The sequence below is a fragment of the Chionomys nivalis genome, chromosome 2 (genome assembly GCF_950005125.1).
Source record: "Chionomys nivalis chromosome 2, mChiNiv1.1, whole genome shotgun sequence".
Classification (NCBI taxonomy): Eukaryota; Metazoa; Chordata; class Mammalia; order Rodentia; family Cricetidae; genus Chionomys; species Chionomys nivalis.
In genome coordinates, this window is record NC_080087.1 from 125,173,223 (window position 1) to 125,317,401 (window position 144,179).

At 40.0% G+C, this 144,179-nt stretch overlaps 2 protein-coding genes and 1 pseudogene across 2 annotated transcripts; 1 reads left to right on the forward strand and 2 right to left on the reverse strand.

Moving 5' to 3' along the window:
* Positions 1-16,138: 16,138 nt before the first annotated feature.
* On the reverse strand, positions 16,139-16,845 carry LOC130869903 (60S ribosomal protein L13). Its single transcript, XM_057762392.1, has one exon. It carries the CDS (start codon positions 16,807-16,809, stop codon positions 16,174-16,176), a length of 636 nt encoding a protein of 211 aa, XP_057618375.1. The 5' UTR covers positions 16,810-16,845; the 3' UTR covers positions 16,139-16,173.
* A 38,208-nt stretch (positions 16,846-55,053) lies between these two features.
* On the forward strand, positions 55,054-121,070 carry Bard1 (BRCA1 associated RING domain 1). Its single transcript, XM_057761561.1, has 11 exons — positions 55,054-55,325; positions 66,451-66,507; positions 67,944-68,092; positions 73,689-74,617; positions 86,166-86,246; positions 87,684-87,856; positions 95,607-95,715; positions 101,501-101,633; positions 102,359-102,451; positions 118,424-118,521; positions 119,858-121,070. Exons 1-11 carry the CDS (start codon positions 55,186-55,188, stop codon positions 120,188-120,190), a joined length of 2,295 nt encoding a protein of 764 aa, XP_057617544.1. The 5' UTR covers positions 55,054-55,185; the 3' UTR covers positions 120,191-121,070.
* LOC130869430 (60S ribosomal protein L28-like) lies at positions 108,884-109,313 on the reverse strand (annotated as a pseudogene).
* Positions 121,071-144,179: the final 23,109 nt, after the last annotated feature.

The window sequence follows — 144,179 nt, forward strand, 5'->3', positions numbered from 1 at the left end:
GCGAGACCGGTTTTGTCCCATGCTTTTTCACCTAGATGTCCTTCAATGGAAGAATGGATGAAGAAAGTATGGAATATATTAGAGTACTACTCAGCAGTAAAAAACAATGACTTCTTGAATTTTGCATACAAATGGACGGAAATAGAAAACACTATCCTGAGTGAGGTAAGCCAGACCCAAAAAGAGGAACATGGGATGTACTCACTCATATTTGGTTTCTAGCCATAAATAAAGGACATTGAGACTATAATTCATGATTCTAGAGAAGCTAAATAAGAAGGTGAACCCAAAGAAAAACATATAAGCATCCCCCTGAATATTAACCTTCATCAGGCGATGAAAGAAGACAGAGACAGAGACCAACATTGGAGCACTGGACTGAAGTCTCACGATCCAAAGGAGGAGCAGAAGGAGAGAGAGCACGAGCAAGGAACTCAGGACTGCGAGGGGTGCACCCACACACTGAGACAATGGGGATGTTCTATCGGGAACTCACCAAGGCCAGCTGGCCAGGGTCTGAAAAAGCCGTGAAGATTTTTAAGTTCTTGTTTCGTTTCGTTTTGTTATTGCTGTTGTTGTTACTTCAGAATAACCTACCTCTCCACCTGCTACCTGGATCAATTGTTGTACCCACATCTCTGAGGCATGATGTCCCAGCCTCTATCCTGGGCCCTACACTACCCTTCAAAGACAGTGCATGTTGCATGTTCTATCTCTCCGTGTCAGGAGTTTGGCATATTACCAGTGTGACAATTTATCTTACTTTGGTTACACAAATATTTATCTAGTGACTGTAACTCTATTTAAAAGAATGGAAACAATTTTTTTTAGGTTCAGAATAGTCGCTTCTTGCACCAGCCCTTCAAAATGAAACCTTAAATCCCTGCTTGTATCCCTATAGTAGCCGGGATACATGCTACAACCATGGGACACTAAGCCAACATGCTATGCCAGGTATACATTCTGCTGCTGGTAAAGCTGTAGGATGCCTGGCTGGCTAGACACCTAAGACCTGCAGACAGACATTTAGAGTTCTTCAAATGAGCCTGTTGATAGACAATGAGTCCTACCAGGAAACCAGATTTGTCCTAGAATTTCCCCTATGACAGATAATGACATATTTTAGAAAGCTTTGGCATAGAAATTAAGCTGTCTGTGACCTTTCCGTGGTCTACTTAGGGCAATTATGTCTCAACTTCTACAAGAAAATTGATGTAAATCCAAGTTCCCAGTCTCATCAAGATCCCCTAATGTGTCTTAAAGCAATAATATGTGACTTCTGCTCTTGCTTCAGAAGCTTAAATATAAATGATATATCATTAGCCAAAAGGCTATCTTTTGAATCTGACAGATATTACCTTTCTAAAATCTTATATGGCCTATATATGTCTTAATAAAAATAGTAAATTTTCCCATGAAGAAGCCAATATTTAATTATTAGACCAATTCTTTTGAATTTGCAAATATTTAACTATTTTGACCTATAAAACAGCAATTTCATATGATTTAGCTAAATAACTTTGCATATATTATGCTGTTGTATTTTTCTCTGTGTACACAATGAAAATGTTTAAAAAGCATCTGGTCATTTTTCTTCCTCAAACTATGCTCTTACTATTATTCATCTTAATGGATGTACCATTGGCTTCCCAGTCCTCCACTGAACAGATGCCTGTAGTGAAGTCACAATCTGGCTTCCCTCTTGCATCCGATGGTGAATGATTGATCTCTGTTTCTACTTAACGTATGATTGTTTGTTTTTAATTCTATGTTGGCTCCATTGAAGCTGCCACTTCCTGGGCTCAAATGTAATTTACTATAGAAGGGGTCCACAAGGAAGGTGACTAAGATAAAATTGTATACATTTTTTGTTATCTGGGAGCATCCTTGAACTTGCAGTATGTTTTGAGGCAAGAGATAGAAGTAGGACTGAGGCAAGGAAAGTTGGGGTATGATACCCTAAGAACAGCCTTCAGCAATCATGACGTGTTCGAAAGCTGATATGGCCATTCTGAATAATGCCACATTGGGACAAAGGGATGAAACCTCAGTGTCTCTGCATCAGCGAGCCATCAAATGCAAAACAGACGAGTCTTAGGGAAAGTTTCTACGTCACAGGGTAGCTGTTACTGACAGTATTCTCAGAGAGAAAACAAAGTCCCCACTTTTAAAGGAATGCATAGGTGGGGCATCACAGCTGCCACAACAGCCTCTGCTTCCACAGGCAGTTCCTCCAAGGAGTTTGCAGGCATCTTTTCCATAGGGAATTATGAGGAAAAGGAATGGAGCAAAATCATCATCTTCACCTTGGTACCTCGTCTCTAAGCCACAATTGCTGAGCAGTGCTCTTCTTCTCTGTTGTTCCATCTTGATAGTCCTCTCCTCCTTATTCAGCAGTCAAGTCCCTTCTGGTGTTGATTCTGAGGTCAGAGACTGGTAACTTTGCCTTTCCCAGATCACAAGTACTGTAGCTGTCCTTTAACGTTAAAATTGCTGAAGCGTTTACCAAGAGATAGTGATGTGTTTGTCTAGATGTCAAATATACCCTCCAATAGGTGAAAACAGCTCTAAATTTTGTTGACCATTGGGGAGAGCTACTCTTATGAACAGATTGCCACCATCTAATTTTTTTTTTTTTTGCCTGTTGCTTCCTGTTTATAAAGAGCTTAAGGTTTCTAAGCAACAGGTATAATGGACTTGTGTATCTTTGAAGGGGAATTCTCTCTTTTGGAACCAGGACTCCCTCTAAACTCATGAATCCAAGAGTTGAGAAAAATGGAAAATCCTTCCCAAGTACCTCCAACCATAGTGAGAGAAAATGAGATTATTTCAACTTTTCATTTATAATGCCCAACCCAGTAGGGGTGGGGCTGTAGCTCAGTTATAGAACTACAGTGGCCTAGCATATGTAAGGCCCTAGATTCAAGCTCCAATACTGCATAAGCAAACAAACAATCAAGACAAAAGCCCATTTTGACACACCAGCCAACCCAATCAGAGATATCAGCTAGTTGAGCTTGTGACAGAGAGCTGTCATCCTCCAGATCTGTCTAGTTATGTAGGGGTGAGGCTGGTGCACTAATTAGAGACACGAATAGGAATGTCAATCATACTTGCATCCTTCAGACCTTAAGGGGTCACACTAATCTCTGTTATTTCCTTGAGATGCTTTATTGTTTGGATTTTGCATGTGAACATGTTCAGTTTTCTACATCTTTTAAACATCCACTAGAGCAGTCCAGGTATTTAATATCTCAATTATTATATATAGGACCTCACTTTTTCCTTGCTTCTAGAAAAAAAATCATGCCCTGAGGTGCTTTCCAAGTACTAATTTATACATATTGGAGAGCTCTATTAAATCAATAAGCAACATTGTATTTGCCCTTTTTGATTCAGTACTCTATGAGCCCATTCCCACGTGTACTTCCCAACTCCTGCCAGTGCATTGGCTAAGTCCCTCAGCATCTTGTGGGTCCTATTGGCTTTCTACTTGCTGGAAGAGAATAGCAAACTAGTGGCTGAGATCTCTCTGTGTCCTCAGGACTCAAGAAGCCTGAAAACTGCGTGTCTACCAAACTAGGGTCTCATCTGGACACCCTGGAGAAAATTCGCTCCCAGGATCATTACTCCTACTGACAAAATGCGTTTTTTGAAGTTGGATACTGAGGTCCCTTTTTTCTTTCTGCTTCCTAAATGGCAGCCTCTCTTAGCAGTCAGAAATCTTTAGCATCCTTGACACATGGACCCTGCTACTTTCCAAGTCAGCAGTCTTGTGCTTCATTTCTCTCTTGCTTCAGAACTCAAACTTACTGCTTCCCCATCAATTGGAGACACAATTTTTTTTCTTTTCGTGCCCCCTTGAGATGGAACTTCAGTCCTTCCTCACGCTGAACCAACACTCTGCCACTTACTCACATCCTAGCCATTTCTTTGGAGACGGGGCCTATCAGTTACTTTTCTCATTCTGTTGACCAAGAATCTGTTCCAGAAACAACTTGAGGAAGGAAGGATTTATTTTGGCTCACAGTTGAGGATACAGTCCATCACAGATGGACAGATGTGCTAATGGCAGCAAGGACTTGAAGCCGCTTGTTCATTTGAAGTCAAGAGAGAGGGGATCACTAGTGTTCCACTCACTTTTTCCATTTCAGTCAGTCTGAGACCTCAGACCAAGAAATGTGTCTTCTTATCTCAGTTACAGTTTTCCAGAAACACCTCCACAGATACCGGCAGAGGTTTGTGTCCTGGGTGATTTTAAATTCCACGACCTTGGCAATAAAGACTAATCATCAAATGTCTATTCTTGGTCATCCCGATATGCAAACACATAACTTTTAAGTCATCATTATGTACCACCTCTGATTCCTAAAGTCCCAGATTCATTTCATACAACAACATGCATTTAGTTCACCTCTGAAAGTCTCTAAAGTTGTAACAGTTCCTTGTTCAAAAGAATAAGCACACACACACAAAAAAAGTATAAGCACAGAGTCTCTTCTGAGACTCGGGCAATCTCTTCACTGTCAACCCCTGTCAAAAGTACAACTTACATACTTGTAATATACAGTGGTACATGATAATACTGCCATTCAGAAAGTGAAGAGTGGTAGAATAGCGAGGACATACCATACCAAAAGAGGGCAGACGCCAAAGCCTGCAGCTCCATGTCTAGTGTTTTGGGTGTGTGATAGAACCATCAGGGCTCTGCCTATCCAGCTCTGATGTCCATAGGACATGTGGAATTTCTGATGAGCTAGCTCCTCTCCATACCTGTAGCTTTCCTCAGTAGACATCCCATGGTCTTGAGTTCATCAGTATTTTGGGTTCTATGCTGCAACTTGGGTTTCACCTTTACAACTTCATGCAATAGTTTCTCAGGACACACTTGCAGTACATTCAACCTTGTCACAAACTTCAGGCCTCAACAGCTTTCTGGGATCTTGTTGCAAGCTTCCATGATATCACTCACATTTGCAAAGCCAGTACTATGGAGATGATTTAATGAGTTTCCACTACCAGCCCAAACACCATGTGACTTGACTCCCCTGGACCACTTTAGGGATGACTCTGGAGAAACAATTCCCTCAGTGGTCATTTTGGAGCAGGATAGTCCTGTACCTTAAAGTCATACAGTCTTCTCTATAATCAGTTCACATCTTCACAAGTTGAACTTTGATGACTGAGGTCTTCTTCTCCAGCAGCTTCCTTGCTCCTGTGCGGAACATGAAGCTGTCCTTAGGTGGTGCTAGCTGCTTCCCCATAACTGCTTTGTTTGCCACTTTTAATTGGCTCATGCTCCTTTCCTCGCCCAACTGTACAAATTTTATAGCTTTAGGCTCTCTCCCCCTCTCCATAAAAGCAATGAGCTGGATCAGTGGCAGGGCCTGAATGCTACCCTGCCTCAAACTTTTTCTCAGTTGACAAATTAATTAAAAATTTAGTCTCACCCAAGCTTTCAGGCATGGGCAGAATAAAGCCAGATTCTTTTCCAGAAAAGCCAGTTCATAGTAGAATCCTTGTTCTCCTCCTAAGCCTCTGACTTAGACGTCCACCGACCTCTTCTTCCTTTTAGCTCCCAAACTCCCATCAAAATGGCCTGCTTAGCTCTGTTTACAGTATTCAAGGGCTTTCTAACTTATAACTCCAAACCCTTCTATACTGCTTACTCATACCTGTTTCCAAGGTCTAAAATCCATGTGATCAGATTTATGGTGCAACAGCCTGCCTTTCTGGACCAATCTTCTGCGTCATCTCTTTTCTCATTGCTGAAGTACATGCCTGACAAAAAGGAACTTAAGGAAGGTCAAAGTAAGGGCACCCATGAGTGTGGAGGGAACATGATGGCGGTAAGTGCCAGCTACAAATGGTCACATTGTATCCACAAAGGAAGGAGAGGGGGGGGAGAGAGAGAGAGAGAGACAGAGACAGAGACAGAGAGAGACAGAGAGAGACAGAGAGAGAGAGAAATATGTTCACGATCAGCCAGCTTTCTTCTGTTTAGGTGGTCTGAGACCCCGTCCTGCAGAAAGGTGATGCCCACATTCTGGGTGGGTCTTCTAATCTCCACTAACCTAATCTAGACAATCTCGCATAGGCAAGCTCAGTCTTCTAAGTGATTCTAAATCATATCAAGTTAATATTGGCAGTCACTACTAACCATCACAGGAAAACAAGGTTTGTTTTGGCTCCTGGCATTTGAGAATATACTCATTACAGTGAGGACGCAGTGCTGTCAGGAACATAAAGTGCTAAGGTGACATTGTAACCTCAGTCAGGGAATAGGGAGCAATACGTGGTGGTGCTCTACCTATTTTCTCCTTCTTACCCAGCCTAGGACCCAGCCTATGGAGTGGTGCCGCTGCCACTCAGGATAAACCTTCCCACTTCATTTAAATCTCTGGAAATATGCCCACAGATGTATCCAGAGGTTTATATTTTAGATGGTTCCAAATCCTGCCAAACTGAAAATCAAGATTAACTATTACACAAGATCTTGGTAGGCTATTCAGGCTTGCCTTGAGTTGGTTCTGTAACTTACTCAAAGAGGCCTGGGACTTCCGATTCAACTGCATCTACCTCCCCAAGTGGGTAAGAGTCCAGACCTGAGCCACCAAAAAACTTTGTTTCACAGGTTCATTTAGAAACCATGTCTGTAATGCTGGCACTTGATGAACTGAGATACATTGGCTGTAAATTTGCAGCCAGTTTGGGTTATATAGTAAGTTTTGAAAATTAATAAATTAAAATAAAATGAAAGTTACTGCCATAGGTCAAATTCACGCAGAAAAATGCCCTACCTTAGGAATAGATTTAAGGAGCTGGAGAGGTGGCTCAGAGGTTAAGAGCACTGACTGTTCTTCCAAATGTCCTGAGTTCAATTCTCAGCAACCACATGGTGTCTCACAGTCACCTATAATGACATATGGTGCCCTCTTCTGGTGTGTAGGCACACATGCAGGCAGAACACTGTACTCATAATAATAAATAAATCTTTAAAAAAAGAGAAGAGGGATAGATTTAAGATTTAAACTGGGCTGTGGTGGTGCACGCCTTTAATCCCAGCACTTGGGAGGCAGAGGCGGGTGAATCTCTGAGTTTGAGGCCTGCCTGGTCTACAAGAGCGAGTTCCAGAATGGCCAGGGCTACAAAGAGAAACCTTGTCTATAAAACATGACAACAACAAACAACAAAACAGAAGATTTAAAACCTTAATTAAATCTTTAAAATTCCTTTATAGTAATATTCGTATTGGTGTTTAGCCTAGTTGAACAACTGAGAGTAGGTAGGTGTACTCTTCAGGTGTCTTCAAGGCAATCTTAGAATTCTTCCTGTTTCAAGGGAAAGGAGCCTTTATTCCCTGACATTAATAATATATTAGTTGTAGGCTGTCATGAGTATGCAGAATGACCTTGGGGAAGATTGATCTGTGCAGCTGAAGCAATTCTACAGAGGGCTGGCGACTGAGAACTGAGACCTGCCTGTCAGTTGCATTCCCAGGAGCTTGGAAGATAAATTCTTCCAACCCAAAGAGGACCTGGATGGTTTATCTCTTCCTTTGCATTGTCGCAGATCTTACTGGATCTCAATTGTTCCATCTACGCTTTAGGTTTGCCCTCTTCTTATCTATTCTTTAGTTGAAAAAAAAAAAACCCCATCATATTCTTTCTATAAACAGCACAGATCATGCAGTTCCTCAAATTAAATCCCCTGACAAAACTGAAATATGTGAACAGCATGGCCTTATCCATAAAATCATGAGCAGGCCCCCTTTAAACATATGTTTTTCTAGTTTGGAAATAATCTATACAAACTATTTGATTGTTATATGATGATGCCAGTATCAAATGCTATTTTCTTACTAAGAAAGCTTACATTTCTTCCTTATTTTTTAAGAGGAAAAATAACCACAAATATCCTACTGTTTTCTCATTGACTTCACTCTGGAGGCCTGTGCTATAGATGCCGGATTTCGAAACAACTTTAAATTTCACATGGATAAACAAACCATTTCCATAACCTGCCTGATAGGAAGACCCTGGTGTACCACAACACACCCAGTCTTCTCCGAGGAGGAGGTTCTCATCCAGGCGATCCACGGCATTAAGATGGAAAGGCCGCCTGAAAACAAGATTGCTAAGGGATTTCTTTACATTGTGATTGTTCGCCCTGGTGATTGCGAATGGAATTCAAATCATTTTCAGCAAGCAGAGGAGCTGTTGGGCCACCTTTGCTGTAGCTGTGCAGACTTGCAGGGACAACCAGGAGGAGGGAATGATCAAAAGCTCGATTAGAATTTAAGCCAATCAACAAACAAACTGCAAAGATGCGTTTAAAGCTCTTCAGGTCTAATGAATTATAAAGGGCAGAAAGCACTGCTTCCTGCTCTTGTGATTTGTAGCAGTAGATCATAGGCTTAAATCGTATGATCTTTTAGCAGTGTCCCTGTCTTTTAAGAAAAGGCTTTCCAAGAGGAGGAAGGGGAGATGATGGATGTATAGACGTATGGAATTTTCAAAGGATAGATTAGAAACAGAGAGTGGACCTTCTTAAATTTTGCTTGTATTGTAGAATTTTTCATAGCTTGTTTATTCAACTTTGGCTTATAGTTGTTTTTAATCATTTTTCTAGCATGAAACAAATACAGCTTTCTTGAAGCATATTTAAGCAATGTCAAAATCCAATAAAATTTGTGGCTCAATTTTTGGAAATTGTTTCAAAAGCCTTTCTTTTCTTTTTCCAATAGTCTTCCTTTATTAAACTGAAATTCTGAGTAAAGAGTCATATCTTTTTAAAGTGATTTTACATAATAAAAATAGGGAGCTCAAATTCAATTGATCCCGCTATACGATTCATTTTGCCATATTCCTTCTATGAAATTGATGCTTCATCTTCAATTGTTTAATTTTAACTGAATTTGGGAGACAAAAGCAATTTTTTAAAGCTATTTAATAATAAAATTATCCTATGCTGGTACAGTTTTTTATGTTTCAAAGCACTTTTACCTTATTAAATTTCGTCTTCCAACAAATCTAGTTATTATTGTTTCGCCTCTGATGTACAAGTGAAAGGAGGCCATGAGTAACCTTGGTGTGTTCTTAGTTATCCATTTAATTAGTGTTAGAGCTAAGGCTAGAACAGAAAGGTTTCTGTTTCTGGGACAGAATTATTTTCTTCTCTTTGTTATGACTTCTGTTATGGAAACTAATGAAGACTTTGTCTTCATCAGCTAAAGTCTAAGTTTTGCAATGAAGAATTCATGGACATTTTGAATTTTTCAAATTCCACAAGGAAGTTTGGATAGCGTAATGAAATTAGTGTTATAGTGTTTAGACAGATGAAGAAGGATCAAGAATATTCTTGTAAAACTCAAGTAAGTATCAGATGAATGCAGCATTAAGAACATTGGTCAAGCCGGGCGGTGGTGGTGCATGCTTTTAATCCCAGCACTAGGGAGGCAGAGACAGGCGGATCTCTGTGAGTTCGAGGCCAGCCTGGTCTACAAGAGCTAGTTCCAGGACAGGAACCAAAAGCTGTCTTGGAAAAAAAAAAAAATTGGCCAAAGTTGAGGAAGCCTAAGTATTTTGATTAGAGTAAAGCTCATCCAGGAGAATTAAACATAGGTACAATGACTGAAGATATTTTGCTCCTTCAGCATATGAAAGGAGAATTTCCAAAAAGAATCTATTAAGTTACATGTTACTATTATTAAGTGTAAACATTTCAACGATACCAGTACCAATGTCTGGAAGGGAGGCTAGCTTGATAAAAGTTAAAGTTTTAGCATGACTTAGAGGTTAAGAACACTTGCTCTTCATGCAGAAGACCTGGTTCAGTACTGGGATCTATGTTGTAGCTTACAACCATCTGTCACTCTAGTTCCAGGAGATTTGACAACCTCTTCTGGCCTCTGAAGGCACTCATGTGGTGCATATCTACACATATATGTGGATGAAACGTTAATACACATGAAATAAAAATAAATAAATCTTTAATTATATATCAGACTATGCATTGTAGCAAATGCCTGTAGTCTCAGAACTAAAGATGCAAAAGCAGGAGAATCATGAGTTCAAGGCTAGCATGGGCTCCTCAACAAGATACTGTTGTTTGTGCTAGCATGGGCTGCTCAACAAGATTCTGTTGTTTGTGCATTTTTTTCTGAAGATATATCCATTCAGAATTGCTCAAAATCTTAAGCCTCAAATGTCCTTTGCCACTTAAAACAAATATCTATCTGGGTGTACAAATATCAAGGAATACCAGGATTTCCAAGAACTAGCATTCCAAGTCTGAATATTCAATTGCAAGGAAGCAAGCTCTTCACCTATGTACTATAATAGAGACTGTGCTAGCATGGTTTCCAACAAAGTCAGAAGAAGAATCCCAGTTGCTATGCATTATACGAGGAATTTGCAGTCAGCTTTTGCATTTGAAGAAGCGGTCAGGTTTCCTATGAGACAGAAGCCACATGAGAAAGAACTTTACAAAATTACAATGTGAATAAAGGTAAATTGGAAGCAAAGAGATTTGGTTGGTCTCAGATCATACAGCCTAGAATGCAGTTCCAGTTTCATCTAGAGTTAGTGGTCATGATTTTGTCCCCCAGTTTCTATCCATCTGTCTGCAGTAATATTTCTCAAGGAGAAGAAAAATAAACCTGAAAAGGGTGTTCTCACTAATGTGTTGTTGGTTCTAGGCTAAGCTGTAGGTAACAGAATAGGCAACCGAATGGAGAATTAGTCCCACAGTGTCTTAGTTGGGGTTTTTATTGCTGGGAAGAGACACCATGAACAGGGCAACATAAATAAGGAAAACATTTAGTTGAAAGGGCTCGGTTACAGTTTCAGAGGTTCAGCCCATCATCATCATGACAGGGAGCGTGGAGGTAAGCAGGCAGAAGTGGTGCTGGAGGAGTAGCTGGGAGTCCTATATCTTTCAGGCAACAGGAAGTCGAATGAGACACCGTGTGATATTCTGAGCATAAGAAACCTCAAAGCCCATCCCTACAGTGACAACTTCCTCCAACAAGGCCATGCACACTCCAACAAAGCCACACCTCCTAATAGTGCAGCCTCTATGAAATTCTGGGGGTCAATTACATTCAAACTACCACACATGGTATCTTAACAGTTCATCATAGAGCAGAAGGCTTCAACAGCAAAGCCTTCACTTTTCATAACTATGGAAGCTGCAAGACCAAGATCAAGTTCTAACAATGGTAAGCATAATTTCCGGTTTGCAAATGACTATCACAACAATCTCACTGTGGGAAAGTAGAGGCTGAACCCAAGCTCTGAAGGTCTTTCCTGCAAAGACACTAACCTCACTCATGACTAAGCATTTCACAAGGCTGCCTCTCTCCATACTACCTCGCTGGGGATAGGAATTTCAATTTATGAAATCATTCAGTCTGTGATGTTTGCTATTCTGAGGAAAACAGAAAGGAGAGAGTTCTTGTTACAAATGAGAAGCAGACTCACTGCTGAAGGGTAGGCCTCGCTGAGTGTACCTGTGAGGCAAGAACTATTCTGTCCTCCAGAAACTGAGACCAGACAATGAGAGAGGAAGAAAGCCAGAGGAAACTTGATGTGTTAGGTCTAAGAGTTTTCTCGCTCTATCCTCCCCTTTCTAGTGGCAAGGAACCCAACATAGAGATTGACATTTCAAAGTACAGCTTTAAAGACAGCAGGAGGCAGGGAAAGGAAACAAGCATGGAGAAGAAGGTTCTGGCTTTGGGGTAATTGAGGACCCAGCTGAGACTGTGTTATTCTAACAAGCAACTTTATGTCCCCAGGTACTTGTAATGAGCTAATAAAAATTCAGATTATCCACTCTGCAAGAACTACAGAAAAAAACAGTCCAGACTGGAAAGTGGGTTAGGATGAACAAGACGCCAAGGGGAAGAAGTAGCAATAGTTCCTGTATCCAGACACTCGCTCATCCTGGAGTGACTGGCTGAGTCCTGAGATGAATGAAACTTGAGAACCACTTATAAATCTTGTGTTTTCCTTCCATTCATTCAGCCCAAAGGAATCAAGTTGATAAATGATTTGTTAAGATGACAAATATTTTCTCAGGGGAAAAACCCTGAGAAAAGTGTTTTTTTTTTTTTTTTTTTTTTTTTCTCAGCAGCTAGTTCAGGAGAATTCCTTTGTGGAAAAGTGTGCATATTTGTTGAAGAGATAGTCTAATGGATATTCATAATGGAGTCCCATGAAGCATTCTGTCATCTCCAAAAATTTATTGGCAGGAAAAACACTGACTTGTATTTCCCACAGAAGAAAGGGAAGAGGCATAGGATCTGGGAAAGACAAATTTTCAGGAAGAAGAGGACAACATATTTAGTTGTCTGGTTATCAGATGTTACAGAAAAGAAAAATTGGTAAGACATTGGCTAAGTGACTTCTGGAGTGAATTACACCAGTACCATTACAAAAGAACTTGTGAATCTTACACTTCTCATTAATATCTTCATAGAAGTGTGTGTGTGTGTGTGTGTGTGTGTGTGTGTAACTCAGAGTAATGAATTATCTGCCAGATATTTGAGCTAGCTTATGTCATTAATTCTATCTGTCAAATTCACAAGGCTAAAGGATTCAAACAAATTATTTTGATTGAGTATGTGAAGATATTTTGGGGAGAGATTGACACATGAGTCTCTATGCTGAGTGAATAATATTGACCCCATTAATGTTGTATGTATATGTGTGTGGGTGGGTATAAGCTTGGTAGGAAGAATTTATTGATACTCAACTCTTTTCTTGACTCAGAACATAACAGAAGAGTGTCTGGAAGCAAAAACAAAAACAAAAAAAAATGCCTGGAAGCAATTTTCATATGCTGCTAGAAAGAATCCTTGAAATTTGAAGAAAAAGATGGTCTGTAGTGAAGAAACCAGCACTGTCTTGGGAGAGTCCTGAGGAAAGTCTCTCGAAGCTCAATGAGATATGGTCATTCCATGAGATCAGAAACCTGCCAGCTGACTCTGGTCCTTGGAAAACCTGGGAATGGATTTGCCACTAAAACTATAACCAATATACCAGTAAGGGAGTAATAGCTTCTCTGAAAAACAAATGTTAAAAATGCCATTTTTTGGCCAGGATTGACACTAGAAGAAACAGCTATAAAACTGAGAGTCCCAGTAATAATTAAAATAACATTATTTTATAAAAACACAACCCAGGTCTCATCACTTTATGATTAGCAATGAAGTTGACACGATTTGTGTAGCAGACAGGGCATAGAGTAACCGAGGAAACTTGACCAAAAGGAAAATACAGTCTGGTTAGTTGAAAAAGTGAGGTAGGGAAGTAAATGAGCACAAAGTATGACACAAACATATGAAAATATCATAATAAAATCAATTATTTTGTATGTTAAACTAAGAAATTAATTTTTAAGTTAAGATTTTAAAAAATCAACAGTCTTTCTGTGAAGAACCTGTTGGTTGATTTTTTTTTTAGATAAATAAGTTACCAGTATAAATTAATACTTGATTGAGAGCTAGAAATAAAATAGCTAAATGCGAGTCACTACAGTAGAAAATCATGAATTTGAGTCAGTTCTCAAATCTAGAACTCCTTGATTAAGAAGGCATGTTATCCATGCATAGTGGCACATGCCTTTGATCCCAGCACTTGGGAGGCAGAGGAAGGCAGATCTCTGTGAGTATGAGGCCAGTCTGATTTACAAAGGGAGTTTCAGTACAGTCAGGGCTCTGTTACAGCATGTCTCAAACATCACCAACAACCAACAAAAAAGCCATGTTAATTCAAAAGAGATCTTGTACCACCATATGAAGTATACAAAATAAATATTTCACATATCCTTTATCCAAAGAATCTCAAGTGTTGGCATCTCAAACTTTTCAGTAACAAATATCCAGATGGTCTGATCAGTCATAGGGAATGGGAAAGCAGATAACCACTGAAAAAGAAAATTCCAGGTGTACCAATAACATTCATATGATTCAAAGGTTCTAAGCACTCCAATATATCTCTTCTATGTAAAGAATAAATTATTATACCATGTACCTTTGACTGTTAAAAAAAAAACAGTTCCACAGTATTCTTTAAATTTTTGAAAAAGATAATCCTTGAGATTCACTGCCTTAAATTTCTTGTTCTTTGTACGTATAATTCAAGCTGTAGTTCTGTGTTCGTCAAAGGATCCTCACCAAGACTAAGCCCCAGTTATCCACAACAGTAACAAACTTATGATCATAAAATCTGTAAGTTAGCCTTTTCCCCATCCCTCTGTATCACTCTCCACAGTATACTTTCTGAGTAAGTGCTTCAGTATATTATACTCACACCCTTCCTAGGGACCTGCGGTTGGAGAATCCTAAGCCAAGACATTAGATAAGGGTAGAAGGAAGAAAAGGATAGTTACAGAGTTATCGTAATAAGTCACACAGGAAATAAAGTAGTTTAATCAGGGTGATAGCACTTGGCGGGGTAGTTCTTTGGGAGACCAACAGTCTGAGGAAACTGTAACCATCTGGGTCCTTAAGTAAGCACATTGCAACAACTCATTGCAGTGGTCTTCTGTTTAGGGATTGTCAGTGAAGTTCTCATTAAAGACTTTCTACTAGTACAGTAGTCCAATTGGAAATTACCACCTAATACCTGACTGGGGCAAAGTAACCGATCAAAATTTTCTTTACCTTATGTCCTCATTTACTTTATAAAAGTCTTCCCTTCTTTCCTTTTTAAAGGGATCCTGAACTGTGCTAGAGTCTGTAGCTATGTAATTCATGACATATATCTTTGATCGGATGGATGGGTGATTTAAAAATTTGATGTGCCAACCTATCTTTTACCACCCAAGGTAATTTGATACAGCCAAGAATGACTGAATTTCAGATGCATGTTCAAGTTAGAAGAGTGATGGGAGAAGGAAGTTGTCTAGGATGTCTGAAAAAGGATTTCCCTGGATTGGGTGGAATCATAATCATTAAGAATCTTTCTGGTGAGATGAGCAAGATTTCAGGAAAAGTTGGTTTTCTGGTAAACAAGGAGTTTGATTCAGTTAGCTTAAGTTGGAGAGATCAAGTAAACATTCAGATGCTTTCAAGGGGACAGTTTGAGACATCAATTTAGGATTCAAGAGGAAGCCCACCTAAAAGAGGCAAATTTGGGAGGCACTGGTAAATGATGATATTTCAAACAATGAGGGTGGACGAGTCTACTACTGGAATGAGTGTAGTAATAATGGGAAGAGGATGAAGGCCTGGGCAGTGGAAACCAGGGATGCTAAGAGCTTGAAAGAACAGAATGCAGACGAAGGAGACTGAGAGAAGGTTGCTGGCAGGATGGAAGAAAACCCAGGAAATTGTCGAGGAGGCCACTGGGTGATAAGATAATGTAAATTACAAAGAGAAAAAGGTGTGTCTAACACTCCTGCTAAGTCAGTCCAATGATGACTGGTCATTTATGAGTAGGTTGAGTTGTACCAAGGGCATTTCAAAGCAGATGGCAGGTGTATGGTCTCCATCTATGTTGTGAGGAGTCACTTCTCGAATCTACTGAGGTTCAATGAATATGTGAGTATTTCTGGGGCTGAAGACAACACAGACTTTCTCAAACACGTGGGGAAAGTGTAGAAGAACAGAAGGCAGGACTGTTAGGATGAACATAGCTATTTTGTAATTTGCCTAAGGTTAGTCTCAGTGCTGGCAATAAACTCTTGAATAATATGAATGGCAGGTGAGCAGCCAGCCTTGGTGCCTTAGGGGAGAAAGTACACTAACACCAGGACTCTCCTGGCAGTCAAGCCGAATTAATTTGCCAAATGCTTTTGCAATGGATTTTGCTGTAAAAATAAATTGGATAGTAGTTTCAATTGAACAACAGTAGCAAAAGTTTCCAATTTCAGAGTGGTTTGGGCTTCCTACAATCAATGGGAAGCCTAGGTGCCCTGGGAATGATGGCTGGATTCAGGTTGGTACTGCTGCTGACAGTTACACTGGAAGTCAGTTGGAAATATGCATTAATTGTTCAATGAGAATTCAAGAAGGTTAAATCTTACCCTCTCCCCAAAGATACACTATACATGAAAAGTGACCAACTCAACTCCCCCAAAACAGAGAGCAAATTAAGTCCATAGAATCATTTCATTCATTTTTTTTTTTGCTTTATGGAAAATTTATTGCAATATTCCAAAAGCACATCACTTTTTCTTCTCAACATCCTGCTCTGCAGCTTCCTTTGCCCTCTTTGCTCGGATGCCAAAGAGCCGAGCATTGGCCCGGGCCATGCGAAGACTGGCAAAAGCCTTGAAGTTCTTCTCTTCTTCTGTGATGACTCTGGCTTTCTCCTTCTTATAAACATTCCGGATGGGCATCACAGGTCCTGTTAGCTGAGTGGCCAATTTAAGTTCTTCAGCCGAACTATCTCCCTTCTTTGGAGCGGAGGGCTTCCTGGGGAAGAGGATGAGCTTGGAGCGGTACTCCTTCAGGCGCTGCACGTTGGCCTGCAGGGACTCGGTGGACTTGTTTCGCCTCCTTGGGTCCACGGAGATGCCAATGGTGCGAGCCACCTTCTTATGGATACCAGCCACCCTGAGTTCCTCCAGGCTGAAGCCCCGGCCAGCTCGGACCTTGGTGTGGTAGCGCACTGTGGGGCACCTCACGATGGGCCTGATGGGTCCGGACGCGGGGCGCGGGGCAATGCGGCGGGCTTTCGCCTGCCGGGCCTTGCGTCTGCGGATCTTGCGTGCCGGCTGGTTGAACCAAGTGTCCACTCGCTGCTGCCAGTCCTTGTGGAAGTGGGGCTTCAAGATCATGCCATTCCGGCTGGGCGCCATGGCTGCCTCCCGTGCAGGGGAACGGCCGAACGGAAAGGACCGAGCCCATTTCATTCATTTTATTAACTTATTACAAACTTGTTCTGGGTCTAGTTTTAACTTTGATGCAATAGCTTTTTCTTTACAATGGCAGCATTTGATTTGGATATAGGAATTGTCTTTCGTTGACTTTATTAACGTTTAGTGCTTTCTTCTTTCCTGGTGGAAAAGACAGTCTCCTTCACTCTCTTAACTGTAAGCATACTTAAGACAAAAGTGCCTATATACTTTTTTCTTTTTCCTGAAGATCATATGACAATCTATCACCCACATGGAGAGGCTCACACCTGCCTATAACGTCAGCTCCAGGGGAATGCAATGGGAACCTGCATTCACAATTTAAAATAAAATAAACTCTTTTTTTTAAAAAAAAAAGAAGTAAATACAGAAAAAGTTCTTTCCAACCTCCTTTTACCTGCCTAGAATTAGGGCATAAAGTCTCCTTAGGAAGAAGTACCACACAAACCTACAGATGAACCTTGTTCCATACATCCCCTCCTCTACTACATTCGCCTTCCCAGTCTGTCTCCATAGGAAACTAAAAACTGCTTCCCCTCTTGTTGTTCAATACTGTTCCTGAGGAAATGTGAACAAATTTCTACGTACCCAAGAGAAGGAACTGACAACAGACCAAAGCCTAATTTGATGAACCAATGAGCATTCCTGGGGTTAGTTAGAGGCTTGTGGGTAAGGGGTTACTTATATGAATGACTGAAACCAACTATATCACCAAAAGACCACCCTAGCATGAGGCACAACTCACAAAGGCTGGAACCATGGAGCCCTCTGAAACACTTGCAAGCAACAGATAAGAGTGTCTTCTTAGCAGTACTTACTGCTTGTACAATCTTAGACATAAAGGGACCTTATAAATCTGGTCACTTTCAGGGACTCCCTGAGACTTCTGAATTGCTTGCTTTTTGAGACTTAATGAACCTCACTTAGAACTTTCTGGGTCTTTTTATTTTTTTTTATTCATGTGTATTATATGTATTTGTGTGTACAAGGGCCTGTGAGGGCCCGAAGAGGGTGATAGATCCCCTGGAACTGGAGTTACAAGAAGTTGTGAGCAACCTAACATGGAGGTTGAAGCTGAACTCATATCCTTTGGAGGAGCAGTAGGTGCTTTTAGCTTCTGAGCCATCCCTCTGGTCCCCAAACTCTCTGGGTATTAAGAGCATCAATCTAGGATGGACTGTTTCAATTTGGGGGAGGTTCCTACACAGCACCTTTCCTGTTCTTTTCTAAAAAGTTTTGTTCTTTCCTCATGATATTTATAAGCCAGAGCTCCAAGGCACAGGTGGGTTCACTGTTTCTTCCGTGTTGTGCATATACACTTTTGAACTTTATATTTCTTTGGTTGTTTCCTCCATTGTGGTTGTTGAAGAGTATAAAATGAGAAATGACAACAGCTTGGTTTAAAGATCTTAACTGGCTTTATTTGCGATTCTACAATCAGGCACCACTTTGTTCTATAAACTACAATAAGTACTGTGATGAGCTGAGCAGAACAGACCGGTTTTATAGCCAGAAAAAAAGCTTATGAAAGCAGAAACAAAGAGCAGGAAGGCTGGTCATTTCAGAAGTGCTTTCCTCATAAGAAATAAGGAAAGAGAAACACAGCTGATGAGCTAATAGCAGATTACGTCCAGTGACTTGTTGTTTTATGCTCTGTTGTTGTTTGTTTGGTTATGTGAGATGTCCTATATATCTGTTGCTTTATTGGTTGATGAATAAAACTGTTTTGGCCAATGGCTTAGTCAAGTAAAGCCAAGTGGGAAATCAAAACAGAGATAGAGTAGGCAAATGTAACATGAAAGGCCTGCTCGTTAAGGTTTCTGCCCTGCCCAGTTCCCCACAGCCAGCAAGCCCCAAAGAAAATCACACAGAGATCTCCATAAGTTATAAAACTGATTGGCCCATTAGCTTAGTCTTCTTATTGGCTCTTGTAGCTTATATTAACCCATTATTCTTATCTATGTTAGCCACATGGCTTGGTACCTTTCTCAGTGGGGTATGTCACATGTTGCTTCTCAGTGGTCTGGACAGGAATGGCAAGAAAGCTTCCTTCTTCTCAGAATACTCCTGTTCTGATCACCCCACCTCTACTTCCTGTCTGGTTGACCCACCTATACTCTCTGCCTGGCCAATCAGCATTTATTTAAAATATGATTGACAGAATACAGACAATTCTCCCACATCAGGCAAAGTCAAAGAGACACCATGTAGCTGCTGAATAAAAAGGCTATGTCAGAACCTTAGGAACCTTACTGGTAGGCCACAGCCTCGTGGCAATACACAGAATGATAGAAATGGATTAATTTAAGATGTTAGAGCTAGTTAGGAATATGTTAGAGTCATTGGTCAAGCAGTGTTATAATTAATATAGTTGCTATGTGATTATTCATGTCTGAGCAGTCTCCATCTAAAAACGGCACCCTCATGGGGCCCTCATGGGGCTAACCCCCATGGCCAGCAGCACACTTTGGGTTCAGGTACTTTTATGCCCACTCAGGGTTAGGAGGAAAGTGGCTGACAGATGCCTACCACTCAGCACCCCCACCTGGGGAAGCAGCTGGGTCACATCTGCCAGGTGTACACAGGCAGAAAATCATGGCTGATTCCCACTGCCATACACAAAGACATTTCCAGGCCATGTAGCATGCTGCATGGAAGATTTAGCTTTTGCTTAGACAAATAGGTTTTATGTGCTGCACGGTGCTTCCCAGAGTTGAGGTGGTGAGCATGGGATAGTCCCACGTAATCGTCCCAGAGCTGGTGGTAAATGTACCTCTGCCATATTGAAAGGCCAAGAGAGGTGGAGTCAACATCTAGGGCTGGCACAACCACTCTGCTTACCATTTTAAAATACTCCTTGTTAGAAAAGGATTTCAGATACACAATAGGACAGATTCAGACATAAAAGACCTCTAAGTGTGACACAGAATGTTTAAAAATGTACATAGGCTTGGGAGAGAGGGGGGAAAAAAGAGTATAGACAGTTATGAAAAGTAGTAAAGTCTTTACTTTTAGACAGTAAAAGTAAAATAAAAGAGTAGAGACAGTCATAGATTAAAGGAGTAAAAAAATAGGCCACATAAAGATGGAATATACACAGAGAGCATGGATTACATACATTATTGTGTTTTCTTTGGATTTTTTGACTGCAGAGAGACATTTGTTTCTGGGGGCTGCTAAGTTAAATCTATATCAAGGTATCTTGACCTAAAAATTTGGGTCTAAAGATATGTTTCTTTGGAAAACAGGATCTGCTTTTGTTTCCACAGAAGATGAGAACCTGTGGATTCCTCCCAGACTAATGTGGCTTGATGGAACAAGACCCCCTGAAAGTTCTCCATGAACCCTAAAAATACTTTGCCCAACAAAAAGCAAGAAGCTGTTTTAGCCAATGGATTAGAAGAGTAAAGCCCAGCAGGAAATCAGAACAGAGAAAGAGAGAGAGAGAGAGAGAGAGAGAGAGAGAGAGAGAGAGAATCAAAGAGACACCATGTAGCTGCAGAAGGGGATACCTCAGGACCTTAGGAAACTTACTGGTAGGTCACAGTCTTGTGGCAATACACAGTTGATGTAAATGGGTTAATTTAAGATGTCCGAGCTAGCTAGGAATATGCTAGCATCATTGGTCAAACAGTGTTGTAATTAATAAAGTTTTATGTGATTATTCGGGTCTGAGCAGTTGGGATATGAACCAGGAGTCTCCACCTATAGTTTGGGGTTGAGTTTTTTGGTTTTTTTTTTTATTAGTTTTGGTTTTTGTTTGTTTGTTTTCCTTTTGGTAAGGATTAAGGCAAGAGTGAAGATTACTGAAATGCCAACTCTGGTCTATCTTGAAATTCACGTATCAAAATCCTTGTTCTTCTGAAGGTCAGATCGTAACTTCCTTGTCTTTTGGTGATGTTAAATTTTAGCACAGGTGACTCTGCTTTGGCTTCCAGTCTGATCTATAGGATCTAGTGCACTAGCTTTAGTCCAAAGCAATGTCTTTTTGTAATTTTCATTTAACAAGGGTCACAGTCAAAAATTGTAAGTAGAGGTAAAGGTTGCCCTCCATGTCCTGGTGGCACAGTTATACCCTGAGATCCCTTGGAGGCTGCAGACCTTGATATTTGTGTCCAGGCTTTCTCCTTGTAGGTTCTGATACCTTCCTGGATGCCATGAGGTGTAAGCATGCTACTTCCAGAATCCCTAACCATCAACCTTCCAGGTCTGGAAGATTCATTAAACTTCTGTCACATCTTTCTCCTGAATTCATACTTGTTAATGCCCATTCCATTTCTTGATCTGTTTTCTTTTATTAAACAATATTTCAACTCTGCTCATCAAGTCCCAGGTCTTCACTCAGAAACTTTGATAGAGCAAAGATGGGAACATCATATGGAAAAACATGTGTTTGATCCATCTCTAGAAAAACAAATGAAATATAGATTAATATCTTAGTTGATGAGTCTGATCTGACATGTAGCAATGAAATAGTTTACACCATTTCTTAGATTAAATCTCATTATTAACATTAAACTACAGCTCAGTTATCTCAGAAAATCAAAGATTAGCAATTTTAAGATCATACACTTCCACATCCACAATGTCTCCCATCAGACTGAGGACAAGGTAAACTCCTGGTGGCCTGTGGGTGACATCATCCTTCCATCCAGGGATCTTCTTTTGCAAAGGGTGTCCCTTTACAGGACTGGTTTTTTCTTCCAAATTGTGTTGAACCTCCCAGGGCAATCGCAGACTAAAGGAGACTCTCTTTGTCTGATAGTAGAGTGGAGATAAACTGCTGGAAGACAGGTTTTACTTATGTCAGCTCAGTCCTGAGTGATTTTGAGCCAGTCCTAACCTCTCTCTATCAGTAAAATACTGCTGAATGTATTCTGACTTTCCCGAGGGTTATTTTGGAAACCAAATGAGATAACATATTTGAAAATGTCCATAAGAATAAAGCGCTACACTAGCACCCCGTCTCTTCTTAACAAGTTGTGTGAGTTTAACATTCATTGGCATTCACGGCCAGTCTGAAGATTTATTCATAACTCCCAGGTCTCTACATTGCTTTCTTCTGCTCTGCATTCAGGAGAAACTGTAATTCCATGCAGACATAAGAACAGGTTCAGACTAGCTTCAGAAAACAAGAAAACATTTTTTTTCCTTAAAACAATGCAAGTGTCTCATAATGATTTTTTCATAATCTTGTTGAATTTTCTTCTTGGTCTCAGTGGGAATCTTCTAAGCCTTCTTTACATTTTCACCAGAGAATATTTCTTTTCCCACAGAAATTGAAATATTCCTTCTGTCAGACTCATAAGCTGAATTTTGATTATTTATTAAACATAAGTCATTTCTTTATTTTCAATAAGAAATGATTAGATATTCCAGAGAAAAATATTTTTAGGTATTATTTCTTCTGGTTAAATTACATAGATCTGGCCCTGTAGTGGTGGTGCACACCTTTAATCCTAGCACTCAGAAGGCAAGGTCAGGCAGATCTCTGTCAGTTCAGGCCCAGCCTGGTCTACAGAGCATGTTCCAGGACAGCCAAGGCTATTATACATAAAAACCCTGTCTCAAAAAAACAAAAGTAAAAAATAAAAAAAAATACATAGATCTATAGAGACTTATCTTCAAAAAATATATTTTTATACCATATCAAATATGTGTAGTTCAAACATTAACATGTACTTCATATTTCATTTCCTGCCTGCCACTAAGGCACTATTTTTCTTCATTTGCCAAATATTTTGAATTTGTGTTTTTAAAAATAATCATTGTTTACTCACATTGAAAGTTTAAAATTTCCAAGTGGTTTGAGTTTCCCTAACAGTGTCCTTATAAATCTGTTTTTCTCTGGAGCCAGAAATACTTTTAAATAAGCAATGAATTACCTATTTAATGAAAAATAATACAAGAATCTATTATTTATTTTATTTTATTCAGCGTTTTGGCCATACACAGGATCAAGCCTAGGACCTACAAGGACCTACAAGAGCCCCTACAAGGGCTCTGCTCCTGGGCTGCATCCATGTCCTACTTCTTTCAGTTTCTCCTCCATCCAATCAGTCCCAATGGCAAAATGTTCATTGCAATCAGCTATTGGCCCTGTTCAAGGCTTCTGGTTTTTGGTACACTATCACCGGGCTGAGCCATCATCAAAACTCCTCTTGGATATGCTAATTGTTTCTGTAAGTCATGGAAATTCTGCTGTTATCCTGTAGGATCTGTCTCTTTGTGCACTCCAACAGATCAAAGATGACGCAGCTGTTAGGGTGGGCCAACACAAGGCCCAGGATGTGCATCTGGCTGGTAGCTGAACTGAATGGTCAGGGTCATTGGGACCACCCCTCTGGTGAGGGGCATAGCCAGCTCTCCTAGGCCCACACATCAGGGCCAGCTCTCCCATGCCTATGTTCCAGTGTGGGGTCTTCTCTCTTGAGTGCTGGGGTTAGCTCCTCTACGAGGGGAGGTGTCGGCACCAGCTCTCCTGCAATAGTGTCCAGAGAGGGCCAGGGCCAGCTCTCTTGGGGCCAGTGAAGGTCAGGGCAGGCTACACACGTCCAGAGATTTCAACATGCATGATTCCTATGATCTCCTGCTGTAACATGAGTCACAGACACAGCGCAGAACTTGGCTGCTGTTGGGCCATGCACCCAAATATGGCCGTCGGTAGCAGCCCTGGCCCAGACAGCACTGTGGCCCTATTGGTAATACAGCTCTCGGACACCAACAGGGACACAGGATGCAGCCTAGACTCCGGGAAGCAGATTAGCATCTTAAAAAATCTTCCCGCATCCCATCTTCTGGTAGCAAACGTTGTAGGAATGAGAACAAAGGCAGCCAATCATTCCACAGCTGATTCTTGCCACTCTGGTTGGGGTTGTCCTCCTGTCTCAGATTCATGACGTAGGTTTTCTTTTTTTATTATTTGCATCTGTGTATGTTGGCTTCTTTATCATCTCTTCCTGTGCAACTGTGGTTGCATCCTTGAGCTACTGAGCCTTGTGTTCCTCCAGGAAGGTCCCTTGGGCTAGAGGTTAACTCAGAACGAATCTTTAATAGTGGGTGAAAGATGAGTTGTTTACATGGAGTGTATACAGATTCCCATTTACAATATGAAGTAAAAATGTGTTCTTATCATGCAAAAGTGTCCCTATCTTTGCCCTGTCAATACAAAAAATGCTTGAAACAAAACACATGTCAGATTATAGATTCTTTCAGATTTTGAAATACTTGCAAATACATGAGATATCTTGGGGATGGGAGCCAAGTCTGAGCATAGAAATTCATTGGTTCTATATGTACCAGATTGTCATACCATTAAAAAAATGTGAATTGCATTTTGACTACAATCTTTCATATGAGGTCGGGTGTGGGACTTCCTACTTGTGTCAGTACTCAAAAATTTCAGAATTTGGAGTCCTTTAATTTCCACATTGGGGATGCTAAATCCATATTGGGAGTGTCACACATAGAACAAAGTAGAGGCCCCTTGCTTGGTCCCAAAAGGCTAGTTGTTCTCAGTTTTAGTAGACAACTGCTACCATGCAAAGAACCATACTATGACAATTTTTTTTTCTATTTTTAGGACAGGAAAAAAAAATTAAAAAAAAATTTACTAAATCCAGAAGTTTTTGCTTTCTGTTTTGTTTTGTTTCTTTCACTTCATGAGGCAAATACACATATTGATTAGAATCTGACTCTTGAACTTTAATTTTGACCTAGAACTTAATCTTTCTGTGCCTTTAATCATAAAAATGTGTTGGTGATACATTGGTGTGTAAAATAAATGCTATTGTTTGAGTGGTTTGTAATGTTTTAGATTACAAGCCCTTTTAAGAATTTGAAAGTAGGAATACTTTCCTTAAATCTCCTCAGTGACAACATATGGGATAAAATTTCAGTGTGTCCACTGGTTCCCTTAGGGTTACTAATATTGCTGGGCAGTGATGGCACACGCCTCTAATCTCAGCACTCAGGAGGCAGAGGCAGGCGGATCTCTGTGAGTTCGAGGCCAGCCTGGTCTACAGAGCGAGTTCCAGGACATCCAGAGCTGTTACAACAGAGAACACTTGTCTTGAAAAACCAAAACCAAAACCAAAAAACAAACAAGAAAACAGACAAAAAAAAGAATTATGTGGACCCAGTCTAAGACTCCTTGGCTTAATCCAATATAAAACTAAAATACTGTAATGCCTATCTTTTTCTAATTCCCAGGAATTTTAGATCAAAGTCTAGGCTGAACTATAATAAATAATTGATGTAGGAGGGTCTTCTATCTATCTATTGTTTCATTGGTTAATTAATAAAGAAAACTGCTTGGCCTGATAGGTCAGAACATAGGTAGGCAGGGAAGAAAGAACAGAATGCTGGGAGAAAGAAAGCAGAGTCAGACAACCACCATGAAGCTCTAGCCAGAGATGGATGTGGGTTAGAATCTTCCCGGTAAGCCACCACCCCGTGGTGATACACAGATTACTAGATATGGGTTAAAGCAAGATATGAGAGTTAGCAAGAAGAGGCTAGATATAATGGGCCAGGCAGTGTTTAAATGAATACAGTTTGTGTGTTGTTATTTCCGGGGCTAAGCTAGCCTTGCAGGAGCCAGGCGGGATGAAAAGCAGACCTGCTTGCCTCATTACTACAAATAATTAAAAAATTTAAATATCAACTTTTCAGTTTGATTTTTTTTCTTCCTTGGCCTTGATCATGAAGTTTTTCTCCCCTTGATTTTCTTAAATTATAGCCTTTTCATTTCCTTTATTGTTTTTTGTTTTATTGCTTGCACTTTCCTGTAGTCAGTCCATCAAAATTAGCTAAGCAATAAATAAGTGAATAAATGAATAAGAAATGATAGTAAATTGCAATACAAGTAATAAAAACTTATTCACATAATTTTGTACTAAATAAAAATGAAAATAGCTGTGAGCCAGAGGACAGTTTGTCTCCGGGGCCCTCCTACTCCTTTCCTGCACCGTTATTCTCTCTGTGGGTATTCTATGACCCTCCTAACTGCTGCTGTGCACCTCGGCTCCTCAGAGCGTGCCATGGCTGTCCATTACTCAAGTGTGTTGTTTTGTGGCAGCAATCTAGGTCACAAATCCATGCTGGGCTAAGTTTCTTAACCTTTCGTTGATTTCTTCCTCTTCCAGCAGAATTTCAGAAGCCCTTGCGAGCTGTATGCCTCGTTCTGACCCTTGACCACATTCTGCATCGTAATGTCACTACTCCACAACATAACCATGCCATGGTGCTACAGGAAGCTTGGGGCCTCATCCCCTGTCTATAAGCTTCCTGGCACCTAAGCAAAGTGGTGAGGATAGACAATGGCTTGGTAGACATAGATGAAGTTTGGTCAAACTGCTTCTCATTCAAAGTTTCCTAGTTTTCCAAATTATTATTTTTTCAAATAGGGCAAATCATCCGACAGAAATGTCAGTGCTTCAATAAGCTTTCACCTCGCGATGCATTGAGGGCTGGAGCTACATGGGAACCCGCAGATGCGGACAGATGAAAGCTGTTCCTCTCTGGGAGCTGAGAGAGCTCATGCTGTAAGGGATTTGAATGGATTCCAGGGATGATAAAATGAATACAGATCACTGACAGCTACAGATTAGAGAGGGAACATGTTCTTTAATATAGCGTGATAAGGTAGGAAGGAGCGAATGGCTTCTGATAATTTACCAACCCATTTTACATTTTTATTAAACCTGTGTTGTTGGACTAGAAGTTTATTAGGCTTTGGATGTAGCCTGTTATTCACTGCAAAACACAGCCTTCAAGTAAATGCTAATACGGATTCTAAAGGTTAACGTTGCCAGTGTCAGATATTTCTAGGCAGCAGTTTAAAAGGCTTGACATTTGCTGAGTAGCCCCGAGAAAGTGCCTCTTATTAAAAGTGCACCTCCTCTTACAAAACAGTCCTTTCGTGGGCTAGCCTCGTTTCGGATAACACGGAGTGCTACCATATGCAAGGATGGGAAGAAAGGACTTCTGCCTTTAGGTGAGTAGAGACAGTGAGACTGGACCTTTAAAAGACAAACTCTTGCCTCTCTTCTCTCCCACTGTTTCCTGAAGAAACCACAGAGCGAGACAAGTGCCATGAGACTATGAAGAAAGAGTTCGTGCCTATGAGAGGACCTTGGCCTAGGAAGGCTTTTGAGAGGATGGACTTAAGATGGTTTGTTTGTGTTTTTCTTTCTTGTGAGAGAGATGTTCGTGATGGGAGGCAAGGTGTGGCATATCCTAAGCATGCACTCTGTCCCTGAGTTGTACCCTTACGTCTGATACTTATGCTCTGCATCAGGGTCATCTATGAATAGTCTTGCATTCATGGTGCTGGGATCACACTCAGGTCCTCATACTGTGAGGCAAGTGTTTTACCAACTGAGCTTTCTCCCCAGTTCAATATCCTGAGATGCATCAGAATCTTCCTTCTAAAATAACTTATGAAACATAGATAAACCAAAAAGTGTTGCGTAGAGTCTCGAAAAACAGCTGATCACTTGAGAAAGAAAAGTCAGTTTCTACTTCCTTCCCTTCCTTCGTCCTTCCCTTCCTCTATCCCTCCCTTCCTCCCTCCCTCCCTCAATCTCACCTTCCTTTCAATCTCTCTCTCTCTCTCTTTTTCTCTCTCTCTCTCTTCCTCTGCAATCATGTGCACACACACAAAATTAAGTAGAGTAATTTAGAGGTTAAAATTTTATACTTTAAAGTTGTATTAGACTAGTAGCTTGGGACAAGGCATGAAGTAAATATAATTTTCTAATAATCACTTGGTTAAGATTAAGATCAAATACCAAATTTTCTGTCGTAAGAAACTATGCCCTTAAAAATTCATAGCCTTTGGCAGATATTTTGAGCATAGAAGAATCTAGTAGCTGATTTAACTTTTGTTGGGTAGCTAAATGTCTGAATAGAAATGGCTCCTTCTTGGGGAGGAAGATTTACAAGACCCAAAAAGTAAAAGAAAATTACAATGCTCAAGCAATTCATGAAAGTTCCAAACCCCTGCCCATGGTTACAGTGAACAATTACTGGAAGAGAGGACACTGTGGCCAGAGGAGCCACCTGCAAGTTGAGTGGGGACCTTGGGGATGCAGCTTTCGTTGAGTCCTCACTCATGCTGGAGTTGGGAAAGCATGTCTGGTGATGCAACTACATTTGATGTAGGCCCCTGGAAAAGCCCCTGTACCCACGTACCCAGATAACTCCAGTACATCTTTTTGGTTCGTCAAGCAAGACTGGGGTGGAATTTTTTTTTCCATCTGGGCCAAACAGACCTTAGTTCACATCTTCCCAGGAGAAGTCACGTGATATTCCAAACAGTAATCAGAAGCCATGTCATCAAACTGTGACAACGTTTTATTTACAGCATAGCCATCAAAATATTTTATAAGAAAGGATTACTAGCATCTGTAGAATACAAATTTTGATACTTAAGTGAGTTTATTCAAGGATTAGAGCATAAAGAAATTCTTGTCTAAGAACCTAAAGGAATCCTAAAATTAAAACTTTATATCTTACCTTTTAACAAAAACTGTTTTCCCCTCCATTTTTGTTGATATGTATTCATTGTAGTGTGGGGTTTTATATAGATCATTTATTTCAATTACAGAGTATTCTTTGCTTTTTCACTATAATTTGTCTGTTTTTCAGCCAGTTAGCTGCATATTGCCTTTAAGATGTGATGAGATTTTTTTTTTTGATTCTTAATCTGATACCCCGACTTAAAATGTTTTCACTTTTAAGAGAAAACAGTATTAATAATGACCAAAGTTTATGCCATACATAAAACTGCACCAAATTACAAAGTCATTGGTCTCTCTAGCCCTAGGATGGATGATACATAATCTAGAATAAAATAATAAATCTATCAACAGAGACTGAATCCGACTCTTCTTAATCCAGTTTTTCAGATCCACTAGAAGCAAGAACATTCTATCTGACCTGCCAGGCTCCCATTTCATTTGTCTACCTAACCTCATAGCATTAGTGAGGAAGCTTGGATTTATTTATTTATTTTTAATCAATTATAGATGTTTTATTCCATAAGTTATTTGACAATATCCAAAGAGTCTAGCTAAATATCTGCAAAACAGTTCTCAATGCAAATAATGTTCTGATCCTAAAATGCCAACAAAAAGAATATAAGAAAGCCAATTCTAGAGCAACTTCCTTTTTCAAAGGAATCAAGTTCAAGTATAAATTTAAAAGGAGCAGATGCACTGGGTGTCTCTAACTTCAATTATCTTGTTGACACTACAGGTTTCTATATAAGTGGAGATTCTGCAATAGAATTAGGAACAAGGGTTGGATGCATAACTCAATGGTAAAACACACTGAGCATGCCCAAAGCTTTTCTCCCACTCTTGGCACCAAAAATTTGTATCATATATCATGTTAGGTCTTCACCAAGAGTCTTCACTATAGGTAATTCTAAAGAAGAAATGGTGTATTCTTTTGAAGCTGGGATTTAAGAACACCAATGTCTAGATCTTTCTCCATAGAACTTAAAAATTTGGGTTTCACATTTTACTCCAAAAAGATTTAAATTCTGTGACTAATCAGCTCTTCAGCGGTAAGAATGACAGAGCCTTTTGACAAGGAAGCAAAAAGTATCAAATGGAAAATAGAAAGCATCTTCAACAAATGGTGCTGTCATAACTGGATATCAACATGTAGAAGAATGAAATTAGACCCATATCTATCACCATGCACAAAACTCAATTCCAAATGGATCAAAGACCTCAACATAAAGCCAGCCACACTGAACCTTATAGAAGAGAAAGTGAGAAGTACACTTGAACTCATTGGCACAGGAGAGCACTTCCTAAATATAACCCCAGAAGCACAGACACTGAGAGAAACAGTTAATAAATGGAACCTCCTGAAACTAAAAAGCTTCTGTAAAGCAAAGGACATGGTCAACAAGACAGAATGACAGCCTACAGAATGAGAAAAGATATTTATTAACCACACATCAGACAGAGGTCTGATCTCCAAAATATACAAAGAACTCAAGAAATTGGACAACAAAAGAACACATAATCCAATAAAAAAAAATGGAGTACAGACCTAAACAGAGAACTCTCAACAGAGGAGTATAAAATTGCTGAAAGACACTTAAGGAAATTTTCATCATCCTTAGTCATCAGAGAAATGCAAATCAAAACAACTCTGAGATTCCATCTTACACCTGTTAGAATGGCCAAGATCAAAAACACTGATGACAACCTATGCTGGAGAGGTTGTGGGGAAAAGGGAACACTTCTGCATTGCTGGTGGGAATGCAAACTGGTACAGCCCCTTTGGATGTCAGTGTGGTGATTTCTCAGAAAATTAGGAAACAACTTTTCTCAAGACCCAGTAATACCACTTTTGGGTATACATCCAAAGGATGCTCAATCGTGCCACAAGGGTATGTGCTCAACTATGTTCATAGCAGCTTTGTTTGTCATAGCCAGAACCTGGAAACAACCTAAATGCCCCTAGACTGAAGAATGGATAAGGAAAATGTGGTACACTTACACAATAGAGTAATACACAGCAGAAAAAAATAATGACATCTTGAATTTTGCAGGAAAATGGATGGAGCTAGGAAATACTATTTTGAGTGAGGTAACCCAGACACAGAAATTCCATTACTACATGTACTCATTTATAGGTGTTTTTTAAACATAAAGCAAAGAAAACCAGTCTACAAATCACAATCCCAGAGAACTTAGACAACAATGAGGACACTAAGAGAGACTCACATAGATCTAATCTACATGGGAAGTAGAAAGTAGAAAAAGACAAGATCTCCTGAGTAAATTGAGAGCATGGGGACTTTGGGAGAGGGTTGAAGCGGGGGAGGGGAGAACCAGGGAGGGGAGCAGAGAAAAATGTAGAGCTCAATAAATATCAAAAAAAAAAAAAAAAAAAGAATGACAGAGCCTCAAAAGGGTCTTTGAATAATGGAACAGGCCTCCATTTGGGCATTGAATGGTGACAACTTGAATTCTTAAGCCTCAAGTTGAAGTCTGGAAAGAGTGAGGTCTACCATCCTGTAGTTTCAGCTCCCTGGATTCTTAGTGCTGGTGAGCTGCAGGCCGGCTATGGTGTTGGATGGATGCTGAAGAAACACAGATCTCTCCAAAAGCTTCACTTGTTTCTCAGCACCTGAGTTCTTGCTTCCAACCACTTGGTCTCTCCGCAGCACACCTTGTGTTTTCTGCTTGCTTTTCAACTGGCTTTCTCCCGCCCCATGGCCCTGTTGTTTCTCTTTCTACATTGGCAACACTCACCACTCTTACCACCCTTGAGCAAACTCCTTGTGTTGGTGGCACGGATTACCTCCTCCTGCAGGAACAGCAGGCACCAAGTCAGTAACTGTCTGCAAGTCACTGGCACGTGTCTGAGTTTGAATATTATTCTGGTTCTCCTGGACTACTGCTGGCTGTGGTACCTTGTTCATTTGGACTCTTTCTTTTCCAATATAGAACATCTAGAAACAAGAACAAGGTAACCCATGGCTTCCATACCCAACTGCTAAATATTTGTCATTCGTATCCATGACACCAGCCAGTCTACCCCCAAATGATCCCCACAATGAAGATCCAGTCAACCCACGTCTGCTAGCTGCCACCTAGTTTCCCTCCTAACAGATTTATATTCTGTACTCATGACCAGTGTACACACTTTGGATTCTGTGTCCCTGTCACTGTGGCCTATTAGGAGGTGGCGGAAACTTGAAGGGATAAGATTTACAGAGAAGACAGGTCGTCAGGGTGATGACTTTGAAGGGAGTGCTAGGACCCTGGCTCAATCTTGTCTCTCTTGCTTTCTGGTTGCCTTGAGGACAAGAGGTTTCTTCTCCCGCGCCCTTCCTCCTTGTGATGCACTGTTCTATCTGCCCTGTGTTCACCGCAGCAGGAACAAGAGGCTATGGGATGAAATTTCTGAACTGCAAACAAAAATTAATCTTTGTTCCCTGTAAGTTGACTGTCTTAGTGATGTCCCTACAGTGGTGGAGAGCTTATGGAGGAAAGATACATTGGAAAGCATAGAGGAACATAAGACTATTTAGGTAAATGACACAAAAACTTCGAATGTTTTTCAATCTAATAGCTTTAAAATAACTTTAAAAGGAAACAGGTGTTATATGTCAATGTTTATTTAAATAGTACAAAGATAAGAATGATCACATTCCTTAAGTGGAAGGTCCTTGTAAATGAAAAATAAATGTACAGATAAATTCGTGAATTAATTATAAAGTGTACAGTGAAGGGAACTTTAGAACAATGTGTTACTAGTTTATTAAAGCTATATAATGGATGCAAAGAGATAGTTCAGAGGTTAGGAGCACTGACTGCTCTTCAATTCCCAGCAATCATGTAGTGGTTCACAACCATCTCTAATGAGATCTGGTGTCCTCTTTTGGTGTGTAGGCGTACATGCAGGTACAATACTATATATATAGCAAATAAATAAATCTTTAAAAATCAAACAAAAAACTGTATAATAGGTTAGAAGGATATAGACAGCCAGGTTTCACATTTGTGGTATAACTCAATAAAAGCGACACAGAAAAGGTCATTCATAGCAGTATTCATAAGTTCAAGGATTGGCTTATTAGATGAAGACCAAAAAAAAAAAATACCCTCATGCTTCATCAAAATTTTCCAGAGTAATCCCTGATTGTCAGCTTGGTGAAGTAAAATATTGTTCTTTCTCAGTAGTCAAAATCATTTTGTTTGGCTTGATGCTAAGGTACTGATAGGGCCACAGTCTTTGGGAAGGTTCTAGAGACCAACTTGTTTCCTTGTCTTTTCCAGATTCTAGAACAGTATCCTTGGCTTGTGATCATCACTACATCTTCAAAGTCAGCACCATAGTATCTTTTTTTTTTTGCTTTGTTTTGTTATTTTCCAAGATAGAATTTCACATAATGCACCCCAATTACACTTACTTCCCAACTGTCCACTCCCAACTGTTGTGATTCCCTCCCCCATAAAAAGAATAAAAGAATATAGTCTGATTTGTGTTGCCTGTTTGCTCACTGGAGCATGGCCAAACTCCCCATGGCCAGTCCCTTAAAGAAAACTGTGTCCTTCCCACCCCTACTCCTGCCAAAGGTCATGAATTGTAAGATCTACACTTCAGCATCCTTATCATAGCTTCTAAGAGTTTTCTTCAATGGATTCCTGTCTAGACTGTTGGGGGAGGGGAGGACTGTCACATAAGCTGTGGGGGGAGGGGAGGACTGTCACAGAAGCCATCTATGTTTCTCATTCTCCCCTGTGAGCCAGTAGTCATTGATACCACTGCAAAAGAAGATAGTGGCATCTTGGATCATGAACTTCCACAGGGTTTCTGCGGCAGCATTTTAAACTCTCTTCTCACCTCATAGGATCTACTCTCCTATGTTTGTGAACAAATTCCCATTTTCCTCTTATGGTTACACCTGTGCTTACATTCAGGGCTCACTTCAAGAAATCAAGATGACCTCATCTTCTCCAATTTTAATATAATTGCATAGTCATAATGCTTTAACTATGAAAAATTACACTCAGGCTCTAGAGGTGAGGGCCTGGCTGATCATTGTTTAGATCAGCCACTAAACTTTCCTGTAACAGTGGTTGCTATGGGAAAGGATTTTTGAGCCCAGCAAGTTTGCATATTCACTAAATACTTCCAAAGAATTTCTTTTCTTTTCTTTCTTTCTTTCTTTCTTTCTTTCTTTCTTTCTTTCTTTCTTTCTTTCTTTCTTTCTTTCCTTCTTTCTTCTTTCTTTGTTTCTTTCCTTTTCTTCTTTCTTTCTTTCTTTCTTTCTTCTTTCTTTGTTTCTTTCCTTTTCTTCTTTCTTTCTTTCTTTCCTTCTTTCTTTCTTTTTTATTTTTTTTTTTTTTGATTTTTGAGACAGGGTTTCTCCATGTCACAGCTCTGGCTTCTCTGGAACTCACTTTGTAGACCAGGCTGGCCTTGAATGCACAGAGATCCACCTGCCTCTGCCTCCAGAGAGCTGGGATTAAAGGCATGTTCCCCCATGCCCTGAAAGACTTTCAAAAATTCTATTACTAAGAAATTGACTTTAGTTTGCTTTAATTCAGTATATAAGATGTGAATACAACATGCATATAGTATGATATTGTGTGATGCTAACTAACCATAGGTCTGCCTTTTCAGTGATCCAGACAGACTCGTTCCAGTTGATTTTTCAAGCTATCAAACGATTGATAGGTACACACATCTGACCTAGCAGTTACAGATAAGCACCCACATACCCTCCCATCTCACCCCCCCACCCCCAGTCCTCAGAGAGAGTAAGGCACATTGCTTTGGGGGAAAGTCTATGGCCCTCCCTACTATATCTAGGCTGAGCAAGGCATCCATCCAAAGAGAATGGATTCCAAAAAGTAAGTACAAACAGTAGGGATAAACCCTGGTGCCACTGCCAGTGCCCCTCAGTCTGTCCCAGCCAACCACATTCAAAGGGACTAGTTTGGACCTATGCTTGTTTCTTCCCTGTCCGGCTGGAGTTGGTGAGCTCCCATTAGCTTAGGTAGACTGTTTCAGTGGGTGTCCCCATCATGGTCTTGACCTCTTTGTTCATATTTTCATTCCTCCCTCTCTTCAACTGGACTTTGGGAGGGAAAGTGAATTTATACGTACTCAAACTTTTCTAGGAAGTAGGAGCCTTATATAAAACCTTAGATCATTCAGACTCCTTTCCACCACAACATGTTGTCTGCCATGGATTTCAATGAGAGAGACAGAACGAAGTGAGAGGGGACGGTTTCATTACTTACAGAGATTATCAGGGGGGAAAGACATGGAAGTTACCATGATCTATCATTTCCACTGCTGTTTTTCATGCTCTTCTCAGGGCCACACATGAGTTTAAAACCTGTTTGGAATCGTTTTTAGTTGCTGGGTGATTTTTATGTGCAGCTAAGTTTCTAGAGACTTAGAAATGTTTGATATGCATGAATTTAACCTAGCATGTAGCTGAGTTTATTGATGAATTCAGTACAAAGCAAGACTAATGATAATTGAGAATCATTTTAAGGCAACCTTGCTATTAATGTCACTCCTTTGCCTTACTCTCAATAACAACAGGTTTTCATGTTCATTAGCTGGGGAAAATGACTAGTGCACGTGGGAAACAGGATGTTTTGTGCTTTCCATAAACCAGTGTCAACACTCTCATAGCCGCTGCCTGTGAGAATTGATGGGCAGCTTCTGATACTGCTAGAACAGACGTGGCTGATAATAGTGAAATAGTAAAGAACAAAAAATGATACATTTTAAGGAGTATCTCATCTAGTCAAAGCAAATAGATATAAATAATCCTCGGAACTCTAAATGAAAAATAAATAACACAGATAATTGCAGTGATCTTCAATTGTATGTTTCAATAGAGAGGAAAGAGGTCACTCTTTGTCTTTATAAGGTGATGTCCTGCTCATAAGTCAGACAGGGGAAGGAGAGAGAGCCTCTCTTTAATCTGTTTTTTTAACTGACTACAGATTGAAACCATTACACCAAAGGTATTCTTGTAGGGTGGCATATACTGGTCTCAAATAACTATAAACTTATAATTACATTCCAAATAATCATAACATAATATTTTCCACATATATATATAATTTAACAAAGAACAGTCTTAAAAAGCTAATAATTTTTATGCATTCATTTTTTTTCTGTGCTAGAGATTCAACAAATAAGCTTCATGATGTGAGCCAAATACTCGTTCACTGAATTACTTCCTCAGGTTGGATTTTCACAAGTTTCAATTAATATAAAGAAAATCTACAAAAATAAAAATATTTTATTGGCTGAGAAATTACCAGCCATATTTAACGGATAAGCAATTATTTTTTGAGACAGGGTTTCTTTGTGTAGCCTCGGTTGTCCTAGCTCTGGAGACCAGGCTGACCTCGAACTCACAGAGACCCATCTGCCTTTGCCTCTTAAGGACTGGAATTAAAAGTGTGCACTGCCATCACCACCCTCTGGCCTCTACTGTATATTTGGAGGTTAAATTTTGAGATGAGCAATTGACTTGCAAAGATTAAGAATGTAATCCCCAGATTTATCAATGTGCCTGAAGAGGTCAGAGGGCAACTCTGAGGAACCATTTCTCTCCTGACATCCCTGTTATCAGGGCTTCAGGCAAGAGTCACTACCTAAGTGCAGAGCCATCTTATCAACCCAGGAACTCTCTTCTTAAACGTTATGTAGGTAAGAGAACATGTTTTCAAACAGATTTATGTATGAACGTATGTATATAGAGTTTGTTGTTGTTGTTTTTCTGACAAGGTCTCACTCTATAGTCCAGGCTAGTCCCAAACTCCTGGCGACCCTTTGCCCCAATCTGGTTATTGGGATTACAGGCATAGGCCACCATGCTCAGTTTACACCTCCTGGTTTAAATGTACACTGCAGGAATCTTTTAAAACACCTTCTGCACAAAGCAAACAAAATTCATTTTCTACATGAAAATCGGGTTTTAACAAATCAAACCTAGCAGAACACACAAAACCTCAAGAGAACCCTACTGTATTATTATTTTCTACTATGTACAAACAAATATGCTTCACTCTGAATTTAAAACTTAATCTCTTCCATATCCAATGTACTTTTTTTAATAAAAAAATTTAAGTATCAGAGACTCCCACTGTTTTATAAATTTTGATGTCTTCCTGAACTGAGTAATTGAAAAAATAGGATATGATTGAATAGCCTTGTTCATTATGACTCAGCCAAGGCCATACATAAGTGAGGAACAAGCCATATTGGTACATTTGCTCCTGGTACATTCTAATTAACCATGGGTAATGAGTACTTGATTATTTGGATACTACTTGTTCTCACTTATGAAAGAAGTGAGCACTGAGCCCACAATTAGGATGAAGTCCATTGTTAAGGGGCTATCTGTATTTTAAAGTATATTTTCAGATACCTTGTGGATGATCTTAATGGACTGTTGTGGTCAGTGATAAAGCATCACATACAAAACACAAGATGATTACTCTTTATAGAAACATGTTTTATGAAGATCTCTATTACATATCACTCCAACAGTTATTAAGTAAAGTATGGATTACTGTTTGTGATTAATTTTTATCAATTATTTCATGGTTCTTCAAATTTCACACATTTTTGAATAAAGAATATTATGTCTCATAAAAGTCTTATTGGAAATGAATTAGAAATTGGAAAGCAATTCATAATTTAAAAATTCTCCTTTTTCTTCCATTTCTTTGAGTTAAAATACAAATTTTCTACAAACATTTTCTTATGCTTTACTGTATTAAAATTTTATTAAACCTCATAAAATGATATAGTGTTTCTGCTCCAGATTTCTTCTAGCCATTAAGTAAATCACATATGTGAAGCTCCTTATGAAAAATAAAATATGGAAAAAATGCCATACCTTCAGTAAAATCTACCTTGAATACGGTTGAACTTCATTTTCCCCAAAAGAGTATTGCCATTTTTCTTTCTGCTTGAAATTCATATTGCTTTCTTAACCAGGATAGGACTTTTGTTGCCTTGACAAGACAAAGAACTCGTGATTCGTGAGTACAGAATGAAAGCACCACAGTAGATCTTAACTCTGCACCGGAGCTGTTTCACAAGCTTTCTGTCCTATTACAAATTGATTTAAAAATACCTGTGCTCTACGAAGGCAAAGACAGCATTATCTGTGCTTAAATACTGTGTAAACCTTATGTAGTGGTCTGAGTTTTTTTCCCTTCTTGCATGCATGTACCACGTGGTTTATACTTTAGAAATGTTTGTGCAGCAATTTCCCGAATAAAGAAAAAGTCTTCTATGTTTCTAGATTCTGTTCCTTATTAGTCTTACAAATTGAATAACAATGAATCAATTTATTCTTATACCCTATATTGATACGTCTGGATTCTGTACTGCAATATTCAGATGCATTATACCTTTGTGGGATATAGTGATCACAGCTGTAAACTTAGAGAACAATGGAGGAATGCATCCAGATATGGACTTCACGGCTAAAATGACGCCATTGTTCACTTTGTGAAGAAGGTGATGTGAGCATCTGTGTTACAGGTCAGAGAGTTCTGTATTGGTAGACTTCATTTTCTACAGTGAATGGTGTCACTGATCAGGGAGATCACCACAAGGGGTACCCCACTTGCGGAAAGAGAGGAGTAAAGCATTCTCCCTTATTCTTGGTAACTAGAGGAAGGAGATGATTCTTTTCCTGGAGTTAGAGTCAGTGAAAGGAAAGAGCAGGCTGTAAATTCTGAGACAACTTGGTTGGGTTACTCTTTCGCTTTTGTGTGTCTGGTACCCAACAAAGTGCCTTAGTTACTTTTCTCATTATGATGAGATACAAGGACAACTTAAGGGACACAGAGTTCTCTCACTCAGCAGCCAACACCGATGACTTCTGTGTTTTCCAGTCACCATGAAGTAAGTATATAAAAGCTTTGTCTTCCAGCAACCAACCAGTTCTGTAGTGGCCAATTGCCAAAGTTTGCCGATTCAGTTCAGCTTGGATAGTATCTACTTGGAAGTACCATTTGAATACCCAGGTTGAGGATTTCAGTTCTACAAGACTGTGTGCACATCCTGCCCATCACTTCAGGGGCCAAATGCAAGCCTCCCCCATGGCTGGTTAATATGGTAGAGGTGGTTCACTGAAGTTAGAAACATACTCATGTACATTTATTCGTTTATTATAACGGATGCTGCAGAGGACAGAGGTGAAGGGCTGCATTAAACAAACAAGGTATGTGAGAAGGCAAATGTGGCTTCCCTGACCTCCAGGAGTCTCCAAGCATTGAATTAAGTGGAAGCTCTCTGAACCCTGTTGCTTTGGGTTTTGATATAGGCTGCATTATGCAAGAACAATTGATCAGCTCATATCTGTTAGGTTTCAAACCCAAAACAAATGGTTGTGGTGCCTATTTAACATCCCAAAGTCAAATCCAGCTGCCAGGTTCTCCCAGTATCCCTCAATATCCACCAGTGATCAACTTAGCCGGTCCCCCACCCCTCCCTCATCTCCCTTCTGAATGTCTTGAGGAAGAAGTATGAGGCTGAAAGTCTCTGAGAGCTACTTGGATCCCCCCATTCTGGGGTTACAGGGCTTTTCAAAAATGGCCTCATTAACATAAATCCAGGTGTGGTTGAAAGGGCTTTTTAAAAAGAGAAGAGCTGTTCTTTTATCTTGAAATCCTTCAAGAACTGTTTAAGACCAGTGTTTTAACAAAAGAAACTCAATGCTCCAACCATTTAGACGATGACAAGAGTGAGAAGAGCTGAGCCAGGAACAGGACAATCCCCTCAAATTTGTCTACCCCACTGTTCTAGCACTCTTTCAAAACCACGAAGCTTTGAGCCAAGTAATACTTGAAAGGCAAGAAATACTCATTTTAAGCAATCCTTAACCTTTTTTGAATAATTATAAAGTACTCAACAGAACTGAGATTATCAAGATTGCATGATCTTCAAGCACGTTCAAGCCCTAATTTTATTTAAAGAGACATAGTATATTAATACTAGAGAGGACATAAAGCGATGGTTCTGTCTGATTCAATACTATGTTTATTCCCCCAAATGAGCAGATAAAATGACTATTTTAATTCAATATTTTTAAAACTTATTTTTAGGGGTGGATTTTACCCTATCTTATACAAATGTTGTATAATACAAAATTACCTAAAGTCTGAGGATACTTCTATTTAAATTGCAGGGCCTTTTCTGTCTGCAGTTCACCTCCTAGGATAAAAATAGCTAGATTTTGTGACTCTTGCTCAATGCTTCAACTGTTTGTTCTGGCACCCTATAATTCAAGAAGGGAAACTTAATTCCTACTTGGAAATGAAATATAGAAATTTCAAAGCAAGCTGCATTATCTATTGATCACAATGGGTGCTGCAGAAAACCTTCAGAGGGTTTTAAACTGAGGTATTTTTTTTTCCTAAAGGCAATTTTACACTGACAATTGAAGTTAATAATTTTGTTTTAACTTAACAAAGGTGGGTTTGGCTGAGTACTTCTTATTTTAAGTTTGAACAAAGAGCAGGATAATAATCCTCTCTGACACGTATGGTTTACAAACTGCTTTTATATAAGGTATTCCTATTTGATCTTCACAGCCACACCGCAAGCAGGCAATTATTATTTTCCTTATTTTAGAATTAAAAGAAGGGAAAGCAGCAGTTCTGAGTTCTGAGGACTGGGCCAACTCTAGTCACTCATTCACCTCTGTCTTTCTAGAGCCTAGAAGTGTTTTGCTTTTCCTCTTCCTGTGATACAATATTGCTGGTTAAAGCAACTTAAGGGAGAATGGGTTTATGTTGGCTCCCAGTGCGAGGCTATATAAGGCTTCATGGTGGGGAAGCTGCAGGGGCAGAGGCAGTGGCTGGTCACACTGAAGCTGTAGTCAGAAGGAGGAGAGTGAAGAATGCCTGGGGTTAGCTCACTTTCTCCTTTTTATTAAACAGTCAAGGACCCTAGTCCAGGGGATGGGGCCACCCACAGTGGGCAGTCATGACTGGGGTTAATCTAGTGGCCCAGAAGCCCATTTTCCAGGTGATTTTGGACTTCATCAACTTGACAATAGAGATGAACCATCACCCTAAAATCGTTTGGAAAAATTAAGCATTAAATGGCTTAGCCAGGGAGACAAACACAGCAAACACACAGGCTATAAACGTACATCTTATAGCTCCAAGGACACTGCCATTGTCTTTCTTTTCCTATTCTTCAGTAGCTGTTTCCTGACGCCCATCTCCTGCCATTACAGCTGACACTCATTACATTTTTATTATACATTAAAAAATGTTATCTTTCACTTTAGCTTTAAATGCTCTTCATGATAAAACATAGAGAACAAAGGGCATCTCTCCCTTTTCTGACCATTCCTTGTTTGGATGATTATTATCACAGCATCGACATTCACCTGCAGCACTCAGCCAGAAAGATGCGGCAACATTTGACATGAAGTCACTGAGTGTGAAAATAAAAGATAGCACGATCTGAAAACAATCGAGTCCTGTGTCCACAGGACTGTCGCTCCTTGCCTCTGGCAAGACTATCCTCTGGGGTTTGGGATGGCGGGGCAGTGCTGAGGACTGGAAGATAGAAACCTAACTAGTTCCAGAGCCTCTAAACCATCTTGTTCTGGCAACAGAATGTTTCCAGATAGGATAGATGTTTGTATCGGCAACAGCAGCAACAGAAGAACAGCTGGCTATGATGGTGTATGCCTGTAAACTTAGTACTAGGAAGACAGAGGCCTGAGGATCTTTGTGAGTTAAAACCTGTTCTGCATATCAAGTTCCAGGCTAGTGAGCTACATACATAGTGAGACCCTGCCTGAAAACCAAACAAAACCAAATAAAATAACCTCCTACAAAACAACAAAAGGAGGCCTTTCTTACCCAGGTCTGCTGAGTAAAAGACTGGATTTCAAACAAGACTCTCCCTTCCTCCCTTCTCCCTTCCCTTCTCTTTCTTCCTTCTTCCCTCCCTCCCTTTGTAATATCTTAATAATTTATTTACAATGCGTGCAGTTACTTCTGCTTACACAAAGCGACCTATTGGAATATGGTCACCCTTAGTCTCAGTTCCACAGTTTACCGGGCATCTTCCGAGGAATTTTCCAGGTCTCACAAGTCTATGAATTTCAGATTTGTTTCCATGAAGTACTTATCTGCTTCTAAAAAAGCATTATGTAATGAAAGCCTCTAGTTCTTACATTGCTCAGCCGTCTACCTCCTGATCTTTCAGCAGACTGTGTTTTTCATTGCAAGACTCCTCTCTTACCCTTTTCTCTTCTTCTTTCTCATGCCCCCAAATTGACTTTTCTCTCCTGGTAGCATTAAAAATAGTTTAAATACTGCACTTTGCTGCTTTGGATTTTGCTAATGTTTATCCTTTAGCCAAAAATCATCAAGAATTTTCTCAAGTCACCGCATCAAAGAAATTTGTTCTGAAATGTTCAGAAAATATATTGTTTGTGTCTTTGATGTGGGGTGTCTGTTTATAACCCAGGATGACCTGGAGCTCTCTATGCAGCTCAGGCTGGCCTCTAACTTCTGATTCTCCTGCCTCGACTTCTGAGTAGTGGGATTGCAGTCCTATGCTACCACGCCCATCTTTAAAAATATTATTAAAAGTATTTTTGAAAGAAATTTTGGGTGCTGAACTGTAGCTCAATGGTAGAACATTTGCTCCCAGTGAGATCCTGCTGGCTTTGCTTTCCTAATTTTGTCCCTTCTACAATTCCCATTGATATGGACCATTTATTTTTCTCCAGATATGTAGGTTACATCAATCATAATTGCTCTCATTACAACTGTATGTGCGGATGGAAGCTGGTGTGGGGAGAAGACGTAAAGTGAAGCTGAGCTAAGCAGCTTGGAGAACTGAGTCACATTAGAGAGCTTGTTGGATATAAACAACCTGGGAGTATCCGTGGAGAACAAACATTGTAGGAGAAAAGAGAGTTGGATCCAGAAAGGAAACTGCTATAGGATCAAAAGGTGAAGTCTGCTTTAACCAAGGCCTGCTTTCTTCCACTTTGTCCGCATTAATTGATTCATATGTGCATGCGAAGCATCCTTAGGGCTATCCGGGCAGCACAGGAATTGTGATGGGTACACAGAAATCCTTCCTCTCTTAGCATACACACTCTGAAGAAATACAGATAGCAAGTTAGGAGTAAGTTAAATATATAATGTGCTAATTAGTGATGTCTGTGGGAAAAACATAAAGGAGGAAAAGTGAACTGTGCCTGATGGCACATGTGTGTAATCACAGTTACATCGTAGACTGAAGAAGTAGGACCTCGGGTCCATGGCCTGCCTGGGCTACAGAACTAGTTCAAAGCCAGCCTGGTCAACTCAGTGAGACATACCCTCAAAGTGAGCTGGGGACAGAGAACATCTGTGGAACACTTCCCTAATGAGGGCCTGGGCTCTATTTCTGGGGTGGAGGGAGACAAAGAAAATAGAAAAGTGGGACAGGAATATTCTGCCAAACCAGCTCTCCATGGACTTGTGCTTGAATGTAAAAAGCACTGAAAAATCCAAAGAACTGGTTTCTCATAACATGTCTGAGAGATAAGAGCCCAAAACAACATTTGGTTTTGGGGCGGGAAAAGGCATTCTCCCTGTCTGAACAGAACCAGGTTGTCATGTGTCTAGAATGTTAGTTTTGTACTGGAAGAATAGAGTCCCCGCCCCCCCCCCCCCCCAAAAAAAATGAGGACTCATGACTTCAGGCTGTCCTAAGCATATGAACTTAAATGAAAATCAAAACAAAAACAAAAACCGTTGACTTCAACTTTTCCAAGACATGGTGAAATATGCCATATTATTCGGGCAGTACTGAACTTCTATGGGGTAGTAGTCAGAGAACTCACAAAATGTCACATTAGGAAGGGGCACTGATGTGCTGGAAAACATTGAACTTTCTGAGTGTAGGTTCAATATCTCGGTATCAGTCGTTAATTTAGCTAATTTGGTCAGTAAGAAATCAGCATTTTTTTTTGTCTATGATCTATTTGTTGTTTATCTTTTTCTGATTCTGCTTTGAACACTGTAAGGAGACGTTGTGGTGTGGCCACTCACAACACAACAGCAACAGGCACGACTCCCCCATGCCTTGTGCATGCGGTGTAAATGCTCTCACCAGGGTTAATTCCAATCTTTCCAACCTATCATGGTGATGTCATTGAACACGGGGCAGGCAATAGATGTATAAGAATTTCCCTTCAAATACTACGGTATTTAGTCATAACAATAAAAATATAAATAGGGTCAAGAGCATAGATAATAAGAAAATATAGTAAAACTTTTAAGTAGTGATAGGTTTTAAATATTTATTAAATTTGTTTTAAAAACCTAATAATCTGTTTGATGCTAGGAATGGTAGTATACATAGAGAGTCCCAACAACCAGGGATGGGGGCAGAAGGATCAGAAACTCAAGAACATCCTCAACTACATCACAAGTTTGAGGTCAGCCTGGGGTACATGAGAATCACCTAAGACAATCAAAATAAAAAAAAAATAGCAATACATTGTAAATTTTATATTTACAAGTGATTTTAAATTATAGTTATCTTAAACAAACAGCTTGCAAAATTCCTGGAAGATTTAACGGGTGGTTCTTGTGAGCCCATGTGTATCAGGTAACAAGGCCTTGGATGATGTCAAAGTTAGATAAGTGGGTTAGGGCTGTGGGCCTGTAATCCTAGCACCTGGAGGGACCAGCACGCAGGCTGCAGCAACTTTGGGACCAGGTCAGCTAGGGCTGAATAACAAGATCTATCTAAAAAAGCAAAAACTAAAACCAAAACTGAAACCATGTGTGGATAAATAGAGAATGATTAGTTTGAATGCAGGGATGCTTGTTTCCCTTATCAGATATCCTGAGGCTATTTTAGTTCTTTGACTTTGCTCTCTTTCCTTTGATTTGACTAGGGGGTTTTCTCTGGCTATCCGAGCACCACATTACTGACTCTCTCTGAGGGTGACACATGAGCAGACAAAAGCCTCAGCCATTAGTTGTTGATTCCTGCAAGCCTCCTTCTGTAAAGGGGGTATTTTCACCAATTTCTCCCCAAATTTTAGCAGTTCCTTAATGGATCCTGTTGTGTACTGGCTATGACCACTACTATCTAATATGAATTAGGCCGAACTAAATGGGTTGCTATTGTCGGACTTTTTTGGACTGTGGGAAAAAAGCAGTCTGTGCTTCGATTCAGTATCTCAGCTCTCCAGTAGAATGGCTGCAATGTTTCCCTGTCCATTGTCTGTGTGGATGCTCTCAATTTTGCCCATCTGAAATAAGCCTCCTCCAGCTACTATTTCAAACCGATTCTTGGCCAGGCTTAACCTTTCACCTTCCCCTCTGCCACAAAGCTATCCACAGCCACACCAGTCTTCTTAGAGTGATTTCAAACAGTCTTTCCCTTGGCCTCTTGTGATGCTTATGTGTTACCACACACACATTCGAACAATAGTGTTATATGCCACATACTATTTCCATTGTTTCTTTTGTTAGCCCATTTTCTGCAAGGAGAGACTATAACTAATAATTCTCAGGTGCTTGATCTTATGGCAGCTTGATATGCCATGCTTTGCTGAAGCCCAAGGGAGGATGGTCCCTTTCTGAGTGATTACCGAGTAGGGAAGGAGAGGGGAGGGGTAGGAGGAGAGGAGTGAGGGAAGGAGAGAGGAGAGGCTGCAGTCAGGATGCAAATGAATCAAAAAATTAATTTAAAAAGTTACACTCTAAAAACGAAGAAGCTCTGTAATGTACAGTGCACCGTTGTCTGGGAATTAGCGTGTATTCTTTGTATTTCAATAGATTTGGCTTTAAATGTCATCCTTTGAAGTTGAACAGAATTCAAAGTAGGTTACAAAGGTTCTGAAAGTCTGGGTTTGAAGTTAGGGAGCCCCGGATCTAGTTCTGTGCTGTGCTGCTTGTAAGTTGTGTATCCCAGCTCACTAACCACTGTTTCACCTTCTGCCAAGAGAGGTGATAACGGTACCAGTGCTCTATAGAGCCATGGTTCCCAACCTTCCTCATGCTGCGACCCTTTAACCAGTTCCTCACTGTGTGGCCACCCCCAACCATAAAACTATTCGTTGTTACTTCATAACTGTAATTTTGCTAATGTGATGAATCATACTGTACGTATCTGGAATGCAAGATATCTGATACGGGATCCGCTAAGGGGTCACGACCCACAGACTGAGAACTACTGCATAGAGTGATGTAATTGCATAGTGAATTGGGATAATACAGATTCTTTTCTAGGGACTAAAACCAGTGGAACATGTACGTGAATGTATGTGCATATGCATGTTTGAGACAGGGTTTAATTATACTTTGGGCTGAGCTCAAAAGTGTGATCCTCTTGACTCAGCTTTCTCAGTGCTGGGATGACAGCTGTGTGCCACCTAGGACAACTTTGTTGTGATGTGTTTTCAGGCAGGACATTGTAGCACAGGCTGGTCTAGAATACTCTATGTATTCCAGGTTGATATTAGACTCTGGATTTTCATGGCTCATCCTCTAGAGTAGTTGGGACTACAGGGCTGCACAACAGAATGATTTCCTTTTCCCTTTTATTATCAATTTTAATTAATTTGTTTACTTTCATACAAGATTGTTTTATGTTTTGGAATTGTTTAAAGTGCTAGGATGTATTGATAACATTGAGATGTATGCGCTACACCATGCATGAGCGTATTTATCCATATACTGGGGATAAAACATTTTCTATTATTCTTATTTCATCTGAAAAAATACAAAAGGCATCATTTGAGGGAGTGAGAAAAGTGACTAAATAAAGGCATATACAGTAAGATCAAGGTGAGATTTAATAATCTCACCTATAGTGGTGCGATTTAGGTAACCAAATTTTAATTAAGCCATCTAAATTTTAAAGCCTAATGACTTTTAAAGGGTTCTACCAATACTAATGAAGTGAACCCAACACAAACAGGGAACAATTCTCAAATAGCATATGGGGATGGGGAATAAATAAAGCTGAAATGCAGTTTATAATTGATCACGACGTTTATGATAATGGTATATAGTCTTCATTTCTTCTCTTTATGGAACACACATTGCTTATGAGGTATATTCAAATACATTGGTTACTTCTCTTTTGGAAGGAATTCCAATCATTTCATAAATTTGATTAAATTGGTTGCAGAATTCTGAAGTACAATGGAACCCCAAGCAGGGCCAGCGCTCATTTCCTAAATGAACATTTTATGTGCAAACAAACAGCTGCTGGACTCCAGCAGAATTTTAAACAAGCTGTTTTTAAATTTTACTGACAGCTGTTTTTGGTGATTTTTGTCAACAGAAGTTTCCTGCTTTGCATCACGGCACTTTTTTTTATTACAGTATCCCTTCAAAGAATAACTTGCTTGCCTTAATCACGTTTACAGAGATTTACGACTTAATGCTTATTCGGTGGTGGGGTTTCTCAACACAAAATGTCAGTGAGCCTGTTATGAATTGCTTCTGGCATTGCTACTCTATCTTTTATTTGGCTGGGAGTGTTTCCACCTGAAAGTGATAAATTCCTGCTATAACCGCTTTATGTGCTTCAGTAATTACACTGTACCGAAAAGGGGTGGGAATGGGGGTTTCTCCTGAGGTATTTCCTTAAAAATAGCAAGTAATAAAATGCAGTGGAATGGGCCGAACTCTGACATCTGTTGAACAAAAAGCAATGACCAATGAGCTATTTCCGTCATATGGAATTTGACAAGTGACCAGAAAGTAAGAAGATATTCAAAAGCCTATCAAAAACAATTTCTAGAGGGGCCTGTTGCTGTAACTATGCCCTTAAACTAGCTGCTTTTTGATCCTCTGACAAATGAGGGAGTGCCCACAAAGATGCTGTTTACATCCTTCTAAAAACTATCTCAAAAAATCAAGCGGATGCTTCTAGAGCCTTGGGTAACTTTTCACTGAATGCCAAGGTCTCTGTGACATTGAGACCTAATCTGTATGTACAAGTCAGAGACTGCAGCATGCCAAAACAGTTCAGTTATGCAAACAGTCCACAGTAGCTGATATCTTGATCAATATATACAGACACAACCGACTGGATCAAGGCGAGATTCACATTAATCATTATGATATCCGTGGGTGGTGGATATTGACTAATTTTCATCCTACTTGTGTTTTTTATTTTTCATAAAATCTGCCTATTGTGCTTAGGAATAAATAGCATCAATTTCTGGGGAGGTTTTCCTCATGAAGGAGCAACACGATGATACAAAGAAAAGATGTTCAAGTTAATTAAAGAGTCATGAAGATTCTTATTATCAGGTCCTTACAACAAGCTAAAGAATCCTATAGATCCAGGAGCTGCTTTATTTAAGAAGATTTAATTGACAGTTTGTTTTGAATTAAGTTTTAATTGTATGTGTTTAATTCTACACAGTCCATGGTGAACCCGGATCATTGACTGTGCTCTACTGAGGGCTTCAGTTTCACAGTCTGTGATTCCTTTCCACAGCCCTATGAATATAAAGTCAGTAGTTCCTTTTCCTCTGTTCTTCTCTTCCTTTCTTCCTCTTTTTCTTCAACTCCTCTTATTTCTTCCTGTCCTTAGGTCTTCCCCATCTCTCATCTTCATACTTGTGAAGCATGTACTTCTTCACTCAACTATGTACCTGGCTCGGAGAGTGGTATAAATTAATCCTAAATTTACAAACGATGAAGAGAAATCCTAAAATAGGCAAAACAATAGGCCCAAGGAGGTAATCCTAAGAAATGACAGGGCTTGGCTTATACTCAGCTTTGCTGATCTCCAAATTCTATGTGCTTAATCATTATGCCACGTTGGATTCCAGAGGGAGAAAAGCCAGCATAAAGCATATTACTTTAGCTGATTTTAATAGCATTTTTATGCAGGAACGCTAAGCTCAGTCAGATGCACACAGCAGATATCATGATCCTAAATTCTGTGGCTGTTCATTCATTTGATTAATTAAAATATGTGATTGTGCCTAATCAATTGCTTCCAAATTGCATTTTTTTTCCAAGCTCTGGATTTCATAAAAGTCCACTTGCCCCGTGCCCTGAGATAGAGTTTCTCTGTTTAGCTCTTGTTGTCTTGGAACTCTATAGACCAGGCTGGCCTCCAACTCAGAGATCTGCCCACCATTGCCTCCCAGGTGCTGGGATTAAAGGCATGAACCACTACTGCCCTGCCATAAACATCTTTGTACCTGACAAAGAGAATGTACTCTAAACATGTCAAAGCAGTTGACCCCATTACATGATTTCATAATGGCAAGTCAGAGGAGAGTTAGTGAGGGTAGAGATTTGTAAAATATCCTCACTAACTTGTAAATTATCTGTGGGAGAAAAGTCTGGGGATTCCTATATCCATATATTCCATTTTTTCTTCTTATATACGCTTATCCAAGTGGCTGCAAGAAAGCTTATCACTTATAAAACCCATCACAGCACAGGAATAGTGTCATGACAATTTCCAACAAACCTGACGATCAGGAAAGAGATTCATACTGAGATGCCTTTGTGCACAGCATGATGGAAGATAACCAAAGCCCTGTGGGGGAAGTGTGGGAGCACAGCGTAGGTAAATAGGTTAAAGCAAGCAATTTGCATGCTTCAGAATCCTCCTAGGATCACAGTGTTAATTTGGGGAGGATAAATAGTTTTCAGAATCTCAGGAACTTTGGAGTACTACTTAGTTGAGAAACATGCAAAATGAAATTGAACGACCCTCAATTTGTGTGTGTGCAGTTGGTTCTCATGAAGAATTGCTGAAAAGGGACTAGGAGCCACTTAGTCCCTTTAAATGAGATGCGCTGCAAACTCAGGTTTTAGTGACACCTTATTGATAGACTGGGTTTCTGTAAGAATTTTCTTTTGCCTCTGAGAGAATGATTCTAATATTCACTCACACCCTCACTTCTTGTTGAGGGTGGAACAGGTTTTGTGAAGTGCCCTACCACCACTCAAGAATTCCAGTATTTTCACCACTATTGGTCACCTCATCATAAAAAAGCTGTCTATGTTTTATGCATAAACACACACACACACAGACACATACACACGAAAGAATTGGCTTTTAAAATTGAGCATTTATGGCTGAGGGGATGAGTTGGTTCCAAAATATAAAACCCATCTCCAGTAATAGTAAAGGCCTAGCAACTTGACTGATAGCAGAGTGAGCTGGAAGCTATGGGATGGGCAGTTGTAGACAGGAGGGGAGTCTTGTTTATTCTTTTGAAGACTGCCATCACCACCATTACATAGCTGCTGAGGATAACATGACCCCTGCAGAAGAGGTATCTGGGCCACGGCAGAGGGAAAGAAAGCAGGAAACCAACAGAGAACTCATTGCATCTGCATCACAATTGTTTCAACACTATTGTAGAAATGGGCCATTTGGAAACATCTTGTCCCAAAAGTATTTTACAAAATGTGAAATTTTCATTTACCCTGATCACAGTGAAATAGTGCCATAATTAAAAAAGCATTTGATAAATGTGTTCCATGTTCTTCTTTAATAAGTATAGAATTGTCCTCACTGCTACCATTTCTTTGATGCTTATCAATTTAGGCAATTCATACTTATGCTCCTATGATAATATCAAAAATCTATATGAATTATTCTCATTTTTCAGAGAAAATTAATGTGCAGAGAGCAGAAGATTGAACCCGAGTCTGTAATCCCAGCACTCAAGAGGCTGAGGGAGGAGAATGACAGGTTCAAGTCAATCTGGACTACATAGCAAGATCCTATCTCAAAAACTAACATTTGACATAGGCCACATATTTCTATGAGATGATAGTGGGCCAGAGTTCTGAAATTGCCCATTTACTTCATGAATGCTGCAGAGGCTCTATAAGTTTGAACAGTTGAAGTTACCTAGGACTTGATTAACCTGAAGCTCAGCAAAGAATCAGTAATAGCTTGACTGCCTCTGTGATCAGGGACTAATTTCATGAGGCCTCTGGGTTTTAGAAAAACGGTGTGGTGGTTAACTTGTGTTAAAGTCTCTTTTAAAGCTTTATGAGTCCCAACAGGAGCAGTTGGGATGTGACTCAGCCATAGAGTACCTGCCCAGCATGCACTTGGCATAGAGGTGGGGTTGGGGCTAGGATTTGATTTTAGTTTTGTTCATCTGCCTCTACTCAAATGACGGATTTTGGTTAAGTCACTAAAGTATGTTGGGTCTTTTTATGTAGAGGACTACTGAAGTTGAGGGGAAAAAGAGTTCTGAAGATAAAAACACTAGGGTTAAAATTAACATCTCTTAGCCACACTCTAAATGTTTCTTTTTGTAAAGTGTTTTGTTTGGCTGGGCTGCTGTAACAAAATCATAGTTTTGGTGACTGTTATGGTAAAAATAAAACTCACGAGGGGCAGTGGGCCTCAAGGAGCAGCGAGTCCCAGGCAGGGAGCTGCATGGCATGTGACAGACTGAGAAGGATAGGCACACCATGCAGAGTGAGGTTGGATATTTATTTATTGGATTATGGAAGGGGAGAGGAAGGAAGAAGGGGAACAAAAAGAAAGAGGGAGAGAGAGAGAAATGGGGGGGGGAGCCACAGCATCTTCAGATGAGAGATGGAAAAGAAGCAGGTCTCAGGCTAGAAGTAGAAGGAAGATCTGTTTGCCTTGGTGGATGAGAATTTTAATCCTCGGTGGATTGGGTATTTAGGATTTAATCCTATTTAAATACCAATTTAAAACATTAATTAAATTAAACATGCCAATTTAAAACATGAGACTTATTGTTTTTGTAGTCTGGAATGACATACAATGAACAGACAATTAAAACATTTAACAGTAAAGATAGGTGCATTTAATTCACATGTTTGTACACACACACATTAAACAGGAATTGGGTGAAGAGGATGCTCGTGGTGGGCCCTATCAAAGGCACACCAGTGGACAAAACACATATGTAACAGAGTCAGCACCAGGGGACCAGAGAGGGAATACCTCAGTAAAGATGTCAGGACATGGTCACCTGAACTGGCTCTCAGTTAAGATGGTGGTGAAGTCACCTGACCTCAGTCAAAATGGCAACAGTCACGGTATATGGAGAAGCCATGTTTTCTGAGCTGTGGGAGTTTTAAATATAATAACAAGAGACCTAGATGTGTGATGTACCCTGTTGCCTAGCTGCCATACCTAAGCTGCAGCAGGGAGCAAAGGCTGGAATTGAAAACAGCTGCCTCATGGATTCGACTAATCTTGTTGGTTTCCGTGGGACCAGTGGTAGCGGTGGCAGGGATAGTTTGAGAAAAAGCAGAGCCTGTGGGACACCAGCAGAACATTCACAGACCAGCGGCTCATAGTTTGAGGCTTTATATTCCATAGCTGAAAACGTGAAAACCCGCAAGAACAGCGACACTACAGGGCTTTTAGGAGAATGTCTCCTCTCTACAGGCAGGGTGTGGACGAAACCTGACTGGCTCCGGGTCCCAGCGACTCAGAAGCCAGAGACCAGGGGCTGCTCCAAGTGGTCTCTCATGGCGGGGACCATGTATGAGTGGTCCAAAGGAAAAGAAAGGAAAAGAAAACAAAAGAAAAGAAAAAGAAAGGAGAAAGAAAATATCCGAGGGACCCCAGGCCCCAGATCAAATTCACAGCACAGCATGTGCAGCGCTAGCGTGGGAGGAACAACCTGGTTAGTCAGTCACGTTTTTAGCTATGGGAATCAAACAGAGATGAATGTCAGCAAAGGGCTCACCAGTAGCCATGAAGGCTGTGGTTGAGGGACGGAAGGAGAAAACTCAACACCGAAGCCACTGGTGTGTGTAGAGGTCAGTGTTCAGGCAGATAGAATGAAGAGCTGTTGTAAAGAAACCTGGTTCCTGAGGCCAGGGTTCCACATGTCCTCAGCCGGCCCACCCGCAGGCTGGAGGGAATGTGGAGAGTACCAGAGGCTAGTCACAAGCAACAAATGTTAAGGTAAAACACTGCAGATCCCAAAATGGCGGCTGTGGGCCATGAGACCTCAGTGGACCACGAGAGCACAGATGACAAAGGCAGTCACTCTCAGGCAGGAAGTCACATGGTGGGTGAGAGACAGAGACCCATACAGAGAAGGGGGGAAGGGGAGAAGAGCAGAGAGAGAGGTAGAGAGAGGAAGAGAAAGAGAGAGAGAGAGAGAGAGAGAGAGAGAGAGAGAGAGGGAGGAGGGGAGAAAGGTGAAGAAGAGAAGAGAGGCAGGCAGAAGGAAGAGCCACCTACTTGCCTCAGCAGAGGCAGTGGGCGGGGTTTGTCTCTTAAAGGGACAGGACAGACCATTATACTGACCATTTCCTTTTGATTTCCCCATCTAAACAGACTGGCCACCACTTCCTAAAGCCTTCTGTGGGAAGTACAGGGGGGAAACCCAATTGTGCTTTCTTTGACCAGATGGTCCCTAGCTACTTCTGAGGAGAAGGCTCTGGTCTTCAGCAAGCATTTGCTGACCTCTGATCCTCTATCCTAGAGCACCACAAAGACAGAGTAAATACCCCTAGGTACACAAGCAAGCATCCTTCTGGGCCACTGAGCTAAGGCAGAAAGGGGGGGTGCCATATCCTAAGCATCCTGCCTGGGCTCCAAATGGACCCAGAACCTCATGCCAATCACTTATTTATCCCAATGACAACATTGTGACAGATTTGCCTAGGGTCAGGTTTGGAAACATAGCCCCATTTCTAGAACACACTGTGAGCCAAGTGGATTGCTAATCCACACAAATGTGAAGCCAAGGGGCCTTTCTAGAACAGCAAACACAGGGTCAGCTGCTGTCACTGTCATGTGGTAAAGAATTTATGACAGTCTGGAAGACAGACATTTAGGATCAGTGTCAGCATGGCTAGGCTCAGATGAGGGCCTTCCCCACTTTCTGTGCTCTTACACAGTAGAAAGTGAGCAAATTCTTCCTCAGCTGAAGATTATGATGTTTCTGTTAATCCCAAAGATGGGAGGAGAAAAACCACCAACCCAAATAAACACAGCCAAACTAATTAAAGTAAGCATTTTAATTTGTGTACATGGGCTGCCTCCCCCTAAGGCAGGGTCCAAGAGGTCAGAATTAGGGAGACAGGGTTTTTATAGCTCGGGGCAGGATTTCCAAATGGGGATTTGACAGGCAAAATACAGGATTCTGACAGGTTACAGGTGCAGAACATAAGCACAACAAGTTAGTCATAATGACGCCCTGAAACAAAGACATGACTGCAAGGTGGTCATAACAGGGTAGTCAAAACAACCTTTTGAAGCAGGGTAGGTGTTGCAAGATGGTCGCATCTTTTTGAAAGAAAGAATTGATATGGAATATCTACTATGGAACAATTTGTAATTAAGGTTACAGGTGAGACATAGCCCAGACTTTAAGAAACAGAAGTTTAATCATAAACAGGAATGAACCTGATTTGTCTTTACTATAAAATGCAGGCTGGTTCATCAGTTCTCAAAATCTCACTTAAACCTACGTATTTCTGCCAGGCATTGCCTCCAAATGCCATCCTATTAGTGGGTAGGGCTTCAACTCATGTACTCGGGGTAGACACAGTGATTTAGTGCCATGTTGTATTCAGTACCAAATTGTACCCTCTGAGGTTTTATAATCAAGTGAAGTACTTACAAGAGACCTGGCTCATACAGTTCATGAATTCGAATCTTCAGCCTGACTTAGAGCAGGCACTGTATTAAAGGAACAGGCCAGATGTAGTGATCTCTGGCCCTTTGGGATCTGGAGACAGAGGAAGAAGCATGCTCATATAAATGCACATGACACAAAGTGTAATCTTGAAAGGACATGGGAGAATCTAAATGGAGGATCAGGAAAACCTTTCAAGGACTGATGTTTGAGAGGATCTGAAAGAGCCCTGGTAAGAGGAAAATTCCAGGTTCCAAAGTGAATCTTAGTGTAGAAAAAGGCAGCAAGACAGAGACTTTTTGATGAGTCGTTGAAGAAAAGCTTCATGGAAAAATGACATCTTCCTCTGGTTGGCTTAGGCCACCTGTTCAGAAAACAAGGAAATACCTTTAGAGTTTTATTTTTATTTTTGGATTTTCGAGACAGTTCCTCTGTGTAGCCTGGTTGTCTTGGAAAGCTGTAGACCAGGTTGTCCTTGAACTCAGAGAAACTCCTGCCTCTGCCTTTAGGGCTAAGATTAAAGGCGTGTTACCTACTGACCTTTAGAGTTTAAGGTAGTGGCAAGTTGAATTCTGTGTTTGGCAAGGAGAAAAAGAAAACTTTCTTATGCAGAATGGTACTACTTTTATTGTCATGGGAAAAGCTTTTCCAAGTTCAACAGTAACGAAAACGCCGTTATTTGCTGACAGCTTCAGCAACGAGTTTCTGATGCTACAGGGTAGGTGGACAAGCCCTGCTCCGGAAAGACACCCATGTGGGGGCTGCCCCCCTTTATGTTGAGGGCGTGGCCTTGAAGCCGCGCCCCTCTGTTTCGCGCGCAGGAAGTTCCACACGTCCCGCCTCCTGGGGCTTGAGGTCGTGACTCTACCCACGCCCCCTCCACCAGGCACCCAGAGACTCGGCACACAACTCCGGGGGGCGGGGCCTCAAGCCTCGCCCCTCCGCTTCCGGAACTTTGCCCGCGTCTCTTAAACTCCGCCCCCAGCCCCTGAGGGCGTGGCCTCAAGCCACGTCCCTCCGTCTCGGGGAGTTTTACCGCGCGCGCTTCCGCCGCGCTGCCCCAGGCGTTCCAGCGGCTCGGGGGCTCCGCGCAACGGCGGGGTCCGGCGGTGCCAGCGCGGGGCGGCTCCCGAGCAGGACCTGACCTCTCGCCCTCCAAGGCGATGCCGCGTAGGCCGCCGACCGTCCGCTCGGGGAACAAGCCTTGTCCTGCGCCCGCCATGGAGCCGGCTGACGACGGGCCCTGGGCCTACAGCCGAGCGGCGCTCGCCCGCCTGGAGAGGCTGCTGCGCTGCTCTCGCTGGTAAGGACCGACCTGGCGACCCGGTGTCGCCTGCCTCTCCGTGGCCCGTTCCTGTCCTTTCCTAGGGGCTTTCCGGCCACTCGCCGCAAACTGGGTTCAAACGGCACTTTTCGAATTTTCGCGGGAGAACAGCCGTGGGGGCGTGGCCCACGACGCTCAGGTCGCTGGCCCCGCCCCGAAGGTGACGCTCCGAGCTGGGTGGGGCTAAGGCTTTGGGGTCAGTGGCTCGGTGTTTTGGGAAGGTGGTCACCCTAGTTCCGGGCCACGACAGCCCCTTTGAAACCGACCTTTTCCGAGTAGCGGCCTCGGCGTGTGGGAGAGCGGGCGGCCGGGATGGTGACCTGGCTAGAGCTAGTTTGACGGCGGCAGTGTGGCGGGCATCGCAGTTTTTCCTGAGTTGGAGGATTAAGTACCACTCTTGCTTCTCCAACACGCCCACGCCCTATCAAGGATTTTATTCGGTCCAAAACCACCTTCTTGAGTGGTACTTCCTTACCTGTAGCTGTTTGTTGAATACGACCCCGGAAGGGCTCCTCTCTTCCCAGTTTTCTCTTTGGACGTACTGAATGTTGATCCTTCAGCTTCTAGTACTGAATTACTGCAGTGTTAAACAGCAACTGTTTTTTTAAAGTCAGACTTAATTGATACCGAATTTTGCACTTAACATTTACAAAATGTTACTGTTCGAAAGGATGACAATACACTCCTTAGGAAGCTGTGTTTTTTTTTTTTTTTTTCCTGAAGCATACGGGTTATCCTTCTGGGCATAGACATTATCTGAAACTGTACTTCCAGTCACAATAGCAGAAGCCCATGTTGGTTCACACTTTAAATAGTCGAACCAAAGGCAGACACTTAGATGGAAACAGCATTTCACTTAGAATGTATCAGACCACTTAAGCTCAGGTTCCAGCCACATCTTTGATCCTCTCTACACCTCAGTGATATTGATTTGTTCATCCATCCATGTGTTAATAATGAACATTTATTGAACACTTAAGGCATACCCGTATGGCTTCTGAGTAAGAAGTCATTAGTAAGCAAAGCAGACAAAACCCCCAGTGTTTCTGTCACTGCCTCAGGGATTCCAAACCTTCTATTTGGGAGAGGAAAAAAGAAAACTAAATGTAATTATACATGTAAATCACTTTCCTGTGGTGATTATCGTAAATGGTTACAAAAAGGTGATGAACCATTTCCATATACTAGGTAAAGTGTACCCAATCTATAGATTATCCTAAAATTAAGCAGTTTCCCTGTTTAGCACCTGCCAACTATTTCTTTACCATCTAAATTAAGCAAGCTTACTGTAAGAGTCAAGAGCCTGAAGATAGACAGCAGTAATTAGGCCAGACTTAAATATCTCCCATCCAGTTGGCCAGAGAATACTGGACTTCTGCTCCCCCGCTTTTATTACTATTAGTGTATGAACCTAGTATGTGGTAGATGAGCTGAATTTAACTATTAAAGGGTCTAATTTTTTCCTCTGCAGTGTCAGCAAATATTACTTAGGTTGCAGCCCTAAAGAGTCCATTTTCTTTCTTTGTTTAAGACGGTGGCTTGTGCCTTCATCTAAGCTCTCTGGAGGCAGTCAGTTACAATCAGATGACTCTCTTCTACATACAGTTCCAGGCCAGCCAGGGCTACATAATGAGACCCCATCTCAAAACCAAATCAAAACAAAAATATAAAAATGTTTTTCATTCGAAGGCTGTAGAAAAGCGGCTGCCGGGAAGATATCCTATGCCCTTGCCATCCTACGTTCAGCCCTGCTGCTGTCACCTCCTTAGCACTGGGATTATGGATGTAAGCTGCCATGCCCGGCTTCACACTCAGTTTTAAGAGAGGAAACTTAGATTTAAAGACGCTTTGGGCATACAGGTTTACCGTGCAGAGGAAATGACCTATATCACATTGGGAGTGCTTTTTTTTTTTCATTTTGCTGTCTCTCAAGCTCTCTGCCTCCCCCCCCCCCCCCCCCCCCGCCTCCCGCCCCCAGCCCCAACCCACTTGCTAGAAAAGAGCAACCCAGGTTGGTCTGCGGCTTGCTTCGGCTCACCATCATCCAGAGTGTCATGCTATGTCCTCTTACAGAGCTTCCGAGTCCCCCAGTAGGCTGGTGATGATGGCCCCGATTACCCTCACACTCGGCTTGCAGCTGTCAGCTATCTGGTGCTCCCAGCTGTCACCTGTCTGTGTAGCACATTGAATCTGTTTTGTAGCAAGCAAGACTTGCTCTTGCAGTGGATTGCTGCATTACAGGGCATCCTTTCCTGACCTTTACCATGATTCTGGCTTCAAGGTGAAGCTGGTGAAAGTAAATGAAAGTAAAGTGTTCAAGAGGTCAGATGTGACATTTGTGTTAGGGCCAAGCCTCATGACCAAACAGAAGCTATTTAAACATTGGGGAAAAGGAGGCCGGAAGACCTTGTTGTTAGAGGCTGCCAGAAAGGAGAGTTCCAGGGTGTTCTGAGGGAAGCAGGAAATGCATATAGGAACCACCTTGTCAAAGCTCCAGGTGTCCTTCCTGTGGTGCTCTTTGTGAATTAAAATTAATTAGGTACTTCCTGGCATATTTTTGGGGTGGAGAGGGTTGGGCTTTTTATGCCAATTGTATTTTGAGCATTTATGTCACTTTAGAGAAGATTAAAAAGTAATAACTTTGAAGATAGTTGGTTTTCTTTTTTCAAGTTATTCCTTATTTAAAAGACAAAAATTTCATTTTACATGTAAGTATATATACATATATGTGTGTACCCACACACATGTGTCTTTTGAGACATTCTCACTCTGTGGTTCTTGGTACTCACTGTACCCAGCGTGCCCTCAGACACATAGTGATCCTTTGACTCAGCCACCTGAATTTAGATGTGAACTTGGCTTTCTTTTATGTCTTTTTTTGAGGGGGAGGGTTGAAGTACAGGATCATGCTATGTAGTCCATGGGGACTTTAAACTTGGGGATCTTACTGCCACAGTCATGAGAGTTCTGGGATCACAGCACTATTCATGGATTCTAGGGGCAGGGTGGGTTGTTGAATGGTTAAAGTGTTTGCTGTACAGGCATGAGGACCTGAATTCAGATCCCGCCTAACATAAAGTGAGGTTGGCTCTGCACATCTATAACCCCAGTGTGGGGGCGGAGTGGAGGGAGACCATCTGGCTGAAACGGTTATCTCCAGGCTAAGTAAGATTGTCTCAAAAAAGTAGTGAAATATCCTACCATTAGCTCTGGCCTCTGTATGTGCCTACATATGCATATGCCACACATGTATACACCATGCTTTTAAGTATACATACAAATTAGAATACATTATTGGATAGACACCCATCATCCCAGTCCGCCCAGGTTTTTCAGATCTTGGGTCAATGTTATTATTCTTTGTTTACTTGATTGTTTACCTGATCTTAATAAGATTGCCTGTTTTATACTAAATGGCATATAAATGTTCCTAAAATAAAGCTTAGATTTCCTGCTGCAGCACTGAACTTTTGCCTTCCTTTAGGAGTTTTGAGTCTTCAGAGTGATTCTTACAGGCCAGTGAGCCTTAAGTAGGATGATTGCTCCCTCTGGTTAGCTGTGGCACTGGTTGGTTATTCATTAGAACAAGAAATCACCAAAGCATAGTAGCGGCAATGCATTTTCTACCCGTAAGGCATATGTGCTTAATTTTAAGGAGTGTAAGGGATACACAGTTCAGGGTAAGTGATGATGAAGGCCCGAGAGATGTAGAGGAGGGAACTTTGCTTAGGTCGTTATGGTGGAGGAAAGCCACATGGGCTTTACAGTTGTACCTTTGAGATGTGGGTAGATTTTTATTAATAGAACTGTTGGCCACAGTGGTGGAGATGGTGGGATATTAGCAAATGATTTGTGTGCTAAGAATGGTAGGATACATGAGAGTGGGTGAGATGATCTGGGAGTTAAGGCCACCTAGATCTCCAGGGATAAGAGCCTAACAACAAAGTGTCCCTTTAGTTTGCATAATTAATGTTCCAGTTTGCTTCCCTGTTGTTGTGATTAACACCATGACCAAAAACAATTTGGGGAGAAAAGGATTTATTTCAGATTATATTTCTAGGTAAGGATCCCTCTCCAAAGGAAACCAGGGCAGGAAACTCAAGACAGGAAATTAGAAGTGGGAACTGAAGCAGAAACTATGGAATACTGCCTGCTCTGTAACCAGAACTTAGCTGACTTATCTAGCCCAGGCCCAACTGCCTGGGGATGGTGCTACCCACAGTGACCTGGGATTTCCCTGACACTTGTCAATCAACACAGTAGCCAATCTGATAAAAGGTGGTTTTTCAATTGAAGCTCCCTTGACTGTATCTAATTGACAATTAAAAAAACAAAACCAAACCAAAAGTGAGCTAGCACAGCTAACTTCCTAAGGAAAGCTATTCATGTGGGCTCCTAGAATTCTGTTGTCCTTAGCTATCAAATGATGAATGTAAATGAATTGACTTTTAAAGCTGTCTCCAATTTACAGAATTCATAATTGTCAACATTGTTTAAAGCTTTTATAAAAATTAACATATGTAAAGAGGGACACAGATAGTATCCAGTTTGCATCATATCCTCCAGTCTATAATTCATTTATTCATGGAATTTATTTATGTGTTATTTTTCTTACTCGATGACTGCCTCCTTCAGTTATGGTATAGTGCTCATAAAGATAGGTCCATGTTTTTAGTCACAGTGCCAGATACAATGTTTCTTAATCTTAAAATAATGAATGAAGAAAACTAGGTCAACTAGGTCCCAGTTTCAAAGTGGTGATACCAAGATGACCTACATAATTCACCAAGAGCACAAGAGAATCCTCCATTGGTTTCTAGTGTTAATTACCAATACTGAACAGTGGTTAAGGCCTCAAGGCAGCTGTACACGTAGATCAGTCTGACTTCTGAGATTCAGAATTAAAACTACCGTATACGCAGTCCCCTTATGGATGAGGACCCAGTTGGTGTTATAGAGGGCTTATCAGACACATGGGACACCTTTTATTTTACTTAATTTTAAAACAGAGTCTCATTGTGTTGCTCAAGTTGTTCTCAGACTCAACAGATTCTCACATCTCAGCCTCCCTTGTGGTGGGACTGCCAGTGCATGCCACTGAGGGCAGCTGGATGCCCTTTCTTAGCGAAGATATTACTGGTAAGCAGGTCTGGGCTCAGAGGACACATTGGAGAGCGTTACTTCCATGTGATTGAAGTCTATTTCTAGAGATGAGAAGGGAAGAGAGGAAGGCCTAGCTGTGAGCCTTGAAGTCCAGCATTCGAGTGTTAGATGAAAGTCATGAGGCTTTACAGAGCCAGAGCAGCAGTTGCTTAGATGTTGTTTTACTTTGGAGGGAAGGGAAGACAGACACAACACTGTTGGGTCAGGTCTACCTGATGGTCACTGGGGCTTGTGTATAGCAGCTTCTCCTAGGATAGGATCTATTATAATTAGTCATTACTGAAATTCTCTGGTGCATTTACTTTTGTTATAATTGCCTCACTCGTTCAACATTTGCTGACACTAACAATTAAATACAAATTTAAAGTTTTCCCGCGTGATTTGTCTGAATCTGACATATATAATCGTCACAAAGAGACTCTGGCCAGGGAAGCAGATCAGTGACTTGCTCAGCCAACATTAGAGAAGCTTCCTTTCTGCAGCAGATGTGAACACATGGAGAACCACAGCCAGACAATATGCAGAGAGTAAACACCTTGCCTTGGCCCAAAATAGGATGTCTCCATCAAATTCCTCCCCTCAGGGTTCAGGGAACCCTGTGGAAGAGGAGGTAGAAAGAATGTAAGAGTCAGGGGGGGATGTAGGACACCAAGAAAACATGGCCCTCTGAATCAGCATGAGCAAAGCTCATAAGAATTCAGAGACTACAGCGGCATTTATAAGGCCTGCATGGGTCTGCACCTGGGTGCTTATATTATGGCTTCTGGTTTAGTGCTTTTATGGGATTCCTGAGAGTGAATGAGTATCTCTCCATCAATGTCTTTTCCTTGCACCATATCTTGGGTTCTTTCCCTTCTGGTTGTTTGTTTTGTCCTATTCTGATATTTATATTTTGTTTTATCTTATTTTATTATCTTCCTGTGGAAGTATGTTTGTCTACAATGAGAGACAGAAAGGGGGTGGATCTGGGTGAGGGGTTGGGGTGGGGAAGAAATGGAGGAGGAGTAGAGGGAGGGGAAACTCATCAGGATATATTATGTGAGAAATAAATCTCTTGAATACAAGGAAAGAAATAATCTCAGTGAATAGTATGCTTAGTTAGGCGTGATGGCTTATGTCTGTGATTACACCACTTGGGCGGTAGAAGCAAGAGCAAAAGAGGTAAAGCCACCGAACAAGTACTGTATTGTTCATTTGCTTTTACCTTACTAGAGATGCCACATATTCTCTTAAAGGGAGATGTAACAAGTTGCTTAATTGGCTTGAAAAATTTGTACAACTTCATGTTAAACACACTGATCTACAACTTAAAAAATACCTTGAGGATACCCTAACGTGAGAGCATTGGAGTTTTTGTTCCATCTCATATTAACTAGCAGTTGTTCCTCATGGGAGTTTAGGAGAGCCATTCAGTTAAATACTTCTGCCTCATTAGTATACTCTCAATTGAATTCAGTTTTCTTTTGTAAAGAAAATTTTATCAGTATGATTTTTTTTTTTTTTTTTTTAAGAATTGCTTGTTCTCACTGTTTAGTTTGTCTCTAAGTTATGGTGCATGGGTTGCTCTGATCTCCTCATATCCACTATGTAGAAAGTTAGAGAAGTGTGAGTGTAGTTGAGAGTTGTAAAGCTGAGTTTTACAAAGGTATGGAGAGTTTAAAGCTCTCCTTATGAAGTAAGTGTCTTCTGCATTTTCTTCCTTCCTAGTGTGCTCATAGGACATGGGGAAAGGTAGAGTAAGGAATTTTTGCCCAGTCTTCATTTGCTTCATTCACTAAGGGTTATTGAGATCCATGCTAGGTGGTAGGTAGAAGGGATTGGGGAACTTAAAAAAACAAAAAACAAACAAACAAAAAGGGTCTCATGTGAAAGGCTATAGTGAATTTGGAAATAAGGAAATGAAAATCTGGCAGTTAAAATAAAAGTGTTTTCAGCATTCAATTCCAGAGCCCCAGTTAGATGCCATGACTGCTCTTTGGAACTTTAGAACATTTTTTTATCTCCCTTAAGTCTTATATTCATTTGTTTGTATAATACCCCAGTAGATTCTAGTCCTTTAGGATGTAATGACAGAGTCAATTGAGTGTTTTTCACATGCCTGGTAATTCTCTGCTTGTTTGTTTACTGTCATTTTTCTTATGTTCCTGTATAGTGTTTGAATAGTGTGTTGACAGTGTCAGATCTTCATATTTGTTGTATAGAAGAAAGTGTATTCTAGACTTGGAGAAGAGTTTAGGCAAAGTTGGGGGCTTTGAGCTGGATGCAGAATATGGGTGAATTGTCACAGACATTGGCCCAACCGTGGCAGAGCTTCTGCTGGGAGCAACAAGAAGGGTAAGGCTCTATTGTTTCTTAATCTCTGAAAGCTTACCTACGTAATATTTGATGTTTTTAAGTTTCATTATTTACAAGTATCATTTTCAACAGAAATTCCTGCAGCTTTAATAATTGAGTTAAAGTTGGATGTATTTAAGATTTTGGTTAGTATCTCTTAGTTGTAAGGTAAAATTCTTTCATTCTTGGTATCTTCTTAACCAAAGGTTTGACTTTGACATAGTTGAACTCTACTTCTGCAGTGTCTGCCTTATATCCTCCCTTGAAGTTGGCCTTGCCTTCTTTCCATTTGACCATCACATTTCCCTTACTGTTCTTTCCCCAGAACCCATACAGAACTCACTCACATTTCCCATGTCTTGTCTCATTTGTTAAAAGCCTCATAGTGGTCTATCCTACTAATTAGAATAGTTCTACTGGTCTATTCATATATATGCCACTGCTAATTACATGATAATATACCATTGCTAGGGTGAAGGGTAAAAACTATAGAAAAGGTTCAGAGTTACCTTAGGAAGGAAATAGGAGGCTTAGAAACAGAATGCAGACATTGAGTTTAGTGGTACCAGAGAAAGCCAGGAGTGTGTGGACTGACTGCATGGTGGAGATCTGTTGACATAGAGGGCAGGAAGTGAAATAGCCAAGGCCGTGCTAAAGTAGGCAGGGTGAGGTGCTGTAAGAAAATGAAGACTCAGTGGAAAGAGAAGCTTCAGGAAGAAGAGGTTAGTGTAACTTCACAAGGAAGTCAAGGAGGAGAAAGAACCCAAGGCTAAGATGGTTAAGATGGACTCACTGGTAGAACATTTAGTTCAGTTGGGGGACATGGTAGAATGGGTGGTAGGGACCAAATGCAGAGATTTTTAGGTTGAAGGGGAGGTTACCTGTCTTAAGTTTTCTATTGCTGTGAAGAGGCATCATGACCACCACTACTCTTATAAAGGAAAACATTTAGTCGGGGTGGCTTATAGTTTCAGAGGTTTAGCCCATTATCATCATGGCAGGACAAGGCAGTGTGCAGGCAGACTTGCTGCTGGAGAAAGAACTGAGAGTTCTACATCTTGATCTGTATGCAGTAGCAAGTGAACAGTGTTACTGGGTGTAGCTTGAGCATAGGAGACCTAAAAACCCACCCCCACAGTGACATACTTTCTTCAACAAGGCCATATCTACTCCAACAAAGCCACACCTTCTAATAGTGCCACTTCCTATGGGGACCATTTTCTTTCAAACCATCACATTGCCTGTGTATGCCTACATGTAAGTGAAAGAAAGGTGATTGATTCTAACAGTGATGGCCAGAACCTTTAAACAGGGAAGGTACTGGAACTTGAGAACAACCCATTGCAGGAATGAAGAGTATCTGAGGAAGAGCTTCTCCTCTGAGAGGGGAGGGGCAGGTGAGGTATGGGACAGGTAGCAGAGGTCCAGATGGTCACAGGTTCACACTGTGTGAGGTACTTAGGAGCTATGGTAGCTTTGAATAACCATGTAGTCATTGCTTAGCTTTTTACTTAGTGATCATCTCATCATTGTTGAGGTACAAAGGTGAAGAAATACTGCTTTTTAAAAACATAGTTTTTTTCTTTTATTTCTCTCCCTTATTTTGGATAGAGTCTCATTTTTTAGACCAAGAAGCCAGGGAACTCATTATGTAGTGTAAACTGTCCTTAAACCTAGGATCCTCCTACATCTGCTTTCTGAGTGTAGGAGAATTAGGTGTTAACTACCTCATCAACCACCCTTCTATTTTTTTTTTTTCTTTTGATTTTGAATCAGGGTTTCTCTGTGTTTCTCTGGCTGTCATGGAACTCCATCTGTAGACCAGGCTGGCCTCGAACTCACAGAGATGTGTTTGCCTCTACCTCCTAAGTACTGGGATTAAAGGCGTGTGCCACCACCCTGGCCTTCCTTCTGATATCCAGAGCCTGAAAGGCAAGGAACACTGAGGGCTGTCTAGCATTATGAACTTGCGTTCACAAGTCAGTAGTAAAAGTGGCTGAGTAGTTAAACCTTGTGGTCTGGGCTGAATACAGAATCCAGTGAACCACAAGGATGGTCAGTATTCACTGTAGAGAGCAGTTGGCTTTGGCTAGGATACACAGATACAAGATACACAGACAAGGAGTAGGAATTCCATGTTGTGGGGGGGGAACACGTAGAATTCAGCCCTTAATTAAGAAAGAGGTGGTTAGGTTTCATAATTCATATAATAAAACTTATAGGAGCCACACAAATACTGGTTATAATCATTGTATTGTTAGAGTTGCCAAACTCATATTTTGTCAGTTCTATGTAGTGTGATGGAAAAATGAGGTTTTGTGAGTTTTTGAAAGTAATAGTTTTATAATGTCAGCAAGCAGCATTTTTAGTAACTTGAGAGTATTGGGGCTGTGTACTTTCTTCTTAGCCCCTTCCCAAAAGCTCCATTTCATCTTAGTGTTCATATCTATTAAATGTGCAATGTGAAATGTTTGATGTTTCCAGAAATGCAGAGAACTGTGTTTTACTGATAGGTGATTTGTGTTTAGAGGTAACTGGATAATAATGGTGTAAACACCTAAAGGTCTTGGGGTTGGTATAATAAGCCAAGTGCAGGAAGTGGTCCTCCTTTAAGGGCTTTACTTGTGTGCTGTGCTCTTGCTGCATTTATTACCCCGCTGAGTGTCAGGGCCTCGCGTCTGTGCATTAGGAAGAGCCTGTCCTTTCCTAGGACTTCAGAGGCAGCAGGAATTCTGATGGACAGCACTAGGGAGGTTTTGCTTCTGCCTCTCTTCTCTCAGTGTATTGAATCTCCTGAAGACTGCCAGCTCGATTTGTGTCTGGAATTGTTTAAACAATCAACTAGCTGTGAACTGAAAGAATGATCATATTTGGTCAAAATTTCTATAAAAGTAGAGGACTCCTTAATAGCAAACTATTAGGTTTTTGTTTGTTTTTGTTGTTTTTAAATGGAAAGCACTGCATTATTATGGTCAAGGTGTTCCAATGTCCTAGTTTTCTGGGACAGTGCTAGGTTTTATCCCTATCCAGTTAAGAACCCCTCTCCACTCTGAGAAACGTCTCATTGGATGGCAGGCCCCATTTTAGATTTATAGGTTTCACTTCAAGGTAGTCAGGGAAGATGTACCTTAGCTGTTGAAAGAAGAAGTTGGGAGGTGCTTCAACACTGGTTCTTTTTCCTAACCTCTCAACAAATACATTATAAAAAGTACTAAAATTAGGTGGGCGGTGGTGGCACCTGCCTTTAATTCCAAAACTCAGGGGCAGAGGCAGGCGGATCTCTGTGATTTCGAGGCCAGCCTGGTCTACAAGAGCTATTTTGCAGAATAGGCTCCATCCAAAGCTACAGAGAAACCGTGTCTCAAACAAAACAAAACAAAAAACAAACAAAAAGTACTAAAATTCATCATGATAATTGCTATTTGAGTACAAGAAGTATGTCCATGGGGTGTTTAGCCAGCAGAATTAAAGCCTTTGCAATAAATGTTTCCTTAATATTTTCTGCTTTAATAAAGAGAGAAAGAAGATTGTGTTAGGTCTTAGGTGTGTAACTTATTGGGCAGGAAATGCTTATGTAACAATGACGTATCTTCCTTTCTTCATTCAGTGCTAATATTCTGAAGGAACCCGTGTGCTTAGGAGGATGTGAGCACATTTTCTGTAGGTAAGTAGTTAGAGCCTGATGTGCACTGGTGGAATCATTTTTGTTTTGTTGTTTTGGTTTTTCGAGACAGGGTTTCTATGTAGTTTTGGAGCCGGTCCTGGAACTAGCTCTTGTAGACCAGGCTGACCTCGAACTCACAGAGATCCGCCTATCTCTGCCTCCTGAGGAGTGCTGGGATTAAAGGCATCTGCCACCACCGCCCTGCTGCAATGATAGAATCGTGATGCCTGTCTTGATGTGTACTTTGATGTAATTGTAATGTCTCTGTTATCTTTAGAACTGTTTTATTTATAACTAAGAAATAAAGCTCAGAGGGGAGTGTGCAGAGTTCCAAAGGAAGTAGCTCTGCTAAGGTTTTGGAAATGCAGCAATGCCTTTAACGTAATTTTAAAATTCTGATATGTCCTTGAATAGTCCAGTTTTGAATGACTGAGACAATAGTCTTTCAAAATTTATTGAAGTCTAGCTCTTAAATTTCCAAGGTCGGGTGACTTAAAACAGTAAACATTTATTGTTGTAGATCAGAAAGTCAAGTTCTGATATATGTTGGTAGAATTTGTTCCCTCTGAAGGCTGTGCGGGAGACTGTTTTTTGCCGGGTTTCTTGTGGGTTGTTAATGAGGATTTCCCTTGCTGTGACTTCAGCAGTTGATGGGTGTCTATTGGTCAGCCTCTTTGTCACCTTGCCATAAGTTATCTGAGGAAAGGTTTCTTTGAGCTCAGGGTCTCAAGGGTTCAGGTACAGTGCTTAGCGCTCAGCTTCGGTGAATTTGGTGCTTAAACACCAGTTTTGCTTCTTGGGGTTAGTATAATAAGCCGAGTGCTGGGTATGTTTATCCTTCAAAGGTTTTGTGAGGAAAAACCTTGTGAAAAAGAGCAGTGTGGTGGTAGGGGCATATGGAGGTAGATGGTCTGTCACGGTGGCCAGGAAACAGGAAGGATGGAGGACTTAGCACTAGGTATAACCTGCACTGACGTCTATAGTGATATCTTGTTAAAGTTTCATCTACCTCCCTAAATAGCGCTACATGGTTGGGGACCAAGCGTTCAACTGTGAGTCTGTCAGAGGAGCTTGTTATGTGTAAGTCATAGTCTCTAAGCACACATTGGAGATTCACACATACATAACAGGGGAGAAGGATTTATATTGCTTAGAAGTTTCTGGTCCATAGTCCTTTATATTGAGACTATTTGTTCACATCTCTATAGCTTTACCCTTAGGAGCCATGGACTTCTTTGCTGGGAAAAATTAGATAGATTGTCATGGTAAATAATGTCTCATAGTAAAGCGATCAGATTTTACATATATGTGCATACCCTATTCTCCAAGCACACTGCTTTACCATACTATGGGAAACAACTGCTGTTTTCTTTCTGTTCATATGCTCTAGTGTTTGGAGTTCAGATTCTCCTGATTTTTCTTTTAATTTTTTTAAGTGTTTGTATAAGTGACTGTGTTGGATCAGGATGTCCAGTATGTTACACCCCAGCCTGGATCCTAGACCTCAGGATAAACAGACAACTGGACAGCATGATCCAGCTTTATAATAAGCTTCAAAATTTGCTACATGGCGATAAACTTTCAGGTGAGTAACATGCTGTCATTCTTTTGTTAAAGGGTGGACAAATTAGTAATGGTAATGACTACATGAAGGAAGAATGGATAATGAGTTCTGAATGGTGTAGCTCAGATCTTAAGATTAGTAGGGTTTTTTTTAAGTTATTTTGAGAAATGAGATAATTAAGTCTCAGCTTTATAGATGAGGTGCCAAGGTCCAGAGAAGTTAAATGCTCTTGCCTACAGTCACATGTATAGTTAATACAAGAAGCAAGAGAAATAATACTCATTTCTTGGTGTCAGTCCAGAGAGTCTCACTTCACGCTGACTGCTTTCTGCAGTTAGGATAATTTCTGTAGATTATATGTGCTATTGTGACTTTATTTATAATAGTGCTTAATTCACTTAAGTACCCTGTTATAAGATAGAATACAATATTCTTGCAAGGATCACTTTTCTAGACTGAATTAATTATGTATACATTTTGAAAGAACAAAAATCTAACACTCATTTCCTTTTCTATTTAAATGGGGGTTAATGTTTTCAAATTGTTCTTAGACTCTGTGTATTAACTATATGTCTTCCCATTGTGCCTTCTGCTGAGAACTAATTGGCTGTGAAAAGAAACTAAAGTGTTTTGAATTTTTATAATTGGATATTGGAGTTGTATTTTCATTGACCAAAGCATATCATTTTAGCATGTATTTATAGGAGACCCTGTCTGGCAGGATGCCATGAAAGAATGATAATGGTAATATGAAATTGTTGGTTTTTTTTTTTTTTGGTTGTTTTTGTTTTTAAGTTCTTTGTTCTCTGGATTCTGATATGTTAGTGTGTTAACTCCTAGTAAAGTTGATTAAACAAAATTAAATAAGTCAAATGATTTTAAGTATTGTTGACAACAGGTCTGTGTTTTTAAGAATGTAAGTCATAAATGTAAACCCGTCTTTACATTTAGTTATTTGGTTATTGTATTAGACGATTTTTTAATGATGAAATGTGTTATAGTAGCACTGTGAGTTAATGGTATCTATGTCTGTACATGTATATTGTAAAGTACTGCTTTAAAAAGCATTGAGGTTATAAATCTCTTAATGCATTGATGTCAGGATTGACTACTCTGTATTGGATAAACACTTGGGGGACATTTCTCTAGCTCCCAGCATTCATTATTATTCTGTAGTTCTTTGTTTAAGTTTGAGGCTTCATGAGGTTTTTCTCTTTTTTGCTAGCATGTCTATTGGTGTCATTGGTTCTGATCTTGTTTGGGCAGCATGTATGTTTATGTAATTATATGAATAACAGCTGTGTGTGTCTGTGTGTGCCTGTGTGTGTGTGTGTAAAAACAGAAAAAGAGGCCATGAATTTGAGAGAAAGCAAGGTGGGAGGATAATTAGGAGGGATTGAAGGGAGGAAAGGGAAATGATATAATTTCAAAAAATATAAAAGAAAAACAAGATTATAAGAAGGACTGTATTGAGTGGGACTAGAGAGATGGTTCAGCAGTTAAGAGCACACACTACTCTTGCAGCGGCCCTGAGTTCAGTTCTAGTACTTAGGCCAGACAGTTGTTGCTTTCTATACCTCCGTCTCCAGAGGATCTGACTCCTGGCTTCTGTGGGCACCTGTATTCATGCACATATACATATTGATAAAGTTAAATCCTAAAAAAAGAAAAAGATTGCATTGAGAAAAGAATTGCCATCTGAATGCTTTTCTTCCTTAGAACAGTGTGTGATGGTATGTATTTGGTAGTTGAAAAGATTGTGTGTATGATCTAATTGACTTCTGTCTTCCCCTCATATGTACTTTAAATTGGTGTAATGATTTCCAGTAATGGTCCATGTGTCTTTGGCCGTGTCAGAGTTGGGAATGGAGAAGAATCAATGAGTCATTACTTGGACAGTATGAAACAATATATATGTCTCTGAGTGTTGCTTTCATTAGATTCTTATGGGTATGTCTGATGGCTTAGATTACTGGCCAAACCCTGAAATGGAGGGTTCTAATTTGAGATTGTCATATTTTAACTTGACTCTTCTCTAATTATTGTATAATAGTGTTTTAAGTTATAGCAGATGCTGTAACAGTGAGTGACAAACCAGATGGCTTAAGTAAAAGAAACTTTCTCAGTACTGGAGGCTTGAAGTTTAGTTTCAGAAATGTCCTTTCTCTCTGAGATCCATAGCTTGTGCTCATGTTACCTCATGTCCTCATACTGCATTAGGGTATCCATGCCAGAGCAGCTTCCTCTTGGGTGAGTCTGTCTAATATAGACTCTAATTAAGATTTCATTTTGGGTACCCCGTATTAGTTATAGTTTCTGCATATGGACTTAGAGAGTAGAGGAAGTTCACAGTTTAATGCATAAATAAATAATTTGACATTTTTAATAGTGATTGAATGGGAGGAGGCTGGTCTGGTCTTTGTAAGCTAATTGCACTCTCGGTGGCTCACTGTGTTAGGTACCTTTGGGTACACAAAGAAATACGGCTCCTCGAGATTTATTGTGCTGAAGAGTGTTTGAATAGTAGTGTAGTTTTTGTTTTTGTGGACAGTGGAAAATTTGAGTTTTGAACAATGTTCAGGGTGGGACCTGACCCTTTTTAAAATATGTTCTTACTGTTTTTCTGTTTTGAACATTTGTTGGTTTGGTAGGTATTTGCTAAATTTGTTGAACTAAGTTGAATAGAAATCAACAGTGTGGGGCTAGAGTTCAGATCTCCAACACCCACACTGCAAGCTAAACATGCTGTAAATACCTGTGACTCCAGCTCCGAGAGATCTAACAGCCTCCTCTCGCCTTCCTGCATGCACAGGCTCGAGCGTGCACACACATGTAAAGTAACCTTTAGAAGAAAACACAACCGACAGTGTGCCTTTGCTACCTTGATGGAAATCACAGAAATGTTAGAGAAGTTTATTGAATATACCTTTGTTTTTGTAGTACAATTTTTTTTCCTATTTTAAGTTGTATCACTTTCAACTTTTCCCTAAGTCTTCTCAAAACAAGCCAGCTCTGAGGGGCAGTTCAGTTTTAAGTCCCTTCTCTAGTAGCTCCCTTTGTTTCTTTATAGTTGATTTAGTATATGTATTGAGGTCCTGTGCTAGTTTATCTAGTATTTCTAAAACTACATTTAAATGGTAGCAGGTAAAATGTTTTATAAGTAGACGGAATCAGGAATTTGGAACAAGTGAGGTTTGCTTTTCTTGTAAGAAAATGATCTCACCTTAAGACAAGGACATCAGACTGAGTGATTCCTGAAGCCTTAGCTGATTCCGAAATTCTGTGACTGTTAAATGATCACATGTTAAAGTGCTGAACTAAGTAGAATGGTTGAACAGTTCTCACGTTTGCTCTGTCTTTAAACAAAAAAAACCTGTAGTTCATAATTTATCTTTCAAATGAACCTTGTTACTTGCATTTACTACAAACTGTGCAATTACTGTAATTAAAGTGGGTAATTAGGAAGAATTTGTCAGATCATGGACATGGCATATGATACACTAGAGATGAAGAAGCCTGATTTATAGGAAGTGTGCAAAGAGGAGCTTCTAAACATTTCAACATATTTTTCTCGGTTCAGTGTACTTTAAAGAGAAGAGGTTGTCATATTTTCCTGATGGCCATTTATGGATAATTTTAGCTTATTATTGTAACAATCTGTTTTCTACGAATAGAGTTAAATTTAAAGTTTCTATTTTCCCCTTGAACCCACCATATTAAATCAGCCCTTGCAGGTGCTGGTCCACTTTTGTGGAACGAGTCGGGTGCTGGTAACATTAAAATAAAGAACATTGATTGGGCTTTCATGGATGATAGTTTGCTTTTCTCTTCTCTAGTTTGGGGAAAGATGCTAGTCCTTCTGAAGTGATTACACAGTGTTTCATATATGCTGTGACTTTATAATAGACAGAGAGGAACATTTGGATAGCCATGTTGCTCTTGTTATTTTAAATAGACCGAAATACATCTTAATTTACAGAATAATTATTCTTTAGTGAAGGTGTTACTGTTACACAGATGGTAAACAGAGTGCCTCCCTTTTATTTTATTTTTTTAAGTAAGGAACTAGCTAGTCATAGATTTCTCAACTTCTGTTGTGTAACTTAGAGAATAGTTTGCAAAGCACATAGTGTACATCATTATATTCCTTTGATGTAGATTAATGATAGTGAAATCACATTTTCTAATTGCTTCTCTTTTCTATGCTTGTTATTACATTTTAAGAAAAAGGAAACTTGGCTAAACACTTCCTTAGTAACATGTATGTCTGTTTATTGATATTTTTTAGTGTATGCTGAAATATTTAAATTCAGAGAATAAGTTTCTTTTAAATATCATTAAGAAATTTGCTATGCAGAGGAAGGACCAATGTTTTTCTTCATGAAATGAATATCATAATTTATCAAGCTTAGAAGCACTCACCCATGAAACAGTTGAAGCTGTTAATAATATGATTTATGTTCTAACAGCTGAATTGTTTTGCGTTTTAGTTTTATCTTAGATATGCTACATAAAATCCAGAATTTACAGTTATTGTTTGCAGTTTTCTTTGCTTAGTTGAACCAAGAGAGGTGATTAAAACCCCTGAGCAAAGATGTCAGTATACCTTAGTTAGTGAAATGATTACATGCATATAATGCATAGTTGTGTACTCTCTTTTTGCTCTTTTATAAGTTAGGAATCATGCTGCTGAAGTTGAAATTTACTTTTTTTAGATTTGGGGATTAGTCAATTGAATATGTTAGTGTTGCTCACATACCTTGATTTCCCTTTAGTTGTACAGTTCTACCTCTTATTAGTATAAACATCGAGAAATCAAGATTTGACTCCTTTTAAGTTGAAAATGTCATTATCTGCATTTAAAATAATAAATTAAAACCAAATACAACTTTTCACAGACTACTTGAGGATTAACCTTTAAGTCTGTAATCCTGAGGCCTTCTTAAGAAGTAATCCCTGGGAACATTTCATTTTGACCTTTCTTTAGGCTCAAGATTGTATCAGAAGTGGCTGGATTTCAAAATGTACTTCTCCCTGAAAAGCCCTCGTTGAGTTTAGACGTATAGTCTCTCTGTGAGTGGAAACCTCATCCTCATTGTTTTGATTCCTAAGATTCTGTCTCGGTATCACTGTGTAGACTACGTAGACTCAGCAAATCATTGCAATAGCTGTGGGGAATCTGCCCTCATTCTGTTACATAGTTTTGCTTGTATCAGCCTTATCTGTTTTCTGTCTTCCTGGTACTAACTGTGCTCCCATGATACCCGGAAGAAGTGGTGGCCTCTTCATAGTACAGTCTGAGTGCTGTTAATGTTAGGCAGGGTCGTGCGTGACGTGACATACATGACACTCCTACAGGTTAAAACTACTTACTTAGTAAAATAAAAAAAAAAAAAATCAACAACTATTTTGCATTTCTTCTATACCTAGTGTGATTTTTCCCTGGCAGATGTGTTTATAAAGAAGCAATTCTAGGCACTTAAGAATTGGTAGTGTAGGAGTAGAGAAATAAAAGGTGACTGTCCTTAGGAAAACTAAAAGTCAAATTCATCGGTGGCTCAAGATGGAGAAATTAATCCTCATAGCATGTTTCTTTTCTTTTCTTTTTTTAAATCAGATCCCAAAGACAATGCATCTAGGGCAGATTTATTTCGTAATGCAGAAAGGAAGAGGAATTCAATTAAAATGTGGTTCAGTCCTCGAAGGAAGAAGGTTAGGTACGTGGTGAGTAAAGAGTCAATGGTAACCCAGCCTGGAAAGGCAGAGGGTGGCAGAACCCAAGGAGCCTCCATATATGATTTTGTGTCTACAAGTCCCCCTGAAGTTGTTTCTAAGAGGGCTAAAGCAGCTTCTAGAACATCTGCAAAAAAGCAGCAGAAGAAATCTTCAGCTGAGATTAACCAGGAGGAGAATTTAAGGCCAGAAACAGACGATAGTAGGTTTGATTCCAAACTGAAGGAGAAGAAGGTTGTCTCCTGTAGCCGAACACCAGTTGTGGAAAGTCCACAGGTACATGGTGAAATAGACTTATTAGCCAGTGGTTCTGCTGCAGAATCTGAATGTTCTGGAGGATTGACTCAAGTCTCCTTACCATTGGCTGAGCATATCGTGTCTCCAGACACTGTGAGCAAGGAACAGACGCCTGAGAAGAAGGTCTGTGTAAAAGATCTTCGTTCAGGAGAGCGTTATGAAAATCATAAAGGCTGCAGTAGGCCTCCCAGTCCTGTTTCTAAGAATTGTGGGAGCAGCGTTCTGAGTCCCAGCGGAGATGTCATTAAACCAGCAGTGCTTGCAGAAACTATGCTGTTGGTTGACTGTTCTTCGACTCCTTCAGACCAATTTCAAGTTGATGTCACACTCAGGAGACACAGTAACATATCAGATGACTCCCTCAGCCTTTCACCGGGTGTACCCCCACCTCTGCTGAATAATTCAACTCACAGACAAATGATGCCAAGCCCCTCCACAGTGAAGCTGTCACCCAGTATTATGGCCGGGAAGAGAAATCACAGAGGAGAGACTTTGCTTCATATTGCTTCTATTAAGGTAGGCTACTACTCTGAACTAAATCTTGGAATGAGACCGTATCAGTTTGCTGTTACTATAACAAATACTTGAGATAGTAAGAGAAAATGTTTAATTTATCTCACAGTGTTGGAAGTTTCTGTTCATGCCCAGTAGGTTCTGTTGCTTTGAATTTGTCATGGTAGATGTGTGTTATAGAACAAAACTGTTCACCTCATCATTGAAAAACAAGAGAGAGTGTGTGAGAAAGGAGTGGAGATCCTGTTCCTTCTTTATGTCCAGTGACTTGAAGACCTTAATGTCGAAGGTGGAGATGAGGTTGGGGTAAGGGAACCCTTCCATTAGCTACACTAATGGTATAGGGATCCTATACTCTTAGGACAACTTGGATTTTTGTTAACATTTGGTTATGTCTCAGGTGATATCTGCTAAGCCTGATTTAGAAAATTAGTCTTTTGGTCATCTTGTCTCACTAATAAAAAAAATCTCCACAATACGATATTGTAGTATTTTTTAATGCTTCCTAGACATAGCTAGTTAATAATTATTATGTTTCATCCAACTTTACAAACTGTATAGTATATGTCAGCTATCACTGTAGAGCAGAAATAGCTGCAGACAAGTAAACCAATAAAACTTGACATGCATATTCAGGTAGCTCATCCACAAACTAGATTATATATTCCATTCTAGGCATGGAAAAAAGCCACAGTAGAATAGGAAAAAATAGTGGCATAATGGTTTCATGGTGATTTTTCTTCATTGATATGTTCATGATTGCATTGTGTATGTTTTCTCAATAGACCATTTACTTGAAAAGTCTTGCTCAAATTAAAGTTGCCTGTATTGTGTTCTTGAACCCAATTATCAGATATTATTGCTATTAGTTGACTGATTCTGATTTATTACACTTAAATATGCATTAATTTGTATTGTTTTTAAACCATTAATCATGTTCTTTTAAAATTTTATTATGAACTGAATGTGTATTCCCACCTGTTTGATTTTTGTTAGTTTTTTACAATTCTGGGAAACAAACACAGGGACTTATTCAAGCACTTTTACCAAGTAGCTGTGCTTTCAACTTCTGTGTTTGACTTGATAGACATTGTCTAGGAAGAAAAAATATACTAGTGGGTTTATCAACATAGTTTTCTTATTAGAAATTATTTTTATTTAGTTTTCATCTTAATTTTTTCATTTGGCGTAAGAATGAACTGTCTAGCTATATGAGGAAGCCAAATACTATAATTCTGCTGTCTTATTTCAGTTGCATGCCCATCTTCTTCAGAAAAATATTTGAATGAGTCTTAATGTTAAAGCTACCATAAAATGAAACAAGGAGCTGGGAAATGAGCCCATTTTACACAGTGAATTCAGAGTTGGTGACCTTTAAAGCAGCCAAAGCAAAGAAGGAGGTTTATGGAAGTCAAATAGTAAGACTTCTCAGAGTTGCTGCTGTGGTTGTTGCTTTTCCCTACAGCACACAGGTAGATTTGGAGCTTCCACAGTTCATGGTGCTTGTGATAGTTAATCTTGATTGTCAGTCTTTTTGGAGCTGGGTCCAGTAGTTCATATCTGTAACTCTAGCGTTCAGGAGGCTAAGGCCAACTTGGATTATGTAGCTAGTTCAAGGCTAGCCAGGCCACAAAACAATCCCTCAAATTATCCTACTCCTGATACCAACTTCTTTCTTAGTTACTGTTCTGTTGCTGTGAAGAAGCACCATGATTAAGGCAACTGTTAAACTGAAACCCAGCAAAGCAAACTCCATATTCTGCATCTCCATGTCCAATGCTCTTCAGAACTCCAGCTCCTTTCAACTTTGTTGACTGCAACACTCTTCTCTCTCTCCGGCTGCCACCACACCCAGTCTGTAGCTCTCCTTGACAGATATCCCTACATATCCAAAATTTTGGGGTTTCCAGTCCAATCCAGGCTTCACCTTTACAACTCCATACAGTGGCCTCTCTGGCACAGCGCTTCTATGGCCGGGATGCGGAGACTGGTGGGGGTGCCAGTATTGAGATATGGAGGCTTCTTTTCAAGTGGATGTACAGCAATCTTTATTTTGTCCCGAGCTAAAGCCTTTTATACCTCTACTGCTTCTGTGAAAAACCACTGGACAGAAAGAACCCAAACATCCTTGTCAATTACAGACTACAAGGAAGTCCCGCGGTCAGGGGGAGTGAGGGCAGCTAGATCACAACTCCCTTTATTTTATTTTATAAAATAAACGGTGCCTGTCTTGTTACTTTGGGTGGAATACCTTGCCTGTCGTGGGGAATAGCCCTCTAATATTCCCTGTCTTGGGTGGCATCCTGCCCCCAAAGTATTGCCCGTCCATGGCTACCCAGACATATAGCCCTAAACCAAGTATCCCCAGACCTGACAGCACCAATGAGCCAGACCAGCACTGCAACCATTTAGCATGCACTAACTGGGTGGTAAAATTAACAAAAGCAGTATTCCAAACCTCTCTCATATGGTTGAATTCCATAACAGTAGCAGAAGCATGCAATACAGTGCCATGAGTAATGCACATAACATGAGTAACTGTTGAAAAGTCCAAAGATAGTCCACTTGCTCCTGAACCAGAGCCACTTGTTGGTTCAAGGTCAATATATGTCCAATTGAATATGTCCATTAAGATCATTTTGAATGTCCAAAGCATTGCTGACTCTTTCAGCCAGCTGGTTGACAGTCTCAGCCGTCTGCACAGTCTGGGAAAGAGCCATTCCGGCAGTAGTAGCTGTGGTGGCAGAGATAGCAATAACGGCAATTACAGCTGCGGTGATTCCAGGGTCTCTCTTCTGCTGATCTTCTATGGTCCAGCACTTGTTGCCATATTTGCTGACACCGCCGTGGTGTCCTCCAGCCTGGACACTGACTGGACCAGGGCAACATGCCTAGCAAAGCTCTGTTCTCTCTGGGTCCAAACTGCTACTTGGAGCAGAGCAGAACTCAGGGAAGCAGGCTCGCTGCTCCTGCTCTGGAACCATTAAAGGGGCCCTGTTGTAATAAGAGTGGCGGGGGCTGCGTCCCCTGCACCCGGCCGCCCGAATGGCTAGCTTTATACCCCGAAGTAATTACACGGAAACTGTATTCTTTTGAACACTGCTTGGCCCATTAGTTCTAGCCTCTTATTGGCTAATTTTTACATATTGATCTAACCCATTTTTAATATTCTGTGTAGCACCACGAGCTGGCTTACCAGAAAAGATCTTAACCTGCGTCTGCCTGGAGTGGGAGAATCTTGGCGACTCACTGACTCGGCTTCTTTCTCCCAGCATTCTGTTCTGCTTACTCCACCTACCTAAGGGTTGGCCTATCAAATGGGCCTTGGCAGTTTCTTTATTAACCAATGAAAGCAACAGATTAATAAGAAATCACTCCCACATCAGGGCCCCACCTAAACAATTGGGAATTTGGGTATCGTAAACCCATCTGGCTACTTCCTACTGAGCAAGCCAGGGGATGCTGCATTCTTGGGGGTATTTTACATCAACATTTCAGGGGGTCTCGGTGAATCAAACCACATAAATTTGCAGTGAATCCAAAGGTTCCCAATCCTCTGTGAAGATAAAAGCAGAACCTCTTTTCCAAAGCATCAAATCCTTAAGCCCATATTTTAAAGTCAAAATACCTTTCTTAGCAGTTCTCAGAATCAAATGTCTTTCTCCAGTCCAGAACACAAAAAACAACAATCAACATACTAACATACATCTGTACGTATTCTTTTTGAGGCCCTCAATTCACCCTCCTGCCTCCTCTTTATTACTTCCCTACTGGCCAGTCTTCCGGAGGGCATCCCTCAGAGCGTCTCTGGGGATGAAGAAAAAAATACTCCTTTTAATCTGACTTGGCTTGTTCCCAGTCTGGAAGGAACATTTAAACCCCTTCCTGTAATAAACCAGGGGCTAACTTGAGCTATTGTTTGTACAAAATCTTCCACTGTCTTCCTTGTTATTTCTGTGCCTTGTTGCTTTAAGAGTTTCAGTTACTTTTTGAGGCCTTTAATTCACCCTTCTGCCTCTTCTTTATATTAGCTAGTCTTTTGGAGGGTGCCCCTCTGAGTATCTCTGGGGATGAAAAAATAAAACACATTACCTTCCCCAATACGCTCCTCGATTTAGCTGGCAGACCGAGCGACCCTGTTCATGAATCCCCACTTTCCACTTGCCGCGATGTCGAGACTGGTGGGGGTGGGGGAGAGGTGGAGGGCAGGGGTGGGGGTTGTTACCAGGGTTGAGACACGGAGGCTTCTTTTCAGGTGGAAGAACAGCAACCTTTATTTTTCCTTGAGCTAAAGCCTTTTATACCTCTACTGCTTCTGTGGAAAACCACTGGCCAGAAAGAACACAAACATCCTGTCAATTACAGACCACAAGGAAGTTCTGCTGTAGGTCAGGAGTGAGGGCAGCTATATTATAACACTCTGGGACTGCATGCAGGGCCTACGACATACCTAGCCTCAAAGGCTTTCTTTAATGGAGGAGGAAGATTCCACAACTCCTTTCCTTTATTCTTGACCCTAAAACTATGTGGCCAAAGCCTTCAAATTCTGCTGCCTGCTCAGGCTAAAATGTAACTCTCTTGATGATATATATTTGCATAAACTTTGACTTGTGGAGGTTTTCTAGACTAAGGAAATCCTCCAGGTTTATTCCTTTTACAGGTTGCAGGATTTAACTGGGTGGTGTCTTGCCTTGGTGTTGCCAGTCCCTTTATTTCATTTAGCATCAAGCTTTTTTTTTTTTTAATCTCATTAAACACCAGTCTTGGCTCTAGCATTGCATATCCTGGTGCTCTTTTGTCCTTAAACTGTACATTTTATATTTCTCTTTGCTTCATGTGTTCATTTTCATTGTAGGTCTGTATAATCGTGATCATTAATAGCCACACAATGAAGTTTGTCTTGAAATCTCCTCTGTCAATGCCATTAATCCAAAACTCTTCAATTCAGCTGCTGACAAATTTTTAGCACAGGGGCAGAAAGCAGTCACATTCTTTGCCAAAACTGCAGAAGAATGTGGCAGCCAGTAACTTTCTTCGCCTCTGAAACTATATAAGCTGGGCCCCACATTTCACATCATCCTCAGCACCACCATCCATTCTCTTACTAAGATGGTCCATTAAGCACTGCTTAAAGCATTCAATTGCTTTTCTAGTCCGACGTCTCAAGGCTCCCATATTCCTCCAAACAACAACATGGTCAGACCTGTCACAGCAATACCCCAGTCCCTGGTAACAACTTCTGTTTTAAAACACCAGTGATATTAGTAAACACAGTTCTGTGTGTCTCTGAGGCAGATAGTAAGGGCTCTGACAAAAGTATGGCCAGTCCATTGAATAAGTCCATCTTTAAACTGACAGTTGAGCTGCTGCAGATCTCTGCAACATAAGGCTTGTTTAGAGGAAATGGTCACTGAGAGTTACAGGCATATCTTGGAATAGCCTTTTTTCTCCTGTTGTTTCTGCCCCTCTCTGCCTCCTAACTGCCATGATGTGAAGTGCTCTATGTTACCTTTGTGCCACAGTGGACCAAAGCCCCCATGAACAAAATAAACCTTTCTTTCTGTAAGTTGTTTCTGTTTTGCAAAAGTAAGGGGCTGAGAAACATTTGCTTGCACTTCATACCTCAGTAGTGGGTTTTCCGAGAAGTGTAAGAGGCTGACATTTCATAATGCCATGCAGACATAACAGATGTTAGGATGGCAACCTGAAGGCAAGGTGCTGAGAATCTAATGAATTCTAATTCAGGGTAGAGGTAGAGTCATTGAGAGGATCTGCTTCCAAATATGGCTTTGTAGCTCATACTTCTAGGCAATCCTGTTTGTTTCCTCTTCCTAGCATCATGAGAAAGTATGGAACACACCTGCAAATGGGACCTGTGATATGTTGAAGATTTTATTTCTGGAATACCACATGGAGTGAGCATGTAGCTCCTTGAGTCAGCCACCCACTGCTCCCTTTGTAATACTAGTAACTTTTTGTATCACTGTGTTGTCAAGACTATTTATGATTTACTTTATTCCATAAGAATAATTCTAAGAAGCCAGAGAATTGTTTACCATATTGTAGAATTCCATTCCCAAAGGTAATTTTGGCCTCTCTTTATAAAATGACATCTGATTGCTGAATGGGGCCAAGTTTTAACTATCTGGTTTCAACTGAAAAGCTTAGCTATGATGGGTAAGTAAGTTTTATTGTGCATAATTTGTAATTTCCTATAGTTTTTATGAAGATTTTTTTAGTGGTATTTTTGAAGAGCCAAACTAATAAGAGAAAATAATTCTATTTGCATGCTTTTTGAAAGTTACTTTATATTGCTGGGATATGCACATAGTCATAGTATGTGGGACCATATAAAGAATCTTTCCTTTCACTGAAAAGCATACGTTCAGCTTTTCATCAACACCGTATAAGTGTTTCGTGGCAGGACCTCTTAAGAGAGCTGCAAGTTTTTGCAGCTAAAGCTGAGTCAGGAAGCCTCTCTTAGATGAGAGCGCTTGCTTGCCTCTAGCAAGCAGAGCAGAACCGAGAAATTGCTGCTACCAAGAAAACATGCTTTATTCTTTCCCAAGCTTTCTTAGGCTTTCTGTGGATGCAGGTGTCCACGTGGGCGCCATTTGGGTCACTGTCCATGATTTAGGACAGAGCAGGAACTCAGGCAGAAATCTTTGCTTTCTGGCTTACTTGTGCCTGGCTTGTGCCGAACTTTTATACAGCCCAGGCCTATCTATTCTGCCTTGGGATTGTTCCATCCCAGGGGAGCTGGGCCCTCTCACATCAGTCAAGACAATTTCCCACAGGCCATTCTGAGGTAAGTCTTAGGCCAAGGTTCCCTCTTTCAGGTGACTTAAGGTGTGTCAAGTTGACAATAAAAACTGAGGCTCTTCTTCCCTTCCCCTTTTCTCCTTCCCACCTCCCATTAGTCCTCTCTATTCCCCTAGGCAGTTTTGCTTCCACTTTCATGTCATATTATACATGCATGATTTATATAAGATCCATATAAATCTAGGATCCACAAATGAAGTAGACATGGTGCTGGAACTGGATAACTAGCTGAGAGAGTACATCTTATTCCAAAGTTGGAGAGAGGGAGACAGAGAGAAGAAAGAGAGAAAGAATGACTGACTGACTGACTAGGTTTGGCATGGGTTTTTAAACCTCAAAACCCACCCTTGGTGACACTCCCCATCAGTGTCAATCTTTCCCCAAACAGTTGTACCAACTAGGGACCAAACATTTCAATATATGATCTTATAGGGGTCTACTCATTCAAACCACAATGGCTAATTTTAAGTTTTTTCTTATCTTGTCTTTGCCTTTATTTGTGTGAGTAGGTGGGTAGGCAAGTGCAGAGTAAGAGGACAGCTTCCGGGAGTTTATTCTCTTTCCACCGTGTTGGCTTCTGGTATTAAACCCATGTTAAGAGATGGTTGGCAGACACACTTGGCCACTAAGTTGTCTCAGGCCCACTTTCTATTTGAGGATGATAACTGATTTCCGTTATTGGACTAACTTATATTCCACAACAGCAGTATGTAAGGGTTCCCCTCTCTACATCCATCCTTATCAGTATTTTTTCTTCTTTTCACACTAGGATGGGGTGAAATCTCATGTTTTAATTTGAATTAAACACTGATACCTAGTGATTTTCCATACTTATTGGTCATTTGTGCTTTAATTTCTGAGAGTTCTCTGTTTATATTTTTAGCTTATATATTGATTGGGTTCTTTCATTTCTTTCATTAACAGTTTGTTTATTTTTATTTTATATGTATAGTTGTTTTGCCTATATAAATATCTGTTTGCACAGGCCAGAAAAGGGTGTTGAATCTCTCAGAACTGGAGTTACAGATGGCTATGAGCCACCATGTGAGTGCTGGGAATTAAACCTGTGTCCTTTGGAAGATGAGCCAGTACTCTTAGTTCCTGAGCCATTTATCTCCCTAGCTCCAGGTTATTTGATTCTTTGTACTTTTTTTGGGTTCTTTATATGTTGTAGATATTAATCCTCTGTCATACGTTAGCAAAGATTTTATTCCCTTCTGTGAGGTGTGTCTTCATTTGATTCTTTGCAGAAGCTTTTTAGTTTCTCTTCAGTTCCATTTGTCAGTCCCTGGCATTATTTTCTGACAGACTAATCTTTTTTAGGAACGTCTTAGCTGTTCCTGTTTTGTGATGTGTTTGTCTAGTTTTTTCCTCTAAGAGATTCTATGCTTTGATCTATTTTCAATTGAATTTTGTACAGGGTGAGATTTAGGAAATTTAGTTTAGTTCTCTCCTGTGTGGACATAGATTTTTCCAAGCACCACTCAATTTCATTCTAAGCACTGTCATTTCTGTATATTTTGGTGTCTTTGACATAGTCTAGGTGTCTGCAGCTGTGTGCTGGGTTCTTATCCTTTTGATCTGTTTATGTGTCAGCACTATGCTCTTTGTGTGGTTGTGTGTGTGTGAGAGAGAGAGAGGGAGGGAGGGAGGGAGGGAGGGAGGGAGGGAGGGAGGGAGGGAGGGAAGAGAGATTTTGGGTGCTAGTACCATATTTCAGTTACTGGGTAACACAAACACTAAGCTGTGTGTGTTTGTTTGCTTGCTGTGGTTCTGTACCTCCAGCATTATTCTTTTTGCTCAGGATTGTTTGGCTTTGTAGAGTCTTTGCTGGTTCCGAATGAATTTCAGGATTCTTTTTTCTATTACTTTTAAAGCAACATTTGTTTGTGTACATATGTGTATGCATGTGTGTGTGTGCATGTTTTTATGTATATGTGTACGCATGTGTGTGGGGGGGGGCTGCATATGAGTGCAGGTTCCAGAAGAGGCCAGAAGAGAGGACATAGGATTACCTGAGCTGGAGCTGTAGTCAGTTGTGAACTTCCTGATATGAGTGTTGAGAACCAAATTTATGTTCTTTGCAAGAACAGTAGGCACACTTAACAAATGAATTTCTCTAGCCCCTCTTTCATTTTTATTTCTTTTTTTTTTATTTCAATGAAGATTGCATTGAAATCTTGATGGGGATTTCATTGAGTCTATGGATCATTTTTGGTAGTATAACCATTCCCAGAATAGTCAATATTTCAATCAGTTGAAATGTATTTAATACTTTCTTTTAGGCTATTAAAATTTAGTTATTTGGTTAATTTAGAACATTTTAATATATTTTACAAATGGATTTTTAAAAAAAGCTTTAAACTACCATCTGAAGATGTTCTGTATTTGAGAAGTAGCCCCATATTATGGAAAGAGAAAAGTAAACTTTAGGGGCTGAAGATGTAGATCAGTTGGTCAAGTGCTTGTCTAGTATGTAGGACTTAGATTCCCAGCAGTGCAGAAAGCTAGGTGTGGTGACTCTAGTTGCTGTGTCCCACACTGTGAATGTATGCAGGGCAGGAGGATCAGAAGTCAAAATTATCCTTGCCTGGCCTGGATTACATAGGTCCATGCCTCAAGAAAAGATTGTAAAAGATAAAATTTTAGGGCCAGAAGTGTTGGTGCAAACTTTTAATACCACCACTGGGGAGGCAGAGGCAGGCAGATCTCTGAGTGAACTTGGTGAGTTCCAGGGCAGTCAGGACTAAATAGACTCTATGTCATAGACCCAGTCACAACAACAACAACAACAAAATTATTTTAAGTAGAAAAATTATAAAGCCAAGACAAATGCTCTAGTGGGGGCAGGCGTGGGGGGTGGTTGGTAGGAAATTTAAATAACTTCTGTATTCTTAACCCAGTAGAGGTACAGATTTGTTTCAGAAAAGCAAATGATCTGAGTTGCAATTGGATAGGAATGAGAGATTCTGGTATGTAGTTGCACAGTAGGATGCATATAATAATGGTGCTGTATATTTACATTTTAGAAAGCTAGAATATTCTGAATGATTTCATGTTTGAGTTTAAAAGTAAACAAAAAGTGTATTGGGCCTGGGTTTGGGAGATGGCAATCTTCTTAAAGAAGGAATCGAATACAACATGTTTATAGTTTTACTTGCATGTAAATTTTATTTACCCAGCATTTTCAAGTAGGCTAAGTCTCTTATTTTGCCTTTCTTTCTGCCATGAACTCAAGTCTCCCCCCCCCATATCTTACCCTAAAAGAGTTGGTTTGTTTTTTGTTTACCATGACTGATAATAAGAGTTTTATAAACTTCATCCCACTGTATAGATGCTATTCTTTTTCCTAAAGCTTTACATTGGTTTTAAGAGTGTGTGATATTTTTTATAGTTAGAGATTTTTAAAAAAGCTTTGAGGGTCGAGCAATACTTTGATTAAATAGGTAATCACGTATGGCATATGGATGGCAGATTTTTGCATCCACATGGAATAAGGAATGCATGTGATAATGAGACTGCAGTGGTATGTAGTTTGGAGATTGTGTTTCTGGGGAAAGGAATATAAAGAAGGGTTGGGGTGTTAGAACGTGGTGGAGAGCATGCTTAGAGAGAGTGTGCAAGCCTAATTTTCAGCTTTATCTCCTTTGCCAAAGCTTTCTTCCATTACTGGCTAGCAACAGAGGGAATCTCATTGACCAAACCATTTTACATCTTCCTTCAATCCACTCATATTAGAATTTAGTTGGATCATGATATACCAGTTACAGAAAGCTCAGAATTGGAAGGAGACTTAATTTTCTTGTCATTTAGTTATTGCAAATATCTTAACAACTTGAAAGGAGAAGGAATATTGTCTGCCGGTCCTTTACTTTATCTTAATTCTCTTTTTCTAACATCTTGTTCTTCTCCATTGACACCAGACTCTGATGCTGTAATGTGTCTGCTGTTCTTACTTTTCCTCTCTTCCTTGTGTCCTCCCTGTGTTAGTGAGCCACTGTTGAAAAGTTACTATATGGATCTCAAGATTGCTGGTCTAGGAGGAAGAGAAAGCTAGTGAGAATGCTATGTATTGAGCAGTATGAATTTGGTGGAAGCTGCATTTCCTACCGTTCAGTTAATTGATAATAGGTAATGGTTTTAGTTTCAAAGCAGTGGATGGAAATTAAATGCTAATTTTGTGTGTTGTATGACTGTTTCTCAATCCCTGTCCTGATTTCAAACATAGCAACTGTTTCTGCCATGACGATTCCTTTGGTGCAAATAAAGTGACTATAAACTAAATTAGCAACTCAGGCATATAGAATTGGCAATAAAGTGGTACTTTTGGCAGTTTCAACAGTTGGTTTCATTGACAGCTTGTTGACTGTAAACAACTTTGCTTATTTTAATGCTCAAAATGATTTTCATGTATGTTCAAAATGATGTTTTTGCAAATGAAATGATGACTTGAATTTTAGGATAGTCTCTGACTAGAGGTCTTCATTTTGTATCTTGAACTGAGTTTTCAGTATGGATTGCTAGTAATATCCAAGTACAAAAGAAATGACTTGGTATCTCTCGACTTTAGAGGCAGATAATATTTCTTGGCTAATAAGTAGCAGCCAGGGTGTAAGGGGAAAGATTTGTCTGACTTGAAGAAGACAGACTCTTCAAAACAAAGCCTCAGTAGCCACATTTCATTCATGATATATTTTAATGTCCTTTAATTTTTTCGTTATTCCACCAGGGCGATATACCTTCTGTTGAATACCTCTTGCAAAATGGAAATGACCCAAATGTTAAAGACCATGCTGGATGGACACCATTGGTAGTTTTCTTTTGTGTATCTTTTTAGTGTTGTGGATTTCTTTGTTTTTTCATTTTTTTATGCTTATGGTTCTAGTTTATGGCTTTGTGGTTGTTCATATATCATGCTCTGCCACCTACACTCTTTAGTCTGAAGAATTTATGTTTTGACCAAGTATGAAAAGAAAGTTATTTTTCATCTAGCTGTTTCAGTTGTGACAGGAAAGTAATTGGCTACCTTTTGAGTACTTTTAGATATAGGAGTCCAGTTTCACTGTATTGTTGAGAGTCAGCTTATGTCATGTGTGGTGGTAACTGCTACAGTGGTCACCAGGCTGCATTGCGCAGCACTGCATGCCTCTGGAACCAGATAGAGTTTGGCTTCATAGAACAGAGTAGTTCAAAGGATGGAATGTGATGACCAGGGAGTATTTAAATCTTGCCTTATACTTTGTCCACTTGCAAAATGAGGCAGTAGCAGTAGAAAGCCTTGTCATAAACATTTAAAAAGTCTGTTCATTATTGTTACCATCAATTGCAATGTGAAAAAGAGAATGGAAAACACACTTGAGACCAATTTTGGCATTAATGAAGACAGTAAGTGTTGGCTTAGAATGCAACCCAAAGCCTCCACAAGGGAGGTGGGTACCTTTTTCTTATAAACCAGAATTTCAGCACAGAAATGAGACTCATTAGGCCAGGTACAAAAAATAGCTTGAAGATAGAACATATAAATATGTAATATTTATATGTATTAATATATAGTATATATAAAATGACTTCTTGACAAATTCTTAAGCCAAGAGGACTTAATCTGGATTCAGTTTGTTGTGTTCCACAGACTGGCCAACATTGTTTAGGAAGGTTAGCTGCTGCTGTCTTGCTTAACTCTCTTGCTCCTTCCTTTGTTACTAGTTCCATCATTTTTGTCTGTTTAAAAGCACATTTGAGAGCCACAAATACCCAGTAATGTCCATCAGCAAAGAGAACTTGCCTTTTAAATCGTCCTAGATGTCACTTTGCTGGATGGGTTTGTGTAAATGTTGGTGTACAGTTTGGTTTATGGATCGAAGCATTGAATTCTCCTCAGCCTTGGAGAATTCCAGATCTCTATATGATCTGGTTGTTACACTTTTAAGAGTTTTTCCCAATGTTGTAAAATTATTGTAGAAAAATTTAGCAGCTCTAATTGCTTAAAAGTACATTTTGTAGAGAGGAGCATGTGATCCAAACAAAGCTTGTTTTTTTTTTTTTTTTTTCTCATGGAGTACATAGATTTTCATCACTGTGTATTTTACCATGAAAATTACAATTAGTGGTTTTGATGGTCAACAGTCTAAGGTTTGATAGTAGTTTTATGAGAATAAGTTTACTGACTTGTTGTTCTCATTAATTTTTCTAAAATGTATGTATTAATTTTCTTTTCACACTTCCTCCTTTAAAATGTATTTTTGATTAGCATGAAGCCTGCAGTCATGGGCACCTGAAGATAGTGGAATTGCTGCTCCAGCATAATGCTTTGGTGAACACCACAGGCTATCAAAATGACACACCACTCCACGATGCGGCCAAGAATGGGCACATAGATATAGTCAAGGTGTTATTGTCCTATGGCGCCTCCAGGAATGCTGTGTAAGTAGTTGCCTACAGTCTTCTAAATGGGTTTATGTTCCTAAATGAAGGTATGTACTGAAGCAATAACTACCCGTTGGTATTTTGGTCTCTTGTCTTCCACAGCTAAAGTTAGATGTGAGAATCAGCATGCATGTTAGACTCAACACTCATTCTCTCTTCTTCAAAACTCATGCATTTGAAGCAGATTTATTCTCTTCAGTAACACTATCAAATCCGTTTAGAAACCTTGGTTTTGTGGACAAATTCCCTTAGTGATTTATATGCTGTAGAATGAATCATACTTAATAGAATTTAGATATTTAATTTTTTATACTTAATAAAAATTAGATAATTAATTTTTTGTGGTACTTAATATTTTAGACTCCTTTTAAATATTCTGTTAGCCCTTTCTGCTTTTTAGTTCAACAAAAGTTAAAATTTATAAGAATTTAGATATTGGGCAAGTGCAGTTGAATTATCGCCCAGATTTTTCACATTATTCAAATGAGGCTCTGAGCAAATTGTTTTGCAGTGTCAGGGCACAGAGGAGCATTAGCGAATGCTGGCGGCTGCATCTTAAAACTGCTGTTGTCAAGAGTATTGCAAGCAAATGCCGTATGCAGATTTTTATATCTTTAATCTGTAACTTGGCTCCTGTCTCCCTATATGTTATTTTACTCTTCAGTTAATGAGTTGGTTGAAATGAAAATGCAAGAATTGTTCCTCTGTGCTCGTACTGCTTTTGTGTGCTTCAGAAGAGCCCAACAGAAGCCTCACCCTTGGTATAGATGTAAGAACCACAACATGCAGATTCTGACTTGTAATCTTTAGTAGGTAGCCACTTAACACAACTGAAAAACAAGTTACTAATGAAGAAAATCACATACCCTGGTGCTTCTAGCTTCAGTAAGTGTGTCATCCCTTCTTTATTTCCCATTACAAGTTTTAAAGCATCTGGGTCAAATTCTGGGAGAAATGTGTGTGTGCATGCATGGTTTTGTTTTTCTGTCTTTCTGTGTGTTTTTGTATATAAGAATCCCATAGAGGTAATATATAATTATGTGAAGACCTTATAGCTATGACCCTCCTGTATGTGTAGTAAGCCATTTCATGAGGCAAATGGCGGCTTGGGTCAGGTGAAACCGAGTAGTTTCCATCCTAGGGTTCTTAAATCAGCCGTGACTACTTTAATGAATGGAGCACTGGTCATGGTGTTAGGAAATCCAGCTTTTATTTGTGACTCTATTATTGACTTTATAGCTGCAGGCAGGTTAATTTTTGTGCTTTGGTGTCCTCACCTATAAAACATGGGTGCTGCCTGCTGCTTTTCTATTTCTTCAGATCATAGTGAGGATTAATGAGCCAAAACACAGAGCCTGTCTTGTTGTTTGTATGCCATGATTTTTCACTGTGCTGTGAGGAGTCACTAATGTACAAGGAGTGGGCACAAGGCAGGGGATGAGTCTGCCTTCACAGTTGCTTTCTCAGAAATCAGGTGCCATTTTGTAGTAAGTGGCCTGAGCTAGCAAAGTGACACAATTAGTTATAGTTAAGCACTCTCTGGTAGGCCTTTTGCATCAAAGGAAGTGTTTATGTCAGTGTCTGGTATTCATGAGCCGGTAGCCATCTATAGCTACTCCACGCTTGGAAACCACTACTTGGAAACAGTAGTGGTTAAAGGGACTTACTTTTTACTGTTTTAAATGTTCATATGTGTCCAGTGACTCCTGTTGTAGGATGATTCGGAAGGTGAATGTATTTGACAACAAGTTAAGATGGTTTTTGGCTAGAGGATAATAGGGTAGATTTATTCATTGAATTAATTCATGCTGTCTGGCACCTTAGAACTGTGTGGAGCGTGTTGTGAGGAACACATGTTATCCCTCCTTTCCAAATGTGGAACCAGTTCTTGATCTGCCTTTAAGAACTTTTCCTTTGGTGGACATTGCATTCTCAAGTAGAAAAGTATTATATGGACCAATGGACCTATTAATTGCTTTCCTGCCCTAATAAATTTTCAAAGGAATGAATCCTCTACAGCAACGAACATTCAAAACCATGTTGCTCTTTTGAAAGATGGTGCTCTTGCTTGCTTGCAAGCAAAGTGATGTGAAAAATTAAGTCTTTGTGATTGCAATTTTATGTTGTTCATAAAGGATCCCATTCATAGACTCTCTTGACATTGTCATGCCCTGTAGGTTTAGTTTTAGTAAAAATACCTAGCTTACGTTTTTGCATGTTTAGTAATCTTCACATGCAAACATAAATTGTGTTTGTTCATCTTTCCTTATTTTTTTTCTATTGCTGCAGCTGATTCAGGACTCAGCTGTAGGTAGATGTCTACCATGTCACTCCTGTATGGGAAAGGACATTAAAAGATCTTATTGTTGTCTGAGCAGTGCCTTTTGGTTATAGTTGAAGCATTAAACACCTCAGCCTAACCCTTCAGTAAGTGAAGCTCATCTCTGTAATCAGTCTTGATAAGGAAGAATCCTGGCTAAGAAAAGGATTTCAGTCCCTGTCTCATATTCTTTTATGTTTAGATGGTACCATATAGGAAAATGAATATTTTTTTCTTATTTTCATCAAAAAGCATGCTTTGATATATTTTCTCTTATTAATTATGCAAACTATTAATATAAAAGCTGCATGAAATGTATCATCAAATTGAGGAAACTATGATTTAGCACTCCAGGTATAACCTACCATGTTTTCTTGTGTTTATTCTATATCTGTCTCCCAGCAGTGCAAATCCAGCAGTGTTAGTGGTCACTGAGCTGGTACTATCTGCTAGGCACCGTCTTAAGAACTTTTGATCTATTAATTTGGCCTTCCTAATAGTATTAGGAAACAGGTTCTACCAGCCCCATTTTCCAGGTGGAAAACAGGCACTAGAGGTTGAAGGAGTTTGTGTATGGCAACACAATGATTCTAGATCTGAAACTTGAATTTGGGCAGTGCTCTTGTATAATCTGTCTCCCAGCTATCATCTACTCCCATGCCATTTCTGCTCACACCTGTTTAGAGAAGTGCTCAGGAGAAGCGTCCACCGCTTAACACTATCTCTCTTTATTACATGATTGGGCCATAGCTGCTGCTTCTCAAACGCCTTACGCCTATGAAACACATGTGTGTTCCACCTTTCCCCCTTCTTCATCTGATTTCTCCCTCCTTTCCTCATTTTCAGTATTAGGAATTTTCTAGACTGTCACAAAGTGTCCACACACCTTTCTCCCTTCTTGGAATATTCTTATTCTGCCTAGTAACCCCTTTCTTGCTCTGGAAAGTTTCATTAGACTTACAAATCTCCCAGTGTGCATCTCTCATTGAATTCGGTCAAGACGCAAGCTACACTTGTGTCATTGGTTCCTTAGTGCCTAAAACAGGGAAAAACCACCTGTTGAATGAACATTTTTCAAACTGATTACATAGCAATGGTTATCACCTCCTCTGTGTGCATGCACATACTCTTTGTAAATTACATAAATATTACATAGACATATATGTGCTATATGTTTTCATACAGTCAGTGTGTTTCAGTAGTAATTATTTTTCAGGGTTTTTGTTTGCTTATTTATTAGCTGTTAGGTAGCAAAACATAGTTACTTAGAAACACTCAGATCTTCTGAGAAGGTTTGAAAATGTAAAATCCTTATCTTTGTCTTTAAAATTTTTTAGATGAGCTGAGCACTGGTGACCCAAGTCTTTAATCCCAGCACTTAGGAGGTAGAGGCAAACGAATCTCTGTGAGTTCGAGGTCAGCCTGGTCTACAAGAGCTAGTTCTGGGACAGGCTCCAGAGCTACAGAGAAACCTTGTCTCAAAAAACTAAAATTAAAAAAAAAAAAAGAAAGAAAGAAAAGAAAAAGAAGAAGAAATGTATTTTCTAAGATTTATGATTTAAATCCCAGAGAAAGCCAGGCATGGTGGCTCACACCATTAATCCTATCTCTTGGGAAGTAGTGGAACACAGACCTCTATGAGTTCTAGGCCAGTCAAGGCTACATGGTGAGACTTTGTCTCATAAAACAACAACAACAAAAATCCGAACAAATGAAAGTACAAGGAAAAGGGCAATAGAATGGCTAACAGCACTCGGGAAAGGCATTTGCCTCTATTCCTGGTTGGTATGAGATCCATCCCTAGGGCCCAGGTATTCGGGAAGGAAAGCCCAACTCCTGTCAGTTTTCCTCTGGTCTCTCTCTCTCTCTCTCTCTCTCTCTCTCTCTCTCTCTCTCTCTCTCTCTCTCTCTCTCATACACACACACACAAATAAATACATGAATATAATAAAAAAAAACTCTTAAAGTAAAATCACAAGGCAGTCAGTAGGGGAAGGCATATATTAGAGGAAGAGAAATAATAAAACCTGCTAATGTACTGTGCTATAAATCAATAGAGAAAATTAATAAAAAGATAAGATTTTTGTCAATGATTGTATGATAAGCTTCAGTAACCAGGAAAACTGCATTTTTAGAAGAATTTATGTGTAATCCTTTGGAGTTCACTGAATTTTAAGAGATTTTCTTTGACATAAAGTATTAAAGGAATGGTTAGAAGTGATACATATGGAAATTGTTAGTATATTGTCAGGAATTATGCTTAATTGTATAAACTTGTATTCTGAAAGTACCTTGATTTGTTGCTGTTGCACTCACCCAGACATATTTTCCATTTTCACAGCTGTAGTGTCTCCTTCTCTCTGGTGTTCATTGCCTCTGTCTGCTAATTGTATCAGTTTCTTCACTTGTATTCACCCATCACATAAGCTCACACAATGAGAAGAGTTCAGCTCCCTAGATGGAGAAGGCTCTTTTCCAGCTGGTACATACTTTTTAGCAGCCATATTGCTTATTTCCTCCTTAGTCTCTACACATTCACCTACCACATGATAATTTCCAGTCTTGACCCAAGGCCATTTCATTTGCCAATGTATGTTCCTTACCTACATTTCACCCCATTACTTTGCTTTGGTATATACTTGGTCAGTTTCATATTTGTTTGTTGAGTTAGTATTTGCTTTCAGTGGTTTGCAGAGAAGGAAAAGGTGTGTACACCCCATTCTTCTAGAAATTGATGTGAGTTAAGACTTACACTTCATACCAGAAAAATAGAGAGCATTGCGTTTATATTAGAAAAGAATCATTGAGCAATAGCCTTGTCCTTTTCAATAAAATAATAAATTATGTCTATTTTGAGTTAATATGTTACAATCTTAAAAAGAATTTCTTACGATGATGGAGAATAATTAATTTACCACTGTTCCAATTAGCAGTCACAATGTCAATGACTGACATATTCAATAGTGTCTTACATTTCCTTGAGATATCTATTTTACATAAAGGGAATAAATAATGTGATAAAATTAAATAATAATTAAAATAGGTCAATTTTTTTCACTATACATGTAACCCGTGTTAAGCCATTCAAATCTGGAAAGAACACATTTTGTATGTGTCCACATAAGAGTAGAATATACCTTATCTTTGCTTGCTGTGGTTAAGTTTCTACTTGTAAACCTGAATTTGTTTCTGTATTTCTCTAGTTGAGAAGAAAACAATTATGATAGTGCCGTAGGCCACATTTTCCATGAAGCAGGACCTTTCCAGAACCTGTGGTATCTGTAACTTATAATTCTGTAATTTACATATAATAAAATCCTGCTAGTCAGCTTGTGAAGAAACTCTTCAGAATACAAGAGTATTTGATTGCTCCAGACCACGTGTTTATGTAGAAGTCTGCCGTAGTAGCACTATGGCTGTGACATGTTATGAAGCACTTTCATTTAGCCATTTTTCATGTTGTCATCGGGGATTTTTACTTCAGCTCATATAAATAGCTATGCAGATGTCATCAGTTAGTGTGTATTAAGTTCATTTGACTAAGGTTTTTTCTCATATATATTAATAAAAACATATATACTATGGCTTTGTTTATCCATTTTTACAGTTGGTTTAAGAATTAGAATCTTGATTCTTCAAATCAGGCTTCTATTTTGTGGCTGTCATAGCATCTGTACATGAGGAGGCAGTGTGGTGGTGTGTGCATGAGAGCATGTGGTTGGGACGTCTCCAGGAGAGTGCGTGAGATCCTGTTGACGTGCTCTGACAGTACTCGCTCCAGCTGTAAGCAGTGGCTTGTGTCACAGTGTTGTAAATCAGGAACCCAAATGCACTTGTCTTTTACTTTGGCTGGAGAGAGAATATTGCCAGGAAAGGCCCATGGTGTGGACCTGGACATAAAGGGGAACCTGAGAATGCAGCCTTATGACTGTTTACTCAAAATTGCTGAAAGAAGACGGAGCAACTGAGCCTGGTGGTCATGAAGAGCTGTCATGAGAGATTTGCTGTGACTTATTTCTTATCTTAATCCACTAGCTCTTTTTTCCCAAGATGCCATTCTAACAGCCTTCCCTAAGGTCACTGGCTCAGAGAGGCTTAGTCCTTATATGTGTGACTTCTGTGACTCATCAAAGCTGACACTCTTCTCCTTCTTCCCCTAATGGTTCATTCTTGCCCCTTTAAGACATTCTCTACGCACTCAATTACATTTATAAAATTGGTATAGTACCTTGTTAATATTTTTGTTTCCCATTTAACATACTGTATTTTCACATTTGCTTTCAATGCTTGGAATCAAGTCTAGAGTGTTGTGCATGTTTTACAAGCACTGAACCACTAAACTATATATCCAGCCCTCTTGAGCTTTAATTGAATATATACATACAATATCCTTAAAAACCCATAAGAGATTAGAAAAGATAACTTTATTTTGAAAGCTCAATATTACAGTATGGTATATTAAAATATATTCTAAAATATTCTTGAATTGTAAAGAAGAGGAATGGTTGACCAAATGTTGTAGCTTTAACAAATTATTTACAATGGACTTGTTAAGCATGCTATTGAATGTAACTGAGATACAGGGCAAATGTGACCTAAATAGATCATTGGAACCTGTTGCCCTGTTTTATTATAGTCTATGAAATGATGGGGTTCTACCAAGAGCTGCGGCGGCAGGAACATAGCCCGCAGCTCCTACAACATGGAGAACTAGGCAGACCTTTGGTCTACATTAAGAGAACCAAGTCCCTAGGGGATGGAGATGGGCTATGAGGAGATTCTGAGTCCCAGCTAATTGTGGTGGCTATAGAGTCCCTGATAGAAAGTGATTCTGGGCCCTAGTCTTGGGGTCTCTAATGTTCTATGCTTTTGTTGGGGAGTCTCCAATCAGTGGAGATGAAGTAAGTAGAAGGAAAGGCTGAAAGGGGTCACAGGAAAGAACTGGGGGAACCTCTTCCATTAAGAGGTCAAGTCCTTAAGCTGGTGGAGGTGTGGACTGGGAAGGAGGGGCTCCTGTGGATAGGCTGCAGGGAGACTAAGGGTAAACCTGAAGAGACCTTTATGGAGGACAGGCAGGAAAATAAAGGTTGCCTACGAGTCCCAATGTAGTGTGCAGATGGGGGTGGGAGGGGTGTCTCTGGTAGAGAATTGTTCTGTGGGTTGGCAGCATCACAGAAGAATGGAAGTGGGCTAGAAGGAAAGGGCTGAGGGGAAGAACTAGGGCAACGAGGTGGAGCTGGCTTCCTTCTTTGCTTCTTCACTGAGTTCCGTAGCTTTTGATACTAGATCTTCATGACTAAGTGAGCTCCGTGTTTCTTTAGTTACAATTGTGTATTAAGGATGTTGACAAGTAGTTCTAGAAGTGCATCTGTTATGAATGAAGTTATGTATTTTATTTACTTAAACACATCTGACTTGTTTTACCAGTAACATATTTGGTATACGGCCCGTGGATTATACAGATGATGAAAATATAAAATCATTATTGATGCCACCAGAGAAGAATGAATCATTCTCTACTAGCCAGTGCTCAGTCGTAAGTATGGATTTAGATTTGGGACATTTATTTTTTTATTGAACTTGGTTGTGAAAGGAGCATAATAGAAAAACTTCCAGTTAGCAGGTATCTTTCATTCACCAATTCTTGAGTACTTCTGGAGTACTGACTACTATGGATTCAAAGACACAATCAGAGTACATCTACTAAGAAATATTTATTAAACCCTGTGTAGTTTTCGCAGCATTCATACAACAATGAATTTGACTAAAGAAACCCTTATTTCAAGGAATTTGCTTGCCAGTAAGAGGTAGAGAAAAAATGGTCTGTGAATATGTAAATTGATAAATGCAATCATTTCAGAAGTGGGTACACAAATGCTTCCAGAGTGATTTTGTATTGCGTAGCTGGGTGAAGGTGCTAAACTCCTGAACGACACTGCATTAGTGAGGGCCTTTTAAGAACCAATTTGAACTAAAACTTGAATTATGACGGGGAGGCAGCCAGGTGACCACATAAAGGACATTGTATAGAGACCCTCAAATAGACGAAATGGGCGCATTTGGAGATTGCAGAGTTAGTAATTGCTGGAGATAGAGTTTGAGAATAGAAACCATTGAGAGTACAGGAGAAACTGGAGTGAATTTTGTCCTGAGCATTTGCTCTTTTGATTTACAAAAGGACTCTGCAGTGTGTGCAGGAGTGAAAGAAATATCACTTAGGATTGTGGCCAGCAAGTGCCAGCGAGACCAGAACAGCCTTGAAAGTCTGTAAGAAGGAAAGTAGTGAAGTTCAGTGTGTGTTTATCTCAGCAGTACTTTTCCGCGGGTTTCTATAATGAGTGGGGAATGAGTAGAATTAATGTCACTGGAGGCATAGACTAGTTGATGCCATTTGCTGGTATTGGAAAGGGAATCCTTCATCCTCTGCCAATTTTGCTTCTGCTGTTGGAACTGTTAAGTAGTAGTTGGCTATATGAGCCTGTGAATTAGATAAAAGGTATAAGCTAGAGATACAGTGGAAAAAAGACCTATTCCTTGGGAATCCATAGTCAAATGGAAGATATAAATGCAAAAAATCTTGGTATAAATTGTATTACATGATAAGAGCAATGAAATGTGGGAAAGCTATAACATGTAAAGTGGACTCGAGGAACCTCACTTCAGGAGCTGTCAGGAAGAACTTGAGAAGGTGATAGAGTGTCGGAGGGAAAGTGAGCTGATGGGTGCTGTTGTGGAAGTGACAGAAAATTCCTAATGAGAAATACTTGACTGTTAAAAAGACCATCCTATTGGCAGCTGTAATTGCACTGAGGACCCATGCTTTTGCCATTACCTGCCATCCTTGATTTAGTGGCTCTGGTGTTACTTGTGTGTCCTTGTTCCTGTTGAATGGTTGCTGCAATTCTAGTTGTGATAGTGGCTATCTTGAAGGAGTCTTGTAGCCTTTACTGAGGTCTTCCTTGTGTTTTATTGGATAGAACTGACTGCATACTGTTTGACATACCAAGGGATAGAGATGGAGCAGATCTTGTATGGGTCTTCCTGCACAAAATCTGCCTTTTTTTAGTGTAGAGAATGGGAAGAATGTGTTCTGCTTGGAAAGCCAGCACAGCTTCTCAGAGGAAGAAGGCGTAAAATGCCCTCAGAAATGTAAAGAACTATCGGGGTTAGTGTGCAAGGCGCATGAGGAATGCTAAAGTAGTTTTAGGGTGAAAAGCTAGATTGGGATCAGCCTGTGAAAGGCCTTAACCTTCCTTAATAGGTACTGCAGATTTAGTGTGGCATTCTCAGTATGGAAGAAGATGGTCTGCAGGACAGCATTGAGTCAGAAGAAATTCAGGTTGAGTGGAGGCTGCTGTAATAAAGTCCAGGATTAACAGGGTCTGAAATTATGGGTGATGGTAGTGAGATGAGGAGAGGAGAGAGACACGGGAGGGAGCTCACTGTATTTTCATATTTGTTCAGATGATGAGGGATTTGCAACAACACTGACCAAACTTTCTTATTGTCTTAATCATTGATATGTGGCTAAGGGAACTCATGGATGATAAATCCGTGTGAGTGGAGGCAGTAGGTTCTGTGCATTCATTAAGAGGTAGTTTACATCTGGGATGTCACCTCTAACCATTACCACACTCCTTTCTCAGCCCAGGCTGCTTTGCTGGCTCTTGTCAGGCTGAGATGACGCAGTGACTGTTTTGCAAAGCCCTGGTGTCCAGAAAGAGCAGTGCAGTAGTGACTGACGCCACTGCTTAGTTACAGCCTTCGCCTGAGGTCGTTAGAATTTGGTGTGGACATAGGTGCTATCCCTGAGAACACTTGTCTTTTGTTTTAGACTGCATTCTGATAAATGTGTTCCAAAATGATAGTTTGGGAAATGAAAAGGACCTCTTTAATTTCTTTCTTTTAAAAATGGGAAAACTGAAAGGTCATGATTTGCCCAGGATTATTAACCAGACATTAAAACATTTTTTAATGGGCCAGTTAGAACTCAGATTTCTTAAGTCTTAGGTCAGCCCTCATTCAGTTCCACCATACTTTACAAATTAGTATTTATTTTACTCATTTATACTTGAACTACCTGCCAGAGCATAGTATATTTAAGCTGTCATCATAGATTATTTTAAATGTGTCAGAAATACAGATACCTTTATGGTATTCTTTAAGTCTGATTATGGTAATTACTTTCAGAAAGGGATTTTTATTTTGAAATTTAAGAAACATACACTTTCTGTATTCCATTGGTATTGACTTTATGTCTTTTTGTTTTTTGAGATAGGCCTTCGTTATGTAGCCCAGGATAGCCTGAAACTTGCAACCTACCTGCTTCTGCCTCAAAGGGTAAAATGTGTACAACACCATGGCCAGTCTTCTTTATTCTTGGTGACTGAATGCTAGTAGATGATAAACAGGTCTGTGTAAGTGGAGATGGTAGAGTGTGTGCAGTTGTTAAGAGCTAAGGTCTAGGATGTGATGCCCCTAGCTGCCGCCAGACTCCACTTGTTCAACCTGGCTGTCTTGCTGGGTCTGTATTCCCTTTCAGATCCTAAGCTTTAGCTATTTTCTCTGCCAAAAACAGGTTTGAGGAGCCAGGGTTCCTCTCTCCTACTTCCTTACACCGTCCAGACCCAATTGTACCTGTCAGCTACTTATTTATACTGGTAGGAACTAAACCTAGAACCTTATATTTGCTGGGTAAGCAGTCCACCCTTGAGCTACATCCCTGGTTTTGGACCATTTATTACAAATAGCAGTCCCTCAGTGCTGCTCACCTCATTCACCCCCTTGACCCCATTTAGCATACAATTGAGAAATAGCATTATACTCTTCCTGTACTTTATTTTTCCCTTCCCTGTTAGAATATAAGCTGTATGAGGGCTGGGACTGGTTCACTGCAACAGGTCTTTTACATGAAGAACAGTGTGACAAGTACCAAGTGCTTGGTTACATGTGTGTTGATGGTGAGCAGGCTTTTAAGCCTGAAAGTGGCAGGTGCATTGAACACTGGTCCCAACAGGATACACTTGCTTGATAGTGGAGTCTAGAATGTTTGTATTGCAAGCTATACTGATGAGCACCTTCAGGGAATGTGCAGATGGGTAGAGGTGATAAGTTGATGCGGTTTAATCCATCTGTGTCTCATTCAGAATTGTGTTTCAAGTAAACTTGGTGGCCCTTCTTTGAGGCTCAGAAGCAACCTCTGGTCTTAACCAAAAGCATCCTTACATGTTCATTTAGGGACTTTTTTGCCCTTGACTCCTTATAGCAGCATGCTTACCTTTTCTAGTCATTTCTTGATTCTTTAAAAAAATTTATTGTATTTGCTTACGTTAATGTGTGAGTGTGCACACATATCATATGCACATATAGAAGCAACAGGAATCATTCTCTCCTTCTACCACTTAGGTCCTGGGGGTCAAATTTAGGTTGTCAGGTCTGGCTGCAAGCTCCTCCTCCCCCAGAGCCATCTCTTTAAGCCCCCCTTAGATGCATGATAAATTTATTAACAATTTAGATAACAATTTTATCTAAGAAAAATACCATGTTGAAGTTTTGAGTTTGTTTAATGCCAAGAAACATAATCTCTGAAGTCTCTATAAAGTGAGGTTTTTATGTTTGGGTTTTTTAAAGCATCATGGTTTTGAGATCCCCATATGTGAATTAAATGCACAGCCCCTATGATGTCAATCCAAAGTCAACATGTGCCTGGAAGCAGTTTGTTTTATTATAGCATTTCTTAACTATAAGGTAGTAGTACCAGTTTTTCTATTTTATGCAAATTTAAGAAGACTTTGACAGGGAAATGCTTGACCTACTTTGATACTTCCTTGATTGGCACAAATAATATTGTTTGCTATATTTAGAAGTGATATATTTTCATTCTTTTATTTTATAGAAAGAACTAATTTAGCTAAAGTGGAGTCATGTAAATCAAGAAGCAGTGTGTTCTCTTCTGAGCTATTTTGATGGCATTTATTTAATGAGAAAGAATTTTGACAACTGATTTTTAATATTGTAATTGTACAGTTTTAAAACTCAACTGAATATGAATATAAGTTTCATATTATACAGTATTTACACTGTTTGGATTTGACTTGGCTATCTTACAGAAACTAGTGAGGCATTTATATGGGAATGTGACAATGTCTAGTCAAACTTTTGTTACCAGAACCTTAACAGAGTAAATTTAACTTGCTGAACTTAATTGCCAAGCACTGTCATTTAAAAGACTTACTGTGATATTTTTGTATACCTACTTACTATATCGTAGATCTCATTTATTGTGAATGAATTGAGTTCAGCTGTTTATAAATTTCACCAACAACTTAGCTGTCATATGTAGGGAGTCTGAATGAATGATCTCTGTTCTGGTATGTGAAGTTAATGTTTAAATACTAGCCTCCTCTCACCTAGTTGCTGAACTGTGATGGTGCTCGTGCCTCTGTTGTTTCCTTCAAATGTTGCAGAGCCCTTGAAAGCCCAGATTTCCAGTGCACATTTGTACTCACTGCATGTGAAGGCCCCCTTGTCTTGTGTTGTGTGTGGCGTCTTTTCCTTAGTGCAGTGGTGCTGGTTATGCATTTTCCTCTCTAGATCACTCCTCTTTCACAGGCAGCTTTTGTCTAATTCCAGTTCTGCTGTTTCCATCTTTTGCATGCTCCACCTTGTCATTGTTCCTCTGCATCGTCTCTTCTCATCCCACATGCTGTTCACTGGTGCTGTTTGTCTCCTGTAAGTGCTGAGTGTAAATTAGATATTAAGCTGAAATCATTAGTCTCTGTTAAGTCAGCCTTTCCTTCTTATGAGCATAAGCAACTCCCTCCTGTTTGTGGACCTACTTTCTTCACCCATCAGTTCACTTGCCTTTGTTCATCTTTTTGTTTCAATATCAAGAATTCATTTTCTTCAGAATTAGTGCTGAATTTTCAAAATAATCTTAGCTTAAACTGAATAGAGCAGGTTTGTGTTTGACTCTTTGAAGAGGGTATGAAATTGGTCATTTTTAATGGCTGTTTTAGGTTATTGGGGACAGAATGAAATTATGAAATGCTACAGGAATTCAATTCAACATCAGGAAAGGAAGCTTGCCTGCATAGAGAGAGCTATTCCAACTGACATTGATGGGAGGAAAATAATTAGAAAATAGTTATTCAAATGGATTGAATATTAGAATTATGGGTATTGATTCAGTAGGAACTACTGGGGATTATTAACTGGAGTAAGGCAATTCGTAAAATAAATCCCCTGCCTAATGGCTTGTGCCTTTTCTCTGTGTTCCTTATGTGTTTCTACCATGGTGCCTCTCCATTTTTCACTACCAGGTGACTGCTGGACAGCGAAGGAATGGGCTATTGGTGCTGATAGGCAGTGGACTTTCTTCACAGCAGCAGAAAATGCTCAGCAAACTCGAGACAGTTCTTAAGGCTAAAAAATGTACTGAGTTTGACAGTACAGGTGAAGTGTTTGATTTCTTTCTAAATAATTTTTTTAAAAAGTCCCTTTAAAGAGTGAACTTTAGTAATTTATGTTTTAAAAATTGGCTTATGGTTACATATTTTGCGTCTTGTAATCTAGGCTGTTTCTATTAATATCCTAGGAAATGTAAAGTGTGTTTTACTTGTTTTTATGGATTTGGAGCGGTTCACATTGCTGGTAGGCAAGTGCATTGCCACTCACCTACATCCTTAACAGGAGCTGTTAAGTACAGGGTAGAGTACTCTTAAGAACAGATTTGGATTTCTTACTAAAGTATAACACAGTGTGATATCACAAATCATTTGAAAATAGTTTAAAAACTTGTATTTGTTAATATACTTTTATGATCTATTTTTCATGTTGATGACCAAGTTAAAAAAGTATGGAATAGGGGCTGGAGAGATGGCTCAGAGGTTAAGAGCATTGCCTGCTCTTCCAAAGGTCCTGAGTTCAATTCCCAGCAACCATATGGTGGCTCACAACCATCTGTAATGGGGTCTGGTGCCCTCTTCTGGCCTACTGGCATACACACAGACAGAATATTGTATACATAATAAATAAAAAAAAAAGTATGGAATAAAAGAAACATTATGTTCAATATAAGTTTCCTTTGGTGAAAACTTATGTGTTTGTTAATAAAATAGACTTAACTGCTTATAAAAAACCAGGAAGTTATTTTGGTTTTTCATTACTGCTTTTTTTAGTAACTCATGTCATTGTTCCTGATGATGAAGCTCAAAGTACTTTGAAGTGTATGCTTGGGATTCTCAATGGATGCTGGATTCTGACATTTGAATGTAAGTACTAGACTTGGGAGGATTACTAGACTAGTTAGATACTCACTGCTTTGAAAAGGATTCGTATTATTGGTGCCCTGCAGATATTTTTAATAAATGTGCATAAATATACTCTGATTTTAATGTAGTTTTATTCTGCAATACCAAGTATATTAATAAAGAATTAATGTAGTTTCTTGTTAGTTTTGAAGTCTAAATAGTCCATATTAATGTTAAATGGTGTATTTGACAAAATATACTCATGTTTTAATCCATTTAATGGTGTATCTATGAAGTGAAATTAATTTATTGCTTTCCATTTAAAATGTCTACAATATTAACCTTTTAATCTCATGGCTGACTCAGTCCTTTTAGGCAGCTATTGGGGGAGTTTATCATTTTATTCTACATGATTTGATTACAGCAGCCATTATGTCAGCCTCCACTGAAACTTTCCCTGTTTCTGTCGTTGGCCGTCATATGCCATCACCCTCAGGGCTACCTTCTATCTCCCCACTGTTCTATATGCTGCTTTTCGTACTCCTCCACCCACCCACCCACCTTTTCCTCCAGAACCTTACACATCTCTTCCTTCTTCCTAGTTACTTTTCCTTGGTACTTGAAGTATCTGCTTTTTGGTATGATAGGCTAAAATATGATGGCAGATGCACCAGCTGTCGTTAAGTACTTCTTGAGAAAGCTAAGTGGCTGCAAAGGACTGACAGGGAGGTCTTATGATAAATCGTTGAGAACCTTGATGTTGCTTATGCTCAAGAATGATAGAGGGCCCAAATTTCTCAGACTTGCCACACACATCTGCACATGGAGTTGCTTTGTATTGTGATTTGTTAATCTTCTAGAGCTCACTGCTAACACTGGATACTGCAGTCTCCTGTAATGACAATTATACCAAAACAGAAGATTGAGTATATTAGTTTTAAGAAGAACATTGTATATTAAAATTCATTAAAAATATTGGCTTTGTGTTTTGAAGACCTTGTGGTAGAGTGATGATCGAAATCTTAAGTTTGAAGGCGATTTGATTTGAAGAGCAGTTTGATATTAGCTGTCAGCATTCATGTCCTCCTAATCAGCTTCTACTTGCTCCCTATGGCACTAGTCAGCTCTCTTGGGTGTGATTGCAGTGTGAGAAACCATGTTATCTTTTCTCCTTATTCTCTGTTAATAGTTGCTCCCAGTCAAAACCAGCTTGAGAAGCATGGTAATTGATTGGCAATATGATTAGCATTATGCCTTGTGCTTGAACTTTTGTTTGTTTGTTTTGTCTTTCCTGTCTATAGTAAGTCTCTTTGAGTCTCAGTATATAAAAACTTTAAGTGCCTCTAATGTTATGACTTCCTGTACCACACCTGGGCCAAAACCATTGCCAATGTTAGAATTAGTCAATTTATTTTAATATCAAGATCCTTATTAATAAAGAAGCCATGTGGGATTTTGAACAATCTGATGCTTTTGAACTTTAAGTCTATTTAACAATTTGCTAAACTGACATTTGGTTACATGTACAGGCTATGATGTATTTCCATAAAACCTATCTTCTGTAGGAAATGTGAATTTTGTCACTTTAATGATTTTTATAGAATCACTGATGGACTCAAGCTGACTTAATTGTGTGATATCTGGTGATTCTTACAGTAGTGACTATATCCTCTAATGCAGATGGTTCTTTTAGGATGAAGAATGGATGGGCTTTCTTATTAAAGTTTATGTAGAGCCCATGAAGAAGTAAGTTCAACATTTAAGACAAGTATTTAAATTGTCCCTAGGTCACTGGGCTTGTAAAAGTAAGTCATATACTCCCAAAGTGTTTCTTTCCTGACAGAGATTCCCCAGTCTGTTTTTTGGTATCAGGCACCTCAATTTCAATTTATTGAAAAATATTTCAGAGCAATTCAGAACTGTCTGAAAATCATATATATTAGAGAAAAATGAAGGGGATTACTGCTTTCAAAATTAGTTATAGGCATGCATGACTCACTAAAACTTTCTTGAGTAGGATTCTAAGCATTAGTTTGTTAGTAGACAAAATTATTAATTGGAATAACTACTTATAAACTTAATAATATTAACCTTTTATAGTGTTTTCCATAAACAAATGAATTGAAGAAGGATTTTCATCATGTATGTCCCTGTACTTGTATGTGAAGACTGAAGGTTGATAGCAAATGTCCTAGGCTCCCACCTTTGTTTTTGAGAAAGAAACTCAGAGATTAGCTGGACAGGCTCACCGCCATCTGGAGATCTGCCTGTCTCACAGACTGTTTCCCACTTCACTGTGCTAGGGTTACTCTAGACCAGTTATTCTCAACCTTCCTAATGCTTTTTGTATAGTTCCTCATGTTGTGGTGACCCCAACTATAAAACTGTTTTTGCTGCTACTTCATAACTTTAATTTTGCTATTGTTTTGAAATATAAATATCCGATATGCAGGATGGTCTTAGGTGAGCCCTGTGAATGAGTCCTTCAACACTCAAAGGGATCATGGCCCATAGGTTGAGAACTGCTGCTCTAGACTTGCATCTGAACTGAATAAGGAAGAGCAGGGCGGATATTCTTTGGTGGTGTTTTCTGATTGGTTAGTTGATTTGAGTGATTTGACTCTAAAAAGGCTGATACCAAGAGTTCCTTTTTAAAGTAGACTTCTGTAGTTTTAAAGATTAATGTAATTTCTGTTTTGCTCAGTAAACTTTTGGACATTTAGACAATTTGTTCTTTAAATAGACAGTATTGGTTTTAGTGTCAGTACTGCTTCCTAAGTTTTGTTTACAATGTTTTGATGGCACACTAATGTATTTTGTGATGGGATTGGTTTGCTTTTTTTGTATGCATTAAATAAAATAAATCTGACATTTTATCTCAAGAAGTATATGTTTATTTATAAGTGTACTTATAACTAGAATATTAACTTGAAGTATAGGATAAAAGTAAATGATTACTAAGTAGGACAAAATCTGCTGTCCTATGACAGTATTTTCAGTGACACTTCCAACTGGATGTTTATGATAGCACATATGCAGATTAGTTTTTTGTGACTTGACACAGATAGGGTCATCTGGGAAGCGGAAGTCTTGGTTGAGAAAATACCTTCACCAGATTAGCCTTTGGGCATTTCTTCATTAATGATTAATGAAGCATTAATGATAGTGGAAGGGCCCAGTGGTGTCACCTTTGGGTAGGTGGGCCTGGGCCATATAAGAAAGGTAGCACACACCTTTAATCCCAACACTCAGGAGGCAGAAGTAGGCGGGTCTCTGTTAGCTTGAGGTCAGCCTGGTCTACAAGAGCAAATTCCAGGATAGGCTCCAAAGCTACAGAGAAACCCTGTCTCAAAAAAACAATAATAAAACAAAAAGAAAAAGGTAGTTGAGTAAGCTAGGGAGAGTAAGCCAGGAAGCATTCCTTCATTGTTACGCTTCAGTTCCTGCCTTCAAATACTAATAGTGTCCCCCATGTGTTCCCTCAGTGACAGGATGTGATCAGGACATTTAGGCTGTATGTTACACAGTCGGCCCTCATTTCACCATCGCCTCCCTCATGTCACAGTGAGCTTATTTCTCTGACCCTTGAGAGAGAGTGTGGTGACAGTATACTTTATTTTCTATTTTGTCTTTGTGTAGAAAGTGGGAAATTTTTTTGATTGTAGTACACCCATAGTCTATTTGACTAAAAATTCTAATATAAATCCATTTTCTAAAGAAGATTCCTTTGGTTTTTACAGCCTGAGTGTCAATTTTCAACTGAATCAGACAGGAATTCCATAGATGTTTATTTATTGTCATTCTGAGTGACATAAATTCCTAGTTTAGTTCTAATGCCTTATCTGTTCAGACTCTTGGTTTTGATATGGAGTGATGTTTATGTATGCTAACTTTCTTAAAGGCAATTTGTTGACTAAGAGTGATATTTAATTCCATGCTTTCAGTTATGAAGCCAGAAGCCATAACAATAGCAGTTGGTTAAATCCACAACTTTGTGTTTTCTAGCTTTTAAGACAATGAAGATACTTTTTTGCTTTCCATGTAAGACAGGGAGGGCTTCTCTTCCTGAGGACATTCTATAGATCTGTGTCTTTAAGCTCCACTCACCTCTATGTATTCTCTCATAATTTTGTCTCACTGTGTGTCTGTGGTAGTTTGAATGTAGCTGGCCTCATAGTCTCAAAGGGAGTGGTGTTATTAGGAGGAGCGACTCTGCTGGAGTGTGTCTGGCCTTGTTGGAGGAAGTGTGTCACTATGGAGGTAGGCTTTGCGGTTTCCTCTTCTCAGGATACTGCTCAGTGTCTCAGTTGACTTCCTGTGGTCTGCATATCAAGACGTAACAAGCACCTTAGCAGCCTGCATGCCGTCATGCTCCCCACCTTAATGATAATGGACTAAACCTCTGAAATTGTAAGTGAGCCCCCTTCCCCAATTGAATGTTTTCCTTTATAAAAGTTGTCGTGGTCATGGTGTCTCTTCACACAAGAGAAACCCTAACTTAGACAGGGTTCAAGGACACTCCTTTTTACTGTTTCCCTTGTTGATCCTTTTCTCCCAAGCCTCAGAAAAATTACTCAGTTCAACATAATTCATGATCATCCATGAATCTAAAATGAAGATATATCTACAAATTATGTTTTATGAGCTGGAGACAGGAATGAATGGATGCTAACAGTTTAGAATAAAGGAATACTTTTCTGTATAGTATAAATTTTTTTAAAAAAATACTGATGTAGCCTTGACAATCATAAGCTGCCTGAATATGCAAAGACCCCCTGGCCTTGCCAAGGTGGCCCTAGCTGCTCCAATGACTTTACAATAATGATTTTGAGCTAAGAAGTACTTTGGGAACTGTGCTTCTCCTACGTACATAGAAAAATAGCATAATTTCTGGGCTCATCAAATAGTAGGCATGGTCAGGAATCCATCTATACTCAGAGAGTCTGTCTGTACAGGTGACTTGTTCCCTCATCCCTGCAAAGTGATAGTTCCACTTAAAATATAGAATATGTTCAAGCTAACAAAGATGAAATAAAGCATGCATCATAAGAGAAAAGTGGCTGTACATTATATGAGAATAGTAACGACACATTCAAAGAATATGTCGTTATGGTAGATGGAGAAATCTGTGTTTACATATATAACTACCAAGTTAATCTAGTTTGAAGATTATTCGTGGAGAAAGCAAGCAAAACTCTGATCTTGAATTTGCTTCTTTTTTCTTCAAAAGGAAAAAATAAATATCTTTCTGCTAAACTTTTAATAGCAAATGATAGTATAATGATGGGCTTTATTAAACATTTACGATAGATAAAAAATAATTGGATTAAAATTTAAGAAGAAGCATTAAGTTGTTGGTAAATGACTTGTTTTTAAACTAATATAAATAGATTTTAGGAATTATGGCATATATGGTATATACTTTATATGAGTTAATGAATAGAAATGCTTTTAAGTTATATTTTAGAGATAAAAAAATCTTCAAATGGAAAGTAGGTTTAGAAGTCCTATTGCAATTTGCCTAATTTCTGTGGAATAAATAAAACTTTCAAATATCCATGATTTTAGGTTGTTAAATAAGTATAGTTGACTGGTTGATTTCTTTGTTTCATTAGTGATATTCCTATGTCATTAATTACTGCAAGTTTAGAGAGTCTCACGTGTGTTCTTTTACTTGCTTAGTAGATTATTATTATTTGATTAATCTCAAAGGAGATTCACAAGCTTTGATTGTGCCAAATATCTATTTTATAGTGTATCTTCATTCTGAAACTCGGGCTACCAGATTGACAGTGGTAATTTTAGCATCTTATTAAATAAACTCCTTGACCTATTGAAGACAAAGATATACATAATTATTTTTCTCAATTCCTTCTCCCATTAGAGTCCTCAGCATTGTGCTTTTTGGTTAATCTCTCAAATATGGCCTTTTCTGCTTAATAAATTGATCATGTGATTTATGATAAGAGAAATAGAACATATCTACTCTAAATAGAGTTAGCTGATATTTCTTTAGGTGATTTTTTTTCAAACCAAAGAAAAAGACTTAAGGAAAAGTTGATCAGGAGTTGGAGGATGTCTGAGTTTTACTCTTGGCTGTGTCTCCAGTTGTCTGACCTGACTAGGCATTGGAGCTGCAGTCTTAGGAGTAGATATGTCACTCAGTTTGCAAAGCTTCCCAGGGTTTTCTGGGCCATGATAGCAGCTTTATAAAAAGGACTTTGTTATCATTAACAGTTCTAGACTTGAAATGTACTCAGTTTCTTTAGCTGTCCTGGGTGGCATAAGCACTTTGTTTTTTGGAATAAGAGAATATCAGAAGCATCTTTCTTTCTTTCTTTCTTTCTTTCTTTCTTTCTTTCTTTCTTTCTTTCTTTCTTTCTTTCTTTCTTTCTTTCTTTTTTTTGGTTGAAAAAAGTCAGTAGACTCTTTATTGCTTCTGGGGTGTAGGGCTCAGGAGCTCTTGGTGGGACGGGTCCGTTTCCTCTTCACCACCACAGCCTTCTGTAGGATGGCACTAGCCCTGCCGGTGACCGCCATGCGCAGATCGGGGTGGTACTTGTTCTTTCGGATCATGTGCTGAATGCTGCTCAGGGTGGTCCGTGCATTCTTGTTGATGGTGTTCCTTCTGTAAGAAGTAGCTGGTTTGCGCTGACCGGATCTGCGTTTCATGACCACCACGATCCCTTTGCCATTGGCCACGGGCTCCACTCCCACTGTCTTGCGGTGAATCAGCCAATTGTAGCGGAAGGAGTTGCGGGCTTTCAGATTATTGGGTTCGGGCTTTCAGATTATTGGGTTCGGTGCTGTACGTCTGCTTATTCCTCTTGATCAGGAAACTGGAGCAGTTCCGAACGACCATCCATTGCAGATGCACAGACATGGCGCCGCGTCCTCTCCTATGGCGGACTGAGACGGAAAGAGCAGAAGCATGTTTCTTTATCTCAGTAATTGGGATTAGAGCACTGAACTTTTTTGCCTTTACAGTTTACTTACTGAATGGTACTGGGAGTCTCTTGTTTGCCGAGGTTAGCCCATCACACCTGTGGGTTAGTAGCAGCAGTGGACATACCCTATGGTCACAGTCTCTGTGCTGGTGCAGCTACCTCTTCTGTTCTATTCTTGCTCACACTGAGGCTAACCACCTAAATGAAGAACAGATTCCTGAATTCAAGACAATTTTCTCTTTATCTGGTAAAGTTGGTGACGATACCATCAAAACAAAGGAACCTGGGAGTGTCATGAGGTCACAGTGTCAGAACCAAGTAGAAACTAAATTGTAGGATGGGGTTGGCGCTATCTACTTCCTATAATATTAGATCATGGTGACTTGAAAAGTGCAAGATACAGATAGCAAAGGTGTCTGTGAAGTGTTTCAAGTCTTTGGCAAGGATGGTGATACTATATCAGTTCAGCAGAACTGTATCCCATCATGACAAACTTAAAAGAAAAGTAGCAGATGAAATGATCAGGAAAGCAAGATGGGGATGGGCAGAGGCACCGAAAGATTTTGGGCAAATGATTGATCACAAATGAAGACTTACTTTCAACTACATTTCCCCTTGTGCAGTGGTTACACTGATTCTTTTGCAAGAAGAAGGATCATTTACTGTTTTACATAGCAAAAATGAATGTCAGAGAACCTGCTGTTCACTCACAAAATCCGCATGTATTACTTTGTGGTTCTGTCCCCTAAAAATCATGGTTCACATCAGTTTTACAGTATAAATGCTTGGTTTGCTTCAGAATAGTGTGCAGAAAATGACTGAAGGATGGACTTGCCCTAGCAGTAGGATGTCATTTGGTATTTCCATGTGTTTCAGCCCCACGGTGACAGTGACACACCCTGGTAAGTCGCCTCAGCATGTTATTTACTTCTGTGTGCATTGTACTAGAATGAGGTGAATGTTAGGCTGTCATGCATTGTCAGAAGAGATGATTAACCAGAGGAACATCTCTGGATTCTGTTCTTAGACTTTTGCAATTCGTGCCAGAGTGGGCTGCAATTGTAACTGGACTTCAGCGCAACCACCAACATTGGTCTTCAGGAATTGGAATCTATATTCATTCCAACTTGTAAATGCTCCTCTTATTTTTTTCTGTTTTTTTTTTTTTTTTTTAAATTACCTTAAGTGTACTTATTAGCTGCTACAGAGCTGAGGATTTTGTGAACCAGGGCCTAAGTACTGCAGAAGCATTGGTGCCTTCTGCTAGGAAAGCATGCTTCCTACCCTACTGGGGGATGTTTTCTGTCTCACATCTCCCAGGGCTGTACTAACAAGCTCTAGTCTGTCCAGGTTGTGTTCTGTTGATTGGCAGTGGCACATTGTTAGATCAGAGTTAAGATAATCAGCCAAATAAACCCATCGAACAGATAGAGCAGCCTGCACAGCTACCGTCCACCCATTCTGTAATTGTCTGCTGGCTACTCCTGATACAGCAGGCACTGTTGCCCTGGTATTCAGCTGAAGAGTGTATTGTTCTGCAGATAGAAGTATGAGTGGATGTGTACATATTCTTCAGTGATACAAAATTAAAATAATAGCTTAGATATAAATGAATGAGTTTGTTGATGATTTTGCTAGAATGCTGATAACTTTTTAGGTTCCTATTTTGTATACAAACAGTATGTGGCCAGCATACTGGGTTTTGTTGCCAGGATAGTATTTTGACCTAGTCATAAATTTTTTTGTTTTTTTTTTTTTTGTTTGTTTTTCGAGACAGGGTTTCTCTGTGGTTTTGGAGCCTGTCCTGGAACTAGCTCTTGTAGACCAGGCTGGTCTCGAACTCACAGAGATCCGCCTGCCTCTGCCTCCCAAGTGCTGGGATTAAAGGCGTGCGCCACCACCGCCCGGCCCTAGTCATAAATTTTGAGTCTCATTTTTAATATACAGTAAGCTGCATTCCACATACACTCCCTTTACTTTTGAAACAAGGTCTTACTCTTTAGCTGAGGCTCTCCTGTAACTTACTGTGCAATCCAGGCTGGCCTCAAACTCACAGCAGTCCTCCTGCCTTAGCCTCCCCAGCGCTGAAATTCCAGATGTGAGCTATTATACCCATGCAAAGTTAGTATATTACTATTAGCTACACGAGATAGCACTTTAGCCATCAATTATCTAAAATAATGCTATTTAAAACAATAATTTCTAAGTTAGAATGACAAGATTCAGGACTTGGGCTCACCAAAGTCAAATGATACAGTCTTGAAAACTGGGGAAAGTATATTTGAACATCAAAACATGGGCAAAAACAACAAAATAATAACCATACAAATAGGGAATTATGGGAAGTTTCTGATGTATTGAATTTTTAAGATGTATTTTATTTTTATTTATGTGGGTGTATGAGTATTTGTTTGTGCAGGTGTTCATAGATGCCAGAGAGATATAGGATCCTCCAGGTGTGCAGCACAGGCAGTTGTGAGCTGTCTGATGTGGGTGTGGGATCTTACTCTTGTCCTCTGCAAGAACACCAAGGGCTCTAAACCTCAGAAGCATCTCTCTAGTCTCTCGTCATTGAATTTTAAAGCACATTAACAATCCCAAACGAAGGGAAGTCTTTTTGACAGCACTCAACTTTGGGAGAAATGGACTATTCAGTTTCTAACTTTTTTTTTTTAATAATATGCAACTTCTTGGAACATTCAAAACAACTTAAAATCATTTGATATATTCACAATCACGCCTTTCAGACTCCAAGGTTTTGCTTGCGTACTGAAAATATATTTTTATGTAAAATTCACAGGCTTTAGAAAGCTAAGCAGTCTTGGGTTCAAATTCCCATTCTACTATATGCACTAGCTAAAGACTTTGTGCCAGCTAACAACATTGTGCTTTATTTAGTTCTCCTCCTGAAATGGAAATAATGCACAGTAAATCCTATTGTTTGTGGATCCTACATTTTGAATTTGCTTTACATGTTAAATTTTGTAATCCCCAAGTCAGTACTTAAAAAGCCTTTGCAGACTTGTGGAGTATCTTAGGATTTGAGATGCCGATGAACGTGCTCCCAGCTGAGATCAAGCTTGTGATTTGTTGCCTTCTCCATTCAGCTGCGCATTCTCACTAAGGACTCTTTGAGTGTGCAGAGCATATGACTCACATGTGTTTGTGTTGCTGAGTCCGTGCTTAAATAGTCCCCAAGTATAGTGCTACAATGCTGTCCACCATTCCAGATGCAAAAAGACGTTTTTCTAGAGAATAAAGTGAATGATATAGTGGAAGAACTATGGTGATTTTAAACACACATAGAGCAGGAAGGCCAGCACTGCATTTTCAGAGCAATCCTTGAGTATCTCCACACTGTTGCTTCTTTCTACAGTATGACTACTGCAGGTAAGGAACATCAGCCACACCAGTCTTGCTGAACACAGGGGACAGCACACATAGTAAAATGTGGGAGCTGCAATCCCTAGCAATCATCACTGTCTTTCATCAGCATAATGCCAGCATCGCTGGTCATTTAAAATTAGAGAAACTGGACATCAGGATGGCCCACCCAGCAGGTTTCAAGGCTGATGATCTGAGTTTGATCCCTAGGCTCCAAGTGGTAGAAGAGAACCAGCTCCTGCAAGTTGTCCTCTGACCTCCACCTGCATGTGCCTTCTGCACACACACATATACACAAAGTAATCATTAAAATGAGGGCTGAAGAGATGACTCAGAGGCTTAGTTCAATTCCCAGCAGCCACATGGTGGCCTACAAGCATCTATAATAAAATCGGTATCCTCTTCTGGCATTCAGGCATACACTCAGGGAGAACACTGTGTATATAATAAGTAAGTAAATAAATAAGCAAATAAATAAATTTTAAAAGAAAATTAAAATGATTTTAAAAACTATATTAAAAAAGAAATAGTAAGTTGTACTTGGCAGTGTTTTGTCTTCTTTTTTCCCTGTAATTTGATCAGAAACCATTAGTATGTCGTTTTAGCTCGTTAAGAAATACATTTCTTGAGAGCTTGTTTGGAGTGTAGCTACTCTGTATTTGCTTGACCAAAGACCCATCTCCCTCTGTTCAGGGACGGTTGTCCTCATCACCCGAGAGCACAGCTTCCAGAGGGATGCACATAAGAGCAGTGGTGGAGGAAGGGGACAGGCGCCTAGCCAGCCGTATCAACTGAATCACCTCTGGTGATCAATGGGGTGACAGATGTCACAGCCAGATCCTTAGGTCATTCTTGCTGGCCAGTGGTGACACATGCCTTTAATCCAAGCACTCGGAAGGCAGAGACCGGTGGATTTTTATGAGTTTGAGGCCAGCCTGGTCTACAGAGCTAGTTCCAGGACAGCTAGGGCTGTTACACAGAGAAACCTTGTCTCGAAAAAACCAAAAAAAATAAAAAAATAAAAAAATAAAAAAAAAGAAATACATTTCTTTTAATGTTCTTTTAGGCCCTGCGCTCATTAGTATTTTATTATTTAAATAGTGGGAAATTAATATTTTTGGAATATTAAACAGTGTTTATGCATTTGGATTATAACAATGCATCTGTTCTTGGGATGAATATAAGATTATATAACATCCATAGATTTTATAACGTAATATTGCTCTGATAGCTTTCCACTAATGAAAATGAATGAGAAGAGGGGGTTTTGAAAATGATTTACAGGTTTTAAGAATAGGACAACACATAAGCAAGTTCCTTCTATTCGTAATCTACTCATCTGTACCCAAGGCAGTAAAGAAACAGCTTGATTTTTCCATATTTCTTAATGATATTCTGATTTTCTGTACAACATTTAATATTTCATTTTTTTAGTGCCAGAATTTAAAGAATTAAAACTAGCTGTGCACTATTTCCTAACTCACTACAAATTTTGCATTTCATTTCACTACCACAGCCAAACCACTAATACTTCTAGAATATTTCAGCAGCAATTTAAAAAAAGAAGGTAAATTGGTCTAGAATTGTGTTTTAGAAGTAAGTATACATTCAAACATTTTTACTAAAAAAAATCCAATTATATTTGCTTTTAGTATATCTGAACTAAATGTGAAATGTAATGGATTTTTTTTTCTTTTAAATCACCTTTCTGTCAATCTGATCTAACCTGTTCTTCTGAAGGTTTGCAATTAGATTGGGGGAGAGGGAAAAGGTGAATCTCAAAATCATGGATCGGCTTGTGACTGACTGTATCCTTGACCCAAGTCCTATCACTGGCTTTGTAACAGACATGCAGATCTTGTTGAGCTCTGTGAGTTGCTGAACAAGAGTAGAGCCTGCCCCTTGGCATAATGTGTACATTGGCTTGTGATGCCTGGCATCCTTCATATCTTTGACACATGCATACCTGTGAAGTTTTACAATGGATTATTTATTGACAGAGCACAAGAAAGCTGTGAAATTACATTCATTTTAATTGAGAACTCACTTAAAGCCTTCCAATTTTAATGAAAGTTCAAGGTAAGTTTTTGCAACAAAACGGTGTGTAGAACCTCTTTATAGAGACATGGCTGGTTCAATGTGTAAATAGTAGATGCTTAATAATAAAGCTGCAGTGGCCCTAGGAAGGCTGTATGAGCAATTTGGCAGTGCTCTTGGCAAGTCAGAGCTCAAACAATATTTATTTGATAATTTAGTAAAGGATGCCATGGCGTCAATGTTTGTCCTTTATTCCATGTTTGCAGGTCGACTCGCAGACATTTTCCATTATTCTAGTTTAGGGTAAGAGAAAAAACTCTTAAAAATAGTTACCTCCAAGTCTAGGTCAGGCTGAAATGAGCTGTCGCCCACTCTCGGGTTTACAGATTGGCTTACATGTAACCTTGTTCTGTCAACATGGTCTTTCTTTTCTCATCCTCACACAGTTTTTTTTTCAGTCAAAATTTTTCCTTTAATTCATACAAAGGTCAACAATTGGGATAGTATGGGATAGTTCTGGTGCCAGGAGCAGATTGATACTTGGTTCTGGGCCAGCCCTGCTCAGGAATGAGCCTTTATGCCCCCCCAGAGTCGAGGCTGAGGTGCCCCCTCACTGGAGCCCAGCCACTGCTGTTTTGCCCGTGGTAGGATGTTAGTGTAGGACACATGTGTAATTTTCAGTGTGTGCTTATATGAGTGCAGATTCCTTCTCGGTAGGCTTTAGATCGCAGTGATTGAGGATATCACATGTTGATATCCAAAACTTCTTTAAAGTAGGATTTTGACCTGTAACTCTTATTTTATTATTATTGTTGGTTTTTTTTTAATTGTTCTTACTTCCTGTTGCTTTCTCAGTGATGAAACTGAGGTCACTGAGTGAAATAATCTTAAAGACAAATGGAAAATCATCTGAAGATTTTGTTTTTATAGTGAAGATAGCTTATTATAAGATCTATCTTGAGATTTTTTCAGGCTTTTGATACTCTTTGTTTATTATTTTTAGTGTCTTTAATCAGAATATAATTATTATCAGTTCCTCCCTCCCTTTCTTTCCTCCAGCCCCTCCCAGTCACCCTCCTCCAAATCCCTCCAGTGCCCCCACTCTCAAGTTGACAGTCTCATTTGCTCTTATCTATGTGCATGCACGAAGAGATGTAAATAGAACCTGCTGAGTCAAGCCTATGTTTGTTGTTTGTGTGTACGTGGTTTCAAGGCTGACCACTATGCATTGGTCCACCCATAAGGAGACTCATCCCTACAAGGGGCTGATTGTCCTCCTAGCAGGCAATAGTTGCCTATAAATCTTTGTTTAGGGAGGGACCTCACAAAATTTCCCTCTTCCATGTTAACTGTCCTGTATAGTACTGATGTTCCTATTCGAATCTGTCTTGTTTCCAGGAGATAGTGTTTCACCGTAGTACTTCTTCCATGCTATTCCCTGAGTAATAGTTGCAGGAACTCCTCCCTATCATCTTTTGATCTCTGCTTTGGATCCAGTTGTGGTTTTCTGCAGAGGTCTCTTCTCTGAATGAGGAATAATAGTTATAACTATTATTATAGTTATAAGGATAAGACTTGAAACATAATAAGGAATTATGTGTGTCTAGCAAAGTGGCGGTAGGACCTCACTAACCATAGAAAGCTGGCTAGGTTTCCAATATCAGCATGATGTCCCTCCTGGTGAATGCGCCATAAGTCTAATTAGACAGCTGTTTATTGACACCTTTATGCATATTCTGCTATGCTGGTATTTCTCATGGTTCCTAGGTGCTGTAGCTGGATAGGACTATTTAATTGTTTCTATCTCTTGGCAGTTTGCATAGCATTTTTTGGAACCATGAATGCTATACTGGAGGGAACATGCTTTCAGGTCAGATTAGCATGAGTTGTCTGAGTCTTGTATCCCGTGAGTGCAGCGTCTTCAGCAGTAGGGCCCAACCCCCGAGAGGAAACCAAGTGCATCATTGGTAATCTACACTGCTTTGGAAGTCACTTGGACCATCTTGACCGCTCTTCAAAAGGATGTTTCTTGTGTCTAGTACAGGGGTTTTGGTTAGTTTGTGGTTTGGGGGAAAACATTGTCAGCCCAATTAGCTGAACTTCTTATACACACATATATGTATGTACTGTATCTAATTTTAGGTAAATATAAAATAATGTGACTCCTTGAAGCTTAATCAAGGAACATTGGCATTATTTGTCCCTCAACCCTCATTCTCCATTTGTATTGACCTCCCTCCCTCCTCCCCAGTTGGAGCCCCTTTCCTATTGTTCCATTTCCTACTGCTTACTACTTATACCCTGCTGTTCTCTACCAAGGGCCTCCCCTGCCTGAGGTCTCTTTATACTCTTCTGGTGTCTGTGCTTACTACATATTTATACATATTATGTACTCAGATCTGAGGAGCTGAGGCTAGGAACTACTAACAAGAGAGAACATATGACATTTGTCTTTTTGGGTCTGGGTTACCCCATTTCTAGTATTTTATGCATAGAAACTTGTGAGACAGGTGGTGCTGTTAATTCTTCTTTCATTTCTTTCCACAGGCAATAAAACTAAGCCTTATAAGTTTATGTAATTATACCAAAGCACTAAGTCATTTGGTTTTAAATCTCAAATTTAGTTGTATTCATTAAACCCAGCAGTGACACACACACACCCCATCCTAAAATGCTGCTGATACTTAAGTTGTATCATCCTATGTGATTGTTCTTGGCGTATTGGGCATATTGATTTTAGAATGCAGTCAGTCAGTCACTGTCTGCTAATGTCCCTGCTTAGGTTTTTCCTACTCACCGCATGGAATAGCTCGGGCTTTTAAAGCTGAAACTGTAAATACACTTGCCCATCCCATAGGAAGAACTTTTTCTCTGGAGAATAGTAAGCAAACTTCTCTACAGGAGTGACGTCCAGTCCCAGGCATGCCATGGGATTTGCTCAGTATCTATTTTAATGGGTCCTGCTGAGCCCCTGCTGTGTGCCTGACTGGGGAAAGTGCTATAGACAAATGCACTTTCCTAACATTGTACCATTGGCATCTAACAGACCATATATGCAACTGGCAAAGTGAGCAGGTATGATAAATGCTCAATTCAGCCTGGACTAAACTTTCTCATTGCTTAAAAATCTTGGAAGGAAGGAAGGAGGGAGGGAGGAAGAGAAGGAGGAAGAGAGAGAGGGAAGGAGGGAAGGATGAATTTCTTAAAGTACAGAAAGTTAACTTTTCTTTTTCTGTTGGGTTGTGTGTGTGTGTTTGCATGTGTTGATGTCAGAGGCATACTTTGGGTCTCCACCATATTTTTCGAGCCAGGGTCTCTCCTGGAACCCGTAGCTTACCATTTTGGCTAAGCTAGCTGGCCCATGAATGCTGGGGGAGCAGCCTGCTCTCCACAACTCTAGTACTGACATTTCAGGAACATGCTGCCACACCTACTGGGCATCCGGACTCAATTCCTCAGGCGTGTTCTTCCCTATCTCTCCAGCCCTAGCTAGCTTTATTGTTTTGTTTGATATAATTGGGGTTTTAAGATTTGAGAATATTTAGGGCAACCATGAAGAAGAGACTAGGATGCATTTCACAGATGCCATGTGGTAATTGCTTGATTAGTCCTCATTTCTTTTCAGGGGTGAAGGCCTGTCTGCACAGTAAAGTACGTGAACAGGAGGAAAAGTACGAAGTTCCTGGAGGTCCACAGAGGAGCAGGCTCAACAGAGAGCAGCTGGTATTTTTCTTTTACACACTCCTGCTTGTTCTCATGGCTTCACATCATTAACACCATCGGAAAACTTTGCCCTTTCAGCCAGTATAGGCGACTGATTAAAATTTTAATTGTGCTTATTTCAAGCACTTGGTTCTGAAATATGATCACGATGTGTAGTAAAATCCAGAAGGTAATAATTTCACACTGTTAATGGATTTTTGGCATCTTGAACATTTCCATAAAACTTTCAGAATCTGAGGTAAGTCTCAGATACAGGAAGTATCTTGAAAGAAGACTTACAGCTGCTGCTTGGATTTAGCTACCATATGTTTTTATTGCCACATACTACAGTTTTAATGGGCAATATTCCATTATTGTGTTGATATGTATGTATGTACGAATGTATGTATGTATATTAGAAATGACAAAGACATTTTCTAATTTTGGAACTGTAGACATGACCTCATAATCTCATAATACTGGCAATGGATCTCTAGAACTAAGGCCACACTCTTACCTGACTGCCCAGGAGACCTTCAGTAGCGTGTAGGGACCTGAATGCAGAGGAACAGAGCTGAACTGTCTATGGAAAAAATGCTGCCCTTAAGTTTAAATCCATTCTTATGTCACTAAAGCTTACTTTTGATATTGTAGAGTCTGTGAGATTTAAATCCTACCCATGTGGAAAACCATCCTGATGGAGGAAATTGAAGAGTTGTGGTTTTGTTTTTGTTTTTAGTTTTTGGACAGGGTCTCACTATATAGTACAGGCTGACCTTAAACTTGCTGTACTTTCTTGGCTAGCCTTAGAGCTAGAATTTAGGTGTATACTGCTATGCCTACCTACAAGTTGTTTTGGGGTTTGTTTTATTTTCACTGCAGAACACATCTGAAATATTAGGAAAGTAAAAAGAAATCAGTCAGCAGCTGAATATTAGATGAAAAAAATTGTAAATAAGAAAATTTTATTTGCATGGCTGGAGAGGTGGCTCAGCAGTTAAGACCTCTGGCTGTTCTTACAGAGGACCTGGGCTCAATTCCTGGCACCCACCGGCAGTTCACAGCTGTCTTTAACTCCAGTTCTGGGGGATCTGAAACTCTCATACAGACCTATATGTGAGCAAAACACCACTGCACAGAAAATAAAAATAAATAGATCATTAAATTAGAAAAAAAAAGAAATTCTTAGTTTCAGATGTACGCTTTCTGTTCCAGGTAGTGTGATTGAAGTACTGTCTTTGCCAGCACCTCATGCTTCTTACTGACTCAGGACTATTTTTTTTAATGTCTTTCACTCATATATAGTGTTTTAAAATATTTTGTTCTGCTTCTAACAGTTGTTTTCTTGCTATTTCAGTTGCCAAAGCTGTTTGATGGATGCTACTTCTTTTTGGGGGGAAACTTCAAGCATCATCCAAAGGGCGACCTCCTTAAGCTCATTGCTGCAGCAGGAGGGAAGGTGCTCAGTAGAAAGCCCAAGCCAGACAGTGATGTGACTCAGACCATCAACACAGTGGCATACCATGCCAACCCTGATTCTGACCAGCGCTTCTGCACACAGTACATCGTCTATGAAGATCTGTTTAATTGTCGCCCAGAAAGGGTTCGGCAGGGCAAAGTCTGGATGGCTCCTTCCACCTGGCTTATCAGCTGTGTAATGGCCTTTGAATTGCTTCCTCTTGACAGCTGAGTGTCATATTGTGAACATTTTAAGTTGAACATGCATGGTTTATGGGAACCCAGCAATTGTGATGTGTATGATCATTCATGTTTTTATCAATAGGTAGAGCCATTTATATTCTCCCCCCCTCCCTTATAATTGCAAAATAAAACAACTGATGCTAGGTTAGGAATTCATTTAGATGCCAGTATTGCTTTTAAGATTCTTTTGTTCTCTTGAGGTTGTAGCTATAACTCAGTGGTAGAGTCTTCATGAACCATGCATGAGGCATGAGGTTCCAGCCTGGGAACTGCAAGGAAGTTTTCATTTTACAACTGGCCTGTGATTTTTGATTGATCATGTCTTTCAGTTTTATCAGTATGTATCACAGATTAATAAGTGAGATGGCATCAGAACTACTTGTTAATATATAAGTGGTCTATTTAGCATCTTTTAGTAAACAGTATCATCAGATGATCTCTTCTGCCTCAGTTACAATGACAATAGAGCATCTGTCAAAGTGTGCCACTATCAAGTTCTATTTTTTCTTACACTGTCTTTTAGTTTCTTATATTTTCTTGGCCTTCATTCATGTTATTCAGTTTTAAAATTTGTGTGTGCATTAAGAAATCATGATTTGAACCATTGGATGTTAGTGACAAAATCATCAGTATACTGTGTGTGTGCTTTTCTTGTGCAGTTTGCTCTCTGTGTGCTGTGCGTATGTACAAACCTCTGTTTTCTATAACTTATTTTATTAGTGCTACTAATCTTGCCAGGTTAGAAAACTATCAAACATCAATTTACTAGATTAGAAGCAATCTGTTTATAGTAAATCTTTCTGGGCATTACTAAAGTAAGCCTCTATAAAGATTAATCCCTTCCACCTTCCTTTTATCTTTCTTCTTTTCCTCCCTTTCCTTTCTCCTTTTTTTTATTTATGATACTGGGTATGGAAGTCAAGATCTTGTGCAGGTAGGTAGTTACCTACCACAGAACGAACTTTCTCTCTCTCTCTCTCTCTCTCTCTCTCTCTCTCTCTCTCTCTCTCTCTTTCTCTCTCTCTCTTACACTCCCAATTCTATTTTTATTTTTAGACTGTTTTATTGAGATGTCCAGGATGGTCTTGAACTCACTCAGTTTTAATTTCTTTATAAAGTTTTTAGGTTGATGAGTAGGCAAAAGTTGGAGATGGATTGATTCATAATATTTTTACCATATCCTGCACACGGGCCATAACAGTAAATATAGGGAAGTATGAGTGAGAAGAACGTCTTCTTAATATGGAAACAACCAAGGCAGAGTAGTAGGAGGGCACTGTGTGGCGTGCGCACACTGTCTGCTTAGCCTGTCTATCCTGCATGTCCTCACTGTGAATGGACAGGATCTAGATTCAGCTTCACCGAGTAGGATTAAGATATTGTGGAGATAGTGTCCCCATAGGGTGTCTTTTCAATATGCCAAGGGGGCTGCTTCAGGGAGGTGAGAGCTGAGTACATGCCTCTTTGCTGAATTTGGAGTTAAAGTCACACAGCTGAGCCACCCATTCCCACTCAGTGCCTAGAGATGACTCATTAAATGTTGCCTACAAAGACTTCTGCTGCCCTGTTGTTTGCTGTTGTAGCTGCTCATCCTGTTCCAAATGCCATCCTTCTAGCTCCTTTGTTGCTTTTTCTTTCCACACTGCTTCTTGCTTCTGGGAATTGGCTCAAGGGCTTCCAAGCGCTCTATTTGTTCTTCTCTCCATTTACGAATACTTTCAATTTCTGATGGCAGTGGATCCACTTCTGAAATAGCTACACAGCTGTCTGTCAGGCCATTACTCTCCAGGTCGTATTCACCTTCGTGACTGTAGCAACAGCATCTAGAGTTGGTGTGTGTTGAGCTTTATTACCTTACCTTGTACTTCCTTCTGTACAAATACTTACAATTTTTATTTTCCCTTAATATATTTAAACGTAACTCATTTCACATAAATCATTAAAATTATTTGTGCATGTATTGTGTCTTCTGTAAAAATGTCTTACTTCCATATTGAAGAATGAGACTCAACATGACTCCTGAAGAAGTCTTCCAGCTGTGGTTTTTGTGTGGTCTCGTAAAGCACAAGGTGCCTATATTAGTTACTTTTCTCATTGCTCTTCTCCCACATAACAACTTGTGAGAGAAGATTATTCTGCCTTTTGGTTCTGGGTACTGTCCATCCTGGTGAGGAAATCTAGGCAGCAAGTATTTTAACCAGCTGGCACATCCATTGGTAGGAAGCAGAAACAGCAACGTGAATGCTGGTGCTCAATGCGTGCGCTCTCTCTCTCTCTCTCTCTCTCTCTCTCTCTCTCTCTCTCTCTCTCTCTCTGTCTCTCTCTCTCTCTCTCTCTGTCTCTCTCTCTCTCTCTCTCTCTCTCCCCCCCCCTTCCTCCTTCCCTCTCTTTCTCCCTTCCTCATTTCTTTCCCCCGCACTCCTTATCCAGTTGAAGCCCTCACCCCATAGAATGATGCCATGCCACCCATATTCAAGAAAGGCTTTTTCCCTGCACTTAACCTAATTTAGACAGTTTCTCAAGACATGCCCCTAGATGGTTCTGATTTTGTCAGACTGACGGTGTTAACCATCACAGGTGGCTTTTGGTGCTGGGAAAAGCTGGGATATTTCTGTTTGAATGGTGATGTGGAAGAATAGAAGTCACTGGGTTTTTCTGATTTGGCCAGGCTTAAAATACAGATTTTGAAACCAGACTGTTTGGTTTACAGTTTGTTTTCTAGTTTGCCTACCTGAGCCCCAAGGTGCGGAGTTGGGGGTTACTTTCCTTTCATGAATCTGAGCATATAGCAATTCAGGACCACTGTTAGTTGATGGCTCAGAGATACTTCTAAGTGCAGCTTAGGAAAAGGTAGCTTTGGTAGCATAACTAGCTAGTAGACTAGCTCTCTTCTTTCCTTCCCAGTTTGACTGCTAGCAGCCCTATGTTTTACTGGAATAAATTTTAACAAGAAAAACCTGACATGTCTGGTTCATTTCTTGTCTCAACTTTTCTTTATCCCATCTGCTTTGACAACTATTTCCATCTATATTATTTTCTACCCATTCCGATAAATTTCTGTTGATCTTTCATCCTAAATGTGAGCATTGTTGATATCCAAACTGCTTAGGCTTCTACGCTGCAGTGATGTATCATAGGAAGGCCTGACTTATCTGTTTTGGGCATGTTGCCACAAACAAATTGTCTTAGCTGAGCCCCCAGGTACCCTTGGATAACTTCACTTCATACATCCATTAAAGAAAAGAAACTGAAGAGGGACTTGTTTCTAACTAGTTCATACTTTGAGACACATTGAATGGGTGTTGGGAGGGATGACTATTCATTTGCCTGCTGGCTAAACTCATGTGACCTAGATGATTTGGTGTGAGTAGAATCTGAACGTCTTTTTCTGAGTTTAACTTAGCTTGAGTTTATCAGAAACTGTTCGTAAGACTAGATAATTACTGTTGAAATTTTGAAAAGAAAAATACAAAAGGGAATTGGGGCAGATAGATGGTTCGTGGGTTAAGAGCCCTTGGCTGCTCTTGCATAGGACCTGGGAAGAATTCCCAGCACACACATGGAGGTTTACAACTGCTTGTAACTGCAATTCCATGGGACCCGATGCCTTCTGGCCTCCACAGGCACTGTACACACTACATTCATGTGCTACACAGACATGTGTTCAGGTAAACATTTATAAAAATAAATACTTTTTTAAATTTAAGGGGAAAAAAAGTCCCATGACTAGGATTCATAAACTAAGTTTTATGTGACTTTCTATGGTGCTAAAAATAACCTGACTCTGTTGAAAGGCCTATGTACATAGTCCACTCATCACAGTCGTGGCCACTCTACTGGAATTCTTTTTGTATTTGGAAATACAGAGTTAGCCCATTCCATGGCAGTAATAATTGCTACACCTACTCTTCTCTCTTTAAGCATACATATGCTCTGGCCTAGTACCTCTGGGGGTTTGTTCCAGGAACCCTCTTATCTGAAATCTACAGGTGGTTAAGTGCATTATAGAAAATGACATAGTGACAAACGCCCCTCCCCCAGCACCTGCTGTAGGGCTTTCTCTCCTACACACCCGCCCCCACCCCCACCCCCAAGCCTGCCTTGTCTGCAAGGTCCTTATCTGTGGAACAGTTTCCTGCCATTTCACTAAGGCTACCAACCCAGAGCAGTGAGTCCCTGACTAGAGGGCAGGCCTCAAGGTCCCCGCCAGGGAAAGCGGGCCCCCGCTGCTGGGGCTGCAGTCTCTGCTGTGATCTGCTGGACCTGCTCTGCCTGCGCCCTACTTCCCTTAGTCCCTGGCTCATTGGGGCTACCAGGAATCCCTGCATAGGTGCTGAGAAGTCCCATCTGGATGGGTGAGTGTGTGCTATCCTGGGGCGGACGGTCCCGGTAGAGAGCACAAACGCCCCTCCCCCAGCACCTGCTGTAGGGCTTTCTCTCCTACACACCCGCCCCCACCCCCACCCCCAAGCCTGCCTTGTCTGCAAGGTCCTTAGCTGTGGAACAGTTTCCTGCCATTTCACTAAGGCTACCAACCCAGAGCAGTGAGTCCCTGACTAGAGGGCAGGCCTCAAGGTCCCCGCCAGGGAAAGCGGGCCCCCGCTGCTGGGGCTGCAGTCTCTGCTGTGATCAGCTGGACCTGCTCTGCCTGCGCCCTACTTCCCTTAGTCCCTGGCTCATTGGGGCATCCAGGAGTTCCTGTGTAGGTGCCGAGAAGTTTCATCGGGACGGGTGAGTGTGTGCTATCCTGGGGCGGACGGTCCCGGTAGAGAGCACAAACGCCCCTACACTAAGGCTACCCAACCAGAGCAGTGAGTGCCTGCCTAGCAGGCAGGCCTCAGCAACCCCCGAAAGGGAGCACAGGCACCTCCAGCTTGTACTGCAGTGTCGCCTGTGTTCTACTGGACCCCGCCCGACCCCTTGCATCCGGCCTTCTTTACGCGGGTCATTGGAATACCACGCATCCATGTTTTGGTGTTGAGGAGTTGAACTGGAAGGGAACGGTTCCTGCCCCTACACTGAGGAGATACACCTAGAGAGTTAGTCACAGCAAAGACTGGTCCAAGACATCAGGCCTCTCCTGGCTCCATTTGAAGGAAAAGATGGGCAGGCGCCAATGCAAGAATTCCCCCAACAACTTGAAAGGCAACGTGACATCACCAGGATCCAAGAATCCCGAAATGAGAAGTCTACACCCTAATTCAGAAGAATTAGAAGAATTCGACTCAAAAGTGAATTTTATGAAAATAATAGAGGACCTTAAACAGGAGGTGAAAAACTGCCACAACCAATTAGAGATTACAAACAAAAAGGTAGAGGAAATGAATAAATATCTCAAAGATACCCAAGAAAACCAAGAGAAACAAGAAAAAGTAATCAAACAGGTAAGGGAAACGGTTCAAGACTTGAAGAATGAAGTGGAAGTAATAAAGAAAACACAAACCGAGGGAAGGATTGAGATGGAAAATTTGAATAAACGAACAGGAACTACAGAGACAAGTACCACCAACAGATTACAAGAGATAGAAGAAAGAATCTCAGACACTGAAGATACCATAGAGAAAATAAACACTCTCATCAAAGAAAACAGCATAACCAACAAATTCTCATCACAAAACATTCAGGAAATCTGGGACACAATAAAAAGACCAAACCTAAGAATAATAGGGATAGAAGAAGGAGAAGAAGTACAACTCAATGGTCCAGAAAATATATTTAATAAAATTATAGAAGAAAACTTTCCCAACCTTAAGAAAGATATTCCTTTGAAGGTCCAAGAAGCATACAGAACACCAAATCGACTGGATCAAAAAAAAACATCTCCTCGTCATATAATAATCAAAACACAAAACATACAGAATAAAGAAAGAATATTAAGAGCAGCAAAGGAAAAAGGTCAAGTTACCTATAAAGGTAAACCTATCAGACTTACATCTGATTTCTCTATGGAAACCATGAAAGCCAGAAGGTCCTGGATAGATATACTGCAGAAACTACGAGACCATGGATGCAAGCCTAGACTACTATACCCAGCCAAGCTTTCGTTCACTATAAATGGAGAAAACAAAGTTTTCCAGGATAAAAACAAATTTAAACAATACGTAGCTACAAATCCAGCCCTTCAGAAAGTAATTGAAGGAAAATCACAAACCAAGGAGTCCAACAATGCCCACAATAACTCAGACATCTAATGACCCTTCACCAGCACAACTTGAAGAAGGGAAACACACAAACTCTACTACCAAAGGAAAGAAAGAAAGAAAGGAAAAATGACCGGAGTTAACAACCACTGGTCATTAATATCACTTAATATCAATGGACTCAACTCACCTATAAAGAGGCACAGGCTAAGAGATTGGATACGAAAACAGGATCCAACATTCTGCTGCTTACAAGAAACACACCTCAACCACAAAGACAGACATCTACTCAGAGTAAAGGGCTGGGAAAAGGTTTATCAAGCAAACGGACCTAAGAAACAAGCAGGTGTGGCCATACTAATTTCTAAGAAAGTTGACTTCAAACTAAAATCAATCAAAAGAGATGAAGATGGACATTTTTTACTCATAACAGGAACAATTCACCAGGATGAAATCTCAATCCTGAATATATATGCCCCTAATATAAAAGCACCCACTTATGTAAAAGAAACGTTACTAAAACTCAAGGCAGTCATCAAACCACACACACTAATAGTAGGAGATTTCAACACTCCTCTCTCACCAATGGACAGGTCAATCAGACAGAAACCTAACAGAGAAATAAGAGGATTAAGGGAGGTAATGAATCAAATGGACTTAACAGATATCTATAGAACATTCCACCCAAATAAGAAAGAATATACCTTCTTCTCTGCAGCTCATGGAACCTTCTCGAAAATAGACCACATACTCGGTAACAAAGCAAACTTACACAGTTACAAAAAAATATCGGTAACCACCTGTGTCTTATCAGATCACCATGGATTAAAGTTAGAATTCAACAACAATGCTATCCCCAGAAAGCCTACGAACTCATGGAAACTGGACAGTCAACTACTGAACCACACCTGGATCAAGGAAGAAATAAAGAAAGAAATTAAAGTCTTTCTTGAATTCAATGAAAACGAAGACTCAACATACTCAAACGTATGGGACACTATGAAAGCAGTGCTAAGAGGAAAATTCATAGCATTAAGTGCCCACTTAAAGAAAACGGAGAAAGCACACATTGGAGACTTAATAGCCCACCTGAAAGCTTTAGAAGAAAAAGAAGCAGACTCACCTAGGAGAAGTAGAAGACTGGAAATAATCAAATTGAGGGCTGAAATCAACAAAATAGAAACACAGAAAACAATCCGAAGAATCAATGAAACAAAAAGCTGGTTCATGGAGAAAATCAATAAGATTGATAAACCCCTATCCAAACTAATCAAACGGCGGAGAGAGAATACGCAAATTAACAAAATCAGAAACGAAAAGGGAGACATAACCACAGACTCAGAGGAAATTCAGAGAATCATTAGATCTTACTACAAAAACCTGTATGTCACAAAATTGGAAAATGTTATAGAAATGGACACTTTTTTAGATAAGTACCATATACCAAAGTTAAACCAGGACCAGGTGAACAATCTAAATAGACCTGTTAGTCGCGAAGAATTAGAAGTTGTTATAAAAAACCTCCCCACCAAAAAAAGCCCAGGTCCAGATGGCTTCAATGCAGAATTCTACCAGAACTTCCAAGAAGACCTAATACCTATACTCCTTAATGTATTTCACAATATTGAAACAGAGAAGTCATTGCCAAATTCCTTTTATGAAGCTGAAGTTACTCTGATACCAAAACCACACAAAGACACAACCAAGAAAGAGATCTACAGGCCAATCTCACTCATGAACATCGACGCAAAAATACTCAATAAAATACTGGCAAACCGAATCCAAGAACACATTAGAAAAATTATCCATTATGATCAAGTAGGCTTCATTCCAGAGATGCAGGGCTGGTTCAACATACGAAAATCTATCAATGTAATCCATCATATAAATAAACTGAAAGTAAAAAACCATATGATCATTTCATTAGATGCTGAAAAAGCATTTGACAAAATTCAACATCCCTTTATGATAAAGGTCTTAGAGAGATTAGGAATACAAGGGTCGTTCCTAACTATAATAAAAGCTATTTATAGCAAGCCGTCAGCTAACATCAAATTAAATGGAGAGAAACTCAAAGCTATTCCACTAAAATCAGGAACACAACAAGGTTGTCCACTCTCTCCATACCTCTTTAATATAGTGCTTGAAATTCTAGCAATAGCAATAAGACAACATAAGGGGATCAAAGGGATTCAAATCGGAAAGGAAGAAGTTAAACTTTCATTATTTGCAGACGATATGATAGTGTACATAAGCGACCCCAAAAACTCCAGCAAAGAACTCCTTCAGCTGATAAACACCTTTAGTAGCGTTGCAGGATACAAGATCAATTCCAAAAAATCAGTTGCCCTCCTATACACAAAGGATAAGGAAACAGAGATGGAAATCAGAGAAGCATCACCATTCACGATAGCCACAAATAGCATAAAATATCTTGGGGGTAAGCCTAACCAAGGAAGTAAAGGATCTATTTGACAAGAACTTTAAGTCAATGAAGAAAGAAATTGAGGAGGATACCAGAAAATGGAAGGATCTCCCTTGCTCTTGGATAGGGAGGATCAACATAGTAAAAATGGCAATTCTACCAAGGGCAATTTATAGATTCAATGCAATCCCCATTAAAATCCCATCAAAATTCTTCACAGATCTTGAGAGGACAATAATCAACTTTATATGGAGAAACAAAAAACCCAGGATAGCCAAAACAATCTTATATAATAAAGGATCGTCTGGAGGCATTACCATCCCTGACCTCAAACTCTATTACAGAGCCTCAGTATTGAAAACAGCTTGGTATTGGCATAAAAACAGAGAAGTCGATCAATGGAACCGAGTAGAAGACCCTGATTTTAACCCACAAACTTATGAACACCTAATTTTTGATAAAGGAGCTAAAAGTATTCAATGGAAAAAAGAGAGCATCTTCAACAAATGGTGCTGGCAGAACTGGTTGTCAACATGTAGAAGAATGAAATTAGATCCATATCTATCACCATGCACAAAACTCAAGTCCAAATGGATTAAAGACCTCAATATTAGTCTGAACACACTGAACCTGATAGAAGAAAAAGTGGGAAGTACTCTACAACATATGGGTACAGGAGATCACTTCCTACGTTTATCCCCAGCAGCACAGACATTAAGGACAACATTGAATAAATGGGACCTCCTGAAACTGAGTAGCTTCTGTAAAGCAAAGGACACTGTCACTAAGACAAAAAGGCAACCCACTGACTGGGAGAAGATCTTCACCAACCCCATAACAGACAAAGGTCTGATCTCCAAAATATATAAAGAACTCAAGAAACTAGACTTTAAAATGCTAATTAACCCAATAAAAAAAATGGGGCACTGATCTGAACAGAGAATTCTCAACAGAAGAAATTCAAATGGCCAAAAGACACTTAAGGTCATGCTCAACCTCCCTAGCGATAAGGGAAATGCAAATTAAAACAACTTTGAGATACCATCTTACACCTGTCAGAATGGCTAAAATCAAAAACACCAATGATAGCCTTTGCTGGCGAGGTTGTGGAGAAAGAGGCACACTCATTCATTGCTGGTGGGAATGCAAACTTGTGCAACCACTTTGGAAATCAGTGTGGCGATTTCTCAGGAAATTTGGGATCAACCTACCCCAAGATCCAGTAATACCACTATTGGGAATATACCCAAGAGATGCCCCATCAAATGACAAAAGTATCTGTTTAACTATGTTCATAGCAGCATTGTTTGTAATAGCCAAAACCTGGAAACAACCTAGATGCCCTTCAATGGAGGAATGGATGAAGAAAGTGTGGAATATATACATATTAGAGTACTACTCAGCAGTAAAAAACAATGACTTCTCGAATTTTGCGTGCAAATGGATGGAAATAGAAAACACTATCCTGAGGTATCCCAGACCCAAAAAGAGGAACATGGGACGTACTCACTCATAATCGGTTTCTAGCCATAAATAAAAGACATTAAGCATATAATTTGTGATCCTATAGAAGTTAAATATGAAAGTGAACCCAAAGAAAATCATATAGTCATCCGCATGGAGAGGGGGAAGTAGACAAGATTGCAGGGCAAAAACTGGGAACTTGCGGGTGAGGTGGCATGGGGCAAAGGGGAAATGGGATGAGAAACATGAGAAGAGGAGGATGGGAGGAGCTCGGGGGATTGGGATGGTTGGGATATAGGAAGGATTGATACGGGAGCAGCGAAGTATATACCCTATCTAAGGGAGCCATCATAGGGTTGGCAAGAGACTTGACTCTTGAGGGGTTCGCAGGTGTCCAGGAATATGTCCCCAGCTGGTACCTTGGGCAACTAAGGAGAGGGAACCTGAAATGACCCTATCCTATACTGATGAATATCTTGCATATCACCTTAGAACCTTCATCTGGCGATGGATCGAGGTAGAGACAGAGTCTCAATTTGGAGCAACGGTCTGAGCTCTTAAGGTCCAAATGAGGAGCAGAAGGAGGGAGAACATGAGCAAAAAATCAGGACCACGAGGGATGCACCCACCCACTGTGACAGTGGAACTGATTTATTGGGAGCCCACCAAGGCCAGCTGGTCTGGGACTGAATAAGCATGGGTTGATTCCGGACTCTCTGAGCATGGCGGACAATGAAGGCAGATGAGAAGCCAAGGACAATGGCACTAGGTTTCGATCCTAATACATGAACCGGATTTGTGGGAGCTTAGCCTGTTTAGACGCTCACCTTCCTAGAAGTAGATAGAAGACCTTCGTCTTCCCACAGGGCAGAGAATTTGGACTGTTCTTCAGTATCGAGAGGGAGGGGGAATGGTGTGGGGGGAGGAGAAGAGGAGTGGGGATAGGGGGAGGGAATTGGGGGGAGGGGGCAATATTTGGGAGGAGGGGAGGGAAATGGGAAACGGGGAGCAGGTGGAAATTTTAATTAAAAAAGAATAAAAATAAAAAAAAATAAAATACTAATTAAAAAGAAAAAAAAAGAAATTAAATTCTCTAGTAAATCTCTCTCAAAAAAAAAAGAAAATGACATAGTGATGTAATGTCTGTATTTAGCCTGTGTAAGATCCTGTATGCTGTACACTGTCTTCAGACTAGCTACCATGCCAATACAGTGCAAGTACTATGAAAATATTATTTAGGGAATGATGGCAGGAGGAAAGAAAAAGCATGAATAGAACAGATGCAATATTTTTTCTAAGTGTTTTTATCTGTTAAGATAAAAATGGAACTCAAAAAATGGAAAACTGACAATACCCTTCATAATTACGGGATTAACCTTGTATACAGATTTATTTCCTATATTATCACATATATGATTTCATGTGGTTACAACTCCCTGCCAATAGGCCGTATCAGTATTTAATCTGGTCTCTTACTGGCTATCTTGACTGTTTCTTTACAAATTAGTTGAAAATTATTTTTGTAATCAATTTTTATGGAGAAAGTATTTTCCATATGTCAGTAAGTCAGTGTCTGCCATCTTTACAGAGCTCACTACACATCGTTTACATTTAAACTAGGTCCTGAAGTTAGGTTTAAAATATCAAAATTAGAAAATGAACCTGATTAATTGCTATAATATTGCTAGTTAATTAGATTTGGGGTGTAAGGACAAGACATAGCTTTTCCAGGTTACAGACGTAGGCATGGGTTCAGCCTTATAGTAGGAATTTGAGATGACCTTGCTTGTATAGAATTTGGGTTGAAGTTACAGGCATGGGAACGCCAGAGGCTTGCCCTAAGTCATGCCACTCACTAGGGGCAGGGTCTGCACAGCTGTCTATTAAAGCGGCATTTGCTGTAGGAGGCTGTAACCTGCCATATACTCTATGGACTTACTGGGCTGGGCTGGGACAATCAGATGGTATTCCGTATTTGCTATAGCCACCTCTTTACCTCAGCAGATGTTAATCACCATGCTTTGGTTTTGAGACCAAACTGATCCTAACATCTCTCAACTCTTCCTTTATACATCTGCAGCTAATTGGTCAAATTGGTTTATTAGCTGGAACTTGTTGGCGGAGGTTTCTGTCCCACCTGGTCCTGCAATAAACACACAGAAACCATATTTGCAATACTGTTTGGCCAATAGCTTAAGCACATTTTTAGGTAGCTCTTATATCCTAAAGTAGCCCATTTCTATTAATCTGTGTATCACCACAGATAGCTGTGGCTTACTGGCAAGGTTCTGGTGCATCTGTTTCCTGCGGGTGGCTACATGGCTTTTCCCTGACTCCACCTATTTTCTCTATATATCTTTTTCATCCTGACTTCGTTAAACCATTGGCTGAAAGCAGCGTCTTTATTAACCAACAGCAGTAAGGCATATTCACAGCATATATCACCTCCCCTTTTCTGTAAAAGGAAGGTTTTAACTAACATAGCAAGATTACATATAACAAAACAGGTATCAAGCAAGAATTATAGTTACAATATTTTTATCTATCTTTTATCATAACTAAGGAAAACTATAATCATAACTATCTATTCTTCAACTCCATCAAAGACCCCAGAAGGATATACTCTTACCTAAGTTAACAGAAAATACTTCCAAAACTCTAAAATTGACAGAGATATCTTGCTGCCTGGACAGTCATCCAAAGTTCTTCTGTAACATTAGGGCATCCAACCTTCAGCCTACAGGCCCATAGTATCTGGTCGACTTTTCCAGGAAGCAGGAAATTTCAAAGACAGTTCCACCCATATTGGCAGTTTGTCAGTCACTTTCTTCTGTGTGCTGCAGAATGTCTGGTAGACTCATGAAGCAGGAACCTCAAAGGACCTTCTTAAGCAACTTCATCAGTCATTTTTCTATGGGTCCTGCAAATCCAGTTAAGCAGTTCAGGCAAGAGCAATTTCTTGCCCAAATGGCTAACAAATTCCATGAGGAGCCTCTTTGCTGCCCATTTTCCTCTTGAAGTAATTGGTGCTGCCAAGAGCAGATATGTCTCACTGTCATGAAAAGTTTAAATTCTTAAAACATTTTAAATGCCATATTCTGTTAGTCTTTGAGAGGTTTGAAGAATACCCATCTGAAATATATTTCTGTACATCTCGAAAACCTAACTTGACTACAAGCTTGACTATTATAGATGTATTAACCTATATTTCTTAATTATACATTACAATTTTAAATGAGCTGCATGAAAACAATACCTTAAGAGCAGAAATACATATACACAAAATTGACCTTAAATTTGTATCAATAACAACCATACCAATGCAAAGTATCCATCTCTATAGCATTTCTCCCTTTAAATGTAAACAAACACTTATAAACAGTATTTGGGCATACTTCTCTCCATACTACTTTCTACTGTTTATTGGGCAAAGTAATTTTTTGGTTGTTCATGGAGACCTTTTGGGTGGTCTTGGTCCATCAAACCATATTAGTCTAGAAGGAATCCACAGGTTCTCATCTTCTGTAGAAACAAAAGCAGAACCTCTTTTCCAAAGCAACATAATTTTAGGCCCAAATTTTGAAGTCAAAATACCTTTAAAATATATATGTTGGCTGGGCGGTGGTGGCACATGCATTTAATCCCAGCACTTGGGAGGCAGAGGCAGGTGGATCTCTGAGTTCGAGGCCAGCCTGGTCTACAAGAGCTAGTTCCAGGACAGGCTCCAAAGCCACAGAGAAACCCTGTCTCAAAAACCAAATATATATTTGGGTTTCGCTTAGCAGCCCATACAACGAAATGTCTCTCTGTATTTAGCTCCTTCACAGTCAAAAAATTAAAAGAAAACACATAATCCAGAATCTCTGTGAATATTCCATTTTTATGTGGCTTATCTTTCTTACTCTATTACTTATTCTACAAGTTTACTCTGTCTTTTTAAAGACTTCGTTTTATTTTTTATAACTCTATATTCTTTTTCTTCTCTCTCCCAAGCCTACATACATTTTTAAAACACACTGTGACCCTTTCAGAGGTCTTTTTCATATGAATTTGGCTTTATTTTGTACCTGTAATCCTTTTCTGACCAGGACCGCTTCTTAAAACACTAAGTGTCATGGCTAGGACAAAGGCTGCTTTGCTTTTTGGCTCCACCCAGTCCAACATGGCAGAGGCATGGTTCACTGCCTCTGTTGGTGAACCTAAAGAAGTCACAGAGCCTTCCTTGCCAAGGGTGAGTCAAGAAGACCTGTCTTAAAGTAGCCATGGTGAGCCAGCAAACAGAGCAAGAAGCTGCATTAAACTCTGTTTTTTTGTGTCTAGAATTCCTTTTCAAGCATTCTCAGGTTTTTAAGTGGATTTAGTTGACTACTTGGCATTTAAAACAGTGCCTCTCAATCTTCCTAATGCTGCAATCCTTTAATACAATTTCTTCATGTTATGGTGATTGCTCTAACCATAAAATTATTCTTATTGCTACTCATAACTGTAATTTTGCTACTGTTGTGAATCTTAATGTAAATATCTGATAAGCGATACCTGTGAAAGGGTCATTCAACCACCTCCACAGGGGTTATGATCCACAGGTTGAGAACTACTGATAGAAGCTAACCCAGGTTAAATAAAACAGTACAACTGAAATAGTTCCCTTGAATATGGTCAGCATACAACATATTCATCTATAAAATCTTTTTTAAAAAATTAAAAGTTTTCTGGTATATGTTAACATTGATATGTTTAATGATTTCTTTACATTGGAATAAATAAAAAATTAAGAAAAGACAGCTAGTTGTGGTCCATGCCTTTAACGCTATCACTGAGGATACAGAAGTAGGCAAATCTCTTAGTTTGGAGTTCTCGAGGCTAGCTGGGTTCACATAGCAAATTCCAGGTCAGATAGGGTTGTGTAGTGAGACCCTGTCTCACAAACAGAAAGCAAGCAACAACAAAATGGACAGCAAGATGGCTCACTAGGTGAAACATTTGTCACACAAGTCAGGACAGTTCAGTTCCTCTCCACTTGATGGAGGGAGAGAATCACTTCCTACTAGATGTGCATGATGGTAAGTATGTATGCACATGCACAGCAAATAAATAGAAATATTACAATAATTAATAAGTCAATTGCAGGTGGCTTACTCAGTTCAAAGTCAGTCTTAACTGGTGGCTAGTATCTATAGTTGGGGTTGCAGGGTAATTTCTACAAATGTGCTCTAAAGGCTTTGGAAGGAAACAGGAAGAAATGTGGAAGAAACAAGCTGCTCAGGTGTTTTTGCATCTCTAGTTTCCACAGTTGCAGCTTTAGCACCATTTATTTTTGGAATTGCCTATAACATGGTTACACAATTTAGAAATTGTATTTTTCATTCCAGTACCTCTTGCAGTGTGTGTGTGTGTGCGCGCGCACGTGCGTGTACGCACAGGCACACTTTTCTCTGAATATAAACAAATATGTGTGTGTCTGGTTTCCCAGGCCACATTTCTGAGACAAAGCTCTGTGGAATATACAATAGAACATAATGCTGTGTGTTCAAGTATTGTCACTCCTATTCTCATGACAGTCTCTCCCTTCCCTTTCTGCTGAAGTCCTGAACCTGGTGGTCAAATCAGATTGCTTTTCTAGCATGGAAATGCTGATTAGGATGTGATGTTTAATTTCTGTTCAAAGAATGGATTCTAGAAAGGAAAGCCTATGGAATTGTTTCTATTGCCCTTTTGCCTGTCTGACAGAAAGCATGACGGGCAGGTAATTGACTTTCAGTAAGTACTCTTATTTAGCGTGATGTAGAGATTCATGTGTGGTTATACATATACTTCATATCATTTCCCTTAAAAATATACACCTGGGTTTTACATTTTAAAAGGAAATTGAACAAGAATCTGACCTTGACTCACTGAACAGTCCATCCATTGATTCATTGAATATTTATTAAGCACCCACTTTAAGTCATGACCACAGCCATCGCTGGGTTCCATATATCCTAGTAAAGAGCCAAAGGAACCAATTTGACTGCTCAGGCATCGCTCCTAGCAAGATAGACTTGTCCAATGCAAGAAGAGCACCTTGGAATGCACATCCACTGTGTTGTTAGGACAGCATTAAACAGTACCTGGCCACATTTGCCTTCATTGGTCAAAGAATTAACCAGTGTTTGCTCTGAACAGTTTCAGGTTCTTTTTGGAAAAGTGTGGAAAATATACCTTAGAAACAAATAAATAGTCACTTTGAAGACTGAGAGGCTGTGTCCAAAGAAGTTGTCTAAGAATTCAGAGAATGGTGTTTTTGTTTGTTGGTTTTATTCTCCTTGAAATGATATTTTAGTCTCCTATAGAAGAGGAATTTGAGTCAGAAATGAGAAATGCTATTTGCTAAAACTGAATTGAAAATGAGTTTTTCTTTTTTTTGGCCACCCATGTGTAATTTGCTAAATTAATGAATTTAATCTGAAGAAATTTAAACAGTAAAATCTATCCAGGTACATCAAATCTAACTTTTAAAAATGTTTCTTTTAAATATTTATCCTGGCTTTCTATGAATCCAAATATAGTTATTAAATGGGAGGGCTGGCTTTTTTGCTAATGTCAGAAAGGTATATACATATATATATATATATATATATATATATATATATATATATAATGTTGGCATTTGCAGAATTTATTTTGTAGTGATTCTTGTGCACATTGAAAATAGTGTAAAACTGCTAATGGATTTAGACCCAGTGGTGGTGGTGGAAGGGGCAGGTGCTTCCCTCCTCAACCTCACTGGGGGGCTTCCGGTAGTGCTAAAGGGGAGCTGCTTCCCTCTGAGGGAGGTTTTGTTGCGTGAACCAACCTGCTTCTTTCTTGTCTGGTGCTCTTGGCAGATATGGTTGAACGGCTCAGGTAAGTAACAGGTAACTAGTGTTTGTTATGTTGAGGGCCATATCCAGTTGTTGACTGTACTGTTTATGTTCCCAGGCAGAGAAGCGAGCAATGCCTTTGGTATTCATACTCCTTTTTTTCTGAAACTTGAGTTGTAACCTTCTCCATCTGTTTGCTGATGCTTTAGCGTACTGCCATTTAGGAATAATAGCACAGGCTTTCCTTAAAATGACTCAGCCTTGACTTTTGAAAGTAATATTTGCAAAAACAAGAAAGTGGTCTGTGTGTCTTAGGACAACTTGCCTGCAAAACTTAAGGAACATTTTCTTTTTCAAATGACACACAAGGCCATGAGCGTGAATTTCTTGAGTCATCTCCTGCCCAGTAATTCTCTCTGCATACAGAAATGCCAGTATCTTCATGGTAAGTGTTGTTAAGGGCAGCCTTTCCATCTCATGTTTGCTGGTAAGACCCTTGCCTTTAGTACTAGTATGCAGAGATGGATACATTTTGTAATTATACTCTAGGCCACATTCACAGGAGGTCCTAAAGTGCTAATACACACCATCTAGGTGTTGGAATGTGATGGCGACAGAAAAGATATAAGAACAGAAAGTTACCAGTTAAGAGGGACTCAAAGATAAGGCTGTTTCAGTTGGTGACCTTGGGCATTTTAGGGGATGGAATATCAAGCAGAAGCTTCAAAGGAGAAGAACGAACTGCAGTGGATATTGCTTTGCATCTGATTCGATTACATTTCCTCAGGGATCATCGGGTAGGCCCTCTCTCAAGCAAAAATGAACTTGGGGTTTTGTGGGTTTCCTTCAGGAAAATGTAGCACGTTTAAATTTCATTATAGCTCTGTGTTGTGGGAGTTAGGAGCAATAAACCACTTCACCTGTGGTAAATAATCCACAGAAGTAACATTCAGGTGGTTACCCCTTGGGAATATTGTGAAAATTATACAGTAATGTTTGATGGAATCCACAGAGCAGAACAAGGAATTTAAAAGAAGGAATCATTGTTGCCGATGTCACCAGCCTGAGTGTAGTGTCAGGAAATGGTGAGCTACCCTTGATTTAGATTTTCCTTTCCCCTCCATCTTGTTCTGATATTTTCTTGTTAATGTCATCACTAGGCATATTTACTGGGCTCTTCCGTTTACATTTGTTTCTGCCTCTGTCCTTTTCTTACATACTGAACAATGTCTGGCTTGTCGCTTGTTTTTGTTTCTGTGAGACTTCATTGATCCTGCTACAGCCGCCCCTTTGCTGTTTTTAGCTCTCTTTTACTGTTGCTGTCCTACATTCTTTTTTTTTATTCTTTTTTAATTAAAATTTCCACCTGCTCCCCGTTTCCCATTTCCCTCCCCTCCTCCCAAATATTGCTCCCTCTCCCCACTCCCCTCCCCCTTCCCCACTCCTCTTCTCCACCCCTCACACCATTCCCCCTCCCTCTCGATACTGAAGAGCAGTCCAAATTCTCTGCCCTGCGGGAAGACGAAGGTCTTCTATCTACGTCCAGGAAGGTGAGCATCTAAACAAGCTAAGCTCCCACAAAGCCAGTTCATGTATTAGGATCGAAACCCAGTGCCATTGTCCTTGGCTTCTCATCAGCCTTCATTGTCCGCCATGCTCAGAGAGTCCGGTTTCAACCCATTCAGTTGAAGACGAGCTGGCCTTGGTGGGCTCCCAATAAATCAATTCCACTGTCACAGTGTGTGGGTGCATCCCTCGTGGTCCTGATTTCCTTGCTCATGTTCTCCCTCCTTCTGCTCCTCATTTGGACCTTAAGAGCTCAGACCGTTTCTCCAAATTGAGTCTCTGTCTCTACCTCGATCCATTGCCAGATGAAGGTTCTAAGGTGATATGTAAGATATTCATCAGTATAGGATAGGGTCATTTCAGGTTCCCTCTCCTCAATTGCCCAAGGTACCAGCTGGGGACATCTCCCTGGACACCTGCAACCCACTGACTGGGAGAAGATCTTCACCAACCCTGCAACAGACAAAGGTCTGATCTCCAAAATATATAAAGAACTCAAGAAACTAGACTTTAAAATGCTAATTAACCCAATAAAAAAAATGGGGCACTGAACTGAACAGAGAATTCTCAACAGAAGAAATTCAAATGGCCAAAAGATACTTAAGGTCATGCTCAACCTCCTTAGCGATAAGGGAAATGCAAATTAAAACAACTTTGAGATACCATCTTACACCTGTCAGAATGGCTAAAATCAAAAACACCAATGATAGCCTTTGCTGGAGAGGTTGTGGAGAAAGGGGCACACTCATTCATTGCTGGTGGGAATGCAAACTTGTGCAACCACTTTGGAAATCAGTGTGGCGATTTCTCAGGAAATTTGGGATCAACCTACCCCAAGATCCAGTAATACCACTATTGGGAATATACCCAAGAGATGCCCCATCAAATGACAAAAGTAGCTGTCCTACATTCTTGAGCTGCATACTCTCCAGTTACTTTCTGCCTTTGCTATCACAGAGAAGTGCTCCACTGACTCCTTGAAACTCCCCACATTTATAAACCTCTCAGAAGGTCACCGTCCTGCAGGAATGGAAACACCTGCTTTATTTGCCATTTATTAACCCTCTTACTTTCTCTCCACTACCATCCAAATAGATCTTCAACATTTTGCCAGTTTGCTGCCAAAGTTACCAAAATTTGTATTTCTAAGTTCTTGCGAGAACCGGTGGCCCTTTGGCTCTTTGTAAGACAGACAAGACTTAATAAGATTTGTCCTGTAAAGCAGGGACTGGGCAGTGCTGACGGCATGACTGCTACATCAGACAGTGTTCCGTTATTCTATGTGCTCCTCTTCCAGTTGCTTCACCTCCCAGGGAACTACGTTTGGCCCACTCAGAAGATGAGAAAATGGGGCTCTAAGGGTTTAAATAACTTGATTAGGAACATAAGTTGCCCTTAGTCTTTCTGGAAGTTGAGCCTAGTCCCTCTGACTTGAGAGCTCTAAATATTAACCACCTCCTTTGCCACCCGCGATAATTACTGACCTATCAAAGAAGATTGGGAGGGCTGGAGGGAGGAAAAGCCCTGTGGATGGGAACAAACTGAAAGAAAACCCAGAGGAATGAACTTTCAAAGGTAGTGAGGAAGAGGCAGCAAACACATGCATGCCAGAGTGTTTAGAGATGGGCTAACTTTAAAGCTTTTCATTTGAATGACTATGGCAGTAAGTTCCTATCTGGCATTTAGTTTTGTCCTTTGTATAAGGATGGTAATGATACCCCCGAGGAACTCAGAAGATTAAATGAGAACTTACAAAGTACTTGGCATAGAGAGGGCAATTAATATGGTACATATCTGAGGAGCCTAGCAGTTCCATGTGTTCTGAAGGGCAGAACCTTAAGCAGTAGAGGAATTTTTTCTCTTCTATAACTTGAGATCTAGAGGAAAGTGGTCTAGCCTAGTACACCATTTCCCCTTCCTCACCAGACCTTGCTGGTACAGATGTGCACTAAAGCTATTACTTCTGCATTTTAGAGCAAATGAAAGAAGGAGGGCAAAGGAGCTCTCACAGCCACACCCACCATTGCTTTGTTTTATTGCCCACAAAGTCACATGAGCACTCCATCCGCCAAGTGTTGACTAACAGCAATATTAGGAAAGAAAGGCTTGCATATGTGTATTATGGTGATTAAATGTATATATTATACACCAAAAAAAAAAAAAACAGCCGAACACTCACAAAAACTGACAGAAGAGAGTGGCCTGCTGAGCAAGCCTGAGCATCAGCTAATTAGTTCAGATGGAATAGGTTGGAGAGAATGGGAAAGTGTGCCTGCTACATACAATAAAATGTAACTAAGCTAAAGAAAGCTTAGCCTTTTCAAAGTCATGAGAATGTTTTTTTAAATATTGCATTCACATCTGATGTTGGTTGGAGGGCTATGGCAAGGCCCTGGCTCGGGACTGGACTGCACAGGGATTCATTACCTCTTACTTCATTCTTTAACCTGAATGAACCACATGCGCTACACTAGACAATAATGTGGAATTGTTCTCAACCCAGTCCCACAACTAAGGGGAAAGCAATCCCAAACCATAGACTGTTCACTGACTAGAAAGAGGTTGATGCCATGTTCTTGGCAATAAAGACAAGATCTAGTTTATGATGACAGACCACAAGCCACTGGTTTAGGGTATGGAAACCACTACAAGGCACCCGTTTGCCAACCTGCAGAGACTAGATCCTTGCTGGGGCAGTTGTTTAGACGTCTCTAACACTGGGATGAGTTAGTGGCTTACTTGGCATTTGCAAAGCAATTTATTTATAATGAAAAATAGACTCTATGCCCAGGCTCCATTGTTATAACTAAGACTATGATGAAAGGTTAACCTTGGATGTAATTATGATTGGGTACATTCAGAAAGCATGTTGGTGTCATATTGTTTGGCTCAGTTGGTTTCATATGAGAAGACAAATACAGATAGATTATTTCGAGTCCATTTCCTAAGGCTAGGATAAATAAGGGAATGGCATTTCTACATAGTGAGACGATATTTTTTAAAGTTATACTAAAAAAATCCTGTTGTGTAATATTTAACAGTGAAGATGTTAGTATCAGGCAAATGATTTGCAAAATCAGCTAGGGCTTGGGAGATGGCTCAGTAGGCAGAGTTCTTGCCATTTGAACACAAGCAGCTGAATGAACCTGTGCTGTTGTTTTGTTTTTGAAGATGAGTGTTGTTGCATATGCTTGGAATCCCTTTGCTGTTGAGCTAAAGGTCGATAAATCTCTGGGTCTCCCTGGCTGGCCAGCTTAGCCCAATAGTTTCTGGCCAATGAATGACCCTGTCTTAAACAAACAAATAAAAACCAAGGTGGACATCCCCTGAGGAACAGTACCCAAGGTTGATACCATGATAAGTACTTTCTACTGCTGGGGAATGGGCAGGTGAAAAGGATATTTATGACTTCCTTTCTTTAAAACTCTGATAGAACATAATTTCAATGTGCTAGATCTTAGCTGGGTATGGTGGTGCACAACATTAATCCTAACACTTGGAAGTCACAGGCAGGAGGCATGAGAACTGGAGGCCATCCTGGGTCTATAGCAAGTTCTTACCTTAGAAAGGGAGGAAGGGAGGGAGAGGGAGAGGGAAGGAGAAATAGAAGCACCTGATCTTAATAAAGGACAATGATCTTGAGGGTTTTTCTGTGTGTGATGCTAAAGGGAACACCAAGGCTAAGCACACATGCCACCAAAGAGCTGCACTTTACACTTCAGCAGTCCAGAGTCAGTGCCAGTATGTGGCATCTGTTTGTATTGTGTATGTGTGTGTTGATTTGCATGGTATTATTTTTTACCATTTTATGAAATTTACATTAAGTAAGTTAAATTTACATTAAGTTACATTAAGTAAAAAGGAAAAAAAATAACACAAAAAAGAGTTCAAGATTTGTTTCACCTAATAAAAAGCATTCAAAAATGTAGACAGCAATTTGAAAGCTGGGCTGCCTTTGGGTTTTACCAGAAGCCCAGAACTGGAGCCTTGAAGGTTGCAGGTTCTGTTACCTTTGTCCTTGGGGGAAGCTAGGTATACTCGTGCCCTGCCATTCAGAGTGGAGCGCCTTTCACTGTGGCAGTGATTGAGGGCCGGCTTTGGCTGCTGGGCTTTTGCCATTCTGAGGATAAGTGCCCGACGCAGTATCTCGAGCCTGGATATTTATGTAGATGTGCTCTCTACGGCAGGGCGGATTGTGCTCTACCTAATTTCAAATCACTGCTAGGCATGATTGGGCCTGTACAATGTCTCTCAATTTCTGGAGCTTTGCTACATATTTCTGCCACATAAAAGTCAAGGATATATTAAATTAAATCTCTGTCTCCTGATAATGAGATCTGTGGCCGCCACTCATCTTGGAGCACATTCCCACATCCGAGACTTTGAGATGTCAAGGATTTCTGTCTCTATCAGAATAAATTCAAGCATTTCTGCAAGAAGGTTCAGATTTCGCATTTTGCTCGAGATTTATATTGATTTTATATATTTAGAGCTCGGCACTGAAAGCGTTGTTTTGTTTTCCTCTGCCTTGTGTGTCACTGCCAATGATGGTGACTCTGAAACCAGACTTTAGTCAGCAATATTATTGATTCATGAGGTGGAATATTATGCATTTTGCTCTTTTGTAGTAGTATTAGTTCAGCAGAGGAGGTGGTTGTAAAATATTTATTTTTCTGAGTAAACTAAGCAGACATGAATCGGGACACATGGGAAAGAAATATATGTTCTTCCAAAACAGGTTCTGCAAAGGTGTTTTATGACAATAACAACACTTTATGTTCCTGTCCTTTACAATATTCTGAAATTTCTAATACAACATAAAACAAATTTACACATCCGTTTTAAAGACAGCAGTTATGGGTTCTGCTATCAATCTCAAGTTAAGGTGCATGGTGTGGTTGGAAGCAGAGTGGCTCAGCAGCAAGTCAAACTCAATGTCTGAGGTTTTAGGTTGAGGCCCACTAGTCTCACTCAGACCTTTCAGAGCTCTCTCTCTCTCTCTCTCTCTCTCTCTCTCTCTCATTCTCTCTCTCAAACTCTCTTTCTCTCAATCTCTCTGTCTTGTTCTCTCTCTCAATCTCTCTTTCTCTCGCTCTCTCATTCTCTCTCTCTCTCTCTCTCTCTCTCTCTCTCTCTCTCTCTCTCTCTCTCACACACACACACACACACGTGTTTTTTCTGAAACAGGGTCTGTCTATATAATCTTGCTTGGACTGGATCTCACAGAGATCCTGCCTGTATTTTAGAATTAAATGTGTAGAGATGGAATACCTGTGCCTTTATACCTGACCCTAAATTTTTGTGACAAGGTCTCTTGTACCTGTAGGCTGACTGGCCAGCAAGACCAAAGGATTCTCCTGCCCCTACATGTAGTGATGAGGCAAGCAGGCCTGCTTTTCATCCTGACTGGCTCCTGCATGGTTAGCTTTACACTTGAAATAACAACACACAAACTGTGTTCATTTAAACACTGCCTGGACCATTAGTTCTAGCCTCTTATGGGCTAGTTCTCACATCTTGCTTTAACCCATATTTAGTAATCTG

Bases quoted from the DNA above. Each gene is read 5' to 3' on its own strand.
- LOC130869903 (XM_057762392.1), bottom strand. From the start codon at position 16,809: ATGGCGCCCAGCCGGAATGGCATGATCTTGAAGCCCCACTTCCACAAG.
- Bard1 (XM_057761561.1), top strand. From the start codon at position 55,186: ATGCCGCGTAGGCCGCCGACCGTCCGCTCGGGGAACAAGCCTTGTCCT. The intron at 66,508-67,943 runs GTAAGTAGTTAG...AATTTTTTTAAG, and splicing joins TGTGAGCACATTTTCTGTAG to TGTTTGTATAAGTGACTGTG. The intron at 102,452-118,423 runs GTAAGTACTAGA...ATTTCTTTTCAG, and splicing joins CTGGATTCTGACATTTGAAT to GGGTGAAGGCCTGTCTGCAC.